General features: G+C 44.0%; 7 protein-coding genes and 1 long non-coding RNA gene across 29 annotated transcripts in view; 6 read left to right on the forward strand and 2 right to left on the reverse strand.

Moving 5' to 3' along the window:
- Positions 1-2,747, forward strand: part of LOC111847940 (serine/threonine-protein phosphatase 2A catalytic subunit alpha isoform) — an 8,130-nt gene extending 5,383 nt beyond the window's left edge. The window contains exons 3-7 of the mRNA XM_023819570.2: positions 425-598; positions 980-1,069; positions 1,162-1,323; positions 1,606-1,724; positions 1,942-2,747. Of these exons, the coding sequence (XP_023675338.1) occupies positions 425-598; positions 980-1,069; positions 1,162-1,323; positions 1,606-1,724; positions 1,942-2,014 (618 nt within the window). The 3' untranslated portion in view covers positions 2,015-2,747. The remainder of the gene's footprint in view (positions 1-424; positions 599-979; positions 1,070-1,161; positions 1,324-1,605; positions 1,725-1,941) is intronic.
- Positions 2,748-5,118: 2,371 nt separating this feature from the next.
- Positions 5,119-7,719, forward strand: LOC111847937 (S-phase kinase-associated protein 1). 2 transcript variants are annotated; one of them, XM_023819565.2, is made up of 6 exons: positions 5,119-5,277; positions 5,702-5,798; positions 6,098-6,171; positions 6,514-6,657; positions 6,890-7,030; positions 7,145-7,719. In XM_023819565.2, exons 2-6 carry the CDS (start codon positions 5,702-5,704, stop codon positions 7,178-7,180), a joined length of 492 nt encoding a protein of 163 aa, XP_023675333.1. In that variant the 5' UTR covers positions 5,119-5,277; the 3' UTR covers positions 7,181-7,719. The 2 variants fall into 2 exon arrangements, with proteins under 2 accessions (XP_023675333.1, XP_072573801.1); XM_072717700.1 differs by lacking the exon at positions 5,119-5,277 and adding an exon at positions 5,310-5,433.
- A 713-nt stretch (positions 7,720-8,432) lies between these two features.
- Positions 8,433-44,060, reverse strand: LOC111847949 (transcription factor 7-like 2). 14 transcript variants are annotated; one of them, XM_072717687.1, is made up of 12 exons: positions 43,536-44,060; positions 43,374-43,440; positions 41,563-41,663; positions 22,314-22,440; positions 18,348-18,435; positions 17,223-17,309; positions 16,165-16,287; positions 15,200-15,362; positions 14,159-14,334; positions 12,854-12,939; positions 11,562-11,634; positions 8,433-9,262 (listed from the first exon to the last, which is right to left on the reverse strand). In XM_072717687.1, the coding sequence occupies exons 1-12, from the start codon at positions 43,728-43,730 to the stop codon at positions 8,965-8,967; spliced, it is 1,584 nt and encodes a 527-aa protein (XP_072573788.1). In that variant the 5' UTR covers positions 43,731-44,060; the 3' UTR covers positions 8,433-8,964. The 14 variants fall into 14 exon arrangements, 13 of the variants coding, with proteins under 13 accessions (XP_072573788.1, XP_072573787.1, XP_072573790.1 ...); XM_072717686.1 differs by having other exon boundaries at positions 15,200-15,365; positions 43,536-44,059; XM_072717689.1 differs by having other exon boundaries at positions 12,891-12,939; positions 14,227-14,334; positions 43,536-44,057.
- LOC140593342 (uncharacterized) lies at positions 9,042-22,380 on the forward strand. Its single transcript, XR_011993648.1, has 6 exons — positions 9,042-9,176; positions 9,267-9,932; positions 13,768-13,944; positions 14,078-14,169; positions 15,043-15,114; positions 22,256-22,380. It is a non-coding gene; the product is annotated as an uncharacterized lncRNA (long non-coding RNA).
- Positions 44,061-54,254: 10,194 nt separating the features above from the next.
- On the forward strand, positions 54,255-62,109 carry LOC111847941 (non-selective voltage-gated ion channel VDAC1-like). 2 transcript variants are annotated; one of them, XM_072717701.1, is made up of 9 exons: positions 54,255-54,413; positions 55,889-55,963; positions 56,639-56,787; positions 57,048-57,200; positions 57,886-57,938; positions 58,385-58,612; positions 58,730-58,880; positions 59,039-59,096; positions 61,288-62,109. In XM_072717701.1, exons 2-9 carry the CDS (start codon positions 55,897-55,899, stop codon positions 61,377-61,379), a joined length of 951 nt encoding a protein of 316 aa, XP_072573802.1. In that variant the 5' UTR covers positions 54,255-54,413; positions 55,889-55,896; the 3' UTR covers positions 61,380-62,109. The 2 variants fall into 2 exon arrangements, with proteins under 2 accessions (XP_072573802.1, XP_023675339.2); XM_023819571.2 differs by having other exon boundaries at positions 56,639-56,688.
- A 691-nt stretch (positions 62,110-62,800) lies between these two features.
- LOC111847922 (uncharacterized) lies at positions 62,801-68,298 on the forward strand. Its single transcript, XM_023819533.2, has 3 exons — positions 62,801-62,968; positions 65,392-66,065; positions 66,804-68,298. The coding sequence occupies exons 1-3, from the start codon at positions 62,860-62,862 to the stop codon at positions 66,933-66,935; spliced, it is 915 nt and encodes a 304-aa protein (XP_023675301.2). The 5' UTR covers positions 62,801-62,859; the 3' UTR covers positions 66,936-68,298.
- A 5,381-nt stretch (positions 68,299-73,679) lies between these two features.
- LOC111847952 (rap guanine nucleotide exchange factor 6-like) lies at positions 73,680-118,412 on the reverse strand. 6 transcript variants are annotated; one of them, XM_072717705.1, is made up of 27 exons: positions 118,269-118,412; positions 105,330-110,542; positions 99,021-99,152; positions 98,576-98,756; positions 98,043-98,179; positions 96,611-96,769; positions 95,936-96,088; positions 95,283-95,447; positions 92,767-92,874; positions 92,441-92,644; positions 90,887-90,995; positions 90,161-90,401; positions 86,775-86,932; positions 86,109-86,123; positions 84,880-85,120; positions 82,241-82,624; positions 81,254-81,465; positions 80,595-80,718; positions 80,381-80,404; positions 79,920-80,140; positions 79,335-79,514; positions 78,718-78,822; positions 78,409-78,513; positions 78,011-78,107; positions 77,174-77,604; positions 76,122-76,415; positions 73,680-75,699 (listed from the first exon to the last, which is right to left on the reverse strand). In XM_072717705.1, exons 2-27 carry the CDS (start codon positions 105,381-105,383, stop codon positions 75,677-75,679), a joined length of 4,257 nt encoding a protein of 1,418 aa, XP_072573806.1. In that variant the 5' UTR covers positions 105,384-110,542; positions 118,269-118,412; the 3' UTR covers positions 73,680-75,676. The 6 variants fall into 6 exon arrangements, with proteins under 6 accessions (XP_072573806.1, XP_072573803.1, XP_072573807.1 ...); XM_072717702.1 differs by having other exon boundaries at positions 98,985-99,152; XM_072717706.1 differs by lacking the exon at positions 86,109-86,123.
- A 3,699-nt stretch (positions 118,413-122,111) lies between these two features.
- Positions 122,112-126,807, forward strand: LOC111833417 (uncharacterized). 2 transcript variants are annotated; one of them, XM_023791649.2, is made up of 10 exons: positions 122,112-122,208; positions 124,018-124,106; positions 124,249-124,348; positions 124,483-124,653; positions 124,772-124,818; positions 124,930-125,023; positions 125,281-125,391; positions 125,600-125,625; positions 125,724-125,865; positions 126,177-126,807. In XM_023791649.2, the coding sequence occupies exons 2-10, from the start codon at positions 124,020-124,022 to the stop codon at positions 126,290-126,292; spliced, it is 894 nt and encodes a 297-aa protein (XP_023647417.1). In that variant the 5' UTR covers positions 122,112-122,208; positions 124,018-124,019; the 3' UTR covers positions 126,293-126,807. The 2 variants fall into 2 exon arrangements, with proteins under 2 accessions (XP_023647417.1, XP_023647416.1); XM_023791648.2 differs by lacking the exon at positions 122,112-122,208 and adding an exon at positions 122,328-123,115.
- Positions 126,808-144,179: the final 17,372 nt, after the last annotated feature.

Genomic DNA, 144,179 nt, shown 5'->3' on the forward strand with positions numbered 1-144,179 from the left:
CTTGTGTGTGAAACGGCCTTAAGGCTTGTGTGTATAGAAATATGAAGGCATACATCACAAAAAGCCAGTTAAAATAACTAACCGCTTCTCAGAGCCAAAACATGTTTTGAATTGGTACTTTTAGGGCGCATTTCAAATCTGAATGGTTTTTAAGCCACTAACCCTTTCAGCAGCATCTGTAGCTCTTCCTATTGCTGGCACACAGGAGGCAAAGCGTAGAGGGTAATATCTGACCACGCTTTGTGTGGCTCATGGCCTGTGGGCCGCTTTGCAGGGCCCTGTGTTCTATCGCCCAGGTTACAGGGTTAATTCCTGTTAATATTTCTTTCCTATAACTATTTTAGGTAAATGTCGCTGTAATAAATTTGCCATTTCGTTATTTTTATAAATTCACCTAAAAATCGCACCCCCCTCCCCGTTTCAGGTTAGATACCGTGAACGTATCACGATTCTTCGAGGGAACCACGAAAGCAGACAAATTACACAAGTATATGGCTTTTATGATGAGTGTTTAAGGAAATACGGCAATGCGAATGTGTGGAAGTACTTCACGGACCTCTTCGATTACCTTCCCCTCACTGCTCTGGTAGACGGTCAGGTAAGAATGTGTCTCTTCCTTTTAACTGTTTTCATGTACAGGTATCTATTGACTTTCATCTGTTTCCTACCGGAGGTTCGGACATAATCTGGACAAACCTCGATCATTACAGGGGCAAGGTCATATATACTGTACAACATAAGATACCATATTGCGCAAATTTAAGTACACAGCTGTAGAGGCACCATATTCGGTTTGTTTTGGTTCTTGCCGCGCACGTGGTAAAATACGTCCACTAATGTCTTCTTTGTGCGTCTCTCAATAAATTGCATTGAGGTTTCTATGGGACATAAGTATGAGCGGATGTTACTCGATACAATGTAAGTCTGCCCTTGACAGGACTTCAGTCTAAATGGTGCGTGATCCATTCTTATTTGTTAGATTTTCTGCCTTCATGGAGGACTGTCACCATCTATAGACACGCTAGACCACATCCGAGCGCTGGATCGCTTGCAGGAAGTCCCACATGAGGTATGGCGCCCCCTAGCCTTTGAGCTGTGTGCTGCGTCGCCACCACTGCACATACAGTCCTACGGACTGGTGTTGAAATCTCGCTGCTTCAGGGACCCATGTGTGACCTGCTGTGGTCCGACCCGGACGATCGCGGAGGTTGGGGCATCTCCCCAAGGGGTGCTGGCTACACCTTTGGGCAGGACATCTCTGAGACGTTCAACCACGCCAACGGCCTTACCTTGGTGTCAAGGGCTCACCAGCTGGTGATGGAGGTGAGCTGTGTGCGCCCAGGCCATCTTCTGTTTCGAGACACCGTTACCTTTGATATGTGGCTGCAGTTGACCCCAAATTTGATTCATAAAACGTGCTTCTAGGCAGCTAGAAACCGTAGAAGCTGAAGGTGTTTCTCTGCTGGTCCTGCTGTTTAAACACCTTCCGCTCAAAGCCTGCTTCTAAAGCAGGGTTTCTCAGCCGGAGATTGAAAATGTCATTCCTTGATGTGCATGTTTACCAGCTGTCATGTTTTCAAACGGCTTTTCTGCTTTTTATTACAGGGATACAACTGGTGTCACGACCGCAATGTTGTAACAATATTTAGTGCACCAAATTACTGTTATCGCTGTGGCAACCAGGCCGCCATTATGGAACTTGATGACACTCTTAAATACTCTTTGTAAGTATTTTGAGTTGGTTTTCATGTTTTTAATACTGCTTATTGTATACAAGCAACCATTTGATTGTTGTAATGTTCAACACTTCCAGCTACTGTTTCAAATTATGGAGTCTTGATGTTCTGCCTTTAGGCACTGATTATGCTTCTGTCCTTTTTGTGTGTGTGTGTGTGCGTGTGCGTGTGCGTGTGTGCGTGTATCCGTGCGTGCCATGCACAGCCTGCAGTTCGACCCGGCACCCCGCAGAGGAGAGCCCCATGTGACACGTCGAACTCCAGACTACTTCCTGTAAAAGGGCCGTCCATCTTTGTGCCTCTCCAGCACTGCTACAAGTATTAGTCATGGTGTGAGAAGACTGCAGAAGGGCAACAGTATAAAAGCAATTTAAGTAATCTGGAGTCACCTACATTTTGGACCAAAAGGTGTGCCATATTCAAAATGTGAAGCAAAAGCCTCTGTCCAGCATTTAGACCTTGAAAGATATGCACTGCTTTTGTGCATGCTCCACTGCGAACCAGATCTGTTATGTCACGTTCATGCTAGCTCTGTTAATTTGCATTCTTAGTCATTCTTGAAACTGAAAATATGACCTTGGGACCTTGTAATTAGATCTGACTCCTATAGTTAAAGTTTGGCTGTGCACTGGGCTTGACTGCTGGGAGCAGAAAGATCAGCAGTGAGTATTGCTTTTCCTGCTGGTATACTGGTGTACAAAGGCCTGTTCTGTGTGAAGTCCCTCTCTTGGGGATTACTAAGTAGAATTTGTTTGTCTGCACTTTGCACATTCATTTTTATCACGTTTCACAGTTTTGCTGAACTTTTTTCCCCCCTCTTTGTTACTCATGTAGAAATTATATGCAGCTATTTCCATCATCTGTGAAGACATTCTTGAAGGCGCCCAATTCCAATTTGTAGAGTAGATGGGGAAGCGAGTTATTGTGGGGAATGGTAATCCTAACACTTATGGGCTGTTGTATGTATTGAAGGCTCTGTGAATATAATAAAGTTGAGGTTGCTCCTTCAAACTGTAGTGTGATTTGATTTTGTTATAATTCATATCTATATAAATTGCTCCTGGTGCCATTTAGATAGCCAACCCAGCCCTGATTGTGGTAAGATCTCCACACTCTTTCCTGACTCCACCCCTAGTTGGATGATCTTAAATCTGCACCTATGCATGCAAGGCATTTAAACCCCTGAGACAACTTTAAACCTTTAAACTCCCAAGCAGTAGTGACCAAGCTAAATGGATGATGACATTCATTGCCTGCGTTATTTGCAAAGACCTGCATCTGTACCATGTTGAAAATTAGAGGTTCCGTGACGTGATTCACACACTGTTGGCTGGTGCGAGGAGAATGGTACGGTATGTATGGTGAAGTAGTGTTTAACCCCACTAAGAATTTCAATCGCCGACTAAGTATAACAACACTTTGTTATAAAGTCACACAGGCAACTATAAACTTGAAAATGCTTAACTAAAACTTCTGAAGTATTACTGTTTGGAACAGTCATTTCACAAAAGCACGTGCATGCACATAAACATATGTGGGAGGTTAGTGAGGAAGGGAGATGAGGGGTTGAATCATTGTGGGCCACGCCTTGAGGTGTCCGTGACCCCCCTGTGGTGGTCAGTCGGGGTATCCCTCTCTATTCAAGGCAGCAGAAGAGCAGATGATCTTCCTTCCTCACATCTGTTTTTACGATCAGATTCATCGTGGAAAATGATCGTTTCAATGAAGCAGTGGTCACTGGTAATATTCTGTATCGTTTGAGGAGTTTGATTAGATGTGAGAAAATCGCGTCCACATCATTGTCTTTGAGGTGCCTCAGCACAGCTTCCAAATTGCTGGATGGAAGAGACCAGGAGGAGTGGAACATCTTGAGTTCCGTCACAACATTTTCTTCCTCTGCATCATTAAATTGGCACACATGCCTAACAGATATGACACATGACAGTGTTGCCCTGACTTTCCAATGACTTTGCACAGTAAAGCAGTGAGAACCTAAGAGGTCTGACCAAGTTGGGGTGTGATCATTCCGCATGAATCCCTAGTGTAGCTCCTGGGAGAGTCTACTAGGAAAGTCAAAGGACACCTTCCCTGGGAGTTCTCCTCCAGGATTTGGGCTTGGCAGTCCTCTGTAGCAGACTGGCAGCCGAACATAGTAATTTGAGGTACCTTCATGCATCTGAATTGTCCTGATGTTTCAGCTGGTACCTGAATGCCAGCCCCCTCAGCTTACCCTTCTGCTTTTGTAAAAAACACCTTGAACTCTTTATGTTTCCTCATTACATTCATTCTTTTGGTGACTCCCTCCACAAAGGTTAATGATGCTGACAAATCAATGTCTTTTCTCTAAAGTGAAGCAAATACAATCACAATCATGCTGAACATATCATATCAATCAAGTGGAATGGATTCTTTCGCAAAGCAATAGAAACAGCGCTGGGTGAACTAATATTTTATGTTAAATGTGGGGGGCAAACAAATAATTATGCAATGTGAGGGGGACATTTAATGGCGGCGACGCCCAGTCATCTGGGACACCCCAGTCCACGTTCATGCTCTAAGGGAGCTGGGAGGGAGCAAAAATGTGGACTGTCTGGCAAAGCATAAAGAGGGGGCAAAAATGTGGACTGGGGACCCGGGATGCATTTCCCAAAAGCACGTTGGCAACTTAGATAGTTAGAACCTTACAACTGAACCATGCAACTAAGTTGCCAGCGCACAAAATGGCATGTAATGTTTATTACATTTAGTAACATATTACTATGTTTTCATGTTACGACGATTAACTTTTTAGAAATCTTTTTTAAGGATAAAAAGAAATATATGAGAAATATATTAGCAACACTAACAGTGATTAGAATCGGAGCTGCCAAGTCTCACGCATCCGGCGTCTCGCTCACGCGAGTAAAATCTTACGGTAAATCTACATCCCATTATAAACCTAAAATCAGCTACGTCCAACGCGTTTGGAGTAGTTTGAAAACCCTACAGACTACTTACAAGACAAAAAAAACTCCTAAATACATGGTAATGGATGTGTAGACTTGTGTCGAATTAAAAATAAGTATAGGCCAACAGCGACACCATCTATTCTACTTGACGTATTTCAGACTTGGTTGATTGTGGCATGACGCCGCGTGGTGTATTTCAATTAACAAAAGATTATTAAGGACATTTCTCCTTTAAACGATGTGTTTCTGTAAGCAACTTTGACGTCAGTTCAATCGATGAGAGCAGTAACCAAACAGGCGGAACACCTATGGCTGCCCTTATATTTGCCTGATTAATAAAATGTAACTATATTATACTTTCTTGTTCACATGTGATTAAATATATGCTACCGCATTTTCGCAAAAAAATGACACAGACTAAAATCACGTGTAAATCAGTAATAAAAGTGTAGGCATCACTAAGCCTTCTATATGAAGCTCACTAACAGAAACGCAGTCGGCCGTACGTCATCTGACAACACTACGGACTGTCGGCGAGACCGAGGCGGCGTGTGGTTTGGCTTCGTTTTTGGGTCGAAATCTTTTCAATAGGAGTAAGTTTTCCCACCTTATCCATGTTCTCGTTGGCAGTCATATGTAATGTAAATATTCTGTAGTCCGAGGAATAGCTGGTATTGTTTCGTCAGATGTAAAGTGAGGTATTGGCCTTGTTTTCGTACAGCGTACCGCGACTCGCTAACCTGTCCGAGGTAAAAACGTCTTCGTACCTATTTCTAAATGGCTGTTCTGAACATTGTAGTTCTTCAGGAAATGGCTTTTGAATAACACTTTTTAAAAATAGTAAATTATTTAATTGATTTATCATGATGGCTGTGACCTTACATCATGTATGATATCGGGAAGCGGATTAACAATTTAAAAAGTGATGGTAGCTAACGAACTTGATGGAAAACCATCTGCACTGTAAGAGCTGGTATCGTTTGTGTTTGATATCGGGGTTTTTTCTTTTTATAATAGATGCCTACTATTAAACTGCAAAGTTCGGATGGGGAGATATTTGAAGTGGACGTTGAAATTGCGAAACAGTCTGTGACCATAAAAACTATGCTGGAAGGTGAGAGAAACTCTTGGTAACTATTCGAAAACAAGACCTTATTCATGAATTTCATAGCAAACGTTAAAAGGTTTAGTAACACATTTCGAACTTGAACACTTAATGCTGCAATATACCTGAATCATCGAACAATGAGATTTTTCAAAACAATATTTTCCTTGACATGATCTGCAAGGTTGAATTGGTGTATATTTCTGGTAAACATTTGAGGTAGTGTCTATCATAAGGTCTCCATTACTGATGAAATGGTGTTTTTTTCAGGTAGCTATCGGTAATGTGGTATTTTTGTTTTACTGTAGATTTAGGGATGGACGATGAAGGAGATGACGACCCTGTTCCACTTCCTAATGTAAATGCAGCCATCCTTAAAAAGGTACAATATGTATAGCTTGTGAGTTCAGAGGCAGTTCAACTAATCATCCTGTGTATGCGATGCACTCTGTAGGGCAGCGTTCCCCAATCCTGTCCTCAGGGACCACACAGGTCCATGTTTTTGCTCCCTCCCAGCTTCCTACCAAAAACATGGACTGTCTGTGGGTCCCCAAGGACTGGATTGGCAAACACTGTTCTAGGGTGTACATAAAAACATTATTTGGTTTTGATAAAGTGCCTAATGGCAGATATGACCTTTCACCAACGCATGGTTACCCATTTGCTTGTATGACCTAATTTAAATCTTGCTGTTTGTGATGCCTTATTCTTTGGTATGATTAAGGTGATCCAGTGGTGCACTCACCACAAAGATGACCCTCCTCCTCCTGAAGATGATGAGAACAAAGAGAAGAGAACTGATGATATCCCTGTGTGGGACCAGGAGTTCCTAAAAGTTGACCAGGGAACACTTTTTGAACTTATTTTGGTAGGTGTGTCACTAAATGCTTCTGTGTTGATGTCACTAATCTGACTGCATTATGGGACATTGCTTGTTTTCACTGTTTTTTGCTGTCTCAACCGTATGTCACAAACATACTGGGCAGTGAAACAAACCTCGATCACCTGATTATGAAACATTTTAAATGAAGGCTGCTGCTGTTGTCATGTCCAGTTGAGTTGCTGTAACATTTACGTCCTTCTCCTAAAATCTTTTTTAGGCAGCAAACTATTTGGACATTAAGGGATTACTAGATGTGACATGCAAGACTGTTGCAAATATGATCAAAGGTAAAACTCCTGAGGAAATAAGGAAGACATTTAACATTAAAAATGATTTCACTGAAGAAGAAGAAGCACAGGTATGTTGTTCTTTTTTTGTTGCCTTTCCTCACTTTTGAGAAGGGAACGATAAGAGCATCAGTGTTGTCTTGTCAGATGATGCATTTCACTGTCTTGTCTTGTGCTCGTTCCAGGTTCGCAAAGAGAACCAGTGGTGTGAGGAGAAATGAGCTGTGAGGCTTTGCTGAAAGGGTTGCTTCACACCTTAGCTGCACTACTCTGTTGATACACCTTGGTGTTCCTGAAGAAAACCAGAGTGGTATCTCTCGTTTACTCAACGCATGGTTACCCATTTGCTTGTATGACCTAATTTAAAATGCTAGTTTCAGTGCTGTTGTGGAAGGATTAAAGAAATGTGCTTATCTGTAGTGGTAAAGTGGGCTCAGCCTCTGTTGTAACCCCTCATCTGGTTAAATTTTTTTTAAAAAACTGATTTTTTTAAATAAACTGCTTTGTTTGGTTAACTGCAGAATGTACGACTGAAGGACCATGCATACTTTTATTAATGGCACAAGCTGCCTTTCAGTGTAGTACGTGTGTGGCACCCCAACACACTCCAGGTGTGCCCTGCAGACACCTGCCATCTTTGCTTGCTGTTTGGTTCATTTTACACACAGACATTTTATTGGTCGTGCTTAAGTCCTGCAGTTACATTTTTGCGTTGACATCCATGACCTGGAAGAAGAATTAATAAATAAGTTTTAAAATTCCTGAGAGTACGGGTGATGTTTAAGTGTGAGAAATGTTCCTTTGCCTGAATGGAGAATTTCTAGGATTATGTCCGAGACGGACATTTTGACAGCAGTTAGAGCTGATGGTTTTTTTTTTTTTTTTTTTTGAGGCTGCTTTTATTGTGAAAGTCATGCCATTTATATCCTGATAATTTCCATCTAATTCCTTTTCAGGTTTTTCCCTTTTTGCCATTTCATCTATCCACAGACCCCAGGTGTGTGTGCACATGCTGTATTTGTCATAGTGCGCTGGACGTTGTGTGTGAGTGTTTCAGAGGCACCTGATTGCTCTGTTAACATGCTGATATTTTAGTATAGCTGTTTCCATTTAGGTTTGGACCCTCTGATAAGGGATGTGTATAGGGTTACATAAGGGATGTGTACAGGGTTACATAAGGCAGGGCACTAATTTAGGAGTCGTCAGCTTTGATTCTGGACTCCTAATAATCCGAATAAGCTTATTCACTTTTCAGTAACCTTTTCTGTGAATAACAGTACATTTGCACCCTTGCATTGTACATTACATTTTTGTCTCATGGTTAAATTTAGCAGAGCGTTTTTATATATATATATATATTTTTTTTAACCATGTAATCTTAGAGGTTTTCTGCAAACGTATGACAATGTGCGAAGAACATTTTCACTACTGCGGCATACAACACACATTTGAGTCCAAAAGAAGACCACGACATTTTGAAAGGAACTATTTATTTTTATTCATGAACCTGATCGTTTGATAAATTAGATAAATGTGAAAAATTCCTTCCATCTAACAAAAATAGTACATCAGAGGATGTAAAATCTAATTTGTGGTTTTACAAAAGTAGTATAATGGTAACGAAGTAAATTTTCTTCCTTCAGTGCTCAGGCTCCCTTCCATGATAATTACAGTTTTTTGTAATAAATGTGAATACAAAGGTCCTTTTGAAATGTAGTTTGGTAATTATAAAGGATTTGGAACTAAAACCTGTTTCAATAAACTACTTAAACAAGGAAGCAGGTTCTATACGTTCTCCGTGTATTGGCAAACTTGTGCTTAAAGGGGTGGGGGTGCAGGCTAACTCGGTATACTGTTCTGTTTTGCCTTTTGCTTGGCTTGTAATGACATGGAAGAGCCACCGAGTCGCTCATAGCGGCAGGTAGAGAAGCGGCTCTGTCTGCGAAGATGCGGGTTGTTAGCTCTCCAGCGAGGCCAGCCTCGCCGCCCTTGTGGCTGGGCCGCGTCACTGCGCTCGTTCCCATTGGTTTGTTCTGGTGCTGGCAGAGCAGGGTGATAACAATGAGAGTGCAATGGAGGCGGAGCCTGAGGGAGCGGCGCCACTAAAGCTTTCGGAGGCAGTGTGGAGACTCTGAAGGGTTCTCAGGGCGGAGAGGGCGTGCACGCTCCGGCAAGACTGAGGACAGCAGGGGGCAGGGGTGTCGGCCGGGGAGCAAGGTAATTCTACAGCACTGCCGTTGGAAGAAGGGCGGCTCCCACACTCTCCTTCTCCCTGTAGGTAGCGAATGCACTTCTTTTTCCTCCTAGGAACAGTCAAGAGAGTTTATCTGTGAATGAAAGTTGGACGCAAGCTGTAAAACCCAGACAATCAGCACAGCAGAAAGATCACACTGGTACGCAGTGATGGAGATGGAAATGCCCTGGAACACTGCGCTGGTCTGGAGGTGCAGAGCGGCCGGTCCGCCGCCTCTGGCATTTAAACGCCAGTGTTTGTGATGTAACTTGAGCGGCCTTCTAAGACGGGAGGCTTTGTGATCGTCATACACGGTTCAACCCCCCAGTCGGTCCCTGTATTTGCTCCCTCCCAGCTTCCAGTAAGGGGAGCCCCTCAGGACCAGTTTGAGACCTAGCAGTCCGCTATGCACATCAGACTGTATTCAAACAAAACGACTGCTGCTTTCATCACTGTTACAGTCGGTAACATGGTTTTTGGTCAGTCCTCAGTATCCTAAACTTTATCATCAGTTATAAATGTTGCAAATAGAAATGCGTTAATCTGGCTTTGCTGGGAAATATCGCTGGGAAGCACAGCGGTGACTCCTGAGTCACTGGTCACCAAAAAGATGAGTCATAGCATCCAACTACACAGCTGAGAGGAGCAGGTGCTGCTGTGTTTGGGAAATGAGGAGGAGGAGGACGGCGGGAAAATGAAGGTGAACATCCGCAGCATGCAGAGCAGACTTGCAAAAAAAGGTGAGCTTATCTAGATATAAACAGGTAGATAGATGGCAACGCAAGGACAGATGCTGGTGATAGATCTGCACACCAGTATAGATAAGCCCAGTCTGCCTTGGATTTCACAATGTTTTTTGGAACATGCTAAGATACTACGTTAACAGTGACAGCACCCCATTCATGTCCGGGACCTCTGGCTCAGAGCAGTCATACACACTGACCTAAGAGATATATATTTATAAAATCGATTATGCTGTAGGGCAGTATGGCGGTGCAGTGGTTAGCACTGGTGCCTCACATCTCTGAGACCAGGGTTTGAGTCTGTTTTGTTTGCATGTTCTCCCCATGATGTCATGGGGTTTCATCTGGGTACTCCTGCCCCCTCCAGTCCAAAAACATGCGTAATTGGAGCTGCCAAACTGCCCTGTGACAGGTTGGCGCTCCATCCTGGGCTGTCCCCTGCCTTATGCACATAGGCTCTGGACCCCCCCAGCCCCTGCAACCCTGAATAGGACAAGTGATTCCAAAAAATGGACGGATGGAAGGCTTATGTCGCATATAGTGATGCCATTTGCTGTATTTTCTGATCCAACTAGATGGTGCTCTTGGCATAATATCATTGTTAAAGTCTTTACTTGCATATTTATTTGTGATTTGTGTGTGCTCTGCCTACTCTTATAACAGTGGACACAGTTGGTCTCTGTGTTTACAAATGAAACCCTGGTTATCAGTACTAAAGGTGAATTAAACATGCATTACTGTGGTGTTACCTAAAATGTAATACAGGTAATGCTGGCTGATTTCCCACTGAGTATCTCAGACAAAATACATTTTTAACCATTGATAATATTATGTGAACCTCTATGAACCAAATACCAAATCACAGAGCAGTGACATACTCCAAACACCAAATCACAGAGCAGTGACATACTCCAAACACCAAATCACAGAGCAGTGACATACTCCAAACACCAAATCACAGAGCAGTGACATACTCCAAACACCAAATCACAGAGCAGTGACATACTCCAAACACCAAATCACAGAGCAGTGACATACTCCAAACACCAAATCACAGAGCAGTGACATACTCCAAACACCAAATCACCGAGCAGTGACATACTCCAAACACCAAATCACAGAGCAGTGACATACTCCAAACACGCCACTTGCGCTCCAAATTATTGGTAGGTGAAAAGGGCCACAGCACAGCGGAAATATTGCTAAACTGCACCCCACTTTCAACAGCAATGCTAGTGCTAGTTATGTGATATTAATTGAAAACAAATCATAAGTAGTTATGCATACTTATGGGCGCTTAAACACCAGTGCTGACTCTCAGTCCTTCTCTTAGAAAATAAGCTTAAGTGGGATTTGTGGGGAGAGAACCCTGTGGAGAGATTTATCTTTTTCTGTTATAATATGATATGTGCTATTATGTGGGTGTATGACAGCATGACTGTTCCAAGCACAAAGTTACACAGTGTGGATATGCATAGATGGAAAGTGTTCAAAAGAGATGGAAGTGATGTTTTTTGTAAGTTAGTGTCAATGTGTCATAAGCACCACTAGGGGGCAGGAGGGGACATAAAGAGCAGGAAATGGTGAACTGACAGCACGGGGGGGTCTTCTACATGCAGTACACACCTGCAGGGACCACACCAGTCTGTCTGCTGACTGAGGCCAAACCGGGCCCGGCATTTCATAGGAGAGCTGGCGTCTGAGAGCAGAGAGGCGTGCAAGAAACAGGAAACCAGGGAGACAGAGGGAGTGAAGGCAGGAAAAAATAACAAAAAGCTCCAACGAAACGAGGTTTAAAGTTGTACATTTTCAGAAAGATAGAATGCTAATCAGTCCCATGGAAAAAACACAAAGAGAAGGCAGGCAGAGCTGTAATATACCCTAAGTGAAAGATTTAGGTTATTCTTTTAAATACTGGAGTTAAACAGCACAGAAATGTTGAACCTTCATGCCGCCATATAGCATGTGAGGAGATATTCAGAGAGACAATTGTGTCACACAGTTTCAGGGTCAAGCACATGTCATATGATTTTCTTAAAGACTTTAGGGACTGGATATCAAGTGTGAACGGTTAGGCCTGTACACAAGAATGTTGGCATGTATCCTACCACTGTCTAGTAATGACTATTGCCACCATTCTTGCACATGTAACAACACTACTTTTAGTTCAATTTTTGATGTAAATTTTGTGCAAGATAATTCACTTCTGTGTTTGTAAATTCATTTCATTGTAAACAAGTTGTATTACACACTCCCCTAACAAACGCCAGAACACAATGCCAGTTCAGAATTTATAACCTCACTACCTGTCCCGTTACAGATAGGCACCTGAGCCAGGCAGTACTGACCGCTGCCCCTGCGACCCGGCCCGTTACGGATAGGCACCTGAGCCAGGCAGTACTGACCGCTGCCCCTGCGACCCGGACCGTTACGGATAGGCACCTGAGCCAGGCAGTACTGACCGCTGCCCCTGCGACCCGGCCCGTTACGGATAGGCACCTGAGCCAGGCAGTACTGACCGCTGCCCCTGCGACCCGGCCCGTTACGGATAGGCACCTGAGCCAGGCAGTACTGACCGCTGCCCCTGCGACCCGGCCCGTTACGGATAGGCACCTGAGCCAGGCAGTACTGACCGCTGCCCCTGCGACCCGGCCCGTTACGGATAGGCACCTGAGCCAGGCAGTACTGACCGCTGCCCCTGCGACCCGGCCCGTTACGGATAGGCACCTGAGCCAGGCAGTACTGACCGCTGCCCCTGCGACCCGGCCCGTTACGGATAGGCACCTGAGCCAGGCAGTACTGACCGCTGCCCCTGCGACCCGGCCCGTTACGGATAGGCACCTGAGCCAGGCAGTACTGACCGCTGCCCCTGCGACCCGGCCCGTTACGGATAGGCACCTGAGCCAGGCAGTACTGACCGCTGCCCCTGCGACCCGGCCCGTTACAGATAGGCACCTGAGCTGGCGTCCTGCTGCTTCTCTCTCTTCCTCTTTTTCTTCTTCCCCTGCATTCCAGTGAAAAGGATGATAAAACAATTTCTATTAGGCCAAGACAAGATTAAAAAACAGAAAAACATTTGAAAATTAACTGAAAAGCAGGTTAAAATTATTTTGTTGACTGTCTAAAACAGGATTCACAAATGCAAACACACTAAATACTGATCTCTGTCGTGGTATATAGAAACATTTTGTATCAACCACTGTTTATTCTAACATTTGCAGTGACGGCTGAAAAGGTGAGTGTGAGAATGTGAAAGGAGCTTCACACATGGGAAACCGCACAGCTTTAGCAACAGGGCAAAACACTGTGGTTTAGAGTTTAAACGGGACTTATATGATTAAACCAAGCTCCTTCATACAGAATATATCACTGCACCATCTTGGTCTGGCAGTAATGACGTCCAGCTTCTGGTGTGTTGTGTGACACAGTGTGCTGTGTGCAAGGAGGTGCTTCCGTAGACAGTGGGATGCATGACCCAGATTGTTGCCACGCTCACCGTTACGTTGTTAGCAAAGAAATAGACAGAGATTGCTTTGGGTTAACACTCCCATGCTGTCAAACTGATCTGAGGTCTGTTTTTTTCAGGAACTATTTTCAGATATTAAATCATCATGGAGTCATCATGTGACATTTCGAAAGTCAGTCTAACATACTCATGTTTCCATTCATAAGTTTATGGCTATAATATTCAAAGGTTTCACAGTTACTTTCAGACAAGATATTAGGGTGACGTTCCGGGGTCTGACTATCATGATTTAGGTAGAATTTAAAGGACGTCACTTCTGAGGCCTGAACAGACGTCAGCAGTGACATAACCTCCCTTGTACCACAGCAAAGAGACGCTACAGGAAAGGGTGAGAATGCACACGGGCCACAGGCAGCCGTCAGAGTCTCACATGGGGAATTAAGATGCGGCCAGTGCAGCACAGAGGTGACGACGGCACTCAGCGGACCTTAGGGTAAACCCCACTGGCAGGCAGTGTCGGGGGGGGGGGTTCCCGCGGACCAGGTAAATAATCACCGGTCTCAGGGTGATTATACACAGGGCAATTTTTTGAGCAATGTTGCTGAGGCCCATCCATATTGGGCAACAAATTTTTGTTCGAAAAACTTCGATCAACAGCTGGCAACTTTTTCCCCAGATCCAGATGGTGCCCTTTGTCTCACTGCATTGGAAATCGCCCCGGCAACACTGCTCAGAAAGTCGCCCTGCGATTCGTCACCTTAAGATGAGGTGAGGTAGCTCCTCTGTCCTCCCGTTTACGTTCCCGGGGGGGGGATTGACACTCACGTAGTTGTCCCGGGCAGACCAGCTGGGGTAGAGCTGCATGTGAAGCTGCCTTTCTTTCCTGGCCAGCTCGTAGTACTTGGCCTGCTCCTCCCTGGACAGCGCGTGCCACTAGAGGGCGCCACAACAAAACGAGCATCTTAAGACGGAGTTTTGGACAATCAATCACCAGAGTGGTTAGTAAGCAGCTTAGTAAACAGGGTTTCTGTTCCTCTGTATGTTCAAGGAAAGCTAATATCTAATGTAATATTTTAGTAGTATTTAATATATTACTTTATAAGAAGAAGTCAGTATGCAAGCTTAGTGTTAGTTGTGTTGATAATTGTGTTAAGCTTAGTGTTAGTTGTGTTAATTCCATGCCAGGAACTGGGGCTATATCCCCACGGCAAGAGCATATGGGTATTAAAACAGATTAAAGAACCAAAAAGGTGAAAACTTCATAAATAGCTGTAAAATGTTATAAACAGTTAAAACAATCTATATTTAATACGACATTAAATAGGATTCCCAGGAACACCGCAAATGCAAGCTTTGTGAACAAGAGTCCTCTTCCTCTGCATGTTCAATAAAAGTTAATATCTAATATAATACTTTAGCAGCATTTAATATAATACTTAATAGTAAGCGGTTAATTTTGCTATTAATTGCAATGGTAGTCATTGGCTCCCAAAGGGATACTAAACACAAATCTTTGGTGTTTTATGTTACTGCAAAAAGTTATCATCGTCTAAAGTGATATAAATTTTTGCACATAAATAAATAATGATTATTTTTGTTAGAAAACCAATAAATTTGCAATACTTTTACTGATTTTTGCAGGCATCCCTGGACTTTCTGTGAGCTCTGGTTATTATAATGAAAATGATCAAAAGATCTCTGAGGAGTAACAGGGTGAGTGATCAGAGAGTCCGGCTCAGTGTGCTGTGTGCCCCCCCCCCCCCCGTCATGTGCCCCCCCGCCCAGCTGCGGACCCTACCCTCCGGCCCAGGATCTGGTTGATGGCCGCACTCTCCTTCAGAGTGCACTCTGCGATTACTTTGGCCCGCATCTCCTTCATGTAGAGCATGAAGGCGTTCAGTGGCTTCTTGATCACTGGCTTTTTGGGTTCCCTCTCCTGCCTGCTCTCACACTGTGGCTTTCTACTGGAAGAGTAGAAATTATTTATAGTAATAATGATTAGTACAATCTTTATTTTTATCCCTTGTCAATTTGACATCATTAGTGGCAACAACAGAATTCAACTGCATGCATCCTGGTCTTAGAGGAATGTCTTACGAGGAGAGGTTAGCGGAACTGAATCTGTTCAGCCTTGAGCAAAGGAGACTAAGGGGGGATATGATTCAGGTCTATAAGATTCTAACGGGTCTGGATGCTGTTCAGCCAAATGACTATTTCAATATTAGTCTAAATACTAGAACTCGTGGCCATAAGTGGAAATTAGCGGGAGAACATTTTAAAACAAATTTGAGGAAGCACTTCTTTACACAGCGTGTAGTTAGAGTATGGAATAGTCTTCCTGCTAGTGTAGCGGAAGCTAAAACCATGGATTCCTTTAAATCAGAGCTAGATAAGATTTTAACAACTCTGAGATATTAGCTAAGTTCTCCCCAAACGAGCTTGATGGGCCGAATGGCCTCCTCTCGTTTGTAAATTTCTTATGTTCTTATGTTCTTAACTAGTCTTTGCAATAATCAAAAAATCTGAGACCACGTGACGTTTTCTCAGCCTGATTGCCTTCTGACCCACGGCCTAAATTTCCTGGGACAGGCTCAGTGTGAAACTCTAAAACAGTTTGAACCATGTATGCACGTATTTGCATGAGTTTATTTAGCATGCATGCATTCATGCAATATTTAATTACAGATTTATCATAGTAATGCAAATGCGAAAAATCTAAATCTAGCGCAGCGTTTGCTGCAGCGGTCTGGGGTAAACACTCACGAGTAAGTATTTCTGTCACATGGTTCATCCTCATCCTGTTTGCCAGTAGGGGGCACTATGGCAGGGTGGGGTATACCTGTTGCATGCATGCTTGAAGGTCCCAACATAAAAGAATGAGGAAACCTGTGAAGGCACAAAAACAGACCGTTACCCGGTACATCAGACATTTTTTGTTGTCATAATGCATCGAGCGAAAGGCCTTTTAAAACAACTACACACAGGTTCCACCTCGTGGTTTCTGCCTATTCCTATTTTCACCAGGAGATGGCGATCTGCTTGTACTTTGCACCAAATACCAGCAAAGCCGTGTAGAAGCTGATACAAGGAGAAACCTATTAGCTCAAAATTAAGCCAAACAAGACAATTACATCATTTAATTGTTTTCTGTCCTCAAGTCCATTGGGACATTTTTTGTTGGCTTCAAGAAGATTAAATCCAACTTTTTAAGAAAACAAGTGATCCGTAAACTCAAAGATTCATGAGAAAAATACGCAAATACAAAAAACAACGTCCATCAAAAGCCAAAATGAACTATATCTCACGTTTGCTGTCTGATTGATGAAACTCAATGATTTGAAGCATTTTTGTCTATTACTTTCTTAACGTCCTTGACTCAAGTTTCACACACAATGTTCCCCAACTTAACCCAAGCACATGCATGTGAATGTCATAAAGCACATCAGTGCAGTGAATAAATGTGCAGGTGATGCGGAATAGAGGCCAGGCTGAAGGGGACTTTTAGTCTAAGTTGGCACCAGACACAGACACAAAGGGAAGAAAGCCTTGCTCTTGGCAGGAGGGTGTATGATCTGAATGCCCTGCCAGGAAGCACATAACTACTGCCACGAAGCACATAACTACTGCCACGAAGCACATAACTACTGCCACGAAGCACATAACTACTGCCACACAGAAAGGCACGTGGTGGGGTCCTGGTTGGCAAGACGCTTCAGTGGTGAGAGTTAAGTCAAGTGTAGGAGAGTGTGGGAGAGCGTAGGAGAGCGTAGGAGAGCGTGGGAGAGCGTGCCAGCATGCGGCCGGGAGCAGCTGTTACCTACCGAGCAAAGGAGGAGCTGCAAGGGTGGCTGGGGGAGTAAGATTGGCCAAAGCCGCAGGAGGACAGCGGACAGACAGGCTGGCTTTGCCTGTGGTTGGGGTACAAGATCACATCGCATCAGTCCAGTGGGTGACATGTGGCTCACATTAACAAGAGGAACAGGAGCCGGACAAATCCGGTTAGTCACGTCTACGGAGAGCATGGGGACCACAAATCTGCTGTGAATAAATGGCAAACGTACTCTCAAAAATACACTTTAGTGTTAATGGGCTGCACAGGCGCAAGAGTATACCCAAGAGTATACCCACCCAGAAACGTTCAAGGTTTGCTACCTCATATTACTTCAAATGAATCATCATGACAGAGATACATCTCAGACCCACTTTAGATACCACATTCCTGTCAGAGGGAATCCTGGCCAGTACACTCCCATCCATTCTGTGTAGCTACATGTTCTGGAGATGCTCAGGAACAATCCGATGCCATTTAGAAGCTCATACAGCGGTGCCCATCACATGGGAGATCAACAGAGGGAAACTAGAGCCACACATGATGTCGACTTGGACAACTTTTCAAATTCAGAGATAATTCTCAAAAGATGGAAAAAAGTCACAAGCCATACAAAGTTACAGTTTCACCGCTGATCTCTCTTTATTTCACTGACTTCTTGAAAACTGGAAAATACCAAAATGATCAACATGGCAGCATCATTATAATCCTGAGCGGAAACACGACTATCAGACTATATAACAGGACAGGCAAGAGTTCTGCGACACACTGTTTCATTCAGCTCCAAGACCCTGTATCCCATTTCCATCCATAGCTCAGTTTGACACAACCCTTCAGACTCCAGGCTTGCACTGCTATCGCTTGCCTCAGGATACTCATTCAATCATACAATTAACAACAAAAACAAAGTCCACTGACACTCATTATGTAAATTTTCTCCAGTTGAATGATGATAGCATTTAATAACAATGTGAAATACAGTCAATAAAAGGACATTTGGAAAGAATAAAATACACACTTGTGAGATATTACTGGCCTTATGACTTACTGCTAGACTGAGGGGTGGGACCCTGACTTAAATTTTAAAGCTGTGTGGAATTTTAAAGCTGTGTCTTACCAGCCCATGGGATGTGGGATCTGTCCCACGCTGCCTGGAGGAAGGGAATAAAACGCTGTTATGTCCTGGCACTGTGGCCTGTGAACACCTGCAGGGAAGATATTTAGGTGACATTTAAGTGAAGTCATCTAGGCTGAAAGTGGAAGGGCTATAATTAGCTGGCTGGGAACCAGACATGTCAATGGGCGATGTCAGAACCAATCAGCAGAGAGAAGCAAGATATTTATGCCCTGGGGCGGGGGGGAGACACCTTGACAGGTCTTTACACGGGTGAATTTGTATACGCTTTGGAGAACAATCAGAACACAATACCAGACAGATTTAATGAGGAAATGTTCGATTGCAACCAAAAGTCTGAGGGACAATTTACCGGTCATGAAAAAAAAAAATGACCAAAAATCAACTTAATGCACAAAAGAATATACAGTGGTCCCTCAGTTCTCGAACTCATTAGAAGTCGAATTTCTTAAAAGTCGAACCAACCAGTTTGAAAAAAAATGACCTAGAACTTGTTCTGAATCTCAGAAGTCCAACCGTGAACGCTGACCTAAGATAACTTGTATGTGGAAAAATGAGTCACGCGTCACGTCTCTCAGCGGAAACGAAGGGTAATGCTTCAGTCTCGGCCTCGCATTCGCTGTGATAGCATCGTTTGTTTGTGCTTTTTTAATTGAAAATACTTTATCAGGTAATACACTGTACTTTTTTGTTTGACTCATCTGCCGGCCCATGGAGGATGGGCTCCCCCTTTGGGTCTGGTTCCTCCCAAGGTTTCTTCCTCTTAGGGAGTTTTTCCTTGCCACCGTTGCCTTTGGCTTACTCACTGGGGGGTCCTTACGAGGCAGAAATGTAAAGCACATTGAGACAATGTAATGTTGTGATAATGCGCTATATAAATAAAATTGAATTGAAATTGAATTGAATACTTTTTATCATTTTGGTAGCCATTGCTCAACAAAAACTTACACAATAGTACAGATGTTACAACCTAAAACTTTGGGATTTACGAACACATTAATGAACACAGAGTAATAATAAAAATAAACAATGGACCGCATGGCATAGTCTAGTGTTGGGGCAGTGTTGGGGCGTGGCTTGGGGTTGTCACGATCTGCTGAGCCGGAACCGGGGAAGCAGGGACAGGACTCAAACTATCGGGAAACACTGAGTTTAATTGAGAACAGGCAGAACAACACAATGACGTTACAATGACCGGACTGGGGAAACAAACTGAAACGCGGACTAAATACAGAGGACTAATGACAACAACCAGAAACAGCTGATCACATGGGAATTCCACAGACAGACAGGCTGCGTGTTCAGACAGACAGGCTGCGCGTTCAGACAGACAGGCTGCGCGTTCCGACAGAGAGGCTGCGCGTTCAGACAGAGAGGCTGCGCATTCAGACAGAGAGGCTGCATGTTGACAGACAGGCTGCGTGTTCAGACAGAGAGGCTGTGCGTTCAGACAGAGAGGCTGCGCGTTCAGACAGAGAGGCTGCGCGTTCAGACAGAGAGGCTGCGCGTTCAGACAGAGAGGCTGCGCATTCAGACACAGAGGCTACGCGTTCAGACAGAGGCTGTGTGTCCTACATTTAGGACTGACACGTCCATTATTTTTTAAGATTTTCTCCTAAACAGTTAGGACCAACTTTTAGCCTTAAGATGCTTTGTGAATACGGGCCCAGGAGTACCTAATAGCCACAGAGTGTTTATAATTGGGGCTGCTTATTGAATACATCACACATCTGTAAAACACGTCTACAGTCCTTCACTGTATAACTGCATTAATGTCATTACACAACTGTCTTAATACAAATATCACATGCACGCACTATAAAGTGACTTGCGACTGTAACGCATCAGCTTTCAGAATGTGTCCTCCTTTCTATGGGTACAGAGAAGTTCATGCCACCTCGGAAATTTCAGAAACACTAAATATGAAACAGTCCATGAAGCACTATTTGACTTTATATGCACTGTATCTCAGTCTCTAGCTATCTTACAGTAACGTTAAAGATGGGCGGCTGCACTTTTTTTTTTGATTATTTTCGATTTGTGTAAATTTAATACAGTCACCATATTCCACACCTCAGGTGCTGTAACTTGTGGGGTCATGTGATCTCCGCTGGGTTACGTGTCACCCGGACAACGGGAGCTACGTTTTTCAGAGGTGGGGGGTGATCCTCTGGGGGATTTCCTGGCACGCACTGGCGCTGATGATGTCAGCCGTGACCTGCGAGACGTGCCTGTATGAATAATACAGCAGCAGGTGGGAAACACAGAGGGCACAGCCACTGAAGGACTGTCCCTTGGCCAGTGTTCCCCAACCCGGTAGGGAGCTGGGAGGAGCAGCAACATGGACCGTCTGCGGGTTCCTGAGGACCGGATTGAGAAATACTCTGCTGTGGAAGGCACTGCTCCGCTTTATCTCGAGGGTTACAGTAGGTTATGGATACATGAAGTACAAAGAAGTACGAGGTCACTGGTGGCTTTAGGCTCCACGACAAAAGATCTTGGGGCAAGAGGTCAGGGGCCCCATTGCTTGGTCAGGGGCCACATTGTTTAGTCAGGGGCCTCATTGTTTGGTCAGGGGCCTCATTGTTTGGTCAGGGGCCTCATTGTTTGGTCAGGGGCCTCATTGTTTGGTCAGGGAGTCCCTTCTGCAGTCTTCAGGCCTGATGATGTGTCTTACACCATGTAAGAAAACGGTTAAAGATGGGCAATCTGCCACCAAGTTCCCTGGCGTTACTTGAACTAATGAACAGCATTCTGAAAGCAGTGCCACGCAGACCGAACTGCGGCACTGGCTATCTGACAGGGGTATGACACTAAAGAAGATGATGAGAAGAATAAGAATGATGCTTTATTGGTCCTCATGGGGAAATTCTCTCTTCAGCTTCTCCATCTTGCTCTCCATGACACACAGACACATATGTAGGTGAGAGTAAGCCTGGCAGTGAAGGGCAGCCACCTGCAGCGGCGCCCATGGAGCTGGGGGTTAAGGGCCTTGCTCAAGGGCCCACGGACATGTGACTGTTCTGCGGGGGCCAGGGCTCAAACCAGCGATCTACTGATCACAGGCACAGAGGCTTAGCCCAGTGAGTAAAACACACTCCCCAGAAAAAGACACCTTTATTGTCACTGTACAAATACAATGAAATATTGTTTACAGCAAGCAAGACTGGAGGGAATAAACTGAGGCACAGCACTGACTGGTAGGAATAAACTGAGGCATAGCACTGACTCGAGGGAATAAACTGAGGCACAACACTGCCTGGAGGGAATAAACTGAGGCATAGCACTGACTCGAGGGAATAAACTGAGGCACAACACTGCCTGGAGGGAATAAACTGTGGCACAGCACTGACTGGAGGGAATAAACTGAGGCACAGCACTGACTGGTGGGAATAAACTGAGGCACAACACTGCCTGGAGGGAATAAACTGAGGCACAGCACTGACTGGAGGGAATAAACTGAGGCACAGCACTGACTGGAGGGAATAAACTGAGGTACAGCACTGACTGGTGGGAATAAACTGAGGCACAACACTGCCTGGAGGGAATAAACTGAGGCACAGCACTGACTGGAGGGAATAAACTGAGGCACAGCACTGACTGGTGGGAATAAACTGAGGCACAACACTGCCTGGAGGGAATAAACTGAGGCACAGCACTGACTGGAGGGAATAAACTGAGGCACAGCACTGACTGGAGGGAATAAACTGAGGTACAGCACTGACTGGTGGGAATAAACTGAGGCACAGCACTGACTGGTGGGAATAAACTGAGGCATAGCACTGACTGGAGGGAATAAACACACAGAATTTTCACTGGAGGGTTAGAGTAAATAGTTCTTGTGTATCCTGTGTATAGCGCCCTGCACTAACTCTGGTTTCCCTGCATAGCCAGCGCTGCCAGGCCAGGCCAGCAGCAAACGGGTGGCCCAGGGGTTCCCACACTCACCTGGCTTCTGACTCGCATCTGTGGGCAGCTGTGGAGAACTGGGCCGGAAGGGTTCGCTGGAGTATGGCCGCAGCGAGCTGAGGGGGTGCATCCCGTGCTGCTGCTGGACCACGGGCATGCTGTTTGACTGCAAGGCGGCAAAGAGGTGAAGTCACTGCAGAGCGTGTGCATTACACACAAAACACAATGAATATGGAGATAAAGGAAACCTCGGCCAGATCTCAGCTTGATTACCCAGGCAATGTCATTCTGGCCGGTTAAAAGTGCTTTGTGACAATGACTGTTGTTAAAAGCGCTATATAAATAAAATTGAATTGAATTGAATTGAATTGAATTGCCTGCTCGCATTTCTGGCCTTGGTCACAAATAGATTTCAGCAATCAGCTGCTTTTCCGAAAAAGTGACAGACGTTTAGAATGTTAGCTTGCAGCATTCACGTTTGAAGCCATGGAGAAGCTCCTCTGGAGGACACCATAAGCCGAGAGCTGAGAAGAACATCCGTATCACTAAAATGTCCAGCAGAATACACAGCTTCAAAGTGGAAATTCACAACCCAATGAATGGTTTTATCCTTTACTGTACATTCCAAGTTTCTGCTTTGCAAAAGTAGTAAAATACTCTCGTCTCGTCTCTTTGTGCCATTTCTCCTGCTGAGTGCCAGGGTGGCAGCATGCAGATAAGGTCAGAGCAGGCCTCGGCCACAGACTCTGCATCATTCTGGTGGGTCCACATATGTTCTGAGACTAGTGTGTCCTGAAGGAATCAGAGCTCTCCCCGGCGAGCCAACTAGGCAATGTCCTTATGAGATTCTGAATCACCTCAGCTGAACACTCTCAATCCAAATGAGCAGATTTACAGATTCCTGTCACAGAGAGTGCGTGGAGAAACCTGCAGAGAAATTGCAATGGCGCACTACTACTGGGAACCGCATCTGGCCCACATAGTAATCAGGACTATATTTGCTGCACTAGTACTCGGAACCGCATTTGGCCCGCATAGTACTCAGGACTACATTTGGCTGTATATCACTATTATTCTTACTGGATCTAACTGCAGCATTTGATACTGTAGACCATAATATTCTTTTGGACCGGTTGGAAACATTGATTGGCATTAAAGGGACAGCACCACTGTGGTTTCGTTCGTATTTAACTGATCGTTACCAGTTTGTCCATGTAAACAATGAGTCATCCATAGCCACTAAAGTAAGATATGGTGTCCCGCAGGGATCAGTGCTGGGCCCCCTACTGTTCAATCTATATATGCTACCGCTTGGTAACATAATTAGAAATTACAGTGTTAATTTTCATTGTTATGCTGATGATACACAATTGTATATGTCTGTTAAACCTAGTGACGCATCCCAGCTCTCTTCTTTAGCCGACTGTCTGCTAGACATCCGTTGTTGGATGGCAAGGAATTTCCTCATGTTAAATACTGAAAAAACTGAGGTTCTTTTAATCGGTCCTAAGGAGGCCCGCAATAAGTTTGTAAACCCCAACCCGAGCGGCCTCCCTACTCAATTTAAAACAGTGGTCAGAAATCTTGGTGTCCTGGTAGACTCCGACCTCTGCTTCAGTGCTCAAATAAATAGCATTAGCAGTACGGCATTATATCATCTACGGAACATAGCCAAGCTTCGGAAGTTGCTGTCCTTTCAAGATGCAGAAAAACTAATACATGCCTTTATAACTTCTAGATTGGACTACTGCAATGCCCTCCTTTCGGGTTGTCCATCTGGATCCCTACATAAACTTCAGTTAGTACAAAATGCAGCTGCCAGAGTTCTAACAAAAACTAAAAAATTTGATCACATTAGCCCTATCCTGTCTTCCCTGCACTGGCTACCGGTCAAGTTTAGGATTGATTATAAATTATTACTATTGACTTACAAAACTCTGAATGGCCTTGCACCACAATATCTCAATGATCTTCTGGTCCCTTACAACCCTTCTCGCCTGCTTCGTTCACAAGGAGCAGGATATCTATTAGTTCCTAAAGTAGACAGGGCTACGGCAGGCTGCAGAGCATTCTCTTACAGAGCTCCGCAGCTGTGGAATGGTCTCCCGGCGGATGTGCGGGATTCAGGCACACTCTCGCTTTTCAAGTCTAGATTAAAAACGCACTTGTATAGCTTAGCGTATAGGAAACCTAGTTCTGGTTCCAGCTAGTCCCTCACTCCCAGTCAGACTAACAGTATGAGGTGATGAGCTGGGTGGGGATCGGTGTCATTGGCTTTGGATAAACTGAGGCGTCAGTGCTGTCACTCTAGCTCTACACTAGAGTGCTGATGTTCAGGGAGTCCCCATGCCTGTGTTCCCGCCTGTCTCTCCCTCTTTCTCATGCTGCTATACTCAGATCTGCCGGAGCCTAGACGAATATTGCACTCGATCATTTTGCTTGCACTGCCTCTGATTTCCTCAACTCTGGCTAATACACAATTATTCTTACTTCCTCCCTCACCCCTTCTGGGGTGTGCTCCATGGAGCACAATGTTGTTGAAGAGTTTATGCCTCTGCGGCCTGCAAGACATCTACCTCGACCTCCGGCAACTACCCTCCAACCTGCCTGCCCTTGGCTCAACACGATGCCTCGCCATCCATCCTGCGGCTGTGTGTCTATTAATCCTGCCATCGTGCATCAAGCACCACGTGCCTGCACCGGTCGGCCGCTGCATTGAGACATATATTTCAACCCCTGTATTAGCTTAGTCACTTCCTCTTGTCTGTATTAGCTTAGTCATTTCATCTTGTTTGTTTGACTCATCTGCCGGCCCCTGGAGGATGGGCTCCCCCTTTGGGTCTGGTTCCTCCCAAGGTTTCTTCCTCTTAGGGAGTTTTTCCTTGCCACCGTTGCCTTTGGCTTACTCAATGGGGGGTCCTTACGAGGCAGAAATGTAAAGCGCATTGAGACAATGTAATGTTGTGATAATGCGCTATATAAATAAAATTGAATTGAATTGAATTTGCTGCACTATTACTCGGAACCTTTTTTGACCCGCATAGTACTCAGGACTACATTTGGCGCACCAGTACTCAGAACTGCATTTGGCCTGCATAGTACTCAGGACTACATTTGCTGCACTAGTACTCGGAACTGCATTTGGCCCGCATAGTACTCAGGACTACATTTGGCCCACATAGTACTCAGGACTACATCTGGCACACCAGTACTCAGAACCACATTTGGCCCACATAGTACTCAGGACTACATTTGACACACTAGTACTCAGAACGGCATTTGGCCCACATAGTACTCAGGACTACATTCGGCTCTCTAGTACTTGGAACTGCATTTGGCCTGTATAGTACTCAGGACTACATTCGGCTCTCTAGTACTTGGAACTGCATTTGGCCTGTATAGTACTCAGGACTACATTCGGCTCTCTAGTACTTGGAACTGCATTTGGCCCAATAGTACTTGTAACATTCTTCTTCTAGTCATTAGCTCATGACAATAGGTGTTGATGAGATATAGATTGACCAGTAAACCATGAACCTGAAAAACTGCAGCTGCCAAAACAACCGTCTTGTCAATCTCATGTCGTCTCTCTCATGCTCAGCTGGTGAAGCCTCAGGACCCATATTATTCCTTGGTCAGTAAATCACAACCAAAATTCAGGACAAATGATGTCACCCGTTGAGAATCACTGCTGTAATCTGTATTTTTTCAAAAAATACATCCCATCCTTGTGCTCCAAGCTGATTGGGGTGGGATCCAGGCACAGGATAAGCAGGCAGAAGATGGATAGATGAACAGATGGACAGATAAATGCATAAGGAGAACAGGTAAACATTCTGTACTGTAAATAAATGCGCTCATAATTTATTGAACTGCACCACAACTATTTGCAATACGTATTTCATGTAACTAAAGAGCAGTATAAGCTGGAAATATAAGATGTATATTAGTATTAATAAAACTGTGTAATTGACTCTGATAACCGGCCTCATAGAACGCCTCTTGTCCAATCAGATTTCTTGGTTGGAACTAAGTGTTGTATAATTGACTTTAATCTGCTGCATGTAACTTAACAAAGATAAAATGGATTTTGTAACATGTAACATGAGCACAATCGGCACTCAGCAAACACGAGCCACGAAATAACAAATTGCTCACTGTCAAACCAAATACAATAAGATGAATAGCCTCCTCATCACTGTTTATAGTGTGGTTTTCGCATCAGTCAGTCTATGATATAAGCTGAATGCTCTACATTAGTCATCACACTTTGAACACTACCCACAGAGACTAGAGGCTGAAGGAAAGCCTGAGACTATTCTGAGGAGCGTCCTACCAGAAACTGCTTAAAAACGATCCGTCTTCTCTTATCGCCTGAGGTAATCAAACACTATATGACTGTATGAGTAAAAAATATTATCACTGTATAAAACCACACGCAGGGGGGGACACTTTCTGATAGAGCTAACTATACTCAGGTACTCCACATGCAAGGGGGGACACTTTCTGAGAGAGCTAACTATACTCAGGTACTCCACATGCAAGGGGGGACACTTTCTGATACAGCTAACTATACTCAGGTACTCCACATGCAAGGGGGGACACTTTCTGATAGAGCTAACTATACTCAGGTACTCCACATGCAAGGGGGGACACTTTCTGATAGAGCTAACTATACTCAGGTACTCCACATGCAAGGGGGGACACTTTCTGATAGAGCTAACTATACTCAGGTACTCCACATGCAAGGGGGGACACTTTCTGATAGAGCTAACTATACTCAGGTACTCCACATGCAAGGGGGGACACTTTCTGATAGAGCTAACTATACTCAGGTACTCCACATGCAAGGGGGGACACTTTCTGATAGAGCTAACTATACTCAGGTACTGCCTTTACTTCCAGGATCTGTTTTGCCTTCCAGTGAGTTTCTCTGTTCCTCACGGTGGTCCAGGGTGAGCAGTATCCTGGTACCCTGGTTTGTGAAAAGGACATTAGAAATGCATTTTACATACACTGATCTCCGAAAATTTCTTGAGGTGGGTCTACCACCTAAAATTTCCACGCAACAAATGTGATTGTTCACCTCACTGTGAGTCAGCAAAGCATAGGAAGTGTTTCTGAAAAGCAAATCCATTCCAGTAAAGAATGCTGTACTCACACCATCAGTAACACAAGCGTTTCATAGCAAAAGAAATTCAGTTCAGAGTGAAATCAAAAGATGTTACTCAGAAAATTAGGAGGTTTATCACACTTAATTATCAAACCTTCTCTGTAGTCAAGGACACTGGCTTTCAGTGATTAATAACCAGGGATGGATATAACTGGTACGCATTCACCTTTAAAAACGATATGTGGACAATCGTTTGCTTGTAAAAGCGCAAATGCGTACTTATTTTATGTCCATTTCCGCTGATATGAAAACAAAATATAATGCATTTTAATCTTTATATTATAGATTAAATGCAAGGTATTTCCCTGTTAACAACACATCTCTAAGTAACAGAATACTTGAAATATGTACCTTAGATCAAATACAAGACTGAGTTTATTTGAAGTGTTGGTAGCAGCTACTGCATAAACACGACACTAATGCCATGACAGATTTTTTTTTGTTAGTTAATTTAAGTAACATAAATTGTTATTTGAAATGTACAACGGTAACTGACAGCAGTTATAAATGTTATAAATATATAAAATGTAGCACTCTGGGACTTTATTTTCATTTGTTGTTATCGTATGTCAGAATTAGTATTTTCCTACCCAAAAATAAATACTCTTTCATTGCGTTTTTGTAATGTAATGTGTTTAATTCATTTTCGGTATCGGTATCTTAAATAATCAGCGGAAATTTCCCGCATGAGTAGTAATGCCCAGCAAGTGAATGGTTAACAATTTGAATGGAAACTGTAACCCACTTTAAATATTCCCAACATAATGAATCCCAACAAACAAAGCATTTCTGTCTTTATGTGGTTTTAAATTATTAATACTAATTTGCAGCAGATACTCATTTATCCATCCGTCCTGCATAATCTCTAATTCAATGCGGAATAACGGGGAGCCTGGAACCAATCCCAGGAAACCATCACACAAACCATCACACAAACCATCACACACTCCCAGCAAGCTGAAGACACTTGTTTGGCAAACTGCATGTTTTGGGACTGTCAGAGGACACTGGAGTAGTGAGTAACCCTACACAGCACAGGGGGATGATGGAAACCGCCTTCTCTGAATAGTGACACATTACATTTCTGAAATTCCTGAAAAACAGTTCCAGGTCAGATTTACACCATGCTAACACTTTACACCATGCTAACACTTTACACCATGCCAACACTTTACACCATGCTAACCCTTTTAAAAATATGGTCTCTTCTTGAATTTGCCTGGGCTGGGCGTAAGATTTGGCAGACGAGATCACTGGGATGTTTTTTTTTTGCTTTCTAGTACAGTGGAAAGGTTAGCTTTCATCAAGTGCTACTTTGCACAGCGAATCTGTACCATTTTGTCAGAGGATTATCGCTTATTTCCTACATGTAAGCAACTTGCACCTTTTTCCATAAAAGGAAAGAGAACAGAATGAGAGCTTTCTGATTTATAGATATTTCCAGAAGATGATTGAAAATAATAAAAAAACAATTGTGCAGCAGGGGGTGTCCCCTGGAGTTTTTAATCAGTAGGACCTTGTTTTTTTCTACTTTGTGATGTTCTCCTTCAGGTGGAGCATCTCTGGCAGACCTTTAGCATCTCCACTGGACACCAGGATCGCGATCATGACTAGTGCAGTGCTTTGTCCCTTGAGGCAGGGTCTTCTACTGCTGGATGTGCAGCCAGCTGCAGATATACGGAGATAATACTGCTTCTGTGGGTGGGGTGGGGGGGTCTGAGAGATGCAGCACCCCCCCCCCCCCCCAGGCTCTCAAGCCGCAGACACCCTACGTGGGGTGCTATCCTGACGGAGGAGTCAGTCATTCCACTGAGAAGCATGAGGTGGCTCTCAGTCACATCAACAAGAATGATCCAGAGTACAGAGAAGCAGAAGTTACTGTACCTGCATGAATTAATGCATTTACACATCACAGCACACAAAATGCAGGACATGAGTGCACGTCTCTGACATTGTGACAGTGCTTTGCTGAAGTGGCTTCTGCATAATAGAAAATGTAAACATAATTAACAGTGTTCCCTTTACAATAAGAAAATGTGTATTTCCCATAATCAGCAAACGGGGTTCACTTTCAGCCTGACATGTTGGAAACAAAAGAGTGACAAAACATGGAAATAATTATTTGAATCAATTTTCTCCACAGAACGTTTTCTTCAAAGCAATGTTTACATCTATTTGGACAACAAAGAGCATCGACATAAGCACGTACTCAGTTAGAACAATCCAGTGTCGCATACGTGACATGACAAGAAGTGTAAAAATAAATCAGAGGTTCTACATAAAATTATTTATAAAGTATTCAAATAAGTGTTATAATAATGAACATTTGATATCTATTACGAATACAGTCATGTTGGAAAATTTTTGTACCCATCATGAGGTTGTACTTACAAAAAAGTTCCACAATCTGGTCAATCAGATTTAGTTTCGCTTCATTATTTATTATTTATTAATTATTTAGCAGATGCTATTTGTCAAAAGCAACATAAAATTGATGACAGGAGTCCGCCAGATTCACTGCAGCAGTCAGCCAGATTCACTGCAGCAGTCAGCCAGATTCACTGCTGCAGTTGGGGCTAAAGGGCGCGCTGAGGGACCCGACAGTTATTGGATTACGCTGCCTGCCAAGGGATTGCGATCAGAAGGCCTTACATACATGGGCACAGATCTCAGGCTCTCGGGGCTGGACACTGCGCCCCCACTGCTACTTCTCTGATCTCCAAGAAGCACCATTTCTAAGTATATTCACTTATGTGATGCTGTTATCCAAAGCGACCCACCACCTTTGCGTGGTCAGTGCAGTGCTGTACTTGTTGAGCGACCACTGTCCTTTTCATTTTGGCCCACTGCATTCTGAGTTTTCCACTGTTTTCCAGTTTTGTCAAGGGTTTCTCTCTATAATCTTAACTGCTTTGTACAACCTAATCACGGTCGGGCTGAAGACTCTTGTTTCAAAACACTCCCCAAACACGCCAAAGGTCGGTGTGCCGGCGGCTGGCGTCACACGTCTTACTGCCTCTGCCCTCAGTCCTGCCACATTCGCAGCTGGATGCCAGGCTTCCGGCTGGCCTGGGCACTCACAGGGGCACGGCAGGGGCAGGGCAGGGCAGGGGCACGGCAGGAGGGAAGCTTGCACAAGCCTGCCGGAATGTGGAACACGGAAGGAACTGATCTAGAATCAGCACCGAAGTCTGTGTCAGGCAGATTCCGCTATCACCGTGTGCTAAATGTTTAATTCATTTTAAAGCATATCGTGTTCCAGCGTGAGACCTCCGTATTCCAGAAAAGCACACAGAGCTCTCACATGCTCCTGGATTTGCTTTCCTGAGTTTACAGGAAAACAGGTAGCATCAGAAGCCAGAGTGCCTTATCGATACACCAAATAAAGAGAGACTTCTAATTCATTTGAAAAAGAACAAGGGGACTGTCAAATGAAAAGATCTACAAATGAAACTTCACAAATTTCAGCTAAAAATGCATGAGACTGTCATTTGGAAATCCCTGTGTTACATTTCATTCAGGCTTTCCATCACTGAAGCCATTAGATGCTTTTCACATCTTTGGAAAAACTTTTCATTATCAGTCATATTAATTCATGCAAATCAGATGATAACAGGACACAGTATTCCCTGTTTACAGTAAGCAACACATCACATGTAAATAAATACATAATATTAATTAAAAACTTTTATAGAAGTCAGCATCCACTAATCAAAGTAAAATATGTTGCATCAACTTCAGATTCTCAGAATTGCCTTATTATTAAATATCAAGGAAATGTCTTGACACACATTCTGTGCCCCTGTGACAAAACTGTAACTCAGTACACAACCCACTTTACGTCCAAGCAGCAAATACTTTTTTAGCTGCTGCATTTAGCAGATCTTGACCTCACTATTTCCATCCATTCAGGCTTCTAATGAGCATCGTATGGAAGTAAATCTGTGTCGTCACAATTTGAATTTTATATGCCACTGAAATTCTAACATTGAATATTTATGCATTGGAAATATGCATCGGAAATTAAACCATTAAAGGTTAAATGCCATCATTCATTAAAAGCTCTTTTCTAGCCCCTTTAAACAACAGCAACCTAAATTTAATCTCTCTTCCCCTATATAGGGCCTCTCGCACTTACCACAGGAAGTACTGAGTCACCTTAACAGCCCAGGCTATGATCGTAGTATGAGGCCTGTGAGTAGGGCCCTACCTAACATGTCATGGACTCTCATTAGCAGCCTAATAACTGTCATCCTCTGGGTTTTCCTTGGGAAAACATCATCATGCTACACTGCATGCTACACTGCACGTAACTTTGCTTGGACCTATTTACCTTGACTTACACCAGTAAAATGACCTACAAATGCATGCCGTCTAAAAACTCACACATGATGCTAAGCAAGTCAGCAAAGGAAGTGTACGGTAATGAAAAACAGCTGTGTGAGGTGTATGTGAGCGCGTGCGGACGCAAGGTGTGACTTCACATCCTGTGAGGCATGGCTCACCAAAAGCACACTATATGCTCCTCTGCTAGAGTCAGGTGCTGCGCGTGATGAACCTGCCCGTGTCTTCGTCACATGATGATGTGTAGAGGCTCACAGTATCGACACGATGCAGTTCATGCCAGGCTCTTAGGGCAACGGGCAGCACTGGCTTTTCACACTTCTCATTTTATTTCAATTTTCGCAGTAAATTTATGATCTAATTTGGTGGAGGCTTGCAGAATACGTGTGCAGGACAGGGTCGGTGCCGCAGGACCCTCGTATATAAAGCGGCAGCCCTCAGTCATTGTCACCATGTGACAGATTGTGGAGGTAAGTCCTCTTCTGTTTCATCCCCGTCCAAAAGCAGCCACAAAACCGCAGTGCCAAAGCAGTGGTCCGATTCTGGCAGCTGGCCTCCCAGCAGGGCCTGTCGCACTGAGCCCGAAGCAGACACACATGCATCTGTGTCGTGTTTTGACCAAAGCACAGCTACTCGAGAATAAAATTCTGTGCTGCACCTGGTATTTTGAAGCTAAATAGTGACTAAATAAGGGAACGCTCAGCGTATCTACCTGGCCCCTGGCGTGTCGCTCGGGCTCGAACCGGGGGCCAGCCGTGGCTTCATCTGTTACTGTTTGTTTGACAGAGAGAGAGAGAGAGACGAGGGAAGCCGTCACAGAGATACTTGTAAGTTTCCATTTCACTGCCGACCGTCACCACAGGTTGAAGCTGTGTGTTTATTTTCCATGGTAAACCACATTTGGTTCAACCTCACAACTGTACCAACAAAATAAGCGCCTTCAAGCTGTTACAGACCCCCGTCAGTGCACACAATGGCGCCGCTCTCTGGTCTGCTCACTGTCTCTGCCATTCTTTTGTCTGAAGCAGCTCGACATTCACCGTAACTCCCGAATGCCCTGATAACAGCAATGTTGTTTATGGAAGCTAAGACACAAGTGTGCATGAAAGACGTCCCGCTGGATGACTGTGAACATGTGACGGTACGTTCAGGACCATTCAAGATGAATGTCGCTGAGAGCAGCAGAAAGACAGGCTGACCACTGAGATGCATTTCCTGCCTCATGCTACCAGGCTCTGTAGTTAAAAACACAGAAATGTGACCTTCTGATATGCAAAAGCACAAGCCCAGATCACAGATAAAGTGCATGTAGATTTTATAACAAGTCTGCATTGTTTTAATTGATTCGGTTAAACACATCCACAGTGCTGCAGTTACCCATTATTCTACATCTAAGCAGGCTTTTCTCTCAAAGACAATTGCACAATTTGCAAAGAAGAAAATTATATTTCAGCAACTATTGGCACAATACCACAAGAATTCAACAAATATTGCTATATCATGTTTTATATTCTCTAAGTAACATATAGAAAATATAAAATATTAATCTTTTATTTAAATATGCATATTTGCAAGGGATGCATTACTAGAATTTAGGCCTATTCCTGAATAATATAGGACTGATATAGATCTGTCCTTTATACAGACGAACTGATTATCGTTACAGTGACTTTCTTAGTTAGTGTTTCACTACCAACCTCCAACAGTGATAAACAGTCTATTTTTTTATTCAAAATGCTGCAAATAACACATTGCCATATACAGCAAAGTATTTACCAAAAAAAATGCTATATAGACCAACTAATAAGCTATACAAGTTTATCTTCACGTTTTCCGAAATGCATGGCATACGAGTATATAAACAAAAACGAAGGTGAACATCAGTGAACCAGTTTCTTCTCCTCATTACAATACAGGGCAAACCCGTACTGAGAAGCACACAGTACACATGTAGAGGATGGAGACCCCGGACCAGAGACAGAACAGGGAGGCTATGCGATGTCTGAATGTTTTGAGCTCCTCCGGCTGTTGAAAGATCAAGGTTCTTCAGGTGCTCTTGTGGTTACCGTTTTTTGCAAAGCTGCTTCCCCGCACCCCCCCAACCCCCCCCAGCCCTCAGTCTCTCTCACATTGCTCACCCTTTGCTCTACAAATCAGATAAGGCTGTGCTGAGCAGCTCGTGTGCGATTCAGGCAGAGCCAAACACTCACCATGCATTTGATCGCGCATCCAGAATCGCGATCGTCAGAGCGGATCCATCTCACGGGCCAGCATTGCCCTCACCAAATTCTCAACACCAGCTTAGCTGAAAGAAGGCTCCTTACACACGTCATGCCCTACATGCTACCATTTAGCAATTCCCTCCAGAAACTGGCAGGTAAATGACCTAGACAGAGAGTGCACAAGATACCACTAAGTGATCGTTTTATACACTCTAATTTTTATTTGGATGGCAGAAAGAATCACTGAAGTATTGACAAGCCATTCAAATCACTGTGGTTCAACCTGACACCCAAAATATTTTTGATAAAAAGTTAAATAAGGACAAAAATCTATACACAATTCTTAAATTTTTGGTGACTTAAAGTAACAAAAGACTGAACCCAGAACATCAATTACAATGTCATTAAACTTGACGTTTAACATATTCCTCTCAGATCCATAAGTGGTGATACACAGTAGTGACAACGTTACACAATCATCCCTAAAAGAACACGGGCGTGTCAAAGCTCGCATTCCTCGTGACAGAATGAATGCTGCTTGCCTTGACACTGGTGCGACTGGTTAGCACAGCTCTCAGTGCAGGTGACTGCTAAACAACCCATCATTTATTTTGTCTTAATTATAAGCAAATGAACAATTCACCATTGCTAAAAGATGACAGTCTTTTGTCTGCAATAAGATATATATACATGCGACTTCTCATGAAGACCTTTTCTTCTCTCCTACACTATGACAATATCAGACATACCCTGAATACTTTATACAGGCTACACCTCAAACTACACAGTATATAATGCAAACCCATCCATCCATCCATCCATCCATCCTTTCATCTTCCACACCCTCTCGTCCCATGCAGGGTCGCACAAGGCAGAGAATAATCGTGGCAGGTGTGTCAATCCATCACGGGCCACTCATGCTTACGGGATATTTGGCAACTAAAATGAACCTTAGCATATTTTTGGACTGTGGGATTATATCCTACAACGACACAGGAAGAACATGCAAACTTGAGCTGGGGAAGAGATTCGAACCCACAACTCCCAGGGTGTGAGGTAACTATACCGGACACCTTGCCGCCCCATGCAAACCTGTTCTGATATTTAATGTACCAAGCTAATACATAAACATTAAGCACAAAATGATGCTGTATGTCTTCATTTAATCCACGGCTAAGGTGAGACAACAAAAGCTAAATGCAGGCTCACCATGCCAGTAAGCAAATATGAAAAATATTTTCAGTGATTCACATATGAGAGCCAATGGAACTCATCTACAGAAACGGTGGAAGACCTTCAGGCACTATGCCCAAGTCTACAAAAGTGTGTAAAGCTGGTGCAAAGCCAGAGATTAAAACTCCCAAAAAGTTTCTTCAACTCAGCACTGAGCCCAAGTCTACATGAATAATTATTAATTATGCTGTGACTATACTCTTATTTTCCAGTTGATATTTAACATTTGGAAAAAAAAATAATAAAAAGGAAAAAAACTGTATGTCATTCCGTAATTTCACCAAAAAATACTTTTTACACTGATACGAAATTTCGAAATGTCAGCAACATAATTAAAATGGAAGCATCTGTTTTGTTCTACTAGCAATTATTGCATTTTTCTTTGGAAAAAGCCTCCCCAAGTTCATGTCCTATAAATAAACACAAATGCTTGCAATAACAGAAGCGCAGTATCGATTTCGGTCACTTTCGGCATCACATTTCAAAATGAAGGATATTTCATTACACTAAGTTTATATAAGTGATAAAAAACACAGCAAAGCATACAATAAATGAACCAGAGCAGATCAAAAATGAACACACCCACAAGAGGGTTTGGGTTAATCGACACAGAGCTCACCTATTACAGGCATTCCGGGCAAGAAAAAAAAAAAGTGAGAAGGTGTTTTCAATGCCAAGTAGCCATAACAGTAGATCGTAATCAATCAGAGCAACTTTATCTCTAAATGACAGTCAGCTACTATAAACCAGCAGCAGAGCACAGCTAGAGAGCATACTGACGGTCCGCTTACGAATCGTGTAGCATACTGACGGTCCGCTTACGAATCGTGTAGCATACTGACGGTCCGCTTACGTGTTGTGTAGCATACTGACGGTCCGCTTACGAATCGTGTAGCATACTGACGGTCCGCTTACGTGTTGTGTAGCATACTGACGGTCCGCTTACGAATCGTGTAGCATACTGACGGTCCGCTTACGAATCGTGTAGCATACTGACGGTCCGCTTACGTGTTGTGTAGCATACTGACGGTCCGCTTACGAATCGTGTAGCATACTGACGGTCCGCTTACGTGTTGTGTAGCATACTGACGGTCCGCTTACATGTTGTGTAGCATACTGACGGTCCGCTTACGTGTTGTGTAGCATACTGACGGTCCGCTTACGTGTTGTGTAGCATACTGACGGTCCGCTTACGTGTTGTGTAGCATACTGACGGTCCGCTTACGTGTTGTGTAGCATACTGAAGGTCCACTAACACAAACTAAACTGGACAGGCAGAACGAGCAGCTAAGTAGCTACACAACACCTGATACATAATTTTCAGAATATGAACAAGATCAACTATTCATACTGGCTCAATAACCAGCTAATAAAGCTAGTTATCTGGCAATCTAAACCAACCAACCAGTATAAGTCTCCTACCTGAGAAATCCATCCCAGTACTTGGCCAGTTATCCCAACTACTGCTAAACTGTCTATACCAAAGCCCTTCTCAGAGGCCATTAATACAGGTCTTATCATACAAGCTAGCCATTATATGTCATATACACTACTGTATTTGGTAACTTTACATTAACTGCACCTTCATAATGCCTTCATAATGCATTCATAGAACATTCATAAGTAGCATGTAAGTACACCTTAACATCCTAACATACATTAACAGCTTTAATATACATTAATATCAAACATTACACGATAATACCACACAATATAATCGTATGTTTGTTTTAGTGTATGTTAGGATGTTATGGTATACTTATATGCTGCATATGAATGTTATATGAACGCATTATGAAGGCATTATGAAGGTGCAGTTAATGTAAAGCGTTATCCTGCATTTATTTGCCTTTATTTTCATTGTTAGAGGACTGTGCTGTCACTTGAGGGTCACAGCAGAGAGCATCCACAGTAGATGTACATAGTCGTGTAAAAGGATTGCAGTGTCACTCCTTGAACAGTACTTGTATTTGTGAGAAAACCGTTGTGGCTTCATCTTTATTTCTTCATGAAAGGCTCCTAATATGTGATTAGGATGTAGTCAAAACAACAGGTAAAGGCATTCTTATTTGACACTGTATTTTACAATGGCATATTTTTTTTTGCAAATTGATAAAAAGGCTAAAAATGACGGAAGTCCTTATTTACTCAGTTCATAGTGTCTTTTGTGGTCACACATTAGCGGTACGGGGGTCCTGGTTTTGGAAAAGATGAAAAAAACCCCTGTTTAAACAAACTAGGTCATTGATGAAAAAATGAAGTGATCTTCTTGGACAATGACCACTTGAAAAGAGAGTGACTGGAGTCAGATGCTCCAGTTACTTCAGATGTGAGTTTTACCCACCATGCTGTATAAAAAAAAAAACATGACTGACTTTTCACAACAGACTTCTGTTCAAGTGCAATATCCCTCAATTAAGAGGGATTTTAGAGGAGCCTTTGACAAGAATATTTCACAAGACATGAATGTGTAGAATATTTCTGAACACTTGGGTCTCCATCAGTTGACATATATGTAGATTATTTTCAAATGCAAGGAGAGCACTGCTGCTGTTCTCCTAGAAGTGGGTCTCCTACACAGGCCAGAGCAAGGTGCTGCCACAGAATCCTCTAACAAGAACAACAGTGACAATTAAGGATCTGCAGACATCTTGCACTTCATAATGTCTGCGTTCATCAGTCTACCATGAGAAAAACACTGAAGAGGTGTGGTTTTCGTGGCAGGTCACCACGGAGGAAACCACTGCCCTCCAAAAAAACTGATGTTCATCTTAAGTTTGCTAAAGACCACCTGAATGTTTCATAGTACTACTGGAAATACTGTTCTGTAGACAGGTGAAACAAAAGCTTTTTAGCTTTTAAAGTTAAATAGAATTTTGCATTTTCATGACAACTTTCTATGCATCTCTCTGAGGGCCTATTTCATACTAACGTAAAATATTATTTGTAATTTAATCTACGTGAATTTGCTGCTATTCCTCCAAGCACATTCACCTTGCGGCATTGTACAGTGCCGGCAGTCCTGTGTCACATCCACACTGAAGGAGATGTGCAGGATCAACAGGCAGCAGCTCTGCCCCAAACACAGTACATCACAAAAATTAAGATACCAACTCAAAGACACTTCTCTAATTATAGGAGTGACCCTATGCTGCTCGTTTGGGTGGATCAGCCTCGGTTAATAAGAGGGCACCGAAAACCAACATGCTATTGATCATTGTAGGAGCTGCCAAACTGTCTGCACCGTGTCCACATTGTAAGAAGTCTAACCTGAGATTCGGAGTATCTTTCAGATCCCATTTAAACTCCATTCTCATTCAGAGCAGCTTTCAGATCCCGCTTACACTCCAGCGTCATTCGGAGCAATTTTCAGATCCCACTTACACTCCAGCGTCATTCGGAGCAGCTTTCAGATCCCACTTACACTCCAGCATCATTCGGAACAACTTTCAGATCCCACTTACACTCCAGCATCATTTGGAGCAACTTTCAGATCCCACTTACACTCTGGCGTCATTCGGAGCAACTTTCAGACAAATTATTCTTGTGTACTGCTGTCTTGGAAATTTTGAACCTTGAACCTTGAAGCATCCTGCTGCTCAGCGTAGAACCAGAGTTAAACCAGGATTTAAAAATGCAGATTTGTTTAAAAATATAGAGTGGTCTCTTCGCTTTTTTCCGTGGCAGTACAGTAGGGTGTAAGATGTTTTTATTCATTTTGTTATTGTATAATTCTTACATTTCTCTTGTTTTCATCTCAGTACTTTACTTGAGTCCTTGCTGTAATTTCATTGTAAAGTACATTTTAAAAATGCACACAATTCAATCAAGTTCTCAACATTATTGTATGCATTACGTGTGCGTGCATGCGCCGTGTGACAGACTGGCGTCATCACCTGTGTGTATCGCCCCCAGTACATGTGCGTGCATGCGCCGTGTGACAGACTGGCGTCATCGCCTGTGTGTATCGCCCCCAGTACATGTGCGTGCATGCGCCGTGTGACAGACTGGCGTCATCGCCTGTGTGTATCGCCCCCAGTTCATGTGCGTGCATGCGCCGTGTGACAGACTGGCGTCATCGCCTGTGTGTATCGCCCCCAGTTCATGTGCGTGCATGCGCCGTGTGACAGACTGGCGTCATCGCCTGTGTGTATCGCCCCCAGTTCATGTGCGTGCATGCGCCGTGTGACAGACTGGCGTCATCGCCTGTGTGTATCGCCCCCAGTTCATGTGCGTGCATGCGCCGTGTGACAGACTGGCGTCATCGCCTGTGTGTATCGCCCCCAGTTCATGTGCGTGCATGCGCCGTGTGACAGACTGGCGTCATCGCCTGTGTGTATCGCCCCCAGTTCATGTGCGTGCATGCGCCGTGTGACAGACTGGCGTCATCGCCTGTGTGTATCGCCCCCAGTTCATGTGCGTGCATGCGCCGTGTGACAGACTGGCGTCATCGCCTGTGTGTATCGCCCCCAGTTCATGTGCGTGCATGCGCCGTGTGACAGACTGGCGTCATCGCCTGTGTGTATCGCCCCCAGTTCATGTGCGTGCATGCGCCGTGTGACAGACTGGCGTCATCGCCTGTGTGTATCGCCCCCAGTTCATGTGCGTGCATGCGGCGTGTGACAGACTGGCGTCATCGCCTGTGTGTATCGCCCCCAGTTCATGTGCGTGCATACGCCGTGTGACAGACTGGCGTCATCGCCTGTGTGTATCGCCCCCAGTACATGTGCGTGCATGCGCCGTGTGACAGACTGGCGTCATCGCCTGTGTGTATCGCCCCCAGTACATGTGCGTGCGTGCGCCGTGTGACAGACTGGCGTCATCGCCTGTGTGTATCGCCCCCAGTACATGTGCGTGCATGCGGCGTGTGACAGACTGGCGTCATCGCCTGTGTGTATCGCCCCCAGTTCATGTGCGTGCATACGCCGTGTGACAGACTGGCGTCATCGCCTGTGTGTATCGCCCCCAGTACATGTGCGTGCGTGCGCCGTGTGACAGACTGGCGTCATCGCCTGTGTGTATCGCCCCCAGTACATGTGCGTGCCTGCGCCGTGTGACAGACTGGCGTCATCGCCTGTGTGTATCGCCCTCAGTACATGTGCATGCATGCGCCGTGTGACAGACCAGGATAAGCAGCCTGGAGAGAGAGGCCGGTGCTCCTCCTAGCTCTTCCCCTCATCTCCAAACAAGCCAGGACCTGCAAGTCTCTTTAAAAGACACAATATTCTGCATCTTAACCTATTTGTACTCCTCTAATTACCCTGAGTGGCCTGTCTTCTGTCTGGAGAGCCTGGGGCAGGTACCCTTTTAATCCTCTTTTGGAGCAAGCAAGGGAAACAGTGAAAAGCGCAGCACCCAGGTACTCCAATGCCGTCAGAGACGGTATTCAGTCTCCCAGACCCAGATACACTTCCAACCATACACCTGGCTGCAGAGCCCTTCAGAACACCATCTTACATTAATCCCCAAAATGTTCAGTGTGTTAATTTAGTAAAAAGAGCTTAATTTCTTACCGCGGAATACGGAAGATTACTCACAGCACTAAACAAGTTATAAAGTACGAAATAGGGCTCATTCATAATGAAGAATGACGGCAAGCGTCCATGGTGTGAGTCTGACACATTTCAGTGACATTGGTAACAGGTGGCAGAAGCAGCCATATATACAGACACACGCCACATAAAAAGAATTTTGAGATGCAATACATCATATAATCAATCACACACAATGTTTCAGTTAGTAACTTTTTAAACTCTGCTCAAACAAACAAATACTGGCCACATCTGCAGAAAATCATAGTCACAATGGAAGCCACAGGCTTTTCTTGCACCCTTACTGAGTGTGACAAGGTAATATATCCAAAAATATAACACAGAACAAAGATCTAACACCATACAGAAGCAATTTATGTTATGTTCCCTTTGCTTGGGAAAATCTGGCAACTTCACCAGCATTTTTAAAATGTGTTTCTCCTTTATGTTCCCTGTTGTATGACACATAGGACTTAAAATGTCCACAGTTTGCAAATTCATCAATTCATATGCATGAATGATCAAAGATCAAAGATATTTTTATTGTCAATTCACATTATATGTGTGAGACATACATGAGAACTGAAATGCCGTTATGTACAATTACAAAATTATAGACATTATATACAAAAAGACAGATAACAAGACACAGGACAAACTGACAAAATGATCACCTAGTTGATTTCTGTCACAGACAATAAAGCAATTCTTTCTGGAAATGCACCAGGCATTAAGAATTGGCAAAACCTGAGATTGCAAGAAGCTTGAATATGATGTGAACTCACCGACGCTGACAGAGATCCGCTGTATGGGTCAGACAGCATCATGAACTGGTATCCTGAAAAGGCGGATGCTTTGTATCGATCTCTGTCTTGATGTTTGGACCCTAAAAGAAAAACAAAATCAAAGAAAGGAAATGAAAACTTTTGCTGGTGTGCCATGCCAGTTAGGGTTTTACAAACATTTGAAATCAGGTAGTTCAGTTTTCTAAACAAAGCACATGTGATAACAAAAAGAATCTAAAGATGGAAAAACATCGGAGGAAATTTATTCCCTCATTACTTTTGTTACAGGCATTAATGAGCAAAACAAATGATATAATACAGACGCTCCACTACTTACGAACTTTCAACTTACGAACTTTCAGACATATGAACGAAGAGGACTGTAAGTCCAAATTGTGTTCATTGGGCTCCCGTTTCCTGTCCGCAACATCAAGTTTTTTTCTGCACACCAATTCCGCCTAGTATAGGGGTCTCAAACTCCAGTCCTGGGGGACCGGAGCCCTACAAAGTTTTTGATTTACCCTCATTTAACACACCTGATTCAACTCCTTGTGCTAATTACCACACAGCTCTTGAGCTGAATCATTTGTGGTGGAAGGGGGAAAGAACTAAGCTACACTGGGCTCCGGCCCCCCAGGACTGGAGTTTGAGACCCCTGGCCTAGTACGGCTTTTGGCCGTTACTCCTGCCGTGCAGCAGCGTAGCGTGCGTACTCCCAGCGTCCTAGTTTTTTGTACTTGCCTATACCCTTAAAATGAGTTGAATAACGATTTACGAACATTTCTAGTTACGAAAGGCCATTCGGAATGTGTCTCGTTCGCAAGTAGAGGAGAGTCTATGTAATTATTCCTTGACTCTTCATATTCCTCTGTAAGAGCACATAAAAACAGATAATACAATATTACAAGTAACATTTAGATAATATCCAAATTCAGCAGCCATGCATGGAAAAAACCTGATCTGAGTTGCTTGTCCACATAGCATTTTTCTATTTAGGGTGCCCTACTATATAAAAGCTGAATAAGTTTTACAAGAATACAATCAACAGCAAACAGGTGCTTATATTACTGAAGTTTACAGGTTTTAATTGTATCTAGAATATGCAGAAATACTGTAGATTAAATTCATCATGTATAACATTTTTCTGTTAAAATGGAACTTCTCAATATATTGAATTCATCACGAAATTATTATTATTATTCTCCACAAAACTGACCAGGATAACCAGTTTGAAGATGTACGGATGAATGTATTATTATTATTATTATCTAGAGTTATGACGTTTGCTTCCTCGTGTCTCAGAACTGGGATTGGATCAAAATGATACCCATGGTACACAAGATTTGTCGGCTAACATCAGCTCAGGATCCTGCAGCTCATCAGACATAGCTTCTTCCACATTCTCACACACCATCGTCCAGGTAAGCGGCCAACTACAGAATATTCCATTCAACTGACCGTACATGCTTCGCAGCTGCTTCCAAAATGTTTGCTGGTTTGTCTTCAAGTATAACTCGTGTTTCCAAAACAATGGATATAATAAACATTAAGCTAGAAATAACACGCGGGACGTAGCTCATACCAGGCTGAGAAACTTTGCCATAACTAGTCAGCGACGTGCTGGTGACCCTAAGCATGACGTCCCACCCCCCCGAATAAAAATCTTTTTTTTTACGTTGATTAACCTTTCGTTTGCAGTAATCCCAGCACCTACCTTAGGGTCGTACTGTCAAGGTAATTCGCGGTTTCTAAAAACACATCGTTAGTCTGTTTCCTGTACAGACCTGCAGCGCTGCACATCCATGACTTACCATCGGCAGGATCCGCATGTTTGCCCGTAAGGACTCCGTGCTCGCCCTGCTGTCCCCGTCTGACCACCTGCAAATATCACCAACAATTACAAAAAACCTTCACTGAAGAACAGAAAAAAGTTTATTATCTAAACAGATGACGCGAAACGGACCAGCCCTCACCCCCTGGTCTGCTCCTGAATTCGGATTCAGGTTTATTTCTGATTCGTTCACCAAAGACGATTTCAGGTCCGCCAAATCGCTTTCGGTCTGTGCGTTTTCTTGGATCTTCTCGTCTTGCTCTCCTTCATCCTTAAAAGAAATCATTTCATCGTTAGCTCCGAAATCGTCCCCTCCGCCGCTATTGAGCTGAGGCATTTTTTTTCTTCCAAAAATAAAAAAGCTTAAACTTAAGTTGTATCCCTCTCCTTTTATATGACCCGAGCAGCAGCGCTTGTTGGTTGTCTCTGGTGCAAACGGTGGCGGTCAGACCCCGTGCAAAAAAGTGTGAAAGAAGACAGAAGTCGCCGCGATGGGTGACACTAACATGGCCCGGCAGCGACATTAATAGCGCGTTTCGGCCGAAGGAGCGGCTGTGGCTGCAGGCATCAAAGAGCACCGCCTGCTGATTGACACATTCACAGACTTGCTGGGGGTTGCTTAAAAATCAGTTTAGCTCTTAAAGAACCACGACTTCTTTCTGTCAAGTTTCCTAATGGTTACGAAATTTACAGTAAAATACGTAGAAAAAAGCTTCCGGCTACAGACGTGCCATTTTAAACTGACCCCTTTGTTGATATAAAAAGAAAAATGTGGCGCGGAAAAAGACAAACATTTGCTATGATGTGAATATGGTTATTTGTCGCTGATATGTTTTGTATCCCATACTTTTGGTGAATCAAAGGTTTCTGTTTGTTAAGAACTTCTTCCCAACCCTTGTTACTGAGTCTAAGTACCACTGTAGAATATTTCTTTTATATTTTATCTAATGTCTCGACTCCCCCCCAACGAAAAAGTGATTATTTGACAAGCACAGCAAAATTCTCTTAACTTTAGACATGCAATGCTTCATGCGATTTAATTTTTTTTAAAACAACTCCTTATCAGTGGATTTTTTAAATACAGTACCACATTATCACTCACTAAAGTTTTTGGGTCGTCCTATTATTTCCCTAGATACCAATAAAATATGCCACTTAATAAAAGTAAATAATAAATAATTCCACTAGATTGGCCAGGCCAGGATTGACATGCCCAGGTTAAAATACGCAGATCTATAGATGAAATATTAAACTTTTAAACGTTTATTTACCTTGATTAAATAATTCTTTTGTGGACTGTTTTTACAACACTTCTTTTGTGTTTGTATTCTTCTTTTCCAGTGTAACTGAAATTCCCACAGACGGCTCGATTTACTGATTTCGGACTTTTGCTTTTGCTTTTTGACTTTGTAGGACATTCTGTTTCTGTGCCCCAAATCTTCATTTCTAATCTCTGATTGTTGTTATGACATTTCAATTTAGCAAAATATATACTTGCTGAATTGCCTACGGGACAGGAAATGCATATAAATAAATAAATAAAAAACAAAAACTGCCAAAACTGGGTTTTGTTATGTGTGTTTATATTGGGTGAATTTATTGCTGAAAAAAGGTTGTTTGCTGATAAGAAACTGAATCCTAAATGCAAAATGAAGCAGACGCTGAGAACCAGAAATACTGCATTGTAACAAATGAAATGTGTCGAGTTTTAATATGACAGTTTTAAGAACCTTGACATTTTGAGGGCATTCTCGGGGGTATGTGCCCTTATTTAGTAAATTAATGTTAAGAGGAGTTTTAGGATTTCAAACATTACAAATACAGGCATTAGTGTCATGTTGATGTGAATTTCAGAAGTAATGCAACTGATCCTATATAATAGTCAGCTCTGGGAAGTTGTTGCTAAGCTACAACTGCGGCGATGTACTGGGATGGCAGCTGGAAGCAATACGATGCCAGTCCGGAAGAGAGCCGGGGGGCCACAGAAGGGCCGGGCGGGTGACTGGTGCGGGATGCTGATGGCGCTCTGCTGCTCCGTATCTCAATGTGCCAGGCTTGCTTTGGGCCCGATTTGCACCCCTGCTATGCTGCAGCGGAAGCTCATTGTCACACCCTGTTTCTCCCTGCGAGCCGTATCCTGTTTTGGCATTCGTGAGCACAAAGCGCTCGACCTGGGACCTTGCTGCCCTCGCCGTTTGAGATTAAGCCTGCAGCAACGGAGAAGCAACCTGTTGTGGTCTATGAGGCTCGTGACAAATGGCTTATTTTAAACAGCAACTACACAGGCCTTTGATGTCAAGCCAAATCAGATAAATCATTTGATCCTGGGTACATTCACATTCATAAAAGCCTGCTGTCACTCTGCCTCAGATTAATGCTTCTGGGGTCGGACATTCTTGGTGTTTAGATTTAACAGAAGGCAGGGCTCTAGAGATGCAAAGCATGATCTACCTGTGTGCCAGCATGACATATGGTTCTTTCTCTCACTTATTTTTCACGATATCTTTGTATTGGCTGCACTGCTGTGTGGTCTCCATCACGCACCATGAAAAATATGAGGCATTAACATGTTATTTGCGAATGGAAATGAAAATAATTATTTCATAGTAAGACGAGACTTTCCTTCCTCAATGTTCAGGCTGTGGCAGCTGTGCTGGATTGCTGCTCAAATGTTTGACGGGCCGTCTGAGAAGAAAATGTAGTTTGAAACTGCTTTGACAGCAGCAGTCCAAATGAGATGCTGAAACTACTGTGGTCACGTTAACCTTCCATAAAATGAATGGGACACATTGTATCTAAGTGCTGAAAATCCCAGACCATTGTAAACCCCAAGTGGCTCTATGTTCACACGTCACTGGGTCCCCAGGGCTGCTATGAGAACTGCGATGACAGTGTGCGAGACCTCGGCCACAGTCACCGGGAGCACCGGGAGCACTGGGAGCACTGGGAGCACCGAGGCCTCCTTTCGCTTTGTAACACCAAAAAAGGAGGAATGTGTCAGGAAATCCAGGAGGAAAGAGACACTTGAAGCACGCACACAATAACAACCTGAGCCCCTACCCAGCCTTAACCTTAACCATAAGTAGCCAAACGAAATACAAGGCTTTTGGCATTTTTTGTTTTCTGAATGCAGTCACAGATTTTTATAGAATTGAATTTTTACTTTTAAAAAATTATCCCCACGAGGTCACATTGTGGGGACGCATGACCTCCACACATACAGAGGAGTATGAGGTGATGTTGTCACTCCATGTCCACCACCATTCAGTCCAGGAAGTCACACAGATGGGGGGATTCACAGATTCATAAAGCTTAACAATCAGCCTATATATTGAACGTTAGAAGTAGATTGCTTCAAATAAATGTAGTTTTTTGAAGCACCTTTATTATTTCAAAATACGTTTACTAGAAAAGTAACTTGATCTAAAGAGTTACAAAGTAATAAACTGAGCATTGTAAGGCGATTGAGGATTTTGAGATTGTGTCAATAACAAATGAACTTCATCACAAAAGAAACTCTGTGCTGTCAAAGACATGCTATGTTTTATGGCAAAGACAATTTTGCATCCCTAAAACACCATGAAAATGACAAATATTGACAGATATGATGTTCCTGTTTCTGCTTGGTGCATGACGTCACTCAGCAAACTGCGCACAAATTAAATCAGAAACTTCAACAGCTTTGCCTAGAATGTATGCAATATGGAAGTAAAGCTAAATACAATCCATCCATTTTCTGTAACCACTTATCTTATTCAGGGGTGTGGGGGGTCCGGAGCTTAACCCTAAGGCTACAGGTGCAGGTCAGAAACCAAATGCAATGTCAATGTTGAGTGAATGTTGGAAATTTGGAGATATTTAGGAAATCATAGAGCCTGTATAATCATCCCAGTACCCAGAAGTTATGTGTTTCATGCATCTTTTATACCAACCTGTCCTGGACCAGGGTCTGGAGCCTGTCCCAAAGGTGAATAAACCAGGGTGCCGACCCGTCACGGGGCACACCGCCACGGCCAAAAGGTACAGGCACAAGGCGGCGAATAAGCCAGGACAGGGTGCCGACCCGTCACGGGGCACACCGGCGCGGCCAAAAGGTACAGGCTCAAGGCGGCGAATAAGCCAGGACAGCGTGCCGACCCGTCACGGGGCACACCGCCGCGCCCAAAAGGTACAGGCTCAAGGCGGCGAATAAGCCAGGACAGCGTGCCGACCCGTCACGGGGCACACCGCCGCGGCCAAAAGGTACAGGCACAAGGCGGCGAATAAGCCAGGACAGCGTGCCGACCCGTCACGGGGCACACCGCCGCGGCCAAAAGGTACAGGCACAAGGCGGCGAATAAGCCAGGACAGGGTGCCGACCCGTCACGGGGCACACCGGCGCGGCCAAAAGGTACAGGCTCAAGGCGGCGAATAAGCCAGGACAGCGTGCCGACCCGTCACGGGGCACACCGCCGCGCCCAAAAGGTACAGGCACAAGGCGGCGAATAAGCCAGGACAGCGTGCCGACCCGTCACGGGGCACACCGCCGCGCCCAAAAGGTACAGGCACAAGGCGGCGAATAAGCCAGGACAGGGTGCCGACCCGTCACGGGGCACACAGCCGCGGCCAAAAGGTACAGGCTCAAGGCGGCGAATAAGCCAGGACAGCGTGCCGACCCGTCACGGGGCACACCGCCGCACCCAAAAGGTACAGGCACAAGGCGGCGAATAAGCCAGGACAGGGTGCCGACCTGTCACGGGGCACACCGCCGCACCCAAAAGGTACAGGCTCAAGGCGGCGAATAAGCCAGGACAGCGTGCCGACCCGTCACGGGGCACACCGCCGCGCCCAAAAGGTACAGGCACAAGGCGGCGAATAAGCCAGGACAGGGTGCCGACCCGTCACGGGGCACACTGCACACCAATGTTTGTGAAATCAAGAGTGTCACAGGGTCACCTACAATACTAAACAACATTTTCTGACAAACCAAATTGAAAGTAATAGCCAATTCATATTCACAAATAATTCCCGAATCTACAGACAATTGTAATCAAATAAAAATTAATTGAAATATGATGTCAATATTTTCAACTATTTACTTTAACCAAAATGGTCAAAGGAATTGGTAAATATTGATACTCGTCAACATTGCAAAGCATTACACGCAAAATATTATGGAATTATAAAATTACTACTTTGTTTCCAACTGAAACATCATGTTATTTTTGTTGAAATTACCTCTACTCAAAACAGAGAAACAGAATTATTTTCAATGTAATAAATAAAAATATCTGAAAGCTCTTTGGAAAATTATCTTGGGGGAAAAATTGCCACCTTTATTCCAGTAACAGTACAGTGAAGTGCCCATTTCATCGGCTATATGGAATTAGTCATATTTTGGGGACTATTTTCTTCAGTTAGATATTTGCAGAGTACATTGTGTGATAATGGAGATCGGCTGAATGACTAAAGCGTGTGGAAACTGCAACGCCATTAATCCAAACTACGCAGTCATCTCATCTGAATTATATTTAAAAAATAAGATTTTGATGATGATGATAATTATGATATTATTCACCCCTTTAAAATCAGTCCTCGTTATATTTCAGACCTGCAAACTTTTATTATATGAATTTGTAATTATTTATGAAGTTGAAACCATATCTTGTCAACACTGCAAATGCCGTGAAGATAAGATTGGTGTCCATAGAAACACAGAACAAAGGATTTTTTTCCAACTGTGAATTTAGTCAGAACATTAGGTTTCTACACCGATATTATCCTTTTCCTCTTTGGATATGGCTTCATGGAAATATGTCTTAACTGTATATGGTTTGCCAGCTGTTATGTGTACAATACCCTCTATCTGAGTATGAATGGTTGCATGTAGGTAAGAACAGAGGTGAACATTTGACTTATAGAATGTACAAGCAATGGAAAAGTCATTTTTTCTATTAAAAAAAATGCTATTATCACAAAAGAATTGGTTGGAATTACTGTCAATGTATGATTCAAAGGAGCTCATTTAGCAAAGGTCTAAAATGAATTTGACCATTATACTTATTGAAAATACTGTTACTTCCTGAAGTGAAAGTTGTACAGTATGTATATAATACACCAACATAAATGCTCAGAAAATGCATTTTGTTTGAATAAAATACACATATCCCGTCTTTTACACAAAGTAAAAGTAGCGTCTATGAACATAGTGTTTTGCTGAAGATGTTTAAATTATGTATGTAAATTTTTCACTGTCTTTGTACTCTGCTGTTGTTTTGTTTGTATCTGTACACTTAAGTATTTGCTGCTTTTATTTTATATAATGCAACTAGAATTCTTCAGCAAATATTATCATTGAACAGAATAATTAAAAGAATGTTCTCAAACAGTAACCTATTGAGTTATATATCAGCAATTTATCATCATGCATTTAACAGGAATCTATTGATTGTTCATTGATTGTGTGGGACAGGCAATTCCTTTAGGCAACTGCATTTTCATGTATAGCTGGTAAGCAGAATGTGTTTATAAATAAATTTGTAATTACATTTGCTCATTGGCAGGTTCACATGCACCAGATGCACCTCAAACACCTTCCCACGTTTATGTGTTTGTTCATGAAACTCTGATTGTCATCAGGGTGTGTAAAGTGCATCTTACCTGAAAGGAAACACACTCCCCCATGGAGGAGGAGGAGCTCTAGTGGGACCCCTCGGGGATCTCCCTGATGATCCCAGTGAACCCCTCCAGGGGAATGACTCCTCGGCCATCGCCCCTGCATAGGCGATCCCAGCCAGGACCCCACCTGTCGGTCTCCTGGAAAGGAAGAGGGCACCGACGCTGGGGTCGTATCCCGCCCACCCTGCCCCCTAGCTCGCCCTCAGTCTCCCTGGCTGTGGCTCGCAGGGCGCCTGCGGGTCCTCCGGCTCTGGCTCGGCTGTCGCCTGCAGGTCATTGGCTGTTTTTGGCCCCGCCTCATCAGTCGCCTACGGTATCCCCACTTCGACTCCTCGGTCACCTGTGGGTCCCCCTTCTCCGACTCATCGGTCGGTTGCGCCATCGCCGACTGTGGCTGCGCCGTCGCCTGTCGCGGCTTCGCCTGCCTCCTCACCTGCGCTGAGGTCCCCTTCAGCTCCCTCCTCGCCTCCCCTGGTGCCCCCTCCAACTTCCTCCTCGCCTTCTTCGCCTGTCCCTCCGCCTGCCTCCTCGCTCCCTCCAAGGTCCCCTCCTGCTCCAGCCTCACAGTCGCCTACTGCCCCTGCGGCTGCCGCCTTCCACCCGCTGGGGTTCCCTTGGGCTCCCCGTTGTCCTACGTCCTTTCCTTTTCGACATCCTATGTCTACTCCTCGTCCTTCTGTGCCTCCTATGTTCACTCCTGGCTCTTTCATACCTCCTGTTGGTGTTCCCCCTGTGTCTCCTTTTCTGGTGCCCCTCTGCCTGTCTACGTTCCCTGTGGTCTGTCAGTTGTTGTCCTGTTTTTTGTCCCTGTGCCTGTTCTGTGGGTCCCATCTCTTCATTCCCCTGGGACGGGCCCGGAGTGCGCACCTTTGGTGGGGGGGTTCTGTTATGACCTGCTCGTACGATCCTTCCGTGTGCCACGCCCCCTCATTAACCTCCTGTGAAACCCTGATTGTTCCCAGCTGTCTTGTGTTATTTCTGAGTAGTCCAGTGTATTTAATCCGCGTTTCGCCAGTCCGGTCATTGACGTTGTTTTATCATGTTGTGCCCTGCCTGTAATAAAACCCCGTTTTCTGGACTTCCGTGTGCCCGATCCTGCTTCCCTGCTCACTGCTCGCTCATCCCTGCGCATGGTCACAACAGAACCTCATTTGTCTCAGACAACTATTGCAGTCAGTGCAATAGTGGTCATATTAAAGTCAGTTTTCCCAACTGGTGTATGGGTGGTCCTCTCTCCCAATGAGGTGATTATCAATGTATAGTTTTACAATATGTATACTGACCACTTTATTGATGATAGGAAATACTAAATAATAATGTGGAGCTGGGTACTGGTAAAGCGAGGCTCCCTTTTATTCTGTGGAGCAGACAGTCAGTGATTGTGTTTGTTCCACATCTTAGACTCTTACGCTACAAGCTGTAGGTCCTTGAAGAGGGCGGGTGACACAGAGAGACTTAATGACTTCATATCTGGCATGTAGGGTGCAGTCGGGCATCCGGTTCCTTTGATGTGGCCAAACTAAGTGCCCGCTGTACCTGCAGTGCCAGTCTCCATATTCCTCCTGCCGTCTTTCTACTTACTTTCCAATTCACTTCATTTTGTAAAATACGTCTTTATATTCAAAGTTGTAGTAAGCCACCAGTACACTACCTACACATACTTGCATAAAGTATGTGTAATTCAAAAATATTTTTCATTTATATATTTCAAACTCAGAATACATCACACATTTGTATATAACGATTACAAGGTATGTCTAAAATATGCAGTAAAGCAACAGGGAAAGTTATGATGATAAAACTTTATATGGTAACTTCCCATGGTCTGATAAGGATCTTGTTAAATTTCTTTCAAATATAGGGCACCAGAAAGAAAAATGATTCACTGTTAAATTAGAATAAAATGTCAGAAGTTCTTTACCACAGGTTGCATGAACCCTACGAGGGTTTGAAATTACTCATACTTTCCAGCATTTACCAAAGTTCATACAGGAAAGAAGCTTTGCTATTTTCCAGTGATGTCAACAACCTTTGTGATGGTTAACGTGTGGAAGCCAGAAGCCTAAAAACCACACTTAGAGATCATTTTGTCTCAGGAGTGCCAGATCTGAGTGCATGTTTTGTTGACAGGATGGAGAAAGGTAAACCATGGTGCTTTGCAGGAGAAACTCTACTTTATATGAAAACAGTTCTTAAAATCCTCCAAAGTTAGCAATCAACACATTTTTCCCCTTCATGACTCTTAATAACTCATAGCAGTCCATCCATTCTTACATGCCCAAGCGCTACAAAAACTGTCAGAGCAGGGACTTGCTGGGGTGACTGATCCCAACGTATACTTAAGATGACATGGTACATGATTAATATACAATTGTGACAGCGTGTATCATCACTGTTCAAAGATATTGTGTGTCTGAATCTAGGGGAGACAATTATTAAAAACGCTCAGAGTCTTAGGCAGTAAGACAAAATGCTTAAGGCTGTTTATCTGGGTAGTAAGTGTATATTTCCTCAGACAAAGAAAAAAAACATATTTACGTTTAACATTAAAACATTAGCAAATTAACTAGCAAATAAACTAAAATTTACTGATATCTTGTTGGATGGCTAGATAAACACCACTTTAGTTCCCAAAACTCTGACCATGTGCACCATAAGCATTTCCATGTATTTATTTAATTAAACCACCAGTTCAGTTAATTAATTAACTTAATTAAACAACTCAATGAGGTATTGATTAGTCAAATAAGGTGGGGAAGTGATTGAGATGAAAAATTCAGTGGTGTGTAAGACAATTGCAGCAAATACTGGGGTGATCTAAGGGGAGGTTTTAAAATGGCTAAGCTGACACACTTTGACAGATATGATATCATAGTTTTACAGAAAAGTGAAAATGTGTCTATTTCATGGTGAGAAATTATCAGAAGCCACAGGATTGAACTGCTTGCCATGGATGATGGCGTGGGAAAGGACACGTTTGAAGACTTGCTTGTATTCTGAGGATGTAAAATTGTAGTTACAATTAAGTGAATTTAAAAATTTTATTCCAGGAATGGGTAAGCATTTAGAAGGACCAAGACCATTTCACACTATTCCACCCCCAGACACTCTCCATAAAATCTATCTGTATAATCAAAGTGTTTCTATAAACTGTGAGACAAAACATCATTTCCACCATTATAGCACCACTGATACACGACGTAGTGCTTGTTTATTACTTCTATCTTTACAATAATTAACTTACTTTGTTTTCTTGATTGTTTTCATTTCATTGTTATATAACATCACCGTTCTGTTATTTTCTAATTTAAAAAGTCAAACAGAGATGAAAATAATTAAAACAAATGGAACACCATTTAATGAAACTCTTTAATTACAAAATATTCTGTAAACATTTGTGATTGTCAAAGACTAAAATTCAGTTTGGCACTTCAATCTTTAAATAGAGAGTATATAATCAACGTACAAAAGACACAAAATGGTGAAATCCAGAGTACGTTCAACCTAGTGAAAACACTGACATCTACCGGCAAATGTCACTAAATGCACAAATGTGCAGTACGTCCGTCTTGGCTACGAGTGCTTTAAGGGAAGGTCTTAAAAGATCAACAGAAAGTGGTAAAAATATTTTGCGTTTGCTTCAACTGTAGAAATCTTTGAAATTGCTTGATAGTCTCTTCCGAGTCCTCTGTATTAACCACACAAAAGGTTTATTAAACAAACCACTGTCATACATTTCAGTATTTTCCAGTCTTTGCACCTTCGCTCCTGATCAGGTACGTACTGTACGCACTTAGAGTTAGGGCTCGTCTGCCTTGTGCCTCTCCACTTGCCCCGATTATCTTTATATTGAATTACTGCCCAGTTTATCAGAGTGGGCCCTGTGTTTTGAGGCACTGGGCCTCTTTCCCAGTCTTCCAGAGACCTTGGACCCCCACCCCAGCTACGAAGCTGAATACTAACTATAAGTTACTAATATTTAATCACAGGATACGTTGTGCCTAGAGGGCTGTATGTGTCCGGGATGCTCACTGTATTGAAGTTGTTCAGATGAATTCAGTCTCCTACTTTTTATGCATACATGCCCTTAAAAAGATGGAAATACCAAATAGCACATAGTTAAAAAATTTAAATTTAGACTGAAAATGTCTCCATGGGAATTATTTTTGGAGAGCCCTGTTTATCAGAAGGGGGTCTCCCCCTCCCGCCGGACAGGACGAAGGGGGGCGTTTCAGTCTGACACCGCGCTGAGACGCCGCCCGCCGGACTGAAGCAAACCCCTATCCGCCGGAGATTCGGGAGCAGCTGCTACCTGGGATCGGCTTGCAGGTTCCGCTCGGCTGTGAACGCGATACCCGCTCAGGTAACGCTGCTGTCCGGCGTGGCGCCCGGATGCCGCATCGGGCCTCGGCGCAGCGCCCAAAGTAACATTGTTATTATTATTATTGTGTTACATGGCTGCCTGACAGTGTACGCCTCTTCCTTCTGTGTCATGCTGAGCGATCGCTGCAACATAGTTACGCCCTATAGCTACATTTACATTTTGGTGTAATATACCCAATTGTATAATCGTGAATGCATTGTAATATCGATTAGCAGCTGGGTTCTGCACTATATTTATTCGAATAAATTGGTTAATGAATGGGAAGAACCATCGATTCGTGTGTTACATGAAGGTGCTACGAACACACTGAACGTGCTTCAGACCGCGATCAGGGCTCGATGTTACCGTGTACACTGGTGGGGGGGGGAAGCCCAGGCCTCAGGCAATCGCGGGATAAAACCATTTATCTCTGCGTCACTGAGACACCCGGCTATTCTGCTGGATGTTCAGGGCACGTTTCGGCTCGGTCTGCCCGGTGGGGGTGGTACCGCCGCCCGAGGTCCGGAGCGGGCAGCGCTGTGGCCTGGTATCTTTCGGGCTTCCCGGGCAGGGAGCTCGGGAGGAATCTGGATGTTAATGGAGGAGATGCTCGTTCAGACCCACAGAACACTACCGCTGCGTCCATTCTGGGTGACAGATCCTATGATTCATTGTGACAATGTTCAGGAACCAGTGACCCACCTGTCTCTCCGGCATCAGCTCCCGGTGCTGCGGGAACAGGCTCCGGAGCCCTTGCAACCCTTCCCAGGGTTCGCGATTAAATAATGGATGGATGCTTATAGCTATTAAATTATCTTTGCGTCCGATGTCAGTTACCTATATTTTCTTGTTTTAGTAGAATCTCTGTTGTCGTAGTATTACGCTGTAACCTATTCGTGTGTTTAAAGAGAATATTGATGCTGAGATTTGAAAAATGACCCATAGTCTAGATGGCAAACTGTCACTAATATTAGAATCAGCTTTGATTTAAATAATATAATCAGTGTAGTAGACATTACATGGCTTATATTTGTTTTTAATATAGCAAACATAAACAATTGCTGGAATTTTAAGCAAAATACACTAATTTGTTTAAGGTGAGAAATGTATTTTTTTTTGTGTAGTTGTGAAAGAATACAGGTTAGGTATTGAACGCTTTAGTCTTGGCCTGGAATCCAGAATGATTTGGTTTCCTCTGGAAAGACATCATAAATGAGCGCTTTTTAATAATGATTGGTTTGTGGTTGCTATTACTCAGTATTATGTGCCACCTTACTATTATTAAAGCTGAATTTAACATGACTTCTGAAAAATACAGGCTGATTTTCAATGGAGTATAATCCAAGTTATTTGTGTGCTGATGCTGATTCAGTGACACTCGTGAACGTGCTGTATGCAGATCGCACGCATTTGCAGTGGGTGTTGTCCATTTGGAGAATGACTTTGATGGTACTTAATAGTATTTTTATTTTCAGAGTATAGGATGGTCATCCCTCCTACCTATGCTGACCTTGGCCAGTCGGCTAAAGATGTTTTCTCCAAGGGATACGGTATGCTGTAGTTGGCACCTTAGATAGTTACTTTTTTTGGCATGTCTGTGGTTTGTTCTTTTGTCCTTTGGTGCATTTATCATTTTCCTGGGTCTTTAACTCAAAAATCTAAAGTCAAGGGTTTTTTAGTTTTTTCCTTTTTTGGTCAAAAACTAATCTTAAACATCTTATTTAGATTTAGATTATTTTGACTGTTTGTAACAATTTCTAATTATGAAGTCGTAACCTTTTTTATTGTTCAGTCTGTTTTACTGTCCATTTGCTCGCTGTGAACATAGCCCTGGTTGTAGCAGACGTGAACTAACTAACTAGCTAACTAGTTGGCATGCCTGAGGTGTCCCTAGAGTGTGTCCCCCCCCCCCCTCCCCCTTTATGGTACAGGCTGCAGGCCCCATATCCCTGACCAGGCTGAGTAAGCTGGATATGGATGGATACATTTTATGTTGATCATTTATTTTGCTGAACACATTCTGATTTGGTTTAACTGATAATCAGCCATGCAGTGCATTAAATTTCTGTGTTTGTTTTGCGATACGTGGAAAAGTACAATTAATAATGTACTTTAAACCTCTAAAGTTACTTGATTAGTATTAACATTGATAGTTTTATTTTTTACTTACAATAGTGGTTATTATTTTTCTTGCGCAAACTCTTAATTTCTGTTTCATCTTAAAGGATTTGGGCTCTTCAAGTTGGATTTGAAAACAGAGTCAGAGAATGGACTGGTGAGTACTGGTGTTAAGGCAGAGAATGGACTGGTGAGTACTGGTGTTAAGGCAGAGAATGGACTGGTGAGTACTGGTGTTAAGGCAGAGAATGGACTGGTGAGTACTGGTGTTAAGGCAGAGAATGGAACTCCACTCGATTGTTGACTTTGGTCTTTAGAGTGAAGAAGCGTAATGTATAGGACAGTGAGGAATAACAGTACATCAAGATAATGTCTTAGAATCTGTCCTCATTGCTTTTTTGGATTGTCCAGGAAATCACAAGTAATTTATTTGTGGTTTTCAGTTTGCAGTTTGAACCAATGATGACCTTGGTGCTGTTAAATACTGTGTAACTGTGTATGGCTTCTGTTTTATAGCAATTCACCACCTCTGGCTCTGCCAACACAGAGAGCAGGAAGGTGACAGGTAGCCTAGAGACCAAGTATAAATGGGCTGAGCATGGGCTCACCTTCACTGAGAGGTGGAACACGGACAACACCCTGGGCACGGAGATCACCCTGGAGGACCAGGTAGCACGAGCTCTGTTGCCAGTGCGAGCCTGAACTGCCACCTAATCATGCGCACTCTGATTTTGACGAGTTCAGTGTGTCCCTGGGTCACCAAGGGAGGGACTTGCATTCACGTCTTTAACCAATCATAGTGTTCGTTGTATGACATCACCACATTAATTAAAACCAGTGTTTTCTATTAAGCGTTATGGTGCACAGATTTCTAAAGTATCTTTTGTTGTGTCTGCCTTTTGTTAGGGGATATGTCATAGATAAACAACATAGGAGTATGCTTACCTGCAAAGGCTGTATGGAGCATTGTAAGGGTGCGTCTTTATTTCATGATAATAATAATAACAGCAACACTACTACTACTACTACTACTACTACTACTACTACTACTAATACTACTACTACTACTACTACTACTAATACTACTAATACATAATACAGCACCCTTGCGATCACAGGCACAGAGGCTGAACCTGCTGAGCCTCACACTGCTCTTGTGCTGATGGATGGAAGTTTAAAAATGAGAAGAAAAAAAACAGACTAATGCAGTGATGTCATACGATGAAGACTGCGATTGGTTAAAGATGTGAAATGCAAGCCCCTCCCTTGTTGACCCAGGGACACATTGAACTCGGCAAAATCAGGACATCCACCTAATGATGCCTACATTCAACTTCTTCTGTCTTCTCTTCAGCCGGCTAAAGGACTGAAGCTCACTTTTGACTCGTCCTTTTCGCCAATTACTGGGTGAGGAGTGGGAACCATTTTCCAATGCTGAGCTTATTTGTGGTAGAGTACTGATACATGCTATGTGCTACAATTACAACAGGAAATAAAGGCGGAAGGGTATGTTCTTCATGTGTAACAGCTCTCCTGTTTCATGGTTTCAGCTGTTGAACCATATTTACTGTTATGCGAATCTGTGTCAGTTCCAAGTGACTGTTATAGCTGGTTTTAGGGAGTTATGACGTCGTTTGTGCTTACTTAGAATATGCAGATTTAACTCATATTTTATGCCAGTTCAGCTCATGTATCTATCGCTGAAAATAACCGGCGCCAAACGCAGTTCAGTTGTAGGTAAAGCATGGATCTTAATAGTTGTGTGTGTAGTTCTCTCTCTTTATCCAAATTATTGATAACCTGTAACGTTAAGCTGTGCGTTTTAATGTAAGTAACGTAGTTTTTTTCCGCAGGAAAAAGATCGGTAAGGTGAAGACCGGCTATAGCCGGGAGTACGTTAACCTGGGTTGTGATGTGGATTACGACATCAACGGGACCTCGGTGCACGGCTCGGCCGTGGTTGCCGTAGAGGGCTGGCTGGCTGGCTACCAGACGACGTTTGAGGTGGGGAGGAACCGCGTCACTCAGAGCAATTTCGCAGTGGGATACATGAGTGACGAGTTTCAGCTGCACACTAACGTGTGAGTGACCTTCAGCTTGCGGTTTTGTTGCTCATATGCTCAGTCAAAACTACTTTTCTGAATTAGATACTTAACTGGAAAATGGGACCAATATATATATATATTTTTTTTTGGCAGGAACGATGGTACAGAATTTGGAGGCTCCATCTACCAGAAAGTGAATGAGCGCTTGGAAACGGCCATCAGCCTGGCGTGGACTGCGGGGAACAGCAACACGCATTTTGGAATCGCAGCTAAATATCAGATTGACGACACAGCCTCTTTCTCGGTGCACCGTTTTGCCTTTTTTGCTTTCGAGATGCATATCAGTAAAAGTCAGGAGAATCTTGATCTCGTTTATAAATGCGCCATTCTGAGTACATGCGTAATGTGTTTGAAATGCTTTAGATGGTCACTTTTTTAATATGCGTGGTTAATTTCTTTCAGGCCAAAGCGACCAACTCCAGTCTTGTAGGTCTGGGATATGCTCAAACCCTGAAGCCAGGTAAACAGCAATGAGCATCGCTGCTGTTATAATAAAGTTTGGCACTCTTGTGTACATCTTGTTAGTTTCCTACAGAAACCAATGTGAACACAACAGCTTAAACATGACGCATTTATCACGGATGTACAGTTGATTCCTATAGCAGTGTGAAAAAAGCAAACGGGGAAGATTATCAACCAGGACTGTGACACCCCAAGAATCCATGCCTATCAGCCAAGACTGTGACGCCCCCAGAATCCACGCCTATCAGCCAGGACTGTGACGCCCCCAGAATCCACGCCTATCAGCCAGGACTGTGACGCCCCCAGAATCCACGCCTATCAGCCAGGACTGTGACGCCCCCAGAATCCACGCCTATCAGCCAGGACTGTGACGCCCCCAGAATCCACTCCTATCAGCCAGGACTGTGACGCCTCCAGAATCCACGCCTATCAGCCAGGACTGTGACGCCTCCAGAATCCACGCCTATCAGCCAGGAATGTGACGCCCCCAGAATCCACGCCTATCAGCCAGGACTGTGACACCCCCAGAATCCACTCCTATCAGCCAGGACTGTGACGCCTCCAGAATCCACGCCTATCAGCCAGGACTGTGACGCCTCCAGAATCCACGCCTATCAGCCAGGAATGTGACGCCCCCAGAATCCACGCCTATCAGCCAGGACTGTGACGCCCCCAGAATCCACGCCTATCAGCCAGGACTGTGATGCCCCCAGAATCCACGCCTATCAGCCAGGACTGTGACACCCCCAGAATCCACGCCTATCAGCCAGGAATGTGACGCCCCAAGAATCCACGCCTATCAGCCAGGACTGTGACGCCTCCAGAATCCACGCCTATCAGCCAGGACTGTGACACCCCCAGAATCCACGCCTATCAGCCAGGACTGTGACGCCTCCAGAATCCACGCCTATCAGCCAGGAATGTGACGCCCCCAGAATCCACGCCTATCAGCCAGGACTGTGACGCCCCCAGAATCCACGCCTATCAGCCAGGACTGTGACGCCTCCAGAATCCACAACTTCCAGCCATTCTTGTACTCTGCTTCCCCGCAGAATGTATCAAATTCAGAAATACTCTTAGGTGCTGTTGCATTTACTGCACTTTTGAGATCCACCCATAAATTTTCAGTAATATTCAAGTGTGGGGACTTTGACAGCTATTCCAAAACCGATCTAAATGTTTGGTCTTTGTCTCGTGGGAATGTTCAGCCTCTTTTAGACTCGGTGTGGGACTTTAGGTTTCAGAATTTGCAGGCACTGTGCACAATCCGCTGTTCCTTCTATCCATGCAGTATTTTCTTTTCCACTGGCCTAACACACCCCCACACATTGTACATCCCCACCCATGCTTCGTAAGGTGTTTTTTTTTGTTGCTCTTTTAAAATAATCACATAAATGGCAGCTGTACATTAACTTTTTTCAATGTGGATATTGTGCTCACGTTGTTTTCCTTAGGAAATCAACAAACAGCAAAATTTGTCTAAGCTTCCCTGAACTTTTGCACGGAGCTATATGCCTGGACCGTAATGGATGAGTTTTCGTGTTTGAATCATTACCTGCTAATCTAAGCAGGTTTCTTCCAGCTGTACAACAGCAAAACCCAGTCTTTCTGGCTCAAAATACTAATGAAGATTACGGTTTCTTTTGGGTAAAAAAAAACTTGCCCTGGAATAATGATTGTTAAAGGCATCATATTATATCAGGTTTTTATTAGATATTGCCAGACGGAGGCACACAGGATAAAAAAGTTGTCATTTGCAGTATTTGTTTTATTTTATTGAAGGTTTTTTGCAGCCATTTGCCAAATAGGTCTTTCATTTCAGATCAGTCTCACCATCAAAATGAAATGTCGATCTGCCTATTGAGTACCCCTGATTATATCTACATGTGGTATTTGCCGTTAATCACCAAGGGCTGAGATAAAAAAAAAAATGTTTACCATCCCTACGACTGCATTTAGCCTTTTTGAAAGCATTGAAATACGTTTGAATATCGTTAATATTGACAAAACTGATTAATTACCTCAGAGGCAAAGTCAGTTGTATAATTTGAGTCTGTCTTTTCATTAAAAAAATTAGAGAAATTGATATGTTATGGTAATGATTTGTGATAATATAGTATACTCGTTTTGTGTTAATTCCACATACGTTTAAGGTTTCAGGTATTAAATGTCTTTTTTTTCCCCCTCAGGCATTAAGCTTAGTCTTTCTGCACTCCTGGATGGCAAAAACATCAATGCTGGAGGACATAAACTAGGCGTTGGCCTGGAATTTGAAGCTTAAAAACATGGAGCAGAAAAGCACTGACCTGAAAAATGTCTTTGAATGGAATACCCGACCAGTTATTTCCCTTTGAGTTTGTATCATGCGGGACTGAATGCTGTACTGTTCATTTCTGTTACGTGATGATCCGTCACTTTTAAAGTCAGACAACAATTTGACATTGTGGAATTCTACAACCAAGCAAGCAAAGAAATAATATGTGGTAGAGGATATGGAGATACCTTTCATAGGTTGAAATTCTCTCTACTGTTATGAGGACAATTGGTGGAGCACCTAAGTGTTATTACATTGTTTCAGTTAAGCGTGTTTTATTTTGTAATCCTTATAAATTGAAGTATTGTTGTTGCGAAATTACATTCTAACTAAAGAGTTCAGTTTTTCATATTGAACTATGAATTTTTTGCATTTATGCATCTTTTGGGGTAATTCCTTGTTACATTCTCACTTATTTTGTTCTGCGTCATGCTGTCATTTGCACTGTTCTTACACTGCAATGTCTTCAGTAAGCTAGTCCATCCTTACTTGATTTTCTGTTGCTCTTGACATTAACTGCAGAAGATGAAGAAACATGTGTCATGACTGCAGTCCTGCTTTTTTTTTTTTTTTTAAACAAACCTTGGTTTAAAAAGGAAATGTAACCATCCAAACCTGATGTTGAAATTTGTAAAGAACAACATTTAACTGTACTCACACGGGAACCTTAATAATAAATTTTCCTGACTACTGCGAATTGTATTTTTTTTTTTTAAGTGAAGTAACATGAAGACAGCCTGGAAATGGTCAGCCGAATGTGTAGTGTGTTGGGGAAAACCACAACAGTAAGATGAAATCGAATGAAAGAGGCGATGATGAACTTCCATTCATTTCTATTATTTCCACTTAAGTCTGACATGCTAACAGTCTTGTGAAGCTGAAAGACTATTCGCTGTCCAAAGGATGACATTGGTTTGGGTTGGCTTGTATGTATTGTGGGAAAATGGGTTGTTTATTAGCTAAACTTTAAAGTTACCTTCAGAAAATTTCTGTTTCTTAAAACCTTATTTTGAAGAGATTAATACACAGGCTGTGATGAAATTGTGGGAAGCAGACAAAAATCGACTGAAAATTCACTAAGGAATTGCTCCTCTTTAAGTGTATGTGTTTGTTTTTAACTGTAATGGACAGCAGTTACCAACAGTAAATTAAAATGCATAAATCATATTTCATTAATATTTCTCTCTCTCTCTCACACACACACACACACATTATCTCAAATCAAAAATCATTTTTAAGTTCTTCATTTAAGTCTTCCAGAACCGCTTGAAAGCAAGTAACGGGACTAACTGGTCCAACTGTTCCTCCCCTACGGTCCTAGTATAGCGGACCATACCAGGTGTCCAAAGACCGCGTTTGGTTAGACCCTAATCGGCTTCCGTAGCAGATGCTAAAATAACACTCCACGCATGAAAACGGACAGAAAGCCGCGGACTTAGCAACCAAAATGGCGAGGTCTGCGGACGTGTCACCGGGGTTAAAAGTGCACTTGTTCTTCATGTTCTTTGCTTTGCTGTTCCTGTTCCCGTGCAACTGTCATTCGGATAAAGAGTCAGGTAGGAGAAGCATAAATGTTCACAACAGCGGTACAGATGATACGTCTGCACTGGGCTGGAGAACTAGAATCATTCAGATTGAATGATTTTGTTGTTGTGGTATGGAGGTGCAGTGTGATGCTAATATTAATCCGGACAGGGACTGATCCAAGCGTCTGACTCACCTGTAATGTGCGATTCAGACTAATAAATGTCAGCATATAAGCATCGTTTTGGTTATAAACCATTCAGTTGCTTTGTAGATAATGCACTGGAGACTTGGTTTATTGTTTAATCTTTCCCACCAGATCTAAAAATGTAAACACAGCCACATTTATAATCTTTGACCCAGCTGGCTGGTCTGATAACCATAATACTCAGGTATGTGACTGTTGTAGAGATTTTTTAGTAATCTATTTTAGTTACTGACCAGACACTTCATTTCGGAAATTTATGAAAATCAGACTGCCGTCATTCGCCTAGAAAATGCAAGAACAATAGAATAAAATAAGATAGAAATATAAATAAAGATATGCGAATAAATACATAAGTGGATGCAAAGCCGGTGGAAGCCAATCTTCACCGCCCTTAGTCTCGGACGGCGTGCTCTGCGCTCCTCAAGCCAGGATGGGGCGCCGGCCGTTTTCAAAATCAGCGCCCTCTCAAAAAATAGCGCCCTAGGCAGCTGTCTATATCGCCTAATGGTTTGACCGGCACAGAGTGGATGCGTACATAAAGGTGAGAGGGGCAGATATCGGGTACAAACAGATTTGGCTTCTGTGCTCGCAAGTTTTAGTCAATAAAACTATGAATCACTGTTGTAATACGTACTATATCAGCCAACTCTGATGTCTGTAACTTCAAATGAATTCTGTTCTTTGTTTTCTATTGTTTTTGATTAGCTTCATACACAGAACAACAACGTACATTTAAATAAAGCAGGCAGCGATGCTGTTCGGGTGAAACCCTGCTTATCTTTGCAATGGACCTTTTTGTTAAATTGCACATTCCTGTGCGCGATAAGTCCTCTGAAGCCTTCTTTTTGTGGTTGCATCTTGCAAGGTTATTTTCCACTGTCATTTGGAATAATGTACTTTAGGAATAACATGCCTCTGAAGATGATGATGGCTGTTTGTCTTTTTGATTAACGCTTATTTTTCCCCCATCACTATTTTAGCTAGTCTAACGGGATAATCCTGCTATACATAATTAACTAAACATTAATGTTTAAATATTATATTTGCGTTGTATACTAATAGTTTTAGTTCATTATTAGGTTGAAGTTCACTAAAACTGGAGTAAAAGTTAAAGTAACATCAGTGTTGTTGAATGTTGTAAAATTTACGTTGTAGAATGAAAAAAATGTAATGGGACTTTTTTGGGATATATCACAGTATATAAATGTTTCTTAACATGACAGCTGAAATGGTCTCCATAAGTATCGTCATTACTGATGTAGAATTCATAATGCAAACTTATAATTGCATGAATTCACAAGAATTGGTTTAATGTGGTAAATCATGCTGAGGTTTTTGGTTTGCTAAATACTGCAGTCTGCAAAGTTTTGAGTGTAATATATCTGTTTATTAGTCTCACATTTGGGACTTAACCTTTTCTTATTAGCTTTCTGTGTTGTTATTTTGAAGATTATGTTTATTTGAAAAACAGTTTGTTAAATAGTGATTTGGGAGTCAAATGGAAATCAAGTCTCCTACCTCCTCTTTAACATCAGAGGAGGACTTTCAGGACCCAATGAGAATAAAAACTCGCGGGCCACAGAAACATATTCCCACAAACCGTAAAGGTAAAGAGTGGTCATTGAAGGCAGGGCTGTGGAGTCGGAGTCGAGGAGTCGGAGTCGGAGTCGGAGCATTTATCTACCGACTCCACAGCCCTGATTGAAGGTCCTAAAGCCAATCATTTTTATAGGAGATTCTAATCTCAGTAAAATTTCCCAAATAGACGACCCCCAAATACGGGAGCCTCTTTCTATTATATCAATGCAATCCTATACAAATTACCTCCCCAGCCACAGGTGATAAAATTAGTTCTTTCTTAAAATTCTGTAGGTTACTAAAACTTGATTGGTTTGGAATTCTGTAGGTTACTAAAACTTGATTGGTTTGGAATTCTGTAGGTTACTAAAACTTGATTCGTTTGGAATTCTGTAGGTTACTAAAACTTGATTGGTTTGGAATTTTAAAAAAGAAATACAACGTTTGGCAGCAGAAGTAGCCTGGTCAAATTGAAACTCCTGTTTTTATCTGTTCTTAAATAAGCTGCTGTTTTCATAGCGGAAACCCCTGTTTTTGTGTATTACTGACACTAAGAAAAGCTTGAAAACCAAATTGATTCTAATTTTTTTAGACGGCTTCATATAAATATAGATATTTCACTACACAAGCAGTCTTACTCATAATAATTATAAGTTGTTTACTTTGCAGACGCAAATATGAATCTGCAGCCATTACAAGAAAAACAACGGCCTTCAGATGAATCTGTGCCCACCCCAGGGAAGCCAGAAACGGCACCACAACTCGCAGATAAGAAGCCTCTTGAGATGTCAGAGCAGAAAGCTGCTGAGCTGAGTGTGAACCGCAGTGTCTCCACGCCGTCTCCTACCAAGAGTCCCAACAGAAGTGCGGCAACTCCACTCAAATCCTCTACAGGTACCCAGGGCCCCCCCAAACCCACCACATCAGCGCCGAAAGTAGCCTTTACCCCAGTGGCCAGATCCACAAGCGTTCACAGCTTGGATGCTGCGCAGCCAGGACAGGTTGATTATGATGAAGACACCACCAAAAACCTCATGATGAGTGAGCTAGACATGGAAATGGAGAGCTACAACTATGACCAGGACCTGCAGAATGTCCCCGGCAAGGCTGACATGGATGGTGGTGACAGCATGGACCAAGACCGAGAGGTGGACTTTTTAAAGAACATGGACAGTGACCTGGAAGCACTGAATCAAGCTGAAAATATGGGTAAGATTGCTGTGCAGCTAAAGGCAACGACCATCTACCAAGCCCAGAATGAGGACTCCCACTTCTTCTTCCACTTGGTCATCATTGCATTCCTGGTGGTCATTGCTTACATCACCTATCACAACAAGAGAAAGGTAATGACAGTTTGAAAGTGTCCAGACTGTGAAGTATCTGAAAACTGCTGTCTTTTTCACTATTGCTGCTGTTTCTAAAGAATTTCCCCATTGTGGGATTAATAAAGTCAATCTAATCTAATCTAATCTAATCTAATCTAATCTAATCTAAACCTTGTAGAAATTTGGAACAAATGACATTTCAGTGCTGTGTGAAATGCAAATGCGACCTCTAAAATAGATCAGAAGTGTTATTTAACTTTCCAACATTCTGAATGTTATTTATACATAATTATGGTAAGAGCATTGTGGGTTTCCAGTAATGTAGTTTATAAGGGAAGTCTGTTATGACCATAAATTGGCAGACAGTTGGGAAAGTATGAATCAAAGGCTTTACTGCAACACTTCAGTGCGGACAAGTAATAATGCTCGATGAGCATGAGGTAATGTTCATATCATTATAGTCAAATGCAATGTAATTTGGAGATAATTAACAATTTTAATCCTGGGATGGGTTCTGTATCAAGCGGTTACGGGGATGGATGGATGGATGAACAATTTTAATCCAATCAGCTGTAGAATCAGGAAAAAAGGTTAATTATGGTCTGTACAATCTGTCCTTTGGTGGGAAAATTGAAATAGTTTTGTATTGTTTGGTATCTATAATGCTAGCTAATGTGTGTTGGAGAACTTTCTTGTCAGTTGGCAATGCAAACTGTTAGGTCTCATGAACCTATGGATTTGTCTGCCCCCCTGTAGATACTCCTACTGGCCCAAAGCAGGAGATGGAGGGATGGGCTGTGCTCCCACAGCGTGGAGTACCATCGGCTGGATCAGAATGTCAATGAGGCCATGCCTTCACTCAGGATAACCAACGATTACATCTTCTAAACTGAGAAGAAAAGTCCTGATAAGAAGATTGCATGAATGCTTGACTTTTGAGTGTAATATATCTGTTTGTGAGATCTGTCCTATGATGCTACAGAAGTGGTTGGTGTAAGGAAGTTCAAGGAACTTCACAAACAATGGCAGGATTAATTTGATAGAGGTCAATTATTTGAAGGTTTCATCTCACCTTTGTAAAATTCTGTAGCATCGCAGGAAGCTTCAGAGATGAGTATTAACTTTCCTTGGATGGCACAACAATATTCATTTGAAAAAATAGTTTGTTGCTTGTTTGAAGATTATCAAGAAATGTTATATTAAGCTGCACTGTATCAGACAAACAATGTATAATGTATTATTTTGGTTATTTTCGGGCATGGAGCTGTCATACTTCTTTTACTGCTTGATTAAATAGTTATAATTTGACTCATGATAATTCAGACTGTTTAGTGGTTAATGATGATGGTTTGTGTGAGCTATATAAATACTTATTAGAATCCATAGTCTTTCATGGGTGAACTATTCTGTAACTTACATATGAAGATGCAATTAATCCAGAAGTTGAAAAATATCTTCTTGACTGGTTACAGTTTTATTGTGTTTGTATGATGGTCTGAACATGAACATTGTATGAAAATGTAGCATTTCTATTAACTGTTCCGGAGAATCATCCAGCCATGTAATCCTGTAATGGGTAATCAGTCCTGTTTTTTTTTTTGTGCGTGTGTGTAATGGTCTTTGCTGCAAAAGAAAGTACTGCATTTGGAATTTTATAATACACTTCTGTGCATTTAGTGGTAAATTTATAGTTTGTATGTATTTGAGTTTATTTATTTTGTTTGGGGGGGGGGGGGGTATCCTGAATGAATGACCTGTAAAGTGTCACATTTGGCTGGTGTAAGTGAGTGGATGTTCTGTTGGATGTCAGCATGTTGCGCACAAGTTCCATCACCTCTGTTTTTATGTACTATAATGATGGCAATACAAGTGTGTTGTATTTATAGGCAGTGTGTGTGTTTTTTTAAGTTTTACAGTTAATGAGACAAATTTCTTATTGAAGTAAAATTTGTGCAAAATGCAAAATTAGTAACGTTTGTGCAGCATCTGAGCTCTTACTGCACCTGTCTGCTAGAAAGGGACGGTTTGTTGGAATACAGGAAATGAGTGATAGCGTGTTAATCGTATCGGTTGTCACATAATTATTTTTATGTAATATATTTTATGTTTATATTTTGAAATGGTTTTTTATTGGTGTCACATTTGTGCTTGGGAAAATTGTCAGTCAATGCAATTATCAACATTGTGTGGCTATGGAGTCGCCCCTCAAAAACTGTGCTAAAATAAAATTGACATCTGGTGTTGAATTGTGCTGAATAGTGGATGGAATTTACTATTAATTTTAGCCTCACAGATGACTATGTTTTACCATGTTACGTTACGTACATGGGATAGAGCAGTGAAGCAACAGTGTCACCTAAACATCTGTACGTTGTATGTCATCGCTAACATTTCTGTGTCCTTAGTGCTATTACATTGATATACAGTGATTTTGGTGCCAATGATGTCTGAACGGTTTTATATTAAGTTTATGTTGCTGATTAGGAATATGACTTTGGTTTTGCCAGATTGGCTCTAGTTTCTGAGATATTTAATAGTTAATAACCGCAAGATGTTTGCATTCAGAATTCCAAGAATATTTTTATTTTACTTACAACTAGTAAGTAAACAGTCTAACATCAACCAAAAAAGAAACAGTAGTCTGCCATCATGTGTATGTCCCATCTGCCTTGATATCTCTCCTCCATCACCCTCATAGTCTGGTGGAACCTCTCGCCTTGTTCCTCGCTGAAGTCTCCAAGGTTATCTGGAAATCCGTTTAAATGGCTATGGAGATGGTGCATCTTTATGCTCTGAAGTTAGCAAGCATATCTTGCACCATTTCTTCATAATTGTCTGCTCTGCGATTACCCAAGTAGTTCTTCACAACAGAGACAAAACTCTTCCAGGCCGAAGCCTCAGTGTCATTCATGCATTTGGTAAAACTGTAATTGGTCATGAGTGTATGAATCTGAGGACCATCAAAGATTCCAGCTTTTAGTTTTTCCATGCTCAGTCCAGAGATTGATCTACAAATGTACTTGAAGCAATTGACCATTTTGTCCAAAGCCCTAACAAACTGCTTCATCAATCCCAGCTTAATATGAAGCGGTGGGAGAATGATTTTGTTCTTGTCCAGCAGTGGCTTGTTGATGTTTCATTACCTAAGACACTGTTGAGTCAAAAGACAGACCAAAGCTGTTGCATTTGTTATCACACACAAGTCGCACTGGGGGATGCATTATTTTCATGGATGTCCATTATCTCAAAAACTAGAACCAATTCAGCAAAAGTAATGGGATTTTTGAATTCAGCAGCCTCAAAATACCCTAAATCCATTCAAAAAACCTTGCCACCTGGAAAAAAAATGTTTTTTTGTAGACCTGTGTTATAACAGTAGCAGTAATACTATAGTTATTTGTATTCTAGTGAACACTATCAATATACAGATTGATAATTAATAATTACACTGTCCCTTATGTTCATGGAGCTCATCTCATCGATTAACTGTCTTGTTTTCAGCTCAGTACAAAAGTGTGGATTAGAACTTCCAGGAACAGGCTGCCTTTTTGACTGGGCAGGTGTCCTCTGCACTGAAATCCATATGTATCCTGCATGGAGGGATGTAAGATGTTACCAGGTCCATGTGGAGAATCTGACATTTGAATTGGCTCCAGGTACATCGCCAAATTACTGGTAATTCTATGGCGCATTGAGATTTCTTAAAGAACACCCAGAAAAGGTGTGAGAAGAACACTTTTCATCTCCCTTTGAACCTGTGTCCCTTTGAATGCTCACTCCGTGCTTGACAGTAATCCGAAACGTTCACAATGGTACATTGAATTATGGATGTGCTGATTTCACACGAATGATACAAAGGTGCTGAGTTTTCACTGTGCAGCCCTATAATTTGCCTTCTTTTGAACAAGGTTTGTCATAAACGAGATAATCTTTCTAAAAGATTTTATGACTGCCTTTCATAACAGTTTTTTTTGTTACCCAAAACAGATCTTTTCAGCTACCTGGCTGCCAGCTGCAGACATGCCTGATGTACTTTTCCAGCTGACCTAGGAATTAGTGTGCAGTCCATCAGCTGTCTTGTGCTTTCAGAATAAAAGTCCTGCTGATGAATATCTAATAAAGATACTTACGCAGAACTTCTTTTCCATATGCATCTGAAGTTTAAAAGCAAAATGGTTACATTTTCTGTTCCTGGAATGAGGACAATGCAGAAAGTCAGCTTCTGGGTCTCGGGCTCTTTTGGTCAGAAGGTCATGGCCCTGGGATGGGGTGCCCCCCCCCCCCCACTCTGCAGATCAAAGCAGATTCTGTCATATTCAGTGGGTGAAGAAAGACATTATATCTTTATGCCAGCTTTTGAAGACTACACCTCATGATTTCAGTTTTCTTTCCCTTTTGAAATAAATGTCTTCCCTGATATGTTGCTTTGTAATATGGATGTGTATGCATTACCCGTAATGCCCAGTAGGAGGCAGCGTGTTATTACACCTGATATGTTGCTTTGTAATATGGATGTGTATGCATTACCCGTAATGCCCAGTAGGAGGCAGCGTGTTATTACACCTGATATGTTGCTTTGTAATATGGATGTGTATGCATTACCCGTAATGCCCAGTAGGAGGCAGCGTGTTATTACACCTGATATGTTGCTTTGTAATATGGATGTGTATGCATTACCCATAATGCCCAGTAGGAGGCAGCGTGTTATTACACCTGATACGTTGCTTTGTAATATGGATGTGTATGCATTACCCGTAATGCCCAGTAGGAGGCAGCGTGTTATTACACCTGATATGTTGCTTTGTAATATGGATGTGTATGCATTACCCGTAATGCCCAGTAGGAGGCAGCGTGTTATTACACCTGATATGTTGCTTTGTAATATGGATGTGTATGCATTACCCGTAATGCCCAGTAGGAGGCAGCGTGTTATTACACCTGAGATTTTCAGTTCTTTTGCAGCCAGTTTCTTTGCCTGCATTCTAACATCTTAACTCGCCAAAGTAATACAGACGACTGCAGGAGAACAGTGTGGTTCCATAAAACAAAGACAGTCGCAGGTGTTAAAACTCAGTGTCTCTTTTAGTGTTGGGCTTTTCATTTGGCGTGTGCCGCACCCCCTGGGTAGGGGCGGGATCCGTCCTCGTCATCCGTCCTCTTCCTCTCTACTACATCTTGTTCCTTCCCCTGCCTTCCTCTTGTCATTCTCTTCCAGAACCTCATCTTTCTTTAATGTTATGTCTGTGTTCTTGCCTGCTATTTCAACTTTGATGTTAATTCTGATTTTATTCTCGAGTTTGTTTCATTTTGTTGCTTTCCATTTTTTACATGTTAATACTCACAAAACATGTCCGCTCTCCAAAAGCCCAAAAGAACCATGAGAATGCAACTTCATGAGATTCAAAAGTACACAAACTGGAAGCTTACCATGGAAGCCTTCATCATAGAATTAGTGAAACTCTATGCCTCATATCTCTAGCTGAGTATGAATTTATCATACATATCCAAAGGGCCAAGCAATGGAATCATGCAGAACTACACTGGTAATCATTATATTCTTCTTGGGCACATTAACATGGTCCGAGGCTTGTGGGCTTTTCGACTTGTCACAGACCCCTTACTAATTACTCTGATGGTGTAGATCTGTGTTTCCCAACCCGGTGCAAGGAGACACACAGATGGACCACGTTTTTGCTCCCATGCATTCCGGAATTCTCTCCATGTTTTTAAACCGCTTACACGGCACAGCGTGTTGATATGTGGTGCTGGGTGCAGGGCCTTGGCGAGGAGTGAGCAAGTGTCTAAAGGACGAATGACAAATACTGTTCTGAGTTTTTTTCCAGAATTTGTAGTTTGTTAAGTAATTAATTTTTTTTTACACTTGTTATGCCCCAAGTGTGCCCGCTACGACCCTCACTCAACACACCCCAAGTGTGCCCGCTACGACCCTCACTCAACACACCCCAAGTGTGCCCGCTACGACCCTCACTCAACATACCCCAAGTGTGCCCGCTACGACCCTCACTCAACACACCCCAAGTGTGTCCGCTACGACCCTCACTCAACACACCCCAAGTGTGTCCGCTACGACCCTCATTTAACACACCCCAAGTGTGCCCGCTACGACCCTCACTCAACATACCCCAAGTGTGCCCGCTACGACCCTCACTCAACACACCCCAAGTGTGTCCGCTACGACCCTCACTCAACACACCCCAAGTGTGCCCGCTACGACCCTCACTCAACACACCCCAAGTGTGCCCGCTACGACCCTCACTCAACACACCCCAAGTGTGCCCGCTACGACCCTCACTGAACACACCCCAAGTGTGCCCGCTACGACCCTCACCCAACACACCCCAAGTGTGTCCGCTACGACCCTCATTTAACACACCCCAAGTGTGCCCGCTACGACCCTCACTCAACACACCCCAAGTGTGCCCGCTACGACCCTCACTGAACACACCCCAAGTGTGCCCGCTACGACCCCACTGAACACACCCCAATTGTGTCCGCTATGACCCTCACTTAACACACCCCAAGTGTGTCCGCTACGACCCTCACTCAACACACCCCAAGTGTGTCCGCTACGACCCTCACTTAACACACCCCAAGTGTGTCCGCTACGACCCTCACTCAACACACCCCAAGTGTGTCCGCTACGACCCTCACTTAACACACCCCAAGTGTGTCCGCTACGACCCTCACTTAACACATACTGCTTCCATTGCTTTATGGCCTCTGCTTGGTTTGAATCCATCAACAGCAATCAGACTGTCGACTTTCTGCAGCCATTTATTTCAGATCATGAATGTTTTTTTCTTTTAATACGAATCAAGTCGTGTCATATACACATCTTTTGTTAAACCTAGATTTTGTTTTAATTATGTACATTTCTTATTTATATTTATATTTTAGTGATATTTTATTTATGATAATTTTCATTTGAAGCCATTTTAGAATGAATGCAATGTTTCATAGTACAGCCTTTACTATTATTATTTTAATAGTTAAATCTGTGTCCTTAAAAACCCATGTTCAAACTTAATAAGGTTGGGGGCACGATAATCTTCTTACCGACAAGTGGGGGGCCCAGCAGAAGATGTTTGGAAACGACTCTTTTAATCTGGCAATTCGTATGAGACGAAGTCAGTCTACTTTTATTCATCTTGACCCTCTAGCATTGAAACACAAAAACTTTGAAACATTTCGAAACGCAGTGATGTCACAGGATTCGTTTAAATCATGTGATATACAGTTTGATATGTGCCCTGAAGCACTGCTCTATCATCTCCGCATCACTACTCCATATATGACGATGATTATCTTCATCTTCTAATTAGGCAGCTAAGCTGTCATGGAAATGAGGCTCATTTATAGACCCTGCATGCAGGAAAAACGTTATTAGAAACAGGGTGATTATTTATTACAAACAGGTTTACAGTCTCGGGAGTTAATTAAAAGAGTGAGCAAACTTCTCAAAGAAGCCTGTTATTTGTCTGCACAATGTGTATATTTTTTGTTTGGTTAATCACAACTGGTGTTGTTTTGTAACTATATAATACCAATGCATGCTGATAAAAGGTTTGCTCACACACACAAACGAATAAATGAAAAATGAACAATAAGCTGCACCATTTAACAGTTTTATTTTTATTCAAATTTTTTATCAGTGGAATCAGAGAAATAAGCAGTACTTTTAAAAACATACTTTTAAATCAAAATATAACAAATATATACACTTGATGGTAAAAATACAAAATAGTACACAAGCAAAGCATTGTCTTTCTAAAAGACATAAGTTACAACAACTATCAAAAGGGAGACAAAAATAAGACTTAATAGCAAACTTAATTGTTACTTGTGCAGTGTAATTGCTACTCTTTGCTTATAATTGTGCAATTCTGCCTTATGAATATATCTTTATGTATATTAATTTCACATTTCACTTATTGCATTCCAGATAATGTAGCAGATCATATGTTCAGTCAGCAAGAAGTGAAGTTTAACTCTAACTCAAAATGCAGATATAACAACATCCCATATTCAGCTGCAGGAAAACACCAAAAACTAAAGGTGTCATTCAGTGTTGTCAGTCACTGTTTCACTCATAACATGATATATTTGCCACACTCAAGGTCTCAGATTTCTTCAGCTTACCTGGAGAATAAATAAGAGTTTGCTATTGACACATTCGATCAATATGATCAGCCTGCCGGAATAACAGCCTTAGCAAGGTCATGCAGATGAAACAGACAATAAAATCCACCATCACTGTCATCATCAGCAGAACAAGGGTGGGTTGGTCTGGATTCTATTTACATGGCTCTGATAAATGTAAATTTTTTTAGATGTGAAAACATGAATGAGAAGAGTATGTGAGGATGGAGAGGCTTAGCGGTGAGGTGATTGGCGATCTCTTTCCAAAAGGGCCCCTACGATGAAGCTTGCTCAATGGGCCTATTTTAGTAAAGTATTGGACTTGCCGCTCATCTTAATGTTCATACAACCTCACGAGCTGTTAAAGTAACTGCACGCATGAGTCGTTTCCATGTGGAATATGCAGAACAGCAGTTTATTGACTGATGCTACTTACTAGTTTGTTCCTGTGACTCTGTGCACTAACAGAAAAAGGCTATTGTTTTGAGCTTAGGAGTTTGTGTTTGTGGCTGTAAGGGTGTACAGTATCATTTTAACAGAGAAACATGGGCCATGCAATTGCATTTGCTGTTGCATTGTACATACAATTAAAATCACCATCCAGAATAACATTTATTTCATTGATGGCAACACTAAAGGAAAAGCAAAACTTTTCTTATATTAAACAAAGAGTGGAATTTGTTCAGTAGTCCATGAAATTATCTCACTGTGTTGTTTCTCCTTTATTGAAAATATCAAAAACAACTTACCTCTGACTAAATATCATTGTTGAAACACCACACTGTTATCAGACTAGTCCCAGTAACTAGCCTTGGAAATGGTTAAGATTAAATGTATTTGTTGTGATTCCACTTTGCACAGAACATGTTTTTGTATTTCAAAAATGAGAAAGTTCACCAAAGTAACATACTTTACAGAATACAGCCTGTATTTCCCATGTAAATGCAAGTGTTGAATTTATGATACAAGCACCACCTAAATATACTAAAGCATTCTTCTGAAAATGCTATATTACACACATTCATACTGAAAGCCTATAAAACACACACAGTGTAATACCTACGCCACTGGATGATCTTTTACTGTGTCATCTCTATCATTTGTACATCCGTCTGGTTAGAAGAGTCAGGTAAATTAATAAATAATTATCTTGTCTGAAGGAACTTATTTTTAAAAAGTACAATGGCAACAAAACAAATAATCTGTTAAAAAACAAACAAAATATTAAGTTGGATGGGACACAACCAAATTCAAGTCACAACAAACTATTATAGTCTGACAACTGGTCCTTCAAGTGTAAGATAATAACCAAGCATTACTGTGAGTTGTGGCTGTTGCTGACGTGCACGGAATCCCCCGCTGTCCCGTCTCCGGGTCGGGCCGCAGCTGTTCTGGGGGGAGGTTATAATCCAGGGTCTCACCCGCCATGCTGAAGTGCAGCTCCGGACGACTCGGGCCAGATATAGCGACTACACAGCTGAAACCTGCGCATCTGTGAAATGCGGGAATTTCCATCATAAAAAGATCAGAAGGCCTCCCTGCACATTGCATTGAAATATTCTGGAATGTTCTTCTGAGGAATTAACCTTGTCATTAGTATGTCTAGGAGGGGGGAGGCGGTGGACAACCAGTTGACTTTTGACCCCAGAGCATTTTTTTTTAGCAAACTATGAAGCGTCGTTTTCTGCCCTCAGTTACCTTCTGACTCTTATTTACTACCCATTTAGACTATTCTTACTTTAGTGTGTTAGTTAATACCACTGTTGCTTTACTTAAAAAGAAATTAGTTGAATTAAAATGAAAAACAGGTCATTGACATATAATTACTGAAGAGTATTTATAGCATGAAAGGGCAGTTAAAGGTCTGAGATGCTGCCCCCTGTGGGGCAGTTAGCGCATATCATCAGCCCCTACCGGCTTCAGGGCGCTTGGGCCGCAGGTCCTCGTCGCTCAGGCCGGCCTCGGGGTCCCGATAGCCCTGCACCAGTCTCTTCAGCTGCCCCGTTGCACCGGGCTGCGTCTCGTAGCCCCCAGGGCTCTGAAGCAGTCGTGATCTTTGTAGGGCCACACTGTAGTCAGGAGGTCTGGTGTGGGGGTGTCTATGGCCATCCTCCTGCATGTCGCCCAGGGAGATCCCCTGGTAACCAGGAGGGGTCGGGGGGGGACCCCTGTACTTGTCATACTTGGCTCCCGAGGTCACGCAGTACACTGGCAGTGGGGCGTTATTGATGCAACATGAAAAAAAAAAACACATTTGCAAATGAATCGCTGACAATGTAACACAGTTCAGCTTTAATGGAAACAGTGCAGGTACACAATCAAAATGTTACTAGTATTTATAGCATATTATCTGCTGGAAAGTATTTTCACAGCGTAAATTATTGAGGTTAGAGGTGCTGTTCAACCAAAAACAGTCACAAAATTCCCAATGCCTGTTTAAGAGGCATTATGTATACCCCTGTTATAGTAGGTTAGGGTTAGAGTATCAGCACTGTATACCCCTGTTATCGTAGGTTAGGGTTAGAGTATCAGCAGTGTATACCCCTGTTATAGTAGGTTAGGGTTAGAGTATCAGCACTGTATACCCCAGTTATAGTAGGTTAGGGTTAGAGTATCAGCACTGTATACCCCTGTTATCGTAGGTTAGGGTTAGAGTATCAGCAGTGTATACCCCTGTTATAGTAGGTTAGGGTTACAGTATCAGCAGTGTATACCCCTGTTATAGTAGGTTAGGGTTAGAGTATCAGCACTGTATACCCCTGTTATCGTAGGTTAGGGTTAGTGTATCAGCACTGTATACCCCTGTTATAGTAGGTTAGGGTTAGAGTATCAGCACTGTATACCCCAGTTATAGTAGGTTAGGGTTAGAGTATCAGCACTGGTAGTATTTGATAGATGTGCCCACAGTTACTGTGCCTTGACAAGGCAGCCTGAGCAATGCAGGTTTGATGAGAGACTCTCCTCACCTATGAGTCCTTGGTCTGTGCTGGTGGCCACAGTTTTGTACGGTGAGTCTGTGCTCTGTGCTCTGCGCGGGGGGGCAACGCGCACGGGGGCTGTGGCCTCTGTAGCCCTGACACTGGGGTTGCCAAAGTCAAGGGAGTCCGAGACCGGGCTGGGTGGCACTCTCTGACTGTACTGCTTATTTTCCCACCAGTCCTGAGGCGGCCTTTGGCCACTGTCACCCGCCCTCGTCCCTAGGGAGGCTCCCCCGGGCTGCTGGGTGACCCGAATGGCTGATCCACCAGCACCCTGGAAGCTGTGGTGGGAGCTACTGGAGCAGAAGGGCAGACTGCCTGCGCCTCCGGCCTCCAGACAGCAGATGGCAGTGTGATCCTGCGTGTGCTGCCTCTCAGTGCTGGAGCATGGGAGTGTGGAGGCTCTCGTGACGGTCACTCTGGCCAGAAGGAAACCGAGAGGAAGGAAACACTGTCAATTCAGAAAGACTCCATTAAAGAAAAAGCTGAAATCTCATGACTGCTGAAATCTTCATTTACAGACTCATCGCAAGCAATATTTGAATGGCAGCAATTAAGTTGATAAATGCTGTATTCATTTAGTGATTGACGTCACGTTTCAGTGCTAAAACACCGTGGTGCAAAGTTAAAACATCAAGTGTGACTTTCCATGATATAAACAGGATGTGAAATTGTAAAGCTGTTTAGGTTTGACAGTACAGGTGCGATTATTGGCGGAGGAACATTCTTTTGTGAAAATGACTTAAAATGTCTGCTAGAAGGTAACAACAGGCAGCTGAGAGAGGAGCTGTGGACGTTTGTCTGGGAGGCCCGGCAGGGAGGTACCTGCCGCAGGGCTGGCTGCTTCTGACATCGGTAGGGGTGCCGTCCCTCTTCTCTGCGGCTGTGGCAGGAAAAGTCTCTCCTGCTGACGACAATGAGTCTGCAGAGAGGTCATCAACAGCAGAGGTCCTCAGTGTTTCAGCTCACGGGATAAACTTTGTCAAAGTGAAAGATTTACAAAATGGCTGTACAAACAAATAATTCAAGATCCCCCCCCCCCACGACTGGATAACTTCAAAAAACAGGTCTCTTTAAGGAATGCAGGCAATATGCATGCAAATCTGTAGCAGAATGAGATTATGTTTATCTCTATCTCTAAAGCTTAATTCAGCTTTAATTCCTAAGGTAACCATATATGAGTCATTCATCTCCTAGAGAGTGACCACATTCTGGTGGCCCACCTAGTTGAGCGCTGATGACCTTGAGGCTGGTGTCGCTTGCCGGCGATGACGAGGATCCTGATAGATGCACAGGACTGGAGTTGCGAGACTTTGGCACGCAGGTCCCTGCACCATCAAGGGAAGAAAGAGATGAGGCTTCGCATAGCAGAGTGATGAGTAAACGTACGCCTGGAAACCTATTGCTGTGTAAAACATGCATTTAAAGTCACATGAGGAAGTCTTTCCTGCGATGTGCAGCAGACAGACTTTATATAAACTTCAGCTTGCCGCCTCACCTTGATAGGCTGCTTTCGCGCTTAGGGTCCTTACCTTTCTGGGGAGAGCCGTGTGGGGACCTCGAGGGGCTGCTGTCCTCGGGAGCCTTGTCCTCCCCAGACCCAAAGGGCCTCTTAATCATCTGGGGTGGACTGGGACCTGAGCAAGGCAGTTAGACAGGGTCCAGCAATGAAACAAGGCTTCATTTGTGCAAGGCATCAGAATTCCTTCTCACAGGTGCTATCTTGTTGTCCTTCGAGTCACAGACACAGCTGAGCGGGATGCTCGGGCGTCCGAGTGCAGCCTCAGGCTGTTTATCCGCTGTCATCTGACTTTCTTACTTTATTTCATTTCTCTGTCCTTGGGGCAAGGCGCTATATAAAAAATACATTGAATTTACCTGACACCCCTAGAGCATATTGCGACGGTGGGGGGGAGGGGGGCTGGGGGAGTAAAAGGCCTTGCCGATAGACAACACACCGACTGGTCAGCTGAAGCTCGAACCGGCAACCTTCTGCTCACAGGCACAGGCGCCTGACCCCCCCAGCCACCCCCCCGGCCTTTTTCCTCACCACTTAGTATATGATTTAACCGGTGCGGCTTTTGCGGCGTCGCAGGCGTCGCTGCACGGCTCCGCTGCAAAGGCGCGGCGAGGATGGAGCAGGACTCACTGTGGGGAGTGGGGTCCTTGGCGGCCGCCTTCTTGCGAAGCGCGTAGAGGCTGACAGGGGGCGCAAGCAGCACCTGGCTGACGCGGTGCTGCGGGGACTTGCTGGACGGCAGCGCCGAGCGGTGTGACACGGGCGACGTGTCTGACTTGACGGACCTCCTCTCGCTTAAGCCTTTGGAAGCTGACGCAGCGGCACGGGGGATGAGACGGCGTGCGTGAGGGTTAGGGTCCCGCAGGAAACCGCAATTGCAGAAGAGCAACACTACAAACATATTTACAGCCAAAAGGTAGCAATGGCAGGACAAACAAGCAAAACGAAGACGGGCAAAATGGGGGGAAACACGCCTTATTCACAGACTAGGAGTAGATCCCCATTTAGGTCAAATAACATAGAATTTTTTTTTTCACCAAGGTTACTTGTAGGAACAGGGGTGCTACTAGAGATTTCGGGCCCCAACCTGGATTAATGTTCCAAATGTCCTACCGCCCCCAGTTTGACATAGGAAATTTGGAGGGATTGTGTCTGAGCCATTGCCCTTTTGACTTGTGTGGACGCTCAGGAACCCGTGAGCTAGGGGACACTCACAGGCGCCGTACGCTGGCTCACACTGCAGGGACATGACCTGGAACCTCTCCTCGTTGGTCTCCACCTGCTGGTCGGACAGGTACTGCTTCACCTTCCGGGCCATTTGGTCGTCCTCATACAGCTTCTTGGCATTGAGCAGGGAGCTGCGACGGACACGCTTCTTGTTGGCACCGCACTGGATATCCAGTAAGTTGGAATTGGGGGTTCCCTGGCTGAGGGAACTGTAAGGGGAATGCAGATGAGTGACAGAAGCTCATGTTATCCAAGCTAAAGAATACATTTAAGCTGCTGATTATTTGCAATTTTGAATTTTAAAGTAACAGTGAAACGCATGCATCCAATCTCGCAGGCTGTTTTGTGGATGGTGAACAGGCAGCAGTGATCAAAAGAAAATTTGATTTGATTCATTTTTACCTAAGTGAATGTGAGACTCCAGAGAATAAAAGGAATTCTGGACTCACCCTAGGCTTTTCCATCTTTTTTTCCTGAAAGCAGAAGTCAAACAGAAAAGATATTTGAAAAATGTACAAATTCAAATAAGATGTGAAGTACAGTGCAGCCATAACCTTCACCTGCGCTTATCAAACAGTCAGATTCTGACAACCAGGGGAGTGAACAAGCAGGGATGTTAATTAACTGAGATGATCAGCACAGCTTGGGAGACTTCAGACACACCTCTGTCGGAACATGAGGTTGGGGTCCACGTTTGTCGAGGTCGCTCGCATCACGTTGCGTATCTCCTGTGCAATCATCCGCAGCTTTTCAAAATTCACAAGACCCTCCACACTGTTGTCGTTCCCTGCAGGACAGACACGGCTGTTTATTCTGACAGTTTAAGTCAAAGTGACACATTCCGGCTCATTTGCTTAGAAACACCCCAGAAGTCGTCTCTCTCTTCTGCCGATAATTATTAAAACTTTCTGATGCAACAATGAAACAAAATAAGGTAACAGATGATACATTTAATAACTTTTCAGACAGCAGCCATTATTATTGACCATGGTGTCATATTAGCATTGTTATATATTACAAAACCCTAATGTGAAAAAATGGACATTGATTTTAGGGCTTTCATGCATATTGTTGTTCATAATATATAGACATAGCATGAAGAGGAAGCACTCGTTTTCAAAATATCCTGAAAGAAGATGCTGTAATTCACCACCAGGACCGAGTTCCATGGTCTGAAATATATATAAATTTTACCAAGAGCCGATACAGCTAAAGCCATTTTGATGACTAACATAACCTGCAAACATTATTTTGTTAAACAATTAGGAAATAGCATAAAAGCAGCATCCACCAAAATAAAATAGGATGCATGAGACACGTACCCTCATGCAGGAATGTGAGATCCTTCTTTAGCACTGGGAAGAGAGGAATGATGGGCGGCTGCATGTTTGGGGCACTCAGCACGTTTCTGTACTTGGCCATGTTTCTCGATGGGTCAAACAGGTCCTGCAGATCCCGGAATAATTTCTCATACTTGTTTGGCAGTTTCTCCCAGGTGCTTCTCAGACGAGCCACTGGAGCCAGGTTTAACCCACTGTGTGGGGAGACACACACACACACACACACACACACACACACACGCACACGCACACACGCGCACACACGCACATGCACACACACACACGCGCACACACACATACACACGCACACACACACACGCGCGCACACACACACACACACAAGCACAGAGACACACACACACACACGCACACACACACACACACAAGCACAGAGACACACATACGCACAGACACACGCACGCACACACAAGCACAGAGACACACACACGCACAGACACACACACGCATAAACAAGCACAGAGACAAACACGGACAGATACACACACACACGCACACACACACAAAAGAAAACAATGTAAATAATGTAACTGAACTATGAATTGCTGAAATACAGCTGGAGAGGTGATGTAAGTGGCCACACTAGATTGCAAAGAATATATGGAAAACAACGATTTCATCATGCAATTGATACAAACGTTTAGATTTTACTGCCCTTTCCTGTAAAAACAGAAGGAAATGGATACTTACGACATTATCTGCCGCACTTTCCATTGCATTCTGTATATAAAGACCCTAATGCTACTACATTTTGGTTTGATTTTACTTTTTCAAATGAGCAACAACACCTACAGAAATATTAATCTATGTGACAACAAACCAAAGCTTTATCGTCTCTAATATACCAAACTACATGAACTTCTTTGATTAAAAAATGTCTGTGCATGTTGGCTTTGGCTCCTACTTTCTCATGAGGTGAAGAAGTGAACATTCACCAAAAGAGAGACAGACCTGATAATGGCAAACATGGAGTTGAAGTTTTTGCATTCGCGACAGTGGAGGGCTATCTTGATGAAGTGTTTGATGGTCTTCATTCTCTTAAGCGTGTTGGGTTCCTTGAGTATTTCTGTAGCTACCCAGAAGGTCTCCTGGTTGATAAGCTCCTCAAACTGCTTCAGGTGAGTGTCTCCCGCAGCTGGTTCGAGCTTGAAGAGGTCGTCCACGTACTCGGTGGACTCGATGCTGCGGAAGAGCTCAAAGTCGCGCACGGAGAGCTGAGCGGCCACCTCCATGGTGTTGAGCTGCAGCAGGTTCACCTGGCTCTCCTTCAGGAGCTCCTGGGCGTCATCGTGGGAGCACAAAGTCTCCGTCTCCGTATTGTTCTTCAGGTAGTACCTGGCAAGACGGTACAAACTCATCTCAGTGTGAAAGGTAATGAATAGACCTGCCGAAATGACACGTCAAATGAACGAGTGCATGCCAAAGGCACACAGCAATCTCTGCTTCACAATGAACAATCATTTCCTGCTTTATCAACCTTTTATCAACTATAATGGAGTAGAACAGCTGAGTAATCATGGATGACCTGAAAGGGTGACCAGATCTGCGATGGTTTGAAACGTCTGTGAGGTTGCAGCTTAAAGTGAAACTTAAACAAAGATAAAACCATGAAATACTATAGAAGTAAAATGATAGGAGTGAATCTCTTGTAGACTTTCACAGACAGCCAAAAGCTGGCCGGGAGTCTGCACAATCTGTCTTTCTGGCGCGGGCTATTTTCCGAGGCCTCGCCAAGTCGTCTTTCTGTCCCAGAGCATGGCCCCTGTTAGAGACTGCTGCTCTGCCTCCCAGGAGCAACCAACTCCGGAAGATACTGAAGCACTCTTAACAAATATAGATCGATCCATTTGCAGTCTGAATATGTAATGAAATATGCCATAATGATACTACAAATGCAAGTTTCAGCATTGATCTCTCTTGCCTATTAATCCACCACCTGTGTTTTCATTGGAGGATAACATTCTTCTTCTATTTAGGATCCCAACCAGACTTCATTGGCACCAGGGCTGCCTTCTTTGTAAAAGGACAATGTGAAATATGATATACTTTATTGATCCCAGTAGATGATAAAAATAGTGGTAACAGCAACATAGCACACACACACACACACACACAGACATATATATATACACACACACACACACACACAGACATATATATATACACACACACACACACACACATATATATATATACAGTATACATACATATCTATCTATCTATCTATCTATCTATATACACACATATGTGTGTGTGTCAGCTTCTGCACTCCTCTGAGAAGCCATAAATTTATATAAATATTAAGAGATCAGATGTAACTTCTAGTTGCAATTAACTACACTCTGCTGAATCAGGCACCTGAGGTGTGTAAGGGCCCTGATACATGAAGCTGCGTCTTCTACCCGCCTGGCCTCATCAAATCCTTCTCAGCCTTCTTGCAGATTGAGTTGGAACTTTATTCATCTTTCTGGCTTGATACAAGGATATCAAATGCAGATTGTAGTCCAGGCTCCATCTGCTGACTCAAACCACAGTCAGTCAGACAGGCAGACCTGCAGGTCTGTAATGTGTCAGGTGTTACTTACACTTTATGGTCTGTGAAACCGCAGCTTTGCTGCATTTAAGCCCTTAGCTTAACACCCTCCATTGTGCGGCTCTTCACTGAACCACCTGCAAGTTGACTGTATGTGTTTTTTTCCCCCCCCCCACATTTCTCGCTCACTGCCGCCTCCCTGCCCGCCAGGCTCTCTGGTTGCTAGGTAACCTGCATGCAGTATTTGGAGAACATGAGGAAATTGTCAACCCGCAAATCTGCAATCTGAGAAATAGACTTCCAGCAGTGCTATAACAGATGATTGGAAATTTTAAAGCAGATTTTATGTGCAAATGGCCATGGCCTCAACCCCCCCCTGCCCCCCCATGTAGTAAGAACTGGATATTCTGCTGAGCTGGCACTCCTTGCTGACCTTGGATTGGTTGATAAACTAAGGCTGCGGAGGGGTGGTGTGCCTGTGTCCCTGTGTGCCTGTGTCCCTGTGTCCCTGTGTGCCTGTGTCCCTGTGTCCCTGTGTGCCTGTGTGCCTGTGTCCCTGTGTTCCTGTGTCCCTGTGTCCCTGTGTGCCTGTGTGCCTGTGTGCCTGCCTCTGTCGCCTGAGGTCAGCCGTGACCGCTAATGGACTCGGGTGTAGAATATTAGACAGTCATTTGTGGCTGCTATTGTTTAGAAATATGGTGACACTGTGACAAAAGCAAATTGTTTACACATCCATCCATCCATCCATCCATTATCTCCCGCTTATCCCTCTTATGTTTACACATTCTTGTCAAAAAAGGAAAAAAGAAAAAAAAAATATATATATATATATTTTTTTTTCTTCAAAGAACCATCAAAGGTGTCCAATTCTTTTTGTTCCTAAAGACAAAGACAGATGAAATAGTCATTGTTGCCTAGTAGGACAGAGATTCACACTGGATGACTTTAAAGAAGAGAATCATGTAGCTTTTTCAGCAATTTATCGATATATCAGGGTGTTTGAGGGGCAAATGTTAAATCGATATTTACATGTGTCCTCCGCATGGCCTCTGGTTACCTGCCATTGAGCTGAATGCGATCGGCCAGCTTGGACAGTTGGTCAGGCAGCCTTCGTTGTTTGATGACGCCCTCCGGGCTGACGGAGACCTCGCAAAGCGAGTAGGTCTCCGCAGGGCCCCCCAGGCCGAACTCGCTGACCACATGAGCCACCACGTCCTTGGCTGTCGTGTCTTTGCTGATCAAAACGTAGCAGCTCTGTTGATCAGCCTTGAAGACACGAATCACCTGATCCGGATTGTCTGTGCAAGAAAAAAAATGAAGTACAATGGAGAATCCATCCATTTTTTGTAACTGCTTATCTTATTTTGGGCATTGGGGGGGGGCAGAGCCTATACTGGAGGCTACAGTTGCAAGGCAGGGAAGAACCCAGGATGGGGCACCAACCCATCACTGGGCACAATCACACACCATTCACACCTATGGGCAACCTGGTAACTCCACTCAGCCTCAGCACGTTTTTGTACTGTAGGGAGAAACCAGAGGAAGCCCCTTGATGACACAGAGAGAACATGCAAACTCCACACACATAGAGCCATGGTGGAGACTCGAACCCGGATTGCGGCGGTATGAGGCAACAGTGCTAGTCACTGCACCACCATGCCACCTCACAATGGTGTGATTTGAAACTTAAATGAACTTTCATGGTTCACACTTTGTGGAATTTTATTTGTGTAGTCTGAACGTCATCACACCAGGCTGTTGTGGAGAGTTGGAGCACCCCGATCTGGCATTAAGTTAAATCCATAAATCAACTGTAACTGTGACTTCGCCTTAATTCACTCTGCAAGCAAACAGTTTAGATGGGCTTTCAGCACTGACAGTATGATTGAAGAAATACACACCATTCAGGCTACTTATAAATGAACCAGCCACTTATAATATTACTATAGTAATTAGGTAGCACATTTGGAAATACTCCTTTCCTGTAACTCAATCCGCATCCCTCAGTCAGGGCACTCCAAAGCTGGCCAGCAGAGATTAATAGTTACAGTGTATGAAATATGACTACTTATAAAACACACACTGATTGCACTGCCTGGGCGTTTTGCATTTGCAGCCCAATGCTGAGAGTAGGAAAGAGTGCTATTCAGCATAGACACAATGTTGTGGCAGAATTTAGAAGGTCTGCAGTGGGAGTAACAGATGATGAGTGGATGTTAATGGCCTTAATCAGCAGGTACTTTAAATGAAGCAGCCATGCAATAATAAGGAGTCGCTCATACTCACAGAAGAACCCCGTAGCTACGTCAGCGAAAGGAGTGAAGGAAGAGGTTAGGGGTCACATGACATGTTAAAAAAAGCAAAGCATTCAGGAAGTGGAGATATGCAGCGTGTCATTAATGAACGAAGCATCCGCTTAGAATGTTCTCTGCTGCTCACAGTGATTGCTAACAACTGGTAATGCTAGAGGGAATATATAGGAATCACAAGCTGGGATCGAATCCCCAATGCATAAGCACTCAAAAAAGAATAAAACTGATGTCACTCAGGCAGTGATATCTATCCATTTTCAGTTAGTTAGTTACTCGCAGGAACCTAAAATAACACTGGATAGTAATTTTGATACATCATCTTAAAATAAAATAAAATTGCTTGGATGTTTAAGAGGCAGATCATTATTTTATATAATATTTATTAGCAAAGGAAGTATAAAGAATTTGCTACATTCCTACAAATGACTAATCCCTTCCTCCACAGCCCTATCAGTATTTTGGTATTTGGGTAATATTTCATATTCATGTCTTGGTGTTACAAAGCAAAGGGATTGTTTTTGATGCTGTAGTTTTAGCTTAAAGCTTCTATTTAAAGAATTTTTCCCTCCTAGAAATGCAAGCGCTCCCGCTACACATTAGTCATTAGGTGAAGGTGCCCCACCCTGGCCAAAGCCCCCACCTGCAGGGCTTGTGAGCTCCAGCATAGCAGCTGCCGGCTGGAGGAGGTCAGGACTGCTGGAGGAGAGGGCACTGGGCGCGGGCATGACCGCCACACTGTGCCGGCACTGCTTGGTGCCGACGATGCTGTCGTCCTGGGAGAGGCCTAGGCTGCTGTCGCTGGGGGAGACGCGGGGAGGGGGGGGGGGTTAGTGTCAGAGGTGCTGTCACAGTGTCAGTGCACATCTCTAATCGCTGCTGGGAATACCGCCTTTTCAATGGCATTTTTCACATTCTCACGTTAATGTTGGTGGGACAACGTACGGCTCTGGGAGTCAGGAGCCAGTGCCCGGAAGGTTGCCGGTTTGAATCCTTTGCCTGGCACAGTAGCCCTTTCTCTGTTGGGCCTTGAGCGAGGCCCTTAATCCTGGAAGCTGTTCCTGGGGTGTTTGCATACGATGGCTGACGCATCGCTCTCTCCCTAACCGTGTGGCTCTCTGTCCATGATCAGTAGATCGCTGGTTTGAGCCCCGGCCTCCGCAGAACAGTCACATGTCCGTGGGCCCTTGAGCAAGGCCCCTAACCCCCAGCTCCATGGGCGCCGCTGCAGGTGGCTGCCCTTCACTGCCAGGCTTACTCTCACCTACATGTGTCTGTGTGTCATGGAGAGCAAGATGGAGAAGCTGAAGAGAGAATTTCCCCACCAGAAATGAATATATTGTCATTATTATTAAGCTTCGCTCTCACCTATATATCTGTGTCTCATTGGATACTGTATGTGATATGTGAAAATCAAAAAATTCCTGTGTACCTCTACTTGGGCAAATTGCAAATACCAGTATGGAGTTAAGCTCACCAATACATAAGAAAAATTATTTTCATCCAAATAGGGACCAGCAGGGAAGAACAGTGACCATAGCCGGTTTGGTGTTTGGTGGCTTTGCCAAATGAAACACAAAGGATGCATAAAAGAGCACTTCTTAAGATAGAGGAGAAGCTACACCAGGAATGAGTCAGGCAGCGTAAACCTTGCAGTGCAGAAATCAACGTGAACTGCAACTTTTCTTAAAAAGTACTTCCATTTTATAGACAATCGGAGGAAAGGATTTCACGAAAATGTGACACGAACGGCGTTTTTTTTTTTTTTTATGCATTCAACTATTCTAAAATGATATCAGATGGAGTGATAGATTACATTCCCCATTGTGGAGGACTGAACAACCAAGCCAGCACATGCAAGCTGTCAGGATAATTGGCTGCTATCAGAAAGAGAGGCCTTCATTGGCCTTCAGAGGTCCGTCTCTGCCGCGGGAGCAGTAAGACTGCAATCTGTACACAATCAGGGCTTGCAAATATGGCGGGACGGCATCTCCGCCCCCTGCAATGCCTCTGTTACGACTCAGCACTGCTATAGCTGCCTGCTTAAATAATTCTGTAAAAGGTTATTGGCCAAAGCTCTCCTTCATTCTCACATTTGCAGTTATACATTCAATAAATACAATATGCATGCGATGTATAACAATATTCTCATTGTTAAATTCAGCTTTTAATAAATCACTTCACTGGAATTCACGTACATCTATTTTTCATAAGCACTAATCCAACGCAAGGTCACAGCTCGCTTGGAGTCTGTCCCAGGCATCGCGGGGAGGGCGGACATAAGGGGGACACCCTGGACCAGATTCCAGTCCACATACACTAGGTGGAATTTGGAGATACCAAGCCAAATGTTTTTGGATTGAGGCAAGTAACCAAAGTAATTGGAAGAAAGTCATTCAAACAGGGGGAGGATGGAAACTCCGGAAACACACGGCGCTTGGGCAGAAAGCAAAGCTGTAATTATGAAGGTGTGAGGTCACAACTCTACCCACTGAGCCTCCATGCGGCCCAACACCAAAATATCATTTTGTTTCTTTAAAAAGCATATTAGAAAACCTGCATATATACACCCAAAAGACAAAAAATGAAATTGAAAACAGCACTAGAATACAGGACACAGTGAACCGATATAATGGCTTTGGGAGTCAGAGATGGTGCAGGATATCACCCTCGCTGCATAATCTGGGACAGCAGGATGAAGGTCTACATGAGGAATGTTTCCATGTTCTGCATTTAGCAGAATGATCAGCTTGCATGTTCCGAAGCCTCAAGAAGCGGAAAAGAAAAGCAGCTTTTAATGCAGGCAGAAAATGTAGGACGAAAGAGGGAGAAGTGAGGGGGAAAGAGGAGGAGACGCGTCCCAGACAGGAGCAGAGCAGCCCGATCCGTCGTAACGCCTCTGCGGCGTGTGATGCGGACGCCGAATGGCGAGAAGCCCTGCCGTCACATGTATGACAAGGCGCCTTTCTAAACCGTCAGCGGGGAAATGACCAATAACCACGGCCCACCTGTTCTGAGCTTTAGCAATATCAGGATTCCTATTGGTAGAAAGGTGACAATTTCTATTGGTAGGAATTGACAAGGGACTTTGCTTACATGAACAGTCATTGTCATAGAGAGAAGTTTATATTCTTTATTGTGTATGGAGAGTTCAAGAAATAGCAACAAAAACCCATAATTATGTACAGATGTCAGCATAAATACACTGTATGTCCCATGATTATGTTTATATATAAGGAGCTAATTACATAGATTTTCCTTAAAGGGGAATGCAATCTAAAAATTACGTTGTGTCCATTTTGTCATAATTATCTTTTCTTTTTTCATCAGAAGAATGAAATTACACGATCTGTATTTTGTCTGTGTTTCTGAGATCTGAGCCAAAATATATCTGCAGTTAATAAATATGAATGTTAATATTTTGCGACAGAAAATAAGCATTATCTCCCTTATCTGCCTTTAATCCTTTTCTTATAAGGAATCCTGTTGCTATGAAACTGCAGTGAGTAAACTGGTTGGTAGTAAAATACTAACTGGGAACTGCCAAATACTAACTGGGAACTGCCAAATACTAACTGGGAACTGCCAAATACTAACTGCAATCCGAACACCAGAAAACATACATTTGTACTGCATACCAAAATATAATTTTTTTTGTGTAAATTCCAACTGCAGTACCTATGCAGAAGTATATGTAAAACTATTTCAGATGGATTCACCTTTCACGTATTTCAAAGGAATCATACTGTGACGTACATAGTTATATATCGATTTAAAAATAATATTCAATTTAATTATAGCTTGATTGCTGGTAAACTTAACAAGCTTCATAACTGACCATAAAATCTTCCAAAGTTTCTACTGAATATTAAATGCTCAATTTTCTATTTTAGTTCATGCTCAACTGTAACTTCACTTTCAATATAAATACATGACCCACATGCATTGGAATGCCAGATTTATCCAAATCAGTTCATGTGACCTTCTCTTCGTGTCACGCCTGGAGCCGCCGGCCGACAGTCAGCTTACCTGAGCGGTTTCGGGGGCAGCAGACTGAAGCGCGTCTTGTCCAGGATCTTCCTGATCTTATTTTTCCCACCAGATCCGCTGCTGTTGCCTTTGGTCTTCTTGCTCTCGCTCTCGGCGCGACAGATGTGCTCCACCTCGCCGGGGAGCGTCGGGATCGAGTGGCGGTTTCCTTTCCGCTCGTGGATCTTAGGTGTGTGGGGGCAGTTGTCCTGCTTTATCCTGCTCAGCAATTCCTTAAACACTAGAAGGTCAGAATCACACCCTATGAGTGCCTGAGTTTGACAGGCAAACAGAATCAGTGCCGGTGAGTCTGAAGCAGAACAATACAAACACAAAATGATACCTGGCAACCCCTAGCAGGCCTATATATAAATAAAGTAATACCCGATGACTTCATTAGAATGCTGAGATATATATATATATATATTACACACACACACACACACACACACATGCACACACACACAGCATATATATAAAACCACAAACCATACATCACGGTCAGGCAGATATATAATCAGAATTATACCCTAGTCACCAAGAAACTGAGATTCAAATAAACTTCTGGTAAAAAAACAAGGGTCAGAGAGTGAGCTTGACATGCGTTAGGGCCAGTCGTGTTCTGCCCACCTACTCTCTGGTGTGATATAACTGTCAAACGTGCTTTAGCACTTCTTGCTGTGAAATCATACTTTCACATCCACTAGCGATAAAAACTTCCCTCACCGAATATGTTGGTTTTCACTGTGAGGGAGAGGTGCGTGTTGTTCCTCAGGATTTCCACAGCTTTCGTGTAGGCGATGTTCTCAAAATTCTGCCCATTAATTTCCATTATCTGAAAACCAAAGGATATGTAACAGTAAATATTATAGCTTGAGTTATTCTCGATATTCCTCTCGGCGGCTATGCAGGACGTGCCTCGCCGGTCCTTCCCTTTGCCAATAACTCACTTTATGGCGAACATATGGGCCTCTTCCTTTTATTGTTTTGATTGAAAACTACATAGCAAACTGACAGACACTGAGCTGAATCAGCAGATCATTTCCCCCCCATTTGCATCATATTGTTCACTCACAGTGGTGCAGTGTCCTACCTCTGGGATCAGGGTTCAAGGCTCTGCTGTTGCTCTGGGTATTAAGTTAGTATGTTCTCTGTGTCATCATCCAGCCCCCCCTCTCCCGTACAAAAACATGCTGAGGTTAATTGGCGTTACCAAACTGGGCCTAAGTGTGCCTGTTTGACTGTGCTCTGCCATTGGTTGGTACCCGATCCTGGGTTGTTCCCTGCTTTGTGCCCAAAGGCTCTGGACCCCCCACAACCCTGAATAGGACAAAAGGTTACAAAACATGTATTCAGCTGAAGGTCTTATTCTATCATTTACTGGAAGAGATTCAGGGAGATTCCTCCTCGGACAGGAAACAGCAGCCTTCAGGTTAGTAAGAGATGGCGTCCTTAACCACTGCACTGACATGCTGCCCCATCTGCCAGCCTCCTTAACCACTGCACTGGCATGCTGCCCCATCTGCCAGCCTCCTTAACCACTGCACTGACATGCTGCCCCATCTGCCAGCTTCCTTAACCACTGCACTGACATGCTGCCCCATCTGCCAGCCTCCTTAACCACTGCACTGACATGCTGCCCCATCTGCCAGCCTCCTTAACCACTGCACTGGCATGCTGCCCTATCTGCCAGCCTCCTTAACCACTGCACTGACATGCTGCCCTATCTGCCAGCCTCCTTAACCACTGCACTGACATGCTGCCTCATCTGCCAGCCTCCTTAACCACTGCACTGACATGCTGCCCTATCTGCCAGCCTCCTTAACCACTGCACTGACATGCTGCCTCATCTGCCAGCCTCCTTAACCACGGCGCTGACATGCTGCCCTATCTGCCAGCCTCCTTAACCACTGCACTGACATGCTGCCCCATCTGCCAGCCTCCTTAACCACTGCACTGACATGCTGCCCCATCTGCCAGCCTCCTTAACCACTGCACTGGCATGCTGCCCTATCTGCCAGCCTCCTTAACCACTGCACTGGCATGCTGCCCTATCTGCCAGCCTCCTTAACCACTGCACTGGCATGCTGCCCCATCTGCCAGCCTCCTTAACCACTGCACTGACATGCTGCCCCAGCTGCCAGCCAGTCACTCGTTCGCCCGGTTGTGTAGCCACCATTACTTTTTCCAGTGAATTCTGGGCCAGGCAGGATGGGGGTGAGGGGACACAACCAGTCAGGTGTGTGGGGGGGGGAGGGGCCGACAGCAGTGCCACGGTACCTGGTCTCCACGCTTGAGCCCGCATTCGGCAGCCTTACTGCCCTCGTCCACGGCCTCCACAAAGATGCCGAAGCCCCTTTCGCTGCCGCCCTGCAGGCTGAAGCAGAGCGCCGCCTCCCTGGAGGCTTTCAGCAGCGTGATCTGTCTCCATCTGGCCTTGGCAGCACAGGCGATGTTCAGCAGTCTCAGGTGACCCTTCATTTTCTGAGCGTGGAGAGACAGGCTGCCTCAGTCCGCATGCACAGCCAGAGAGGGGCGCCCTCCGCAGACCACAGCCTCCCTCTACCATCATTTTCAGTGGTCACGCAGTGAAACTCAGCTCTTACTGTGGCTTCGAGGTGTTTTTCGAAGTCCTCAAGAAACAGCGTCATTTCGGAATGGCCTTCAAAATCATTGAAATGATTGTTCACCCACAGCAGCACGACACGTGTGACCTGTATCATGACAAGAGTAAAGAAAAAAAAAACAGTAATAAGAAGAATGTGATTCACTTCTGAACAGGATAACATTTTTTTCCAGTTGGACCCTACGGACGCTAAAACTCTTATTTGTCACATCAGAAACAGAAGATAGCATATCAGCACCTTCATGATGCCCTGTAAGATCATCACTGTCAATGATGTCAATGACTGATACACCTTAACCTCAAACTGCAGCCTGAGTTACAGATGTTGATGAGCTGCGCACAAACCCCCACTGAGCCGCTCACACGTCCAGGTTTCTCGGTTTGTTACATGAGGTCAACATTAATGGCGGGGGGGGGGGTTGGTGGCTCAGTTCGTTTAATCTTTGTGCCCATGTTTGTAAGATCGGCAGAAGAGTCCATGGGCCCTTGAGCAAGGCCCTTTACACCCCCCCCCCCCCAAGCTATGGAGAACAAGATGGGGTTAGTGAAGAGAAGATGTCAGTGTACATGCGCTCATGCGAAGGGTAAATAAAGCATTCATCATTTCAGTGTAATAGGGAAAGAAGTACAGATATATGTATCCGTTCAATGACTGGGCAGCACTAATGTTGCTCTGCATAATGTCACACACTGACCCTAATGTCGGCTCTGCATAATGTCACACACTGACCCTAATGTCGCTCTGCATAATGTCACACACTGACCCTAATGTCGCTCTGCATAATGTCACACACTGACCCTAATGTCAGCTCTGCATAATGTCACACACTGACCCTAATGTCGGCTCTGCATAATGTCACACACTGACCCTAATGTCGCTCTGCATAATGTCACACACTGACCCTAATGTCGGCTCTGCATAATGTCACACACTGACCCTAATGTCGCTCTGCATAATGTCACACACTGACCCTAATGTCGGCTCTGCATAATGTCACACACTGACCTTAATGTCGCTCTGCATAATGTCACACACTGACCCTAATGTCGCTCTGCATAATGTCACACACTGACCCTAATGTCGCTCTGCATAATGTCACACACTGACCCTAATGTCGGCTCTGCATAATGTCACACACTGACCCTAATGTCGCTCTGCATAATGTCACACACTGACCCTAATGTCGCTCTGCATAATGTCACACACTGACCCTAATGTCAGCTCTGCATAATGTCACACACTGACCCTAATGTCAGCTCTGCATAATGTCACACACTGACCCTAATGTCGCTCTGCATAATGTCACACACTGACCCTAATGTCGGCTCTGCATAATGTCACACACTGACCCTAATGTCGGCTCTGCATAATGTCACACACTGACCCTAATGTCGGCTCTGCATAATGTCACACACTGACCCTAATGTCGCTCTGCATAATGTCACACACTGACCCTAATGTCGCTCTGCATAATGTCACACACTGACCCTAATGTCAGCTCTGCATAATGTCACACACTGACCCTAATGTCAGCTCTGCATAATGTCACACACTGACCCTAATGTCGCTCTGCATAATGTCACACACTGACCCTAATGTCGCTCTGCATAATGTCACACACTGACCCTAATGTCGGCTCTGCATAATGTCACACACTGACCCTAATGTCGGCTCTGCATAATGTCACACACTGACCCTAATGTCGGCTCTGCATAATGTCACACACTGACCTTAATGTCGCTCTGCATAATGTCACACACTGACCCTAATGTCAGCTCTGCATAATGTCACACACTGACCCTAATGTCGGCTCTGCATAATGTCACACACTGACCTTAATGTCGCTCTGCATAATGTCACACACTGACCCTAATGTCGGCTCTGCATAATGTCACACACTGACCCTAATGTCGCTCTGCATAATGTCACACACTGACCCTAATGTCGGCTCTGCATAATGTCACACACTGACCCTAATGTCGGCTCTGCATAATGTCACACACTGACCCTAATGTCAGCTCTGCATAATGTCACACACTGACCCTAATGTCGGCTCTGCATAATGTCACACACTGACCCTAATGTCGGCTCTGCATAATGTCACACACTGACCCTAATGTCAGCTCTGCATAATGTCACACACTGACCCTAATGTCGGCTCTGCATAATGTCACACACTGACCCTAATGTCGGCTCTGCATAATGTCACACACTGACCCTAATGTTGCTCTGCATAATGTCACACACTGACCCTAATGTCGGCTCGGCATAATGTCACACACTGACCTTAATGTCGCTCTGCATAATGTCACACACTGACCCTAATGTCGGCTCTGCATAATGTCACACACTGACCCTAATGTCAGCTCTGCATAATGTCACACACTGACCCTAATGTCGGCTCTGCATAATGTCACACACTGACCCTAATGTCGGCTCTGCATAATGTCACACACTGACCCTAATGTCGGCTCTGCATAATGTCACACACTGACCTTGTCTCGCAGGCTGTCGACCTTGAACCACTGCAGAAGCCTCCTGCCCACCACCATAGGACAGGACAGGAAAGTGCGGTAAGTCAAGAGGAAATCCTCCACGTAGGTGGGATCCACCACCGACTGATCCTCCACCAGGTGCATGATCAGTCGCTCTGGAGTTCCCTGCGGACACACAAAGGCCAGAAATTCGTGGCTGACATTGCAGGACGTCCCCAGATCGGGAGCAATGACTCAGTATCTGTCACACCTTTCATAAAAATAACAGCATGAACATAGAATAGCATGATGGCTGCAACCCAGAGACACAAAAAGGAATCTTATTGGGAGCTGTAAACTATTTCAGCCTGACCTGCCTTTAAAAATGAACAATAAATCAATTGAGATCTAGCCATATTATTCTAAAAACTGATATGGCACATGAGCAGTGGAATGGAACCTGTTACCTATTTATTGGGAAGAAACAGGGACTTAATGCTTGGAAGGAAGAGGTATGATCATAAAAAATGTGTTGCAATGCTGATGTATCACAGTTCATATATGTATGTTTTCATGTTCTTCCAGTCCATAGACATCTAACACTTGATCTTCACAGCTTGCCAACACATGTGTGATCTGAGCTTAGCCCCATGCCCTCTGGCCCTCTGGCCCACCTTGATGACGATGTGGCCCTTGACGGTGCCGCTGCGGTCCAGCTCGCGGTGCTCCTTCACCATGACGATCTGACCCTCCTCCTCCACCTTCTGCGTGTTCTTCTCCACGTGGTTCAGGATGCGCCAGTAGACCTCCTGGGTGATGACCACAAACTGGCCCATACGTGGACAATGAGTGGCTTCACGGGACCTCACACATGCAGTGACTGCTAAAGTCAAATGGCTCAGTAGTTTACGTTACTAAGAGCGCATTTACCCTCAATTTGTTTTAGCTGTCAAACTTCCTTTGCAGGGAGCATTAAGCTGGAAAGAAAGCTCTTTATCGCTGCCAGAGGAAGTACAAGTCAGTCCTCTTGGAACTTCTGTGGTTAGAAGGCTGACCCTAGTAAGTCTGTTGGCCCATTAATTACTTAGTGTTACAGAAGATGAAGGTGAAAATTGCTCTGTGCATTAGCATACACCTTAATATGTATGACTAAGTCAATACATTTAACAAATGTCCTGCTTAAAAAATAGAAAAAATATCGTTGCCCTAATTTCCACCAAGGATGCACTGTAATATCAGCCTAGCATTAGTCTGTTATAAATGACTGCAGTCATTACGGAATTAAGTAGCTTCACTCCGCTGGTAACAATAAACTGTGTGTGTGTGTGGGGGGGGGCGGGGGGGCTTACCTGGCAGTCGTCCACCTTGGTCCGCACCACCCCGTTCATGTACTGCTTGTCCAGAGACGACGAGGTTCCAAAGCTGTTGCCCATGCACAGCACCTCCAACCGGCCATCGCCATGGCTGATCTCCACGGAGCCGTTCAAGATCACGTACCACATGTCCAGCTGGAGATGAAGGGGAATGGAATGTTGCGGCACAATGGTGTGCGATCCAACTGCGTCGTGGTCTACTGTGTCACGCATATTTCATGGTTACGTTTGCTGATGCTAATGCCACATTTAAACATTTTCACAAATATCAGCAATTGTTTTTCTCTGAAGTACTTTAAGTTAAAGTAAAGCACTGTGTTTTTAATTTCACACAGCTAGACATCGTCTGAATAAATAATGCATTTTGCTGCTTCAGGAGTGCAGCCGTATGGAACTGAACTAAGTCCTTTGACGGTACCTGTGCCACACTGACGGGTATTGGACAGGTATTTGTGCACCTGATCACAGAGACTTTTATGGAAAAGGTTTACTGATGTTTTTGAAAATTCAGGGATGAAAATATGGCTACCAGTCGTTCCAAAAAGGTTCGATGAGGTTTAGATCTGATTATTGTTGAGGCCACAGATGCTGCTCTTGAATGTGTCTGGCAGGGTGAATAGGGAAGAGGGTTTGAACTGTAGGCTGCAGCTGACACTGTAAAATGGACTGATTTACTTGGCCATTATACAGCAATGCAGAGAAAACACAGGACCTAATAACTTCCGGAAGATGGCTTTTACGGATCCCCCGCTATGTTTAATATCCGGAAACAGGCACCGTGGCTGGGAGGCATCGTTTGGTTTCTCCAAAGATAAACCCATCCAGACATAGGGAATGAAAGATGGCTGATCTGACAATAATACTTATCCTCATTGTTCAAGGGTACAGGTTCCTTATGATATGTTATGCATCTTCTTGGTCTTGGATGGAAGCAGTTTCCAAATGTCAGTGCTGCCATAAATTCCAGCTTGGTGAAATTCTGGGGCTACAGATTTTGTTGAGACTTGGTCACATAGGAGCTGATTCAGTTCTGCGCTCATTTTTGAGGCTGTCCTTTTCCGGTGTAACTATTCTCTCAATTGTCTATCTCTCTCTGCGCAAGAGCTTCAATTTGCAGCCACAGCATCTCCTTGCCTGTGCAGTTTGCCTGTGCAGTTTGCCTGTGCAGTTTGTCTGGATGCCAACTCAGGATACTGACTATATGGCCTCTATGGAACACTTAGCTGTCTCATGGTGCTTCAGAAACTCACATTTCAAAGTGTTGATTTTCAGGTCCTTCTTCTATGGCTGAAACATACTACTGACTGGCATTCAACCTAACAGGACTCACCTTTGTAGCTGTGGTTGTAGCTGTGAATCAGTTACATTTCTTCTTTTTCTTTTTTTGCAAAATCCTACAGTCGCCTACCTGTTGTCCATCCCGCAGGATAACTGTTCCGGCCTGTTCCACCACCTCAAACACCATGACAGCGCAGAGGTCCCTCCTGACAGACATGGTCATGTTGGCGAATGCAGGCAGTTGGTGCATGAACTCCAGCAGTTGCTCTGCAGGAGAAATATGAAGGGAGTGTGAAGAGCAGTATAGAGCATGGGTTCGAGCTGGCGAGGCCGTCTACGGCAGAGAGTTGGTTCGGATCTCTCCACACCAGCAATACTAAATCAGATCTGAATGAACTGCTTAGGATTCAGCTTAGTTGGTTCAGATTAAGCTTGTTCCGGTTATCCTTCTCAGGGGAACTCCCTCAGGTATGAAAACTTTTTGTATGACCTCTTAAACCTTACCAGAGAGAATAAAATACTTTATTAATTTCCCTCTTTTTCGATGTCCTAACTCAGATCAGTGACATGCAAATTACTTTAGCTGCAGCAAGCTAATACCAGCTAACAGCCTGCAGGCATCGCTAACGATACGCTAACGAAAGGCTCAGATAAAGCTCTCACCTATGTCCTGGTCGCTGCGATCTGCTGGATCCTTCTCGAGGCTCTCTCGAACCATATCCCTGCCTAGCAACGAGTCTGCAGCTCTCTCAATATCTTCATCATCCTCCTCCTCTTCTTCTGAGTCAACAGCTGTCTCTGGGAGACCGCACAAGTCCACATTACTCATCTCACCCTCTGCCGCCTGTCAGAAGCACAAAGCAGGTTAGAAATGGAAAGAAAATGGAAAAATTATCAATTCACAAAATTAGCGCTTTACACTTTAAACCTTTTTCACAGTGCAAAGAAATGGACCAGGAATCACCGCTATCCCTTTTATCATATTTCCTTTTTTTGTGTCTTTATAAAATCTTTTGTAAGTATATTCATATTTGTACATGCATATATAACTATACGTGTTTATTTAACTTACGTTTTTGAATTCAAAAGTAGTGTAAACACCATGCACCTGGTAGATGTCTGATAGGCTACTACTCCCAGAGTCACTGCCAATGCTGCATCCTGATTGGCTGGCTGGGACATGCATCATATGCTGGTGGGGATGGTCAGTGAGGTACATTTTGTTGAGATCTCCGGGCAGCTGCATCCAGGAACAAGAACATGACATATCATTTGAAGTGTCTTATGGATACGACCTGACAGGTGCTCCATATGCCCCTTATCATACCAATGACAGAAGACACTCCTTTTTGCAAAAAAAAAGCTTACAGACCCTTTGAAATTATCTGGATTTCTACATGAATGGTTTCTAAAATAGGTCATAATAATGCATAAAACCAAACAACACACATAACAATTTATGTCTCGTTTTACTTAAAAACATGTTTCAAAGTATCTCCTAACCATTGAACTGGTCTGATCAGCAGGTTTGCTTACTTTTTTCTGCCAATGACCGTCATTGAATAATAATAATAATAATAATAAATAAAAATAAAAATAATAATAATCCTAACAAAAACAATAAGGTTCCATAGCACTACGTGCTTTGGACCCTTAATAATAATAATAATGATAATAATAATAATAATAATAATACCCTTTCCTTGGCTATATGAAGTAATGGACTTTTCTGTATGCAGCTGTTTTCTGCCTATTTTTGGGTTAATATAGGGTTAATATCCAACTTTGGCTGTTTTGGTTGCCGTCTTTATTTTCACAGTAGGGAGTTACATCATTAAAAGACCATTTTCCGCATGACTATTTACAGAAGCTTATCACATGCCATAAACCAAACAACATTTATTGCTTTTATAATTTATTTACACTTATCAAATTATCATTATTATTTAATGATTCATTATATTCATTAATAAAGGTCTGGAGATTAAGAAAGACTTTACGGTTCATTAACTTTTTTATATGCTTCGTACAGATTAAACAAAATAAGCTTTGAGAAATGACTACATTCACTACTCCCACATTGTTGTTCTTTAGATATTTACCAAGAAATGTAAAATGTTTTCCTTTGAATGTCTTCAAAAATCATAACATGCCATCGCCAGGTCATCTCCCACTGTTCCGATTCCCGAATGGACTCAGCTGGGATCTACCCACTTATGTTAGGTACATTTGCCAGATCCAGGCCAAGCCCGCTTTTACCCGTCAGTGAAGTAAGATTCCACTGTGGCAAGAAGGACAAAGACGAGGCAGAAAAGCTGGATGTCCGAATCGCTCCATGTGGATTTTAGCCTGATAAGCTTATTAAGATAAAACTGAAAGGACTGAGCTCACACTTGAGTGTTTGTATATCATGCCCATAAGCACAGCAAACACATATCATATAAACCGTAATTAATTGTTGCCATGGGGATAGATTTCATGTGAATAATGGGTGGGGGGGGGGGGCGTAGCTGCTCTCTCCCACACGATATATTTATGATTATTGCACAGAATTAGTCCATCATCTCACCCCTAAATTTATGCCTCTGAGTACGATGCGTGTTAAGTTGCATTCTTTTGCTTTGGAATAGATGTGTGTTACGAGTAGTGTTGAGAGAGGATCTTTGTGCTTTAGGGGATTTCATTCACGATTGCCAGTGACAAACGAATGGGTAACAGCAGATACCTGATATGTCCTTAAGATTGACTTGCTCATGAATTGCTGATTTCCAGCAAAACGGGGCTATTCACGGAGTATAAGGCATATTTGCCATATGGATACTATTCTAACAACACAATTTGTGTATAATACGCATATAGCTTAGAATCAATCACCAGGCTCCAAACAAGAGCAACAGGAATCATATTATTATATGTTTTTAATATATAATAAGGTCCACTAATAATTTACTCTTGGCAAAATATAGGATTGGTTTCCCAGACAAATTAATCCTCTCATTCCACTTTCATTCTTTTTCACTGGTTTGTAACTATTTCTGTGTTGCTACTTTGTAACATGATTATTTGTGAATGCAAAGTAAAGCATGCAATTGTTGGAAGATGAATGATTGTTTGGATGGATGGATGGATGGATGAATGGATAGATGTATGGTGGAGACTGTTGTAACCAAAAAAAAGATCCATTCCCTTCCTTTAATCTCGCATAAAAAATTTTTGCTGATGAAATGTTGCTATACGACACCTGTCTTTGAAACTTGCGTCAGTACAGAGGTCAGCAAACCACAGGGAGCAGCGGCGACTTGCCGACATCAGCGATTCCAGGCATGGCAGCTAAAAATGATCGAAGCCTAGCATGGCTTCGCTTAAGCTTATTCGAAATTAAGAGTTAAAGAATAGTCTGCACACAGACTTCACATAGCCATTGTGAGCGACTAACTTGGCACATAGTGTTTTAATTAGAGATTTTACTGAATCAGTCTTGACTTCAGTTCTGAAACAAATCCCATTGCATTCATACATTGATGAGTGGCATCATACCTGAGATATTAAAAAAGCAAATATTTATCCATCTAAGAACTCCTTTGTGATGTAACAGACGTTATCAGTTTAGGTAACACATTTAGAGACCCCACAGAATGCAAATCGAAATTTTGCAGGGTTTGAAAAGGATGAAATAGTTTGACAACCATATTGGAACATGGCAGAGGGCCCAATTGGACTTGATAAGCTTCTAAATTGGCAAGTTACAATATCGTTTAAGAGGCATTAGAGCAAAGAATGAAGAAAGAGCACAACTGGCCCTTTCTAGCCCTCCTGCTCCTGCGCCAGCTGCTAATTGCGGTATAGACTGCAGTTGATAATCAGCTGCTAATTGCGGTATAGACTACAGTTGATAATCAGCTGCTAATTGCGGTATAGACTACAGTTGATAATCAGCTGCTAATTGCGGTATAGACTACAGTTGATAATCAGCTGCTAATTGCGGTATAGACTGCAGTTGATAATCAGCTGCTAATTGCGGTATAGACTACAGTTGATAACAGCTGCACTAGTAGCTTTAAAGGATGATTGTGCACACTCGTGCACACTCTGATATTGTCGTAATATAGGTGACAGTGACACGGGAATCCTTGGCTCACCGCCAGGCATGGGGCAGCAGACATTCCAATTGGACACCATTAAAACTGTGATTAATTGTTCATGGGTGCATGCATTTTTAATAAGTCCGGGGTCTGTCAAGGCGATGATATGTGATTACAGTAAAACAGAAAGGAAGAGTTCTATCTGCTGAATGCACAAAATCACCCCGGAGATTTATTTACAGCAGGGAGGCTTTAACAAAATTAAACACAACATTAATGACCCACACTGTATGTTTGACCAAGAAGACATCATTTATTATATATAAGCAGGGAGAGTACATGTAAGTCCCGAATCTTCATGTGGTGACTGCACCCTATTGCAGGCAGCATGCAAATATATACAAATATATACATGCACTGCATCCCCGTAGTGAATAAAGGCCTCTAAGATGGATGGATGGCGTGAGATTCAGTGTTCTGTTCTTAGCATAAAGAATAATTTAAAATGCTATTTAGTTCCCTTTCATTTTATAGAATATGATCTAAATTGGCATCAGTTTAGGGAATCACTAAGGCCAAGATGAAGACAGCAGTCATCAGTGAAGAACGTACAGGTCCCCATATGGCATGACTGAATTGGTAGAAGGTTGACCAGTGAGAGACAGGAAGCATGCATCGCAACATGCAGCATCGCAGGCAGCGTAGCAGGTAGCGCCACATGCAGCATCGCAGGCAGCGCCACATGCAGCATCGTAGTCAACAGCACATGCATCATCGCAGGTGTCATGGCAGGCAGCTCTACATGCATCATCGCAGGCAGCATCGCAGGCAGCTCCACATGCATCATCGCAGGCAGCATCGCAGGCAGCTCCACATGCATCATCGCAGGCAGCATCGCAGGCAGCTCCACATGCAGCATCGCAGGCAGCATCTGGCTGTGCAGAGGCCACACACTCACTCAGAAGACTTTTCACTTTGACCTTGCCTTGGCCTAACACATTTATGAATGCGTGTGTCATCTGAGCCACAAAAGAGGCCTCTTCAACAGAGAGAGAGAGAGAAACCCTAACATTGTGTATCATGCCGTACCCAATGCTCAGAGAAATGCTGTAATCTCCAGCGGTAGATAAATTTAGATTTTACTCATCTGTAAAGAGCAGGTCTCGAAAGAGCTGCCAATGGCAGCGATGTTTCGACCAGGCCAAAGTAATGCAAGCAAACAAAACCTACGATATACTGAAGCTTTACTGCGCTAGAAGTTGTATTGCCAGGAATATGACAGGGAACAAGAATGATGTGTTGCATAATTTAGCTGTAGCCTCTATCCTATAAATATAATGGGTGTAGCGGTTAAGAGCTTCCAGGCATCATGTCCAGGGACGTGTGGCGTGTCAGCTGGACAGGAAGGGAAGGCGATAATGATCAATATTAGAGTGCATTAGGGATTCTGCCGTTCTGCTCCTCATCTGTTTATACTCTATAGATTACATCGCCTTTGTTTATCGTTGTCAGCTATGACGGAGGTACTTTCATTACCTACCCCAGGACAACATTTCATGTGGTACAGTTCATACTTCCACTTTCATTCATATAAGAATTTTCACCCCTCCACAAATCATTTAGGCAGTTTTCCTTCCTCAGATTAAATGTAAAAAAACCAGCCCAGTTGCTCATATTTTTCAGGTTTAAGTTCAGCTTCAGTTACTGTACAGTGCAGATGCCGCGATCTTAAGCACTGCAGATGTTTTTTATGTCTCCTAGAGAGAATGGAAAAGAGTTTTAGTCCCTGGACACATTTCCTTCCTGCTGCAGTGTTTAACCGTCTATCCGAGGCCTGCCTTTTAAAACACAAAGGGCCTTCTTCACTCTTTGCAAACGTTTACTCTTTTCTTGACTCTCTTGCATGAGGATTTGTGTGAAAGCATTGTCAGGTGCACTGCATGTTTTACTTTCTCTAAGTAAAAACGTTTTAAACCCAAACCCTTCTCTGTTGCACAGCCCTGTCGTTCACTGCATGGTTCATCTGATCTACAAGCCCTTTGATCAATCTGATTGCAGTTGTGCCTCAAAAAAGCTCTTAAATTATTCAAACAACAAGTTCAATTAAATCCTAATAATGCCAACTTCCAGTGGTGCCACTTCCACTATGCATTATGACTTCACCTCATGTTCACCAGCTGAAAAGATGTTTATGGGTAAAATTTTAGTGATGCAAATGCAAAAGTTTTTAACTGTGTCGCTGCTGTTTCTGTAGCGGTTTGGGCAAGTTGAATGGTTGTGGCAACAGGTGATTTATTTAACAACGAAATGGTACCATGACAGAATGAGTAATGTTAATGCAGGTTGTGCTGAGAGTCGAGTGACACCATTGATCTGGAAGACGCTTCCTCCTCGTCTGCTATCCATTCAGTAGGGACAATGAGTATCTTACAATGAGTATCTCACAATGAGTATGTCTAAATCAGGGAATGCTTTGGACAAATGGCCAAAAATTTGAGGTGCTTGAGTTTGTTAATTATGCTAATACCCTTCCTGTATAATTGATAAACACTTTATTTACCATTTACACAAGTACATTGGAATTCCTCTCATTGCCTCCCCCATCTAGCTCTCCATAGCTTGGGGGTCACAGCACAGGGTCAGCCAACAGGTGGTAGCTAAGGGCCTTGCTCAAGGGCCCATGAACGTGAAATTGTTCTGCTGAGGCTTGAACAGGTGGTCTTCCAATCGCAGGCACAGAGGCTTAGAATGGGGAGCCAATCACAGCCTCGAAAAGCGACATGTGACACATACAAGGATGAAATCCATGACTTTGGCATTATTAGCATCATGCTCTAACCAGCTGAGTCAACCAGCCAATCACTGCAAGATACTAATATTGAGATTACAGTGTTACAGCCTTAGAAAGCTTGACAAGGTTTGGGCCACGGGGCAAGCCGTCCACAGCGAGACGTCAGGCTCCAGGAAACTGATTCAGCTGCCATTTGGATCCCATACAGAATCACCAACGCTCAATCGATCGAAAGACTCATCACACCGTCAGAGTGGAAAAAGGCTGCTTATGCTTCATGGTTCACAAGCAATACAATGACAAATTGTCACCTGCAGTTTGTGAGTCGGTGACACTGCAAACTTTGATCTGTTTCACATCCTTTCACAGCTAGATCTCCTCATAAATGGGAATTATAAACAATTACAAAACCTGACGAGAAGTAAACTCAAAAATGAATGTCTCATATATATAGTCACAGAGAGACTTTGTCTTTTATCTACCTTCCACACACAAGCATCATAAGACATTGAAAGAAGAATAAAATACAAAATACAGTGCTTACTTTGGGGGACCATGGCTGCAAGCAGTTGGCATAGCAACGGACAAGGAAGGCCATTTCCTGAACCGAAGTTTATCCTTTCAAAGGAAGGACAGAGCCAACACAGATCAGGTGGTGTTTCTGAGCTCAGGTTGAACAGGAGACTCCTTAGGGAACCATGGCAGTACGAGTCGATTTAAAGTCCAAAAATTAAAAGCCAGTTATGATATGTCTATGAATTGCTGGTAATGTGCCAGAGAAAACACAAAGAGTCTAATTTAAAAAATGATGGAATAATCAAAAAAGTTGCAAATGCCAGTTCCAGACTGCAGACAGGAAATTCTCTGCTTTTCATCTGTTTGAGCCTGAGTGTGTGGCTTGCAGCCCAACCATTACCACTGCAGATATCACACATCCGGAATTCTCACATCACAAAGGTGCGTGTCGATCGCTGGCTCCGTGGACGTGTTCATGCCTGTGCCCTGCTTATCACCTGCAGACAGGTAGAGACCCTTCCACACATGCTATCTATCCCACAGCGAGAAAAGTCATCTTCCGCCACAATCTGCAAATCCTTGGCATCCTTGCATTGTCCAATATTTAGTTCCCAGAATCAGAAGGAAAGAGATGAAAAGGGTATTTTTCAGTTTCACCTATGCGAGCCTTTTCAGAGAGAGAAAGGGAGAGAGAGAGAGAGAAAGAGAGAGGGAGAAAGAAAACAGGAGAGAGGAAAGGAGAACTAATGAGCCCAAGTCAGCAGTCCAATGCCTGTCCAACGGCAGCCCCAGTTCCCAGTGCACTGCAGCTGCCTTGCTACAGCAGCAGTGGTTTGCCAGTCCATCTCCTGGGCCAGACCGCTAGCATCTGTCCCCTCCTCTGTGCACATCCCCGACTAGCAGTCGGCAGCTCTCCCCCAGGAGAACCGCCCATCGATTCGACACTCCGCCGCAAGATGGAACAACTGAGAAGGAGAGGAGAGGGAGGGGAGGGAGGGGAGTAGAAAAGGATGACATCACCTGTGCAGAGAGAGGGGATCGAGCGTCGGGGGAAACTGCATTAGACGGATTGGCTGTCTGGCAGAGAGCAGAGAGCGTCCTTATTGATCGAGAGGTACACAGGACTCCACACAGTTGTGCTCCAACAAAAAAAAATAAAATAAAAAGGAAATAAATAACAAAGTAAATTCATGAATCACCCACAGATGCGCATAACAAACAGGCAGGGCTGCAGAAATCAAACAAAATGCATGTAAATATGCAAATTGCATTTCCTCCTGCAAAGGCCGTTTGAAGGCAGAGCTGTGTTTGCGAGATGAAAGTGCATTAATGTGTGAGGCTTTTTGTTCACGCTTAAATGGTAAGACAGAGCAAAATCAACGGCCATGACCTAAATATCAACGGCATCGCAGAGAAGAGGCAACACTCTTAGTTAGAGAACTGGCAAGACCTATTTCAGCAGATGAAATGTGTGCCTTAAACCTTTAATCATCCACTGCACCAGTTCAGTAAAGGGAATAAAATTTTATTTTGCTCTCAGTTTCCCCTGAAGTAAAGATGACATCATCTTTTTTAGCAGCGGCCAATGAGAGGACGACACAGGATGCTGTTTGCCTAGAAGTGTGCTGGGTACAGTTAGAAATATAATGAAGGCTGACAATTTACTCTAACTGCCCAAAAATAGTTATTCTTCTTTTTTTAAAAAAAAAACTGCAGCTTCTCACAGAGGATACCTTTGACTTTCTGAGGCAGAAGACACCTCTGAATGGCGCATTCGTGCTCATCTTTTATGTAAGGCGTAGGGTCTGGGAAACAGCCCCCCCACGCATCGCCCGCTGCAGCTCGCCCGCTGAGCCTAACGCCCACTGTCACACACAAAACTCCATCTCGCTTCTCTCTCCTCCCCGTCACGCATTTCTCTACAAAAGAAAGACACAATCTCTCCAACGTTAGCCAGAGGTTTCCTCCCAGGAACACCTGTGCTTCCCAAAGCGGTGCTTAAGGCTAGTAAGCAAAACGTGTGAGTGGACATGAAATACAGTAGGTGGCGCATTCAGCAGAACATACTGTATGATATACCTGCTATACAGAAAACCTATTATAAATATACTGGCCTAATTTGATTAAACTGTAGCATTATTATAGTTTTATATTATAATACATTGTAAACCTTCTCTTCAGGACCACATTGCTGTTGTAGGGGAGGAGAAGTTGGTAACAGTCTATAGTAAATGAAAATATTCACATGCGGTGCATTTAAATCACGAAACCCTGAAAATTAATTTCAAAGAGATACACATAGGGATATTAAAAATATATACACATCTATATTTAAAAAATATATATTGCAGAAGCTGAAATGCGAGACTGACAGGCCCAAGAGAGGAGCTGCTGTTTTCACTCGGTCGCCAGACCAGTTGCTCAGTGGCAGCTCTGAAAAGGCAGCCTGATGACAGAGAGAGAGGCTTCCACGGCACTGAGGGCAGGGGAAAGCGAGCCCGCCCCTGCGCGCATGTGTGTGTGTGTGTGTGTGTGTGCGGAGGAGGGAGTCAGCAGGGGGAGTGGGGTTGCAGGGCCGTCGTCCTGGCGATGACGTAATCTCCTAAAATTAGCAGCAGCGGCAGGGGCAGAGACAGAGGCAACGACAGAGGCAGAGACAGAGGCAGAGACAGAGGCAAAGGCAGAGACAGAGGCAGAGGCAGAGGCAGAGGCAAAGGCAGAGACAGAGGCAGAGGCAACGACAGAGGCAGAGGCAGAGACAGAGGCAGCACAGCGAGAACGAAAATATTTAGCCTCGGTATCCAGCCGTGACGCTTCCAGCAGACCAAACATCTTCATCGCTCATTCAACTCAGCCTAATGTGACTGAGCACTAGGAAATATCAGCAGACAGTAAAACGAGTCCCCAGTTACTCCACTGCAAGCGGCAGCCCGATATTTTCCCCCATTTGTAATCCCTGTCTGGTAAGGCACATACGCCACAGAAGTTTGTCAAATGCATGAGAAATTCTGCAGTACAAAAGAATTCAGATGATTCCATCCCTTCAGCAGCAGAAATGGGAGTAATGAAATATTCTCAAGATCTTAGTCAGCAGCATGTAACCTGGGGGGGGGCATTTATGCCTTTTATATTAGGATGCAGAGCAGGTTGACAGAGGGGACACCATGTGATAATCAAGGAAAGAGAGAGACTGCAGGAAACAGCCATCACATGAAGTCTGGGTTTTTAAGGTTTTCCCACCCAAGCCTAAAATGAATCATCGCTGTCTCTTATTGCTCAAGGAATGAATTGCAAACACGCGCTGAACTCCATCAGCCTCACGTCTGATGGATGTGTGTCTGTACATCGACGTCTCCCAGTTAATATACAGGGAAAGTCGCAATGCTCACCTGTTTCCTGGTTAGAGAGCAAAGCATAAGGAAGCCTGCAGGACAGATCCCAGAGACTGGGGGAATTATTCATATTACTTGTGTTCCTCTTATGGAATGCACCGAAAGCGCTGAAGGACCGGAATAGTGCCTTGAAAGAAGGATATGAAAGGCGTAATTCATAAATTTAGTCCTGGAAATGATTTTCTTAGACCTTCTTTGAATTGCACATAGGTGCTGAAACTGACAAAGCCATATAAAATTTAAATATTTAATAGTTCTCGGCTTATTTCAGCATTTATTTTCGAAATTTGACAGGACGTCCGGCACTTCCATTAGGAATTGCGGTTTACAGCAGACATTGTCGTGGCTGCTGCAGTTCCTAGTGACGATGCACCATTTCGGGAACACGGTCCGCCTTCTTCATATGGCCTGCTTAGCGCCAATGCAGGGGGCCGCTAACATAGGCAGAATTAACGCGATGGATGGATGTACGGATATTTAGACATAACCTTTAACTCCAGTGACACAAGAGAGGTATTTGCATCAAGATGTTTCTGCATTGAGTAAACCCTGGATTAATAGGTTTCCTGCTAAGATGACTTGAGAAGGAATGCAAGCAGAATAGTCAGCAAAAATCCTCTATGGTTCGTACACAATATATATGTTGATAATCTGAAATTATCTTAATGGATGAATGATGATTACAATTTTTCCTAATCATGATAGATGGTTTAATTAACAATTAACAACATCATTACTGCATTATGTTTATATAGTTAAAGTACATAAATAAGTTATGTTATATAAAGTTATAGTACTAAAATTGTATTACTAATATTGCATATACTGTGTAATAAATGCAGAAGTAATAGTGCCACATTAATACTGGATTAGTAGTATACTGCTGCAATACTGTAAGATACTGCCTTTCAGATTGCAGGGATGCCAGGCGGCCCCTCTAAAGTAGACGTCCTAGACAAGACCGCCTTCTCTGAACTCCCTGCAGGAAGAGATTTGCTTCTGTGCAGTGATGTCATCATTGTTCTTCAATCCAGATAACCCAAAATTCTCATTGACTTTCCCAGCCCGGTGCTGTACAGAGAATCAGCAGTTACTGTTTACTGTGAAGAGGGTACATGAGCGCATTGCTCTATTACACCCTAACTGGGAGTATCACCCTCGTCTTGGTGTATAATCAGTAACTGGGTGTCGGGTGGAGGGCTTGCAGGAGGGAAGTCTCTTCCAAATGTATAGTGCTCTTGAGTTTCACTGAGCCGTATTTCTTTGATTTAAAGGCTCCTTCAGCATGTTTCTTGACTCTCTTTTAGCCTTCAGGGTTTCACTTTAAAGTCCCTTATCTATTGAACGCTGTGGGGTCCTGTCCCCTTGTCCTTTAGCTATTGAACGCTGTGGGGTCCTGTCCCCTTGTCCTTTAGCTATTGAACGCTGTGGGGTCCTGTCCCCTTGTCCTTTAGCTATTGAACGCTGTGGGGTCCTGTCCCCTTGTCCTTTAGCTATTGGACACTGTGGGGTCCTGTCCCCTTGCCCTTTAGCTATTGAACGCTGTGGGGTCCTGTCCCCTTGTCCTTTAGCTATTGGACACTGTGGGGTCCTGTCCCCTTGTCCTTTAGCTATTGAACGCTGTGGGGTCCTGTCCCCTTGTCCTTTAGTTATTGAACGCTGTGGGGTCATGTCCCCTTGTCCTTTAGCTATTGAACGCTGTGGGGTCCTGTCCCCTTGTCCTTTACCTACTGGATGCTGTGGGGTCCTGTCCCCTTGTCCTTTAGCTATTGAACGCTGTGGGGTCCTGTCCCCTTGTCCTTTATCTTGTGGGTGATCTGTGGTCCTGTCCCCTTGACCTGCTTGCTGTCTACATCAAAGCAAAAATCATTTATTTAGTTTATGCACAAAAACCAGTAGAATATGTACATTTTGCATTAAAAAGCTGCATGTTCATTTTTAATTAAGACAAATGTTATTTTAGATAAACTTTTAAGTTTATAAGTATATTAAAACTGTAATGTAAGTCAAGCAGGACCTCTGGATTCGGAACATCAGAAAAAAAGACATCATATGGCTTGTGCTGGATTAGGCATGGTGGTGCAGTGGTGCAGTGGTCAGCACTGGTGCCTCACACCTCTGGGATCAGTGTTTAAGTCTCTGCCATGGCTCCATGTGTGTGGAGTCTGCATGTTTTCTCTGTGTTGTGGTGGATTTTCCCCCAGGTACCCTGGCTTCCCCCCATTGCAGTTAACACATTGCTGGTGAGTGTGCACTGTGCTGTGCCCCCAGACCCTGGAACCCCCATATCCCGGAATAGGATAAGCAGTTACACAGTTCTCCTGTGCCCCTGCGTGTTAGATTTACTAAACCTTAACCACAGCCTACTAACACTTACACATTTGACTGGACAATATACTTCACATGCTAGATTACACAGTGGTTAGACAATACAGGACTTATTCAAAAGGAAAACAAACCAGTGGACCTGCACTGGCCTGTGAGTTCACATGCACTCTGGGCTGACCGCAGGCACTCAGGCAGGGATACAGCGGCCGCCCAGGGAGAGGGGACACACTGCAGGGAGAGGGGACACACTGCAGGCTGATGTAGGGAAAAGGCCTGAGGAGCAGTGATCTGCTGAGGTCAAATAGGGAACATCTGCCCAAGCAAACCATGAACACTAACATGACTAACTGAGAGTTCTGACTATTTGAGTACAATAGAGGCAACTGATAAAAACTAGCATAATGTTTCAATTTCAGTATATTTTTGGACAATCTCAGTTCGTTTAAAAGCCTTGCATTTCCAAAGGCTGTAGCAATCCTCAGCAATGTGGTGCTAGAACATGTGATTGTACTAAGCACTGTCATTTTTAACACATTCAACACATTTTAACTCTCCAAATAAGGTACAACTGGGGGAGTAGGGAGTGCTTGGTGCGGATTCTAGGGGAATTGCTCTTGTCCAAGCTCACTATACTGATAGTGGTCATTGCCCCTTTAAGACATGGGAAACTGGGATTGTAATAAACTGGGTATAGAGATAGAGTGCAGATATAGAGATAGAGTGGCAGATATAGAGATAGAGCTGCGGTTATAGAGATAGAGCGGCGGGTATAGAAGGTTGATGTTAGTATGAGTGGGTTTGCAGTCTGTTCTAAAATTAACCAGTTCAGGAGAGTTTGTTTGGTTTCAAATGGATGCTCTTGTGAACTTCAAATATACCCCAGCTATGCATAAGCAAGGATGGTATTATAAATGGACAGGAATAATACGACCATCAAATGCAAAAATAAATTGTAAAAAATACAGCAAGTAGAAAAAGGAGAAACTGAGGAAGTTTATACGACGGATGCATGGAGAGAGACCAGCTGAAAAACAGGTTAGGCAGAAGAGCCTTCTCACCAAGCCTCTCAGAGACAGGTCATCTCTGGGCAGAAGCCAGATGAACCCGTCTGCCCGTCCACATCTGCTGTGATGTGGACAGACATCTGGAATAGGTGCATCCGGCAGAGAATGTGCCAACAGAACCACTGGGCACAACAGGCAGCAAAAATCTGTGCCACCTGACACAGCATGCTACAGAAATCTGTGCCTATTTCCAGGAGAAAGTAAGATATTTACCTGTTTAATGTGTGTTGACTCTGCCATGACATACTGCCTTATCTTTTCATCCTTATGCAAAGCAGAGTCTTTTATTGCAACAATGTGTGTGCTGTCTGTGTCAATTTGCTAACAAACTCACAAAACAGAAAGATGTGGAAGAATAACTAACAGGGTCATGGGGGTCCAGAAAAAGGCAGGGAACAACCCAGGATGGGGGGCCAACCAATCACAGGGCACCAACCAAACACAGGGCACCAACCAAACACAGGGCACCAACCCATCACAGGGCGCCAACCAATCACAGGGCACAAGGCAGGGAACAACCTAGGATGGGGCGCCAACCCATCACAGGGCACAAGGCAGGGAACAACCCAGGATGGGGGGCCAACCCATCACAGGGCACCAACCCATCATAGGGCACAAGGCAGGGAACAAACCAGGATGGGGGGCCAACCAATCACAGGGGGCCAACCCATCACAGGGCACCAACCCATCACAGGGCGCCAACCAATCACAGGGCACCAACCCATCACAGGGCGCCAACCAATCACAGGGCACAAGGCAGGGAACAACCCAGGATGGGGCGCCAACCCATCACAGGGCACAAGGCAGGGAACAACCCAGGATGGGGCACCAACCCATCACAGGGCACGCACACATACACCTATGGACAATTTGGCAACTCCTATTAACCTCAGCATGTTTGTAAGCTGGGGGGGGGACCGGAGAACTTGGATGAAATCCCATGATGACACATGGAGAACATGCAAACTCCAGACACATGGGGCCATGGCGGAGACTCGAACCCAGATCGCAGAGGTGAGAGGCAACAGTGCAAAGCACTGTGCCACTATGATTATTTTGTTATATATTATTTTATATATTTTTAATTATACACTATATGGACAAGTATTGGGACATCTGGCCATTGCACCTACAGGAACCTTTATGACATCACATTCTAAACCCACAGGCATCAGTATGGATCCCCCTTTGCATACCAAGACATTTTGGACAATTCTATGCTTCCAACATTGTAGGAACAGTTTGGGGAAGGCGGCCCTATTCTGTTCCAGCATGACTGTGCCTCAGTGCACAAAGCAAGGTCCATAAAGACATGGTTGGGTGAATTTGGTGTGGAAGAACTTGACTGGCTCACACAGAGCACTGACCTCAACCCCATTGAACATCTTTGGGACGAACTAGAATGGAGATTGTGAGCCAGGCCTTCATGTCCAACATCAGTTACCTCAGCCTGATCACAAATGCTCTGGATGAATGGGCAAAAAATCCCGCAGACACAGCCCAAAATCTTGGGGAAAACATTCCCACACCAAAAGTCCCCCACAATGTGATAAAAAGCTGTTATTGTGACATAGTGGGGACCATTTTTCAGGTCCCCACAAAGATCTGTGAATGCAATCAAAAACCAAAAAATACCAAAAGTCTCATATTTTGTTTGGCTACTTATGGTTAGGGTTAGGGCTGAATAGGGGTTAAGGTCATCATGTTGGGATTAGAGTTTTCATCATAGAAATGAATGAAAAGTCCCCACAAAGATATAATTACAAACCTGTGCGTATACAGTATATATATTTATATTTATTTATATATTCTGCCACTAGATGGCGCTATATGCTTAAATTGCTTCATACTTCCTCGCAATAATATTCTCTTCCAAACTATGTTCCATAGAAAAAGAAAATAATACATTAAGATAACGCGAACTAAGAATGCCTTACTTATGCTTACTGCTGGAAAACGTCCACAGGAGAATTTCAAAGACACCCACACTGTTTATGGAGGTGTGGCTAAAATCAATGCAGATGCAGGTGACATGCAAGTCAGTAACTAGATCACATTTAGATGCCGTGAAATCTTACCCATACAAGCCGTGGCAAGTGGCAGGGCTGAACTGTGTCCTGGGAAGTGCACACCATAAGGTGCAGTACATTAGAGAAAGTCTTTAATCGCGGTGCTGACCGTTGGTGGAGTCACATGTTAAGCGAATGGTAACAGTAACAGTGAGATGTTGGAGCGAAACCCGCACAAGGTCACTTTCCACGAGGTTCAGTCCAATCTGTTCCCAGATTTCACTGTATAAACTCTATAAACCTGTGTATAAGAGAGAAAAATTGTAAAGGCAGAATTTCTGCTGGAAAAAATCAGCCAGAGGGACACACTAAAGCTTTTGAAGTTAGATGTATTGATTGCTTCACAAAGGTTGGAATTCTTGATACATTTGCATTCAGAACAGGAAAGAGATCATATGACAAGGGCTCTGTACGGATTATGCAATGAAGTGAATTTATGCTACCAAGCACACACATAAACACGGACACGCCCATGTTGTGCTCAATGAGTCATCAAAAATGTATTATCACCGGTTGGACTCCTATAACCTGTATTTACAATAAAGCACTTAAAAAAAACTGTTGTGGTCTCCAGCCTCTTGAACAAACCTAAGACTCATTTAGGTAACACTGGAATTTCCCTGTTGTTTATATGAGATGAAAAGGTGATGTTAGATAAAGAGGCACATGGTGTAACTCCACCTTCTGAGGACCTGAGCTCCCTTGTAATCCCTCTTTTTACTCTGCTGAAATGACTGAGCTCTGGTCTAACAGCTAGAAGAGAGAGATGGGCCTGCAGGTATGAAACGCCGGGACACCCACAGAGCCTCCGTATTTCCACAGCACCTTCTCAGCTGCTCTGCTTTTAAATCGGGAGCTTTTGATGACATCATCATGCACACAACTCTGCTGATGTCATCATCATGCAAACCACCACGTGTTAACAGGGAAAGGGAAACCTGGACTGAGCCCTCATTCTCTCATAGTGAACGCAGCTGGAAAAATCATCAGGACCCCTCTACCCTCCACTGATGACATCACCCTCGAATGCTGCATCCGCAAGGCCTCCAGCATTGTGGAAGACCCCTCCCATCCCTGTCCCCCTCCCATCTGGCAGAAGGTACAGGAACATCCGAGCTCCTCTGCCAGCTCCTGCAACGGCTTCTTCCCCAAAGCTGTTAGGACTCTGAACTGTCTATCAGCCCCTTTATAAATCTGGTTCTACCACCAGCACTAACCACCTTATCCAATGGACACTTACACATTTCCTACATCTGTGACACATCCGTTGTATCTATTAATTAATTTCTTTTTCTACTGTATCTGTTGTATTGCGTGGGTAATCCCAGCTCAGCCAGGGCTTCTATTTATTTGTCATTGTTAATGCCAGCCTAATGCAAAAGAGGAGACTGACCATCAACAATTATGTGTGTGCATTTGGCCTATTCATTTATATTTCAGTCTGTTATTACTAGGATATTAATGCATATAGAAAATTCTGCGGGCTGTGAGCGCACTTTAGCAATACACTGTGGCCACCTTAGGGCATACATGCGCCACCCCTGGGACAGCCCAGTTATAAATGACTAGACCCGCCTCTGGTTTCAGCATATAAACATTACTGCATGCGAGCAGCATGGTGGCTTTGGTTGGAACTTTAGCCTCAATCCCTGTAACCCTGAATTAGGGAAGTGGTTGCAGAGGATGTATGTATGCACAGTACACTGCATTCACTGGAGGATCTGTGACAGTGTGCTGTAGAGGAGACAAAAGACACACAAACAAGAAAAGTCATTGTCTTTGGTTTCCTTGGCGCTGTGGGTTATTATGTTGGTTTCGTGGGTGAAAGTGCCCCAGTCAGGGAATGGGGTGTCCCTCAGTGGGTAAGGACGCTGTGTCTGTGAGCGGAAAATCAGCAGCTCGAATCCCGCGTATACATGGTCTTAAAATGCGTCGTGGGCGATCAGATCACAAGCAGACAGCTGAGACACATGCATCTATCACGCCTCTCCAAGGTGTCCAGCTGACCACTTGTGTTCATATCTCATTACTGCCCGGCGCAGTTACTGTAGCGTCCTTGTTTGGGATGCATCCAGGACACATTTGCATTTGCACTACAAAAAGCACGAGGTGAAACGCATCCCAGGACACCTCGGCAAGTGGTTTGTGTGATCGGATCACAATGCCTCTTGTATTTTGCACTGTCCACTTGTGAATCGATTTCCCAAGTTGCATTGGAAAAGCAAGTGTTACGAGGGCCAGCAGAGTGGTCGTTTGCCTCCTTAACCCCTAATCACCCCAGGGTCTGTCTGACGCTGCTTTCAGCTGCACCTTGCCTCGTATAAAAGCATCTGTTAAATGAATAGATTGTAATTAGCGACAAAAACAATCCATCGTTCCTGTGATCTCCATTTCAGGACAAGTGCAGTAACTAGTTTTCCTTCTTACAATTACAGCCAGTTGGATTCAGAGAAACTTGGGTTTTTAGTATTTCTAACCCTAACTAATGGGGAGCTTGTCAGTGTGGCTTTGCTCTTATTGCAGTATTTGTTACTTACCACCCTACATGAATATATATTTTGGCATGACAAATGAAGCGTCTAACTCGCAGGCCACTCACAGAGTTTTTCTCTGCTACCCCAACCATTATAGAGTATGAAAAATCTGGAGTGTAGCTTTTGTGACACGAGTGGTCATTCTTATGTATTCATTGTATGGATGCTAAACGGCTAGATTATTGTCTTTGCATGTCATTGGCTGGGTACAGATTAACACAGAGGTCATCCTAGGCTATAGTCCAAGGCCCTGGCAAACTTCAGAAAAAGTGGAATGGTCAAACTTATTAAATCTGGCCTGCAGATGGATCCACTGGCACCCTATGCTCTGGTTAGTGGATTATTTACATAATGTCTTTATTTTATTCCTTCATTTCTCATTTGGCTCAAAAAACAGCTCAACTGAGCTGCTTGGGAGAAGGTCTCCTACCCATTAAGCACTAAGCTTTTTTAAGTGTGAGACCCTGGAGTTTAGCTAAATCGGCAACACCTGAGTGTCCATGCCGATGTCACCCTAGGCCCCCCCCCCACCTGGCCCTGGTCATTGGGGCCCATAAAAATGTTTTTGTTGCTCCAAAGATGGTTTGACACACATGTATTCACACCAAAAGGGGGAGCAATTTGACAAGAACTGTGCTGCAAAACATTAGCTGGTAACACTAACACTGGTAACACTAACACTGGTAACACTATCACTGGTAACACTAACACTGGTAACACTAACACTGGTAACACTATCACTGGTAACACTAACACTGGTAACACTATCACTGGTAACACTAACACTGGTAACACTAACACTGGTAACACTATCACTGGTAACACTAACACTGATGTGAGCCCAGATGATTCCGATGTAAATAAACAAGTACCGAATTTTTAACGGTTAGAAGTTCTGCACGTTTTTTTTTTCCTGTTATGGTAATTGTACTTTTTTCTCATTGTTCAAGCAGTTGTGTTTCCATTAACAATTCCATTTAACCATTATTGAATGCAAAGAATATTGCATGTATATAGAATATAATAGAAGTTATGGGGTTAACCTTCCTATGGTGTTTGGGTCGGCACCGACCTCTTTGTAAGTTTAAAATGCATAAAAGCACCACATAAATTTGGTTACTGCATCAGGAACCTCTATTTAAACAAAATAATTTTTTTTTTTAAATGACTAGGCAAGGCATGCCCAGACATGTAAGGTAAGATAAAGCCAATTCAGTTTATTTATATAATTCTCTTGAGGTTTATTTTACAATTACTTTTCTATTGAAAACGAGAGGTATACTGTCAAAAGAAAGGTCCAGAAAGCCACACCAAAAATATTAAAACCAATCTTTTCATGGATAAGGAAGCTTAACAAGGTAACCAAGAGGTAAGAAACAAATTGGATGATAAATTATTGTTCTGGTATTTATGGCTGATTTAATACACGGGTCGGCACCGACCCATCTAACATTAGAGATAGGAACAGAAAACCCACTCAGGACAAAGGTTAATCACAAGACAGAGCCCTATTGGTGACGTTCCACTATGACCCAAAGCATTACAAAGAGCAGCTGCATAGCTGCATGGGAAGCACTGACCAGTGTCGCTGGCAGACTGCAGGAACCAGACTGCAGGATCCAGACTGCACCTTTGGAGAGTTCACATACTCTGCCAGTTCCACTTCTCTCTGCAACGCTCCCACACTCTGCTTTATCAAAAGCAGGATGTGGCGCTGAGGCACACTGAGCCACAAACCGCAGCAACATTGCGCCAGCAGATGTCTTGCAGAAACTGCTAAACATATTACCTGGTGGTCAGTTAAACTGCAAGACAAGCAGCCATTAACAAAGACCTGCAGCGCTCAAAGATGAGAACAATGAACAGCAGCTAAAATGCACATAATACAATACCTGCCACATAAAATAACTTTATGAAAGACTACAGTTCATTCAGACAGAGTTGTACAATGTCAAATAAACCTGTACAGACTTGGAATGGAGACGACGTGATCTAGCAAAAAAGTTAATACTACAAAGTCCATATCACTCACACGTATTTCAAATATAAATAATTACTGACACATAATACGGACCTCAAGTCAGGCAAGACGTCCTGTCAACAAAGCAGTGCAGACAAGCTGGTCTTTTTCTCATTTTTGTTGCGATGTTGGCTGTTGATGTTTTCAAGGATCTCGTTTCTCAAACAAGGACATAGTGTCAGCAATCTTTCTTGTAGGCCATAGGCTCTCGTTGGCATGCATGCCAAAGATGTTAGTGGTGGTCATGCTAAGTAGTTATTAAAAATGGCCGCATGTATGTAAATGTATTTCATTCATGCCAGCTTACAGTTACAATGACTTACAACCTAATGGACACAAGCACAACTGTAATTCCCAAACAAAACAACACAAGCAGAGAACTGGTGAGCAAATGACACTGCAAATAAAGGCCACTGTTCAAAAAATGGAAGGAAATCTGTACAGAATTTGATGGAGAAATTAATATTTAATCTAACTGGAGCATATAGTGATTACAATTTTATTTGCAAAGTTTTTAAAAATATGTCTCATTTTGCAGACCATTTGCAAACTCCTTTCTCACGGTTCATCATATCTTCATATTAAGCTGCCTGACCACACTGTAAACAGTCTGATACAGTTGTCTGCCAGGCCAGCTGACTGGCTTAGTGCAGAACGCAAAACGCCTAATGTTACGTGAATCTTAATATCTGAAATACTCATCATCTCCATACACACAATGTGCTTGCACAGGAGCAGAGAACTCAAACGATACACCATTTTCCATGAGCACTTATGCATAAGTATGGCACAGAGGAAGAAATGTGTTTCCTACAAATGAGTGGATTTCTGTGTTCCCCGGATAAGCAACCTGCCATTAAAACAGCGATTAAAAATGAAGCCAGAATATGGCATTGAAGAGGGACTTTCCACGGATGTATTTTGTTTTGGGTGTCAAACATTAAAATGTGTGAAAGTAAGATTGTAATATAAGTGAACTCATGCCAATACTACTGTTTCTCCATGATAGTAAGACCTCCACGGCACGATTCTAGATAAATGGCCACTGAAAACACGGAAGTTTTAACAAATTCTCAAACGACGAATACTGACTAGGCATAAACAGTGAATAGCCCACCAAAAGATGCCCCAATTACAAGCTCTCCTCATGTGAGGGGACGGACAGGGAGTATCACTGCTTTGGCACAAATCCCATCGTGCACCAAGGGCAGTGACTCACTGGAGCTACCAGTGACTCACTGGAGCTAGCCTAAGGCCAGGGAGCTGCAGCTCTGGAGGGCAGCATCTTACAGCTGAGGATTTCCCCTCTGCCTGCTCATTTGGCTCCTGAAGCAGTAAGACATGCTGTCGGCGTGAAAGCAGAAAGGAACTCATTAGCTTAACTGGGGACTGCTGTTGCAGTGCGACACCAGTGAATTTGCAGTGCGACACCAGTGAATTACCCTGCCACATTCTGCACCCAATCGTAGTATTGCCATTATCCTGGACAGGGACGTGAGGCAGCTGAGACACTATTCCTAGTGAAACAGCGATTCAGATTCAGAATACTTTTATCTCCCCCTACAAGGGGAGCCAGGTAGATGTGCCTGCTGCAGAGAATGGCACTGCATCGCAGGGTACACAGGAAACCATTCAGAAACACCACTTAGCTGACTGGCGTGTCTTTAGACTGTGGGAAGAAATCCAATGCATATATTTACTTAGCAAATGTACAAGCAAAGATCAGAGTCAGATAGTGTTCCTGGAGGAAATGAGGATGAGACACAATTACTCAACTGGCATATTGGATGGAAATTCAATGATCTTCTGGAATTGGGGAGAAAATGCACAGGGCCAGGATTCGAACCCCCAACCTTCAGGCTCTGACACATTAGGACCCATTGCCATCACACGCGTCACGAGCATGGGCCATTGGAACTGTGGCTCCTGATGAAACCGATCCAGCCCCGAATGATTCACTTAGCTCTCAGCGTGAGAACTTCAGACAGCTCGAGAACCTTGCAACACCCCTGGTTACTCTTGTTGTTATGAAATTATATTCTATTCTTAGTGCCGTTCCATCTCATATTCTCAGAGGAGTATATGCAAAAATAATATATATAGTATATACATGAGTACATGAGTATAAACTTGCAATGAATATATGCAAAAATAATATATACAGTATATACATGAGTATGAGTATAAACTTACAATGAGTATATGGAAAAATAATATATACAGTATATACATGAGTATGAGTATAAACAATGCGACTCTTCAGAGACATGGGATGCACAGGAGTGGGGTGTCGGAGAGCCATCAAAGAGTTGGCAGAAGAAGCAGAGAAGGGCAGTTTTTGGCTGTGGTTGAGGAGAAAGGATAGGGATTGGGGGTCAAATAATACCTAGGGCATCAGCAGGGGGTGGCTGGGGAAATCCCAGTCATCGCTCTGCCACCATGAGATGTACTGGGGTTAAAGGAGCGAAACATCAATGACTGGTGGTCCCCAGCTGATGACCCGTCTATGCCCAGAGAGGTGGATAGAGGATAGAGGAGGACATATGGAAAGGCACTGGTGGAGGTGTGGCAATTAGCAATGCTCTGCAGGTAAACCACCATCCTGTAACTGCATTATGCAATGAATATATGCAAAAATAATAGATATAGTATATACATGAGTATAAACTTGGAATGAGTATAGGCAAAATAATACAGTATATACATGAGTATATGAGTATAAACTTGGAATGAGAATAAGCAAAAATAATATATACAGTGTATAAATGAGTATGAGTATAAACTTGCAATGAGTATATGCAAAAATAATATAGCATATACATAAATATATGAGTATAAACTTGCAATGAGTATAGGCAAAAATAATATATACAGTATATACATGAGTATATGAGTATAAACTTGCAATGAGTATATGCAAAAATAATGTTACTACAGCAATCTGGTTCAATATATATGGTACATAAGAGAATGTTAGAATGCTTTGCATAATATCCATGTTCAAACTTTTTATCCACTACTTGTCACAATGAGGCTGAAAACGATCCCAATAAGCATAGCGCGTAAGAGAGAAGATACAGGTGGGATACAGGTAACGTACCAAACGTGTAAATATGATTTTATGTTATTTTTCACAGTTTATTTTTTTATTGATTTTAATTGTTAAACGTCTTTAAAAATACTTTTTGCGAAACGTGCATTAGTGGTTTGGGGCTTCAAATTATAGTACGTTGTTAAAATATCGGTACTTTTAAATCCTAAATGAACATCGATATTCCAAAAGACAATGCTTCAACCTTGATGGGAAACCCCTGTGCTTTCCCGGAACGAAAAACCCGTCGGAAAATACCATAGTTCCCTCGGCGCCACGCCTGCTACTGCGCAGAATCCAAAATGCACGAGGCGCGAGTCATAATAAACATTTCTATAAACATAAACTATAATCTAAGAAGTACATCAAGAAAAGGTGAAATAGACATTTGAGTGAGTCGGCAACTACGGTAACTACTATACGCGTCGAATCGCTACAGATTCAGATAATATAGTCAATTTTAATTCGAGGTAAAGTAGATTACATCCCGAAACATAAATATTTGTACTCCGTCCAAGTTAAAGTTTATTTGTTTTTGATACTGTTCGTGCCTTTAAAGGTCAATTATATTTGTTTAGTGTAATCAGTTTAATGGTTGTATCAAGGAGAGATCGTTACCGATTTCGCACCAAGGAAAAGTGTCCTTATGTGAAAGGATCCATAGCGCCACGAGTGGCTCCATATAAATATTACAGCATTTCCCGGAAAGGCGCCCTACAGCCTGTTCAGCGCCGTTTACAAAAAAACCGCGACGCAGTTATGGATGACAGAGAGGGCGGCCCGGGGCGCCAGCATTGTTGTGTATTTATATCATGTACATAGTTATATCGACAATATGACAGACTTATGAAATATATGGCGTTTAAATTAGTCTAGCCTGAGATTTATAATTTTAGTATAGTCATCTCAGTCGACAGTTATTGTGCTTAATGTTATACTCTACATGCTTCTTAAAATACGTGTTATTAATAAATCAGGCACAGGAAAGTGTCGCGTTCTAGTTTGCACGTGCAGGCGTACGCGGTCGCCTTAGAGCCGCATACTTCTTCGTCGCTGTCATCCTCTGTAGACAATGTGCTGATTTCTCGGAAATCACACCGCCTCGCAGCATGTTTGCGAGCTGCTGCGCGAGCTGGACCCGCCCCACAAGCGGCCGTCACGTGAGCGTGCGGGGAATCCCGCTCTCCTCTTTAAAACAGCTGCGCTTCCCACTGAACGTCAGTTTTGTCGGAGCCAGCGGTGGCCGTGAGAGAAGCGCGCAGATAGAGCGGAATAATCAATTTGCAAAGGATATCAGTCATATACGTCGTTGCACAGTAAGTTTATTTAGGGTTTTGAGAGTCGACATCCAACAAATAGGTCATCGCATGTTTTTAATGTTTAACATATATAGAGTGCATCATTTTATATTAGTAATTTTTTTTCTATTACATGTGTGCTATCCTGTCTTGTTTTTATTTAAATAAATCCAAGTCCTGTGTTTACTTTTTAAACTATTTTCTAAAGCGTTAGAAATTGTGTTACTGCATTTAACATTGTGCACATCAGTAACTGTACTTGATCATTGATTGCGTTGTAATTATGGCGTTTTTAGTGCTCGATTAAATGTTTCCAGAGAGCTGTTTCATTGTTATTTTGCATTGCAATATACATACGTACAGACATTATTATTATAAATCCGGTCAGTTTTGCGAACGACATATGTATTTGCATGTTAATTATTGTAAGTAATGTCAGAACTGTAAGATTCAATGCATTGTAGTGCATAAACTTGTGAATACTGTCAGTCTTGTCCTAAGACATCTAGCATCAGAAAGCAACTACCAAGTATTGTCTTCTTAAGGCATACCTCTTCCTGTTTGGCACATAATGAATGTTTGTCTTCATATGCACCACCCAGTTCCTGTGAATTACAAATAGGCAATAGATGCACAAAGGTTTTTGGGCTGTAAAAGTTGTAGTGGTCATGGGGGTCTGCCACATTAATTGTTTGGTCCCCACTAAGACAACCTAATATTTCAGGCTGTCTGCCATCTACTGTTGTGCAGAAGCGTGGCATAATGAATGTTAACTGTGCTTCAATATACCCTGAAGAAAAGACTATGAAGCAGATGCTGTAATAATTAGAACGATCCCATCTTGTAATTTTTGCATCATCTTTTTATGTTCTAATAATACTCTGCATGTCTCTCTCTGTCCCCCTTCCTGTATCTGTCAGTCATGCCTGTGGCACGCATGCGAATGAGGGCGTGGTTGGAAAATCACCTTGAATCGCAAACTATCCCTGGATTAGTGTGGCTGGACAAGGTATAGTGCTTTTCAACCATTGCATTCCAATGTTTTTGCCATGTTTTCTTGAGAAACTCAAATATAAGTATATTAGTTTTAACTTAAAACTTGGAGAGAATACTGAAGTGCCTGAAATTCTTGACTTTGTGATAATATCTAGGATAAGAAGATGTTTTCCATTCCTTGGAAGCACGCAGCCCGCCATGGCTGGGAGATGGAAAAAGATGCCAGTCTTTTTAAACAGTGGGCGATTCATACAGGTAAGATCACAGAGACAATAAAGATGTTCTACAGTAATAAAACAAGCCAGTGTTGAAAAACTTATACGTGGTTTAAAAATTGTTATAAAGTATTAAGTATGTGGGGTTTTTTTGTCTCGCTTTTTTTGTTTTAGGAAAATACAAGACAGGAATATCTCATCCGGATCCTAAAACGTGGAAAGCCAATTTCCGATGCGCGATGAATTCCCTGCCAGACATCGTAGAAGTCAAAGACCAAAGCATCAACAAAGGCTGTGCAGCTGTAAGGGTTTATAGAATGCTGCAGAATGATTCCAAGAAGAAAGGTAAGGGCCACTCACATGCATTTGCTGCTTTATTACAAAACCGTAAATAAAAAGTGCTAAAATCAAATGAGGACACTGAGGCACAGTTTTCAAGATGGCGTCTTCCTTTCATCCACAGAGAAGAAGGCGCGCACTAGAGAAGCTAAACAAAAGACGAAGAGAAAGGCAAGTATATTTACATTTTTCTAAAGCATTAACGGTTAACAAATTATGGCATTCTATCTAAAACTTTGACTGGACTCACTTTTGTCTTTTTTTTGGGGACCTGCTTTACAGGAGGAAGTTGAAAATGAGGAAGCCAGTTGTCACAGTGTGCAGAGTGAGGAGCACGTGCCAGTACCTGGAAGCGTTGAGCACTCTCCCCAGTCAGGTACGGCACGGCGGAATGCTCTGCCCGCTCTGCCCGCTCTGCCCTAAGGCTCTTTCATTCCCGTGCCATCAGAATGAGCAAACAGCGCCTCCAGGCCTACACTCATGTTAAGGGCCGGTTTTACTTCCCTCACACTGAACGGCATGTTGGGGCAGTTACTTCTTTGGATGGCATAATCGCGGCTGCCTGCTCTAAAGACTCCCAGCAAATAAACTGAGATGCAGCCATATGGTTTAACAAATCTATTTTGTTTTTAGAAATGGACATTTCAAGCAGTCCGTATTCGACAGATAAAGAAGGATCAGTTGAAGATCCAGACAGCATGGATATCCAGCACCTCCTCCAGGTGTCACCAAGCCACTCCTCAGGTACCTGATGCATCATTTGCTGCAGTGTTACTGTTCATAATGTTCATGTGATAGAACTAATTTGATTCTGCTGAACTGAACAGTCATTAGTACAAATATGCAAAATATGAATATTGACATTTTCAGTATAAGGACACCAATTACAGTCACTGCTACAGACTGTTGTCTGTAGAATGTTTCTAACCATTTTTTCTGCCTTGTTTTCCAGATTTTGATGATAAAGTAACAGCTGAGGTATGTTGTTATATTATGTTGCATTGATTTTTCTGCTTAAATCTGTTGCACATTCATGTGGGATCATGAAAAGGTATCACAGAATATTCTATCTTCAGCTCTTTCAGATTACACAAGACTTGGAGCAGGACCCATCGCAATGGCAGGACATCTTTCCGAACGGATTCGGGCTGCAGAGCAACATTGTGGATAGTACCGACCCATCAGACAGCTCACTGGACACCTGGAGTGACAATTCAGGTAAACATGCATTCAGTACCGTAAGGTTTACGTCATTGGGAAGCGTGTATGTATGTGTATTCATGGTCTGCAAAAAAAAAATCATAATAATAATATGAGTATGTTGTTTTTTTCCCATAAAAAGATGATAGGGAACCAATATTAATATCAGTGTGTCAGCAAGGAGCATATAATAGTATAGATATCCCATACAGAGTATGAATTTATAAATAACAAGTACTCAGAATCTTATCATAATTACCAATGAAGTTCTGCAGTCTGCTCTGTGGCTGTTTCCAACCAAATATATTCTTTGTTCTGTTTTTTTTTAGGACAAGAAATTGAGGTTCGATTTTATACTGAACTGAGGAGAAGCTTGGCAGACAGTGAGGAAAACCCCGGAATGGATCCTTGGTCCATTTCCAGCTTTCTCCAGCAGCTTGGTTGAACGCCCCCAGCAAACCCCCCCCCCCCCCCCCCGCCACAACTTCACGAACTGTTAACAGGATCTCAGGCAAAGACTGTTTTACCATTGTGGATGCTAAGAAATCCGTCTTGTTCAAGCGAACATCAATCATGAGGGACCCCCTGAATGTCTGAAGTGCTTTTTGCTGACTTCAGTCAGTCGGCCATCCAGGACTGCCAACCGTCTCACCTGCTGAATATGCTCTTTTTAAAGTATGCACTTTATGTAGACTTATATGTGAATTACTCATGGACTTGCAAAATGTGTTTTGTCATCAGCTGTTAACCACTGTTTTGTTGACCTTACATGAAATTGCATCTCCATGAATCTCTACAAAACCATGTTGCAGGATTTACTGAAATTTGGCTTGATCTAGCTGATAAGGTAAATTCTGCATCAGTTTGTTTCCATGCTAAACTGTACATTTGTAAATTTTGTAAAGATTGCTATTGTCTTAATGACGTTGTTGAATATATTAATAAACATGAATTTTGCCATATTGTCACAAGTCTGTCACTGAACACCTTTCGAAAATTTGCCTCATTGCAGCGCTCGCATGCAATGCGCATTTATATAACAGGAAGAAGACGTGTCTCCTAATCCGGAGCCTCTGTGGTATTCAGTCAAAGCCAATGATTCCCACTGTCCTGCTGGAAGGATGATTCAGCTTCATTGTTAATTACTGGCTCTGTAAAAGGAACTCATAGCGACCAATAAGACACTTTAAAGGCCTGGATAACCAATTTATAAAATAATCAAACTTAATCTGCTTTAAGATAAAGTGGCTTAGAAATCCGAATGACACAAAAGCAGGTTGAAATTATTTTTAAGCTTACTGGAAGAAAATGTCTTAATATTTTAAAGTAATGCTAATGTATGATCAATAAAAGAAAAGAACTGAAAAGAATATAACTAATAGAAAAGAAACTATCACACATTGGCATTACTTTAAAAAAAAAAGAAATGATCGTTGTGGGAAAGGGAAGTGAATTTTTATTAAATGAATAAGAGTGACAAGAAAGCAACATACTCATATGAGTCAGCACACTTGAAAAGACCCCTAGAAAGGTTAGAAAGATCTGTTTCACACCTGCATATCTTTGTTTATCTACAAAATGTGAATCATTTCTGCACCAGCAAAGCGATTCCACACTTAATGTTTTTAATGAGCTTTACAGTCAAGTGTTAAGACACAAAGGTACTTCCATAACCTTTGATCGAGTTATTATGTTCACATCCATGATTTATTTTTAGTCCTTTGGGTACGAGAATTATAACATGTCATACAAAAGAATTTCCTAACGATGCGCTTTCCTTCTTCCCCAAACCTAGTTTCATGTGTCAGTTGTAGGTTTTTACCACAAGCGTCTCATGATCAGTAACAAAAGGATGCAGCAGTATTTCTCAAAATCATGTGCAGAACTTGGTCAGCTTGGCTCATTTCATGTGCCTGCCAGCCCTAGAGAGCAGGTCATGTTCCGTAGCATTCAGAGACTGATAAAGAAGGAGGCTGATTAGCAGGGGGAAAACTCTGGAGATCTGTGTTCAGCCTACAGTGTACTGAGGTTAGGGGCCTGTCAACAGTGTACTGAGGTTAGGGGCCTGTCTACGACGTAGTGAGGTCAGGGGCGTGTCTACAGTGTACTGAGGTTAGGGGCCTGTCTACGGCATACTGAGGTCAGGGGCATTTCTACAGCATACTGAGGTCAAGGGCATTTCTACAGTGTACTGAGGTCAAGGGCATGTTTACAGTGTACTGAGGTCAAGGGCGTGTCTACAGTGTACTGAGGTCAAGGGCATGTTTACAGTGTACTGAGGTCAGGGGCGTGTCTACAGTGTACTGAGGTCAGGGGCGTGTCTACAGTGTACTGAGGTCAGGGGCGTGTCTACAGTGTACTGAGGTCAAGGGCATGTTTACAGTGTACTGAGGTCAGGGGCGTGTCTACAGTGTACTGAGGTCAGGGGCGTGTCTACAGTGTACTGAGGTCAGGGGCGTGTCTACAGTGTAATGAAGTCAGGGGCGTGTCTACAGTGTACTGAGGTCAGGGGCGTGTCTACAGCATACTGAGGTCAAGGGCATGTTTACAGTGTACTGAGGTCAAGGGCATGTCTACAGTGTACTGAGGTCAGGGGCTTGTCTACAGTGTACTGAAGTCAGGGGCTTGTCTATGGCGTACTGAGGTCAAGGGCATGTCTACAGTGTACTGAGGTCAAGGGCTTGTCTACAGTGTACTGAGGTCAGGGGCTTGTCTATGGCGTACTGAGGTCAAGGGCATGTCTACAGTGTACTGAGGTCAAGGGCTTGTCTACAGTGTACTGAGGTCAGGGGCTTGTCTACAGTGTACTGAGGTCAAGGGCTTGTCTACAGTGTACTGAGGTCAGGGGCTTGTCTACAGTGTACTGAGGTCAAGGGCATGTCTACAGTGTACTGAGGTCAAGGGCTTGTCTACAGTGTACTGAGGTCAGGGGCTTGTCTATGGCGTACTGAGGTCAAGGGCATGTCTACAGTGTACTGAGGTCAAGGGCTTGTCTACAGTGTACTGAGGTCAGGGGCTTGTCTACAGTGTACTGAAGTCAGGGGCTTGTCTATGGCGTACTGAGGTCAAGGGCATGTCTACAGTGTACTGAGGTCAAGGGCTTGTCTACAGTGTACTGAGGTCAGGGGCTTGTCTATGGCGTACTGAGGTCAAGGGCATGTCTACAGTGTACTGAGGTCAAGGGCTTGTCTACAGTGTACTGAGGTCAGGGGCTTGTCTATGGCGTACTGAGGTCAAGGGCATGTCTACAGTGTACTGAGGTCAAGGGCATGTCTACAGTGTACTGAGGTCAAGGGCATGTCTACAGTGTACTGAGGTCAAGGGCTTGTCTACAGTGTACTGAGGTCAGGGGCTTGTCTATGGCGTACTGAGGTCAAGGGCATGTCTACAGTGTACTGAGGTCAAGGGCATGTCTACAGTGTACTGAGGTCAAGGGCTTGTCTACAGTGTACTGAGGTCAGGGGCTTGTCTATGGCGTACTGAGGTCAAGGGCATGTCTACAGTGTACTGAGGTCAAGGGCATGTCTACAGTGTACTGAGGTCAGGGGCTTGTCTACAGTGTACTGAAGTCAGGGGCTTGTCTATGGCGTACTGAGGTCAAGGGCATGTCTACAGTGTACTGAGGTCAAGGGCTTGTCTACAGTGTACTGAGGTCAGGGGCTTGTCTACAGTGTACTGAGGTCAGGGGCTTGTCTACAGTGTACTGAGGTCAGGGGCTTGTCTACAGTGTACTGAAGTCAGGGGCTTGTCTATGGCGTACTGAGGTCAAGGGCATGTCTACAGTGTACTGAGGTCAAGGGCTTGTCTACAGTGTACTGAGGTCAGGGGCTTGTCTACAGTGTACTGAAGTCAGGGGCTTGTCTATGGCGTACTGAGGTCAAGGGCATGTCTACAGTGTACTGAGGTCAAGGGCTTGTCTACAGTGTACTGAGGTCAAGGGCTTGTCTACAGTGTACTGAGGTCAGGGGCTTGTCTACAGTGTACTGAGGTCAGGGGCTTGTCTACAGTGTACTGAAGTCAGGGGCTTGTCTATGGCGTACTGAGGTCAAGGGCATGTCTACAGTGTACTGAGGTCAAGGGCTTGTCTACAGTGTACTGAGGTCAAGGGCTTGTCTACAGTGTACTGAGGTCAGGGGCTTGTCTATGGCGTACTGAGGTCAAGGGCATGTCTACAGTGTACTGAGGTCAAGGGCTTGTCTACAGTGTACTGAGGTCAGGGGCTTGTCTATGGCGTACTGAGGTCAAGGGCATGTCTACAGTGTACTGAGGTCAAGGGCATGTCTACAGTGTACTGAGGTCAAGGGCATGTCTACAGTGTACTGAGGTCAAGGGCATGTCTACAGTGTACTGAGGTCAAGGGCTTGTCTACAGTGTACTGAGGTCAGGGGCTTGTCTATGGCGTACTGAGGTCAAGGGCATGTCTACAGTGTACTGAGGTCAAGGGCATGTCTACAGTGTACTGAGGTCAAGGGCATGTCTACAGTGTACTGAGGTCAAGGGCTTGTCTACAGTGTACTGAGGTCAGGGGCTTGTCTATGGCGTACTGAGGTCAAGGGCTTGTCTATGGCGTACTGAAGTCAGGGGCTTGTCTATGGCGTACTGAGGTCAAGGGCATGTCTACAGTGTACCGAGGTCAGGGGCTTGTCTATGGCGTACTGAGGTCAAGGGCATGTCTACAGTGTACCGAGGTCAGGGGCGCGTCTACAGTCTACCGCTCATTGTTCTGCTCTAACTTAGCATTCCCCATTCGTAAAGTCCCTAAATATTCAACATTATATAGGAGTTCATCTGCAAAGCTACAAAGAAGCTACTATCACATTATCAACTCTATGACAATGGCTCCACTCATTATACAGCCTTCTTGAATTATTGTGTGTGTGTGTGTGTGTGTACGAAATGTCCCCCCCAATGTAATCATAACCATTTTTTGACGTCGTGTGACCATTTTTCAGGTCCCCACAAAGACCTGTGAATACAATCAAAAATGTTTTGTATTTTGTATGTCATCATGTTGGGATTAGAGTCCCCATAGAAATGAATGGAGAGTCCCCATAAAGATATAATTACACACCTGTGTGTGTGTGTGTGTGTTTGTGTTTGTGCATTTGCCCATTTGGTGTGAATCACAATGAGTTGAGAAGTAGCCCTGCAGAGGTACGCAGAATGGGGGGGCTGGGGTTTGCTGAGAATCGGACTCAGACATTCGCACGGTGAAACTCGTCAAAAATATGTGACAGTAATGTTACCCAATCCCATGGCCCGAACATTCAAAAGGGAATGTGACCTACAGCCAGATTTGATGCTATAGATAAAGTACCCAGGCCTAGGTCCCAGTTCAGGGACTGTGCCTCTGGATGGGCAGCCTAGAGTGATGATCCCAGTCTTTAAGAGCTGTACCTCCTATACTTTTATACTGTGTATTGTAATTGCTTTATGCTATTTATTTGATTTGATTTACATTTTTTTCCTTAAATCAGTACAGTTTTTACAGAAGCTTCTACAGGAAGATTTAAACGTTATCTCATTGTACTCATTCAATGACAAGAAAGACATTGTAGTGGCGGGCAGAGCAAGGCGAGGCATTGTAGCAGCAGCAGCGAATACTGAGAAGGCTTGCAGGGAAAAACCAGGCCCTTTTATTGAGTGTTTAACAGGACTAACACAGTCATCCAACAAGCACCGATCCAAATATAATGGAGAAACACGGGGAGGTCAGACACCGGGTCATAAGGGACCCACACGGTAGGAGATTTATACAAAGCTAAGGGCACGTGAGGATCGGACAGGGTCCACATATGACACAAGCAAACACACACTTTACAGTTGGGAGAAAGTATGAACAATAATACCACAACAAGGGTTATTTACAATACACAAGCAGGCTGGGATATGATAATCCCTGCCAGTGATACAATATCTTGTATCTTGTATGCACCAGCTTCAGGGAGATCTGGTACTGGAGGTCTATGCCAGAGTACTGGACATTATTGTCTGTCTGTTGATCAAACCTTGGACCCAGAAAGTACAATACAAATTTCGTCCTGTTCATGGAACACTGGACCAATCTTCACCCTCCCAAGGATTCTGAAGGGTTAGTAGGAGTTTGTCCAACTGCTCTACATGTGTCCTGTGTCGCTCGAGGGGTGCTGAGGGGGCACCCCTTTCATGGACAGAACTTCTAGGCATAGCCAAAGGGCAGAGAGAGTCCGGTTTGGGGACCACTGGATTTCGTCTTCCCGTTTTGCAGATGATGTGGTCCTGTTGGCACCATTGACCTGTGACCTGTAGCATGAGTGCGAAGCCACAAAGGATGAGAATTAGCACCTTTATCAATGAGCAGATCGGGGCAGCAGTAAGCAAGATCCAGGAATTAGATTACTGCCCCCAGAAAATGGATGGATAGATCAATGAAAGCAAAGTCACTAGTGCCAAATTCTGCAGTGTTCTCATCTGAACCTTGTGCTCAACTGTAAAAGACATTCTCGTTATCATAGGCTGAGTGGTTGATGTTGCAGTTGGGAAATCATACAGTTGATGTTCCTCCAGTTTTTCATACATTAATTAGTACAGAATGCAAAGCATGCTGAATCATTTTACAGTGCAGTAAATGAAGATATTAATGTTGTGATGCCTTCAACCTGTTCTATGTTCTGTGTAACGAGCTGCTATCAGTTTTACTACATGAGAACTTGACAACTGGTCTGCTTTCTCAATGCATAATCTCGAAACAGAGAACAGCATTAAAAGAGTTCTGTTTTGGGAGTGTGGAGGTGCACAACCACAACATTGTTTCATTTTGCCAAATATCACAAGTTCCAAAATGAAAAACAAACCCATGAGACGTGTACTGAAATCTGCATTTATTAGCATTACAAAACAGACATCTATCCTGCCTGCATGTCTGCAAAATGGTAAACCCACCTATCACAAGCTTCAAACCAAATGGCGTGTAAATTAACTACAAACTTTTTTTTTTTTTTTTTTTTCTTCCCCCTGTCGTGTCCGGCAGTTTAGCAAGCAGGATGTTAGTCTGGGTGCCTTATTGTGCCAACACTTTTATTTTAACAAGTGGAGCTTCGGATTTAAGCTCTTCTTGTTACTTGAGGTATACTCTTTATTAATCATTTTTATGTCATTGCGCCACAAAGCCGGAGCTGACAGGGGGAGTTAGTGGGAAAGAGATAGAGAGAGAAAGTGAGAAAGGAGAGAAAGGGGTGAGAGACAGAGGAAGTAGAAAAATAAATAAATACATAATAAAAATAAAAATAAAATAAGGAGGGGGGTCAGAGAGAGACAGGGAAGAGAAATAATACATAACAAACAGTAGAACAAAAAGGAAAGAGTAATAAGAGGACAGCTTCTGCATCTTGCTGCTTTACACCATATGATCACACCAGCTGCTGTATCTGAAAGATAAGACCCAGGGACACACACAAACAGTATACACACAAAGAAACCAGTGGTACCATTATGACATGGGAATGTGCTTGTGCCAGTATCTGCTTCTGGAATTAAATACGTTAATACCAACGAAAGAAAATAAATATATATGCATAAGCAGACCACCAGGAACACTGTCTAAATATCGTCGTACCCGTATCTGCATCTGAGAGGAGGGAGTGGAAGCCACACACCAACTTTCACACACACTCTCACACACACACACACACCCAGACAAGGGGAAAGAGGGATAAAATAGGGGAAGAGAGCCCTAGGCTCTCTTGTGTGTGTGTGTGTGTGTGTGTGCGCGCATGTCTGTGTGTGTGTATGTGTGTGTGTGTGTGTGTGTGTGTGTGGGTGTGTGTGTGTGTGTGTGCGCGCATGTCTGTGTGTGTGTATGTGTGTGTGTGCGTTCTAAGTGTATGTGTGTTGATATGAAAGTGTGTGTATGTGTGTGCGTGTGCATATGTACGTGTATGTGCGTGTGTGTACGCATACGTGTATGTGTGTGTGTACGCATATGTGTATGTGTGTATGTTTGTGTGTTGTGAGTGTATGTATGAGTGTGCAGGTTAACATGGAATGATTCCCAGTGTGTGTGCGAGGCCACAACAACACCGCCCTGGGGCCCCCAGACGGCCGGGAGAGCCCCGACGTGTCATGGACCCAGCTGCCCCACAGCGGCCAGGTACCCGGGCCCCCGCCACCAGATGGCTGCGCGCCCACCCAAGGAAGGCAGGGGGGGAGGCACCGGGCGCCCCCCACAGGCGAGCACGAGGCAGGAACCCCACGGCCACAGGCGGCAGCCCCCCCCGGGAGGCCGGCCACGCAGGCACAGACAGAGCCCGGACCCCGGACCACCCGCACACCCCGCGGGGGCCCCGCCAGCCCTGGGGAGACCCGCCCCCCCCCCAAGATCCCCACCCGGGGGACCAGGGGGACGCCCCGAGAGCCACCAAGCACACCCGCCCCTGACCCCCCCTCCCCCAAGCCCAGATCCCAACCTTCCCTCCCCCAAGTCCCCTCACTGCCGCCCCAACACCGCCCCATCATCCACGTGCTCCCCGTACCAGGACAAACCTGCAGACACACAGATCCATGCATGCACTCATACACACACTCAGACACACACTCCCAGTCACACCTGCTTGTCTTTGAGGTCCGGCCGCAGATGCCCTGGACTTGCCCAGTGGACGGCCCAGTCCCACCCCCCCAGATCGCAGGCGAGCGGGCACCCCGCCAGAGACCGACAGCACCCCCCAGATGCAGCCGACCCCCCCCGAGCCCACCCGCCGGCGCCCGCCGCCCCCGCCACACTCAGGACCCCTCAACCCGCCCGCCCCCCAACCGCCCCCCACCCACCTTGATCATTGATGGTGTACATGTGTGTGAGCTAAGGTGTCGTTGAGATATGGGGGAGCATATGGGGAAAAGACACCCACCGGCCCCCCAAGCCCTAAGTGTCTAAAGTGGAGTTAAAATAGAGGGGAAGGGAACTGCGCAGTCCAGCTGCGGGCTGCAGAAGCAGCCGACCCAGGACCCGCCCAGCTCCCCCCGCCCTCCAAGGCCCTATGTGGATGAGTGGTGTGACGTGGATGTATTGTCTAAAATGCAGTTAAGATAATGAGGGGGGGATGAGTGGCTAATCGCCCCCCCTTCCCTCTGTGTGGTGCGGTGTGATGTCTAGGTGTGGCGTCTAACGTGTAATTAGGAGAGATGGGGGGTGAATAGCTGATCACCCCCCATTACCTATGTGTGGTGTAGGTGGATGCGGGCCGGCAGGGGGGGGCGTGCGGTGATAGTCGACAGTGCCGCAAGGCAGCGGGCACCAGGCAAGGCACGCCCGGACGCACGCCGCCAACACCCAGGGGGACACCCCCGCCCCCCGCCGCAGCGCCCCCCCGCCCAAACCCAAGGAGGTGTCTGGGGCCTCATCTGCGCCGGCATCGCCGACGAGCCGTTCATACCCAGATACCCACATTCACCAAACACTCGCACCCCACCACACCCGCACCACCCCAACACCGACGTGCTCCCCCGTCCCAGGCCATACATGCAGACAAACAGAGCATGCATACTCACCGGATACACACACAGAGACGCACGCCCACACGCACACACTCACCAGATACACACACAGAGACGCACGCCTACATGCACACACTCACCAGATACACGCACAGACACGCACGCCCACACTCACCAGATACACGCACAGACACGCACGCCCACACGCACACACTCACCAGATACACGCACAGACACGCACGCCCACATGCACACACTCACCAGATACACCCACAGACACGCACGCCCACATGCACACACTCACCAGATACACGCACAGACACGCACGCCCACATGCACACACTCACCAGATACACGCACAGACACGCACGCCCACACGCACACACTCACCAGATACACACACAGAGACGCACGCCCACACGCACACACTCACCAGATACACGCACAGACACGCACGCCCACACGCACCAGATACACGCACAGACACGCACGCTCACACGCACACACTCACCAGATACACGCACAGAGACGCACGCCCACACGCACACACTCACCAGATACACGCACAGAGACGCACGCCCACACGCACACACTCACCAGATACACGCACAGACACACACGCCCACATGCACACACTCACCAGATACACACACAGAGACGCACGCCCAACTCCCCCGGCCCTCCCACCACTCCCCTTGGCCAGTGGGAATGGGTGTGGGTGTGTATCTTGGTTACCAGTTAAGTCTCGGATTGACTATAAAATACTGCTGCTAACCTATAAAGCACTGAATGGCCTTGCACCAGACTACCTTAATAATCTGCTGACCACATACAATCCCCCACGCTTGCTTCGATCTCAAGGTGCGGGATATCTGTTAGTACCTAGGGTAGAAAGATCTACGGCAGGCTGCAGAGCTTTCTCCTATAGAGCTCCTCAGCTGTGGAACGGTCTTCCACCGGATGTGCGGGTTTCAGGCTCACTTTCAATATTCAAGTCTAGACTAAAAACACACCTATTTAGTTTAGCTTATAGGGACACTAGTTCTAGCTCTAGCTAGCTTCTCACTCCCAGTTAAACCTATAGTGTGAGGTGTAGAGCTGGGTGGGGATCGGTGCCATTGGCTTTGGATAAACTGAATTGACAGTGCTGTCACTCTAGCTTCACAATTGCTTGTGGGATTGGAGTGCTGACATTTCAGGGACTCCCCATGCCTGCATTCCCACCTGCCTCTCCCTCCTACTTATGCTGCCATAGCCATATCTGCCGGAGCATTGCACTTCATATTGCACTCATCTAACTTTTAGCACTGCCTATAGTCTCCCTTACTTTGACTAATTGCATTTATTTCCACCACCTTCTCCTGGGTGGTGCTACCTGGAGCCTTCAATCTATCAAGATGTCCAGCACACCCTGCAACATGTGACGTCGCCACTGCCAATGACGACCGTGCATCCAGCTCGCCGTTCTGCCAGTGTCATCTTCCTTGTATGACCCGCTCCCTGCCTTCTGGCTGCCTGGCGATTGGAGGAAGTGTTGGCACCGGCTTGTCATCTCCCCCCTGCTCCCCGTTTGTGTTTCAGACTAAACTGTATTGACTCTCCCTGCCGGCCCCTGGAGGATGGGCTCCCCCTTTGAGTCTGGTCCCTCCCAAGGTTTCTTCCTTCTAGGGAGTTTTTCCTTGCCACTGTCGCCTATGGCTTACTCACTGGGGGCTTTGGGTGGGGATGCTGTAAAGCGCTTTGGGACAATGTAATGTTGTGATAATGCGCTATACAAAAATAAATTTGTTGTTGTTGTTGTTGTGTGTGTGTGGAGCTAGGGTGCAGTTAAAATGTGGGGGGACTCAAGTGGGGGATGGATACCCCAGCCAGAGCTGCGGGCCTCCCCCCCCCAGCCCCCACAGGCCCTCAATGTCTAAAGTGGAGTTAAAATAGAGGAGAAGGGAGCCGTGCTGTCCAGCTGTGGGCTGCCAAAGCACAACTACAAACTTCTACAGTATCCCTCCACGCTGACTAGCTGTCTTTTTAAAAAGTCTAATTAATCGTAGTGAGAGCCAGCTAGCGCATAAAGAGGGCTCACTGGAAACCTCACTGTTTCAGTCAGCTAGCGCATAAAGAGGGCTCACTGGAAACCTCACTGTTTCAGTCAGCTAGCGCATAAAGAGGGCTCACTGGAAACCTCGCTGTTTCAGTCAGCTAGCGCATAAAGAGAGCTCACTGGAAACCTCGCTGTTTTACCTTTCACCTATAGCTCACACCGGGCTAAGCATGCAAATAAGCAGAAGTAAATAAGCTGCAGATCGGATGCTTTAAAAAACGAAAAGCATATAAACGCAAACCAGAAGTCCACTGCATCACCTGCCTGGCCACCCAGTGTCTCCTTTATGCTACATCACAGATAGACCCAACAGAAACAGTCAATGTCCCTCACACTGCAATCAGAGAGAGGCCACTAGCATCTTGCAATCACTCTTTAGTCATGATGTCCTCCTAGTCATGACTCAAGTTACTGAGCACTGGCATCTGATGTCATGCCTGATGGTCATAACCGAAGAGCAACTTTCCAAAACGCAGCCTCATACTCTCCCCTGTCCCTTTATCTGGCCCATCTGCAGTACTGCAGACTTCAAAAATGTCAATAAAAAACATTGTACGTAAAAATCCCAGTGATGCACAAGTTTCCAACCATTATTAAACATTATAAGTTTAAATGAAAATAGTAATACAATTTGTTTCAATTGCAGTACGGCCACTAATTAGCCTGTGCACTTCCTGTTAGTTTACATGAATAACATAACACTCACAGCACTAAGACTGATCTCAGCATTCATACCCCTTAGCATTTGTACCTCCATAAGGGTCCAAAGATCAATATATGTCAAAGATCAATATATGTCGCAAGCCTTTAGTCTAAAAACAAGCTCATATGCTCAAAAACAGCAAAAAACTACCCCTGTCCGTCACATCACCAGTTTTTGGTGATTTCAGCACAAACACGGCATATTCACACAATTCACTCATTCAGTACATAGGCATCGGCCTACTGAACAAAATGAGCCTGCATACGGGCAAGACTGTTCAGTTTTTTGCTGAATGACAAGGGTTTCCAGCCGACCACCTCAAAACGCGGGAACTGCCAACGGTCCATTGTGAGGGACCCATATAGTCTGCAGCTCCTCCAAACAGGAGAAAAACAACGACATGTCACAAGCCACACCTTATGTAAAAGCTAAGCTGGGCGACAGCTTCATGACACTGGTCATTTCAGCGGCGGACAGTGACCAGTGACATACAGCTGATGGTTTCCAGCCCAAAAGCAGTTCAAAAACCACCAAAACGCACAATATATTTGGTCAATAGTTCAATATTTTAACTGCCATGAGTACTTACTGTACTGTGATTAAAAGCAGGGGCGTTGTTAAGCCTATTGTAGGGTTTTTTACCCCCCCAAATAAATGTGTCTTTATTCATAAATAGTTTGCCATCAGCCCCCCCCCCCCATTAAAGACTCAGCCCCCCAATCCATTCATCTCTAACTATACCCCTGCTTAAAAGTAGGCATGTGTTGCTTGATACCTTGTCTAAACAGTGTTACGGAGCCATGCACCAGAACCTCACTTGAAACCACGCTTTCATGCTATCTTTGGAAACAGCTTTGTGTCTCATCTATGCTGCTATGCTTTGCTCAAGCACGAACACACTCAGGGTGCGTTCAATGCTCCCACGCGTGGTTTATGGTCCCAAAACTGCCATATTAACAGAAACAGATACAAAATAATTGTGTAATTGAGAATATTTCTGTTCTTAAATACTGCACCTGTGAGGTAAGTTGCCGACTGTGTTGGGCTGCTTGCGGGGTCTAACATGGCTACTTTTTTAGCGCTACTTTTACAACATAGCATATACATCTGCAGATGAATGTTTTTATGTTTGCGTTCTGTGTGGAAGGACACAGTTTTATGTAACATTTCCCATTTGCATAGTACGCATTTTTAATTCAGTCCACTGCACCTGCACTCATCAGTTTATGTTCTGAATCCAAAGGTTACTAAGAACAGAATCATCGGCAGCTATCAGGCCTGTTCCATAACCATGAGATTGAGCAGCAATGTGCAGTGTACACTGCGCACCTTCCTTTCAGCAGCAATGTGCAGTGCGCACTGCACACCTTCCTTTCAGCAGCAATGTGCAGTGTACACTGCACACCCTCCTTTCACACTTACTACAATGTTCCACGCAAAGATACACCAGCAGTATCATTCTTTACATTTTCCAAACAATGAACCTTCACTCGCCGTGATTGTTTCCCCACAGACATGACATCCTTTATGCTGCCCTGCCCACACAGTTCATTTCTAGACAAGCCCTATGTGCACTAAGTAGATTAACATAGTTATAACGACGGACATTAGTGAAAATAAAATCGCAGATGATTGATTTGAAGCTTTCATTAACTATTATTTAAAAAATCTCATGCGGTTGAAACCCATGAGGCACCTGAGGCCAGTGCCCAATTTCAACACTGGGGGTATGAGCAGTGGTTTCTTAAGTTGGCACCTCCTCAGAAGATGGTGCATTAGGGCAGCTGCCAATTCAGCACTGCCCAGGAACATGGTACAGCGGGAAGTGAAAATAGGAAGGTCTGATGGCTGGTTGGGGCTTGAGTCATGTGTCTATGCTTTGGCCTGTTGTCACACTCACTGATGGGACAAAATGGAGAATCTGCTTCTCGGATCAGAGACTCTGTTGGAATGACTGTGCAGTAATGCCCCAAAGACAGATTACCATGGCAACCAGCTCACTGTGACACTACATCATCTCTCATCCATCCTTCTGTCACTACACTACTGCATGACTCTGGGATGTGGCTGCAGACCTATAGGTATGATCAGATATCTATAGAGGGAAAGCAACGGCTCTCTGGTGGCTCAGGATGTGGGTCCACAGCAACATGGAAGTCAAGAGGCAACCCAGTACCAAGGAGCCTCACACAGACCCCCTGGGACGGAGCGTCTTGCAAACACAAAAATGTAGATAATAATGATATCTGGTGAAAATACCCACTTTCAAAGAGCAGGGAAGCTAATCACAGCTCACACCCTTGTCTTCACTAGATGTTTTACTATTAAAAGTCTTGCCTTCACAAATGTGGCCTTATTGAGTAGCATTCCTGCATTACAATACTACGTATATAAAATTAGAGCTTTGCATACCAAATAATTGTATCACCTGTATGACTGGACAATACGTCACCATTCAGTCACACACGCACACCTACCAGGAGATTGGTAACTCCAATTAACCTCAGCATATATGACACTTTATTGATCCCTCTTGGGGGGGGGGGGGGGTTCTCTTCTCCTACCCCATCTTGCTCTCCATGACACACAGACAGGTTGAGAACAAGCTTGGCAGTAAGCATGGAGCTGAAGGTTAAGGGCCATGGCCAAGGGCCAAAAGGCATGTGACTATTCTGCCAAAGCCAGGCTTGATCTGGTGACCTTCGGACCACAGGTACAGAGACACAGCTTGCTGGGCTGCACGCCACCCTCAGTATAGACTGGTTGTTTTTAGAAGTACATCTTATTTACCTTGAAAACCCAATAAGATCTTTGTGGCCCCAAATTAGATGTAGGTGTTTCTCTGTTGTTTCACTGTATCTGTAGAGGGGTTGCACTGCATTGTGGGTCTGTCGGCCATAGTTTAATAAGTTATCCTTATCATAAGAACTCTGCATGTGGAAATACTTTGTAAAATGTAGGCAAATGTCAGGCACATTCAAAGTGGGATCATAATTTGCATGGTCAATGGTTTACAATAACATTCCATGTTGTCCTGAAGAAAAGCATGAAAAATGATGGTGGCTGTTTGTTACAAAAAAACAGTCTTTAAATTATAAGGAGGAGATTCCTTAGAAGCACAGTGCCATGGTGCATAAATCTCTGCAGTAAACAACTGATGACTTACAGGAAGCCCGGAGAGGCTCCACACCTTGCAGAGGAATGCAGTGCATCTGCCGTGTAGCATAAAGACTGCAGCATATACGCACAAAAAAGGGAAAAAGTTGTAAATAAGGAGTATGACTAATAGCCGATAGAAAAAGCTGGACGGCTACAAAATTTGACATTTTTGAAAGCCAGGCATCACTTGTAACAACAGTCTTACATAACTGCTATCAAGTGCAAGGTCATTGTGATACCACCATTAAGAATAACAACAGTGCTCATTCCAGTGACAGGTGGTTAGTCAAACTGGTGTCTGATTGTGTGTGAGTATTAGCGTGCTCTCTGTGTTGATTCACCGCAGCTCTGGCCTATGACTTTGCAAAGCAGATGGACACATATTAAAGATTCTTTGTTGCACTTCCTGGGTTTGTTGGCAGATGGCATACGTGTGGGTCACACTCTAATCTCTCCCTGTTTCTCAGCAGTCACGTGACATCGGCCTACTGGCCTGGAAGGAGGGGGGCGTGTCTTAGCTGCAGCAGTATGAATTAACTTCAGCTGTTGCACAACGCCCTACTTTCAGAAAAGACAACTGTGACAGTAAAGGAAGTTAAACATTACTGTGCAACATAACCCCTCAGAATGAAGGGGCAGCATTAGCACACAGATGGGCTATATGTGCACAAATCAGTTGTCAGAACCATCGAAGAACATTCATACATTTTCCCATCAACACTAATATATTTGTTCACAGTGTTTTACAGACTGAGCTGATGCAATACAATTCCTTATGTTAGATGTTATATCATTTTACTGTCTTATCAAAGGAGGATAAGGGGAACAATGACTTGGAGGGTCACTCCAGGACAGCTCTGCAGCAAAGCACACCCCAAGTGCACTCAGAGGCTGAGATTGTTTTGCAATATTGCGAGCACTGTTGCCATGAAAAAGAATTGGTCTCATACAATTTGTAAAGCCGTAGTAGGAAGACAAGTAGCAGTGGGAGGAGTTTAGTAGTGGTTGGAGGAGTTTAGTAGAGCTTGTTTTACAGTTTCCTAGACTATAATATTGTATGTCTGCTGCTAGATGCCAAATTTCAAATCAAACCTTGCATTTATAAGTAACTGAGTTAGATGGCATGGATTTGTAATAGACCTGGACATGCTGCTGTCTGTCATTCCCAATGATGGCTCTCCACTTGTGATCCTTGTGGACCTGAATAAACCATCTCACTAAACCATGCCAGCGCTGGGCTTAGAGGAATGTCTTATGAGGAGAGGTTAGCTGGGCTGAATCTGTTCTCCCTCTCCTCCACACTCAGAGCCCTCTCCTCCACCCTCTGTGCCCTCTCCTCCACACTCAGAGCCCTCTCCTCCACACTCAGAGCCCTCTCCTCCACCCTCTGTGCCCTCTCCTCCACACCCAGAGCCCTCTCCTCCACCCTCTGTGCCCTCTCCTCCACACTCAGAGCCCTCTCCTCCACCCTCTGTGCCCTCTTCTCCACCCTCTGTGCCCTCTCCTCCACACTCAGAGCCCTCTCCTCCACCCTCTGTGCCCTCTCCTCCACACCCAGAGCCCTCTCCTCCACCCTCTGTGCCCTCTCCTCCACACTCAGAGCCCTCTCCTCCACCCTCTGTACCCTCTCCTCCACACTCAGAGCCCTCTCCTCCACCCTCTGTGCCCTCTCCTCCACACCCAGAGCCCTCTCCTCCACCCTCTGTGCCCTCTCCTCCACACTCAGAGCCTTCTCCTCCACCCTCTGTGCCCTCTCCTCCACACTCAGAGCCCTCTCCTCCACACTCTGTACCCTCTCCTCCACACTCAGAGCCCTCTCCTCCACCCTCAGTACCCTCTCCTCCACACTCAGAGCTCTTTCCTCCACCCTCTGTGCCCTCTCCTCCACACTCAGAGCCCTCTCCTCCACCCTCTGTGCCCTCTCCTCCACACTCAGAGCCCTCTCCTCCACCCTCTGTACCCTCTCCTCCACACTCAGAGCCCTCTCACCTCTGGCTACCCAGTACTATCCCTGGGCAGCAGACAAATTTCCCTCTTGATTGTTGTGGATGACTTGCAATATGCAAGAGCTGCATCTCTGTCATCTTCTCTTATCCTGCTAGGCCATTGTGCAGCCTTTGACACAGTCAGCTACCCAATCCTCCTGTCCACCATCTTGCAGATTAGCAAGACAGGGACTATTCAGAGATGGTTTGACCTTTACCTCTAAGGTAGATCATTCCAAGTATCTTGGGGTGCAGCAGTATCTAAGGCTCATCAGGTAACAACTGGTGTGCCCCAAGGCTCAATACTTGGTCCCCTCCTTTTCACCATGTACACTTCCATTCTAGGTCTATCACATGGCTTCCCCTGCGTTTACTATGTTACCGACATCCAACTCTATTTAACCTTCCCTCCTCAAGACAGTCCTTCACATGCCTCACTGACATCGCAGCTGTGATGCGGGACTGTCACCTTCAGCTGAACCCGTCAAAGACAGAGCTTCTTGTCACCCTTGATCATTTACCACAGCATTACTTTACAGCTTAACCTATGTTAACATTACCTCCATCAAGATCTTCCAGCAACCTACAGATAATAATAGACAACCAGTTATCTTTTGCTGACCGCTTTGCACCAATTTTCCAGGTTTATAGATTCACTGTATATCACTGTATGATGAAGAACAATCCTTATTTGTCAGACTATGCAGCACCGCTACTACTCTTACTACAATATTACTGCAACTCTTCACTGGCGGTGTTTGTGCTATTAATCCACTGCAGACAGTTGACCAAAATGCTATGTTATGCCCCTTGTCTCTCTTCATTGGCTCCCTATATACACTCCCATCAAGTTCAAGTCCATAGAGCCATTAATGGAATGATATGCACCTTTGCTGAGACACTTATCGAGAGCTACTGT

Source organism: Paramormyrops kingsleyae, chromosome 10, assembly GCF_048594095.1.
Source record: "Paramormyrops kingsleyae isolate MSU_618 chromosome 10, PKINGS_0.4, whole genome shotgun sequence".
In the NCBI taxonomy this organism is placed as follows: Eukaryota; Metazoa; Chordata; class Actinopteri; order Osteoglossiformes; family Mormyridae; genus Paramormyrops; species Paramormyrops kingsleyae.

Excerpts from the sequence above, each read along its gene's own strand:
- LOC111847937 (XM_023819565.2), top strand. The coding sequence starts at position 5,702 with ATGCCTACTATTAAACTGCAAAGTTCGGATGGGGAGATATTTGAAGTG. Across the intron at positions 6,658-6,889 it reads CACTTTTTGAACTTATTTTG|GCAGCAAACTATTTGGACAT; the intron begins GTAGGTGTGTCA and ends AATCTTTTTTAG. Across the intron at positions 7,031-7,144 it reads CTGAAGAAGAAGAAGCACAG|GTTCGCAAAGAGAACCAGTG; the intron begins GTATGTTGTTCT and ends TGCTCGTTCCAG.
- LOC111847949 (XM_072717686.1), bottom strand. The coding sequence starts at position 43,730 with ATGCCTCAGCTCAATAGCGGCGGAGGGGACGATTTCGGAGCTAACGAT. Across the intron at positions 41,664-43,373 it reads ACATGCGGATCCTGCCGATG|GGTCCAAACATCAAGACAGA; the intron begins GTAAGTCATGGA and ends TTTTTCTTTTAG. Across the intron at positions 17,310-18,347 it reads ATCCCACATCCCATGGGCTG|GCAAAGCCAGCCTGTCTGTC; the intron begins GTAAGACACAGC and ends CCCCAACCACAG.
- LOC111847941 (XM_072717701.1), top strand. The coding sequence starts at position 55,897 with ATGGTCATCCCTCCTACCTATGCTGACCTTGGCCAGTCGGCTAAAGAT. Across the intron at positions 57,201-57,885 it reads AGATCACCCTGGAGGACCAG|CCGGCTAAAGGACTGAAGCT; the intron begins GTAGCACGAGCT and ends TCTTCTCTTCAG. Across the intron at positions 59,097-61,287 it reads TGCTCAAACCCTGAAGCCAG|GCATTAAGCTTAGTCTTTCT; the intron begins GTAAACAGCAAT and ends TTTCCCCCTCAG.
- LOC111847922 (XM_023819533.2), top strand. The coding sequence starts at position 62,860 with ATGGCGAGGTCTGCGGACGTGTCACCGGGGTTAAAAGTGCACTTGTTC. Across the intron at positions 62,969-65,391 it reads TCATTCGGATAAAGAGTCAG|ACGCAAATATGAATCTGCAG; the intron begins GTAGGAGAAGCA and ends TTTACTTTGCAG. Across the intron at positions 66,066-66,803 it reads CCTATCACAACAAGAGAAAG|ATACTCCTACTGGCCCAAAG; the intron begins GTAATGACAGTT and ends GCCCCCCTGTAG.
- LOC111847952 (XM_072717702.1), bottom strand. The coding sequence starts at position 105,383 with ATGGCCTTCCTTGTCCGTTGCTATGCCAACTGCTTGCAGCCATGGTCC. Across the intron at positions 99,153-105,329 it reads TGCAGCCATGGTCCCCCAAA|CTGCCCGGAGATCTCAACAA; the intron begins GTAAGCACTGTA and ends TCCTGGATGCAG. Across the intron at positions 78,514-78,717 it reads ACACGGCTCTCCCCAGAAAG|GGACCTGCGTGCCAAAGTCT; the intron begins GTAAGGACCCTA and ends TTGATGGTGCAG.
- LOC111833417 (XM_023791649.2), top strand. The coding sequence starts at position 124,020 with ATGCCTGTGGCACGCATGCGAATGAGGGCGTGGTTGGAAAATCACCTT. Across the intron at positions 124,107-124,248 it reads GATTAGTGTGGCTGGACAAG|GATAAGAAGATGTTTTCCAT; the intron begins GTATAGTGCTTT and ends GATAATATCTAG. Across the intron at positions 125,866-126,176 it reads CACCTGGAGTGACAATTCAG|GACAAGAAATTGAGGTTCGA; the intron begins GTAAACATGCAT and ends GTTTTTTTTTAG.